The sequence below is a fragment of the Calonectris borealis genome, chromosome 7 (genome assembly GCF_964195595.1).
Source record: "Calonectris borealis chromosome 7, bCalBor7.hap1.2, whole genome shotgun sequence".
Classification (NCBI taxonomy): domain Eukaryota; kingdom Metazoa; phylum Chordata; class Aves; order Procellariiformes; family Procellariidae; genus Calonectris; species Calonectris borealis.
This window is the reverse complement of record NC_134318.1, coordinates 23,407,875-23,552,053: the sequence shown is the minus strand read 5'-3', so window position 1 is coordinate 23,552,053 and position 144,179 is coordinate 23,407,875. Positions and strand designations below refer to the sequence as shown.

The 144,179-nt window shown below is 39.2% G+C and overlaps 3 protein-coding genes across 14 annotated transcripts in view; 2 read left to right on the top strand and 1 right to left on the bottom strand.

Annotated features, from left to right (window-relative positions):
- Positions 1-32,790, bottom strand: part of MAPK8 (mitogen-activated protein kinase 8) — a 56,612-nt gene extending 23,822 nt beyond the window's left edge. For 9 of the 12 annotated variants that reach the window (XR_012674296.1, XR_012674297.1, XM_075154603.1 and 6 more), the window contains exons 1-5: positions 32,711-32,790; positions 6,948-7,114; positions 4,121-4,250; positions 2,808-2,866; positions 2,535-2,673 (exon numbers count right to left, since the gene is read on the bottom strand). Coding sequence is in view for 10 of the 12 variants with exons in the window: in XM_075154603.1 (XP_075010704.1) it covers positions 2,535-2,673; positions 2,808-2,866; positions 4,121-4,250; positions 6,948-7,069 (450 nt within the window). In the remaining 2 variants the exon portion in view is untranslated. Of the gene's footprint in view, positions 1-2,534; positions 2,674-2,807; positions 2,867-4,120; positions 4,251-6,947; positions 7,115-22,333; positions 22,421-32,710 lie in introns of those variants that run through there. The other 3 variants (XM_075154602.1, XM_075154608.1, XM_075154610.1) reach the window with 3 other exon arrangements.
- A 21,015-nt stretch (positions 32,791-53,805) lies between these two features.
- FRMPD2 (FERM and PDZ domain containing 2) lies at positions 53,806-104,103 on the top strand. Its single transcript, XM_075155384.1, has 35 exons — positions 53,806-53,954; positions 55,368-55,387; positions 55,468-55,625; positions 56,623-56,688; positions 57,906-58,095; positions 58,973-59,095; positions 60,888-61,019; positions 62,270-62,328; positions 66,610-66,675; positions 69,644-69,715; positions 70,389-70,563; positions 71,319-71,469; positions 71,566-71,704; positions 73,716-73,868; positions 76,098-76,283; positions 77,191-77,347; positions 79,904-80,114; positions 81,041-81,144; positions 82,161-82,259; positions 83,393-83,500; positions 83,648-83,846; positions 84,202-84,466; positions 85,045-85,149; positions 86,490-86,583; positions 87,081-87,212; positions 88,595-88,809; positions 90,100-90,198; positions 91,388-91,752; positions 94,991-95,285; positions 96,158-96,316; positions 96,980-97,154; positions 98,242-98,452; positions 101,996-102,110; positions 103,669-103,830; positions 104,020-104,103. The coding sequence occupies exons 1-35, from the start codon at positions 53,806-53,808 to the stop codon at positions 104,101-104,103; spliced, it is 5,193 nt and encodes a 1,730-aa protein (XP_075011485.1).
- A 5-nt stretch (positions 104,104-104,108) lies between these two features.
- On the top strand, positions 104,109-120,307 carry PTPN20 (protein tyrosine phosphatase non-receptor type 20). Its single transcript, XM_075154598.1, has 10 exons — positions 104,109-104,768; positions 106,697-106,776; positions 108,854-108,939; positions 111,285-111,400; positions 113,922-114,070; positions 115,766-115,856; positions 116,985-117,319; positions 118,860-119,075; positions 119,345-119,407; positions 120,236-120,307. Exons 1-10 carry the CDS (start codon positions 104,693-104,695, stop codon positions 120,305-120,307), a joined length of 1,284 nt encoding a protein of 427 aa, XP_075010699.1. The 5' UTR covers positions 104,109-104,692.
- The last annotated feature ends 23,872 nt before the right edge of the window (positions 120,308-144,179 follow it).

Here is a 144,179-nt window from a genome sequence, read left to right as displayed (position 1 = left end):
TATTTCTATGGCAGGTAGAATCCAGTGCTACAGGCACATACACAGATTGTTGTAATTTCATTCAGTCATTCAGCAAGCTTTGAAAAAGTTACTGAGATGCTGAGATTATCACAGCTTAGAAGCTGAAGAATGTAGTTAAAAACCATGTCAAACGACCAACACCAAAAAAGGCTTAAAGCTTTAGAGGACACTAAAGAAGTACACTAGATTCATAGCGAGAATGCTCCATGGGCCGCCACAGTAGTGCAGACTATGTATAAGGAGCAACTAGTTTCAACAAAGTAATTAGCTTTAGACATTAAGGACTGGGCTGAAAGCCCAGGAGAGTGATATAAAGAGTTACTATTGCAGCCTCACGGTCCATATGAAATATGCCCCTTTTCAAAATGCCCTCCTTGTCTTCTAAGGTTTTGTTTAACTTGTTCCACAGAGAAACAGGATTTTGATACTTTACACCTTGAAGTATAAAGGCATAATGCACACAGCAGGTAAGTAATGCAAACGTTTTGCCTGAACATACTTAATCATCTAACAAAGTCTGAGAAGAAGCTGTCAGCTGAAAATCTACCATGAAGACATGCAAGTGAAATGTATCTGCCCATGTCCTTCAAAAGCATTCATGCATACATTTGTTACTATTTACATAGCAATTGTATCTATAGTCTCTTTGGAATAGGTTATCCCTGTACTTCATATTACTGCACAATATGAAGCATTTCAAAGGCTTCACCCATATTTGCAGAGGCAGGAATTCTATCCTCAAAGTTGTCTTTACTCCTGCCCAACAACTACCTGAGTAGTTACTTCTTTTCTATAAATGTATGAATGTTTACATTTATCCATGACTTCTACAGGCTCAATGGTTTGATGCCCGCTTTATAGGAGTGCAAACTGCCCTTGACGTAAAGTGAAGTTTTAGAAGCTCCCTCCTGCCTGCGCAGAAAGATCCATAGAAAGAGACACTCTTACATTACCTACTCTAGCACGTCCATACAATATGCAGTTTTCCAAAAATAAAAAAAACTAGGAAAACCCACAGCATTAAACTTGCATACCTAAGTACTGAAGAGACCAGAAAATGTGCAGCTGTGTACAAAACCATTATTTCAATCCCGCAGGCGTACGCATTAGGACACAAAGGGCTGCATAGTATCAGTCATATGCAATATAATACCACAACTGTGGTAAGTGAAGTATCGTAGTTTTGCCTATCATTCCCAGAACAATGCAAGAAGCCCACTGACTTGTCTCAATGCCCACATGCAGACCAAGAAGCACAGGGTGCAATGCCTGGTCGCAGGTGATGCTTCTGCCTACCTTCCCTTGCCCATCTCTTTCAAACACAGCAGTTCAGGGCAGATTGCACGCAAGAAGGAAGCCTTCAACCTTCCCTCCCTGAGCTCCTCACTGGAATGAGGCAGCTGATGAGTACTAGAGCTAGCTGAGCAAAAGGAAGCAGTGTTTGGCCATTTAAACCATATTCTCTATTCAAACAATTGTCCCAGTTCCCGTGAGGGAAAAACAGCAATACTGAACGGGAGCGTCAAACCGCCAGATCCAGCTTGCAGCCATCCAGCACCCCGCACAATGAGGTGGACTACTGAACTGGACAAGCATCATAACATAGCAATTCCTGTGGTAGCACACTCAGAATTGCCATTCGTAATTTACTTTGCTGCGTACATCATCCGTGAGGAAGATTATGCAGTAATGACTGAAAGTATCACACATGAATAAGTTTAATTATATCTTCTGCATCATTTCAGAAATGAAAACTTTTTAAACTCTCTAAAAAAATTACAACGAAAAATGCAGCACTGTAGAAATACAAGTTTACAATTTCCCAAAATAGCGGAGATTATATTTGAAAAGTTATAACTAGAGAATCTCAAGCAATTTTTACACTACATACAAATATACATGAGATGTTCAACTTGAACAGGCAACCTTAAATTCAGAATTTCTTGACGGGATTGCAGTACACACATGCCATTTAAAAAGCAGTAGTCAGTTTTGCCTATGGGCAGTCCGAGTGAATGCTTTGTGACACACAGGTGCATGGAAGTTCCACTTACAGGTCTTTATCATCATCTGTTTATCTGGAGACTTCAGACATTTATTCATTACTCTGCTAGTAAAAGAGCAGAAATAAAATGGGCAGTTCTTTCAAAGGATGGGATTTCAGGTTTGGTTACCAAAACAATAAAGGCAGAGACGCTTTCAGATATTCTTTCCTGCCATGACTACTAAAATAGAACATTATATAGAATTAGAAGCGGTAATGCAACTCACTGCAAAAATCTTTATTTACTCTGTGCAGATTATTATCAAATCATCCAAACATTCAAAAGGTTCATTCCAGAATTACAGTGGAAAAAGGTAAGTGTGATGATTTCCTTTCAGCTTTCTCTCTCTGCCTATGGGACAGACTATGGATGACCCTTTGTGCTCCTATTTCTGAATTTTTTCCGTCTTTTAGATACTCAAAGCAAAACCAGGTGCAATGCAAAACACACAGAGCTAAGTTCACTTACCCTATGTATAATTCCAGCTGAGTGAAGATGTTTGATGCCACACAGCATTTGATAAAGAAGATAGGACATTCGTTCATGGTCTAGCTCCATCTGAATCACTTGGCAGAGATTTGCATCCATGAGCTCCATCACTATGTAGCTTATGAAGCAAAAAAAAAAAAAAAGAATCATCATCAGATAATACTGCCATTTTACTGTATTCTTTCCCTTGTTCATCTTTCTGCGTGAATATTTTTTAAGTTAATTCTCAGCTTTAGTTCAACTCAGACTTACACATCTTGAAATTCTTCCAGGGATTTTTGTGGTGTGAACACATTCAGTAGGCCGATTATCTGTAGGAAGGGGGAGAGTAAATATAATCACACCACAGCAATGGCAAAGTTGCAAAGTCAACATTTCAAAACCGATACACAATATTCTGATGCAAACCTCCTGGTATACACTGAAGCTCAAGATGCTAAGCAGCTCAACCAGGCCTAATATGCTGTAATAGATGCTAATGATTTTAGGAGAAGTATTTTTCCTCCACAAATCACGTAATCTAAAGACACTCAAGATGATATTCAAAGCTTAAAACCTAACGAAGTTAGTCAATCTTCCCCTGCCTCCTACCTTCAGTTTTAAGAGAGTTGGTAAGATTTTTATTGCATATGAGGAAAAATAAAATTAAAAACTGACAAAGACTACCTAAGAGATACCACTTTGCCATTGACAGAGGTGAAACAACAAGTCCACCCAAAGGGGAAAACAGATTCTTGGAGCTGCTTTAGGATATTTCCCAGTTGCTAAGAATGGATGGGATGTGCAGAAACAGGTCAAGCTACTACTCGTCAAGAGTCAGGCAGGCTTGCAATAGTTTACCATCATAAAAATTATGCTATTAGGTAAAACTTCCTTCAGAGAATCCACATATAAACCATGTCTGCTTTAGAAAAAATACAAAATTTTCCCAAGTAGTTAAAAGACAGAGTAAGTCTTCTATGACTCTCTCTGTCCCTAGCAGCCAGGGGGAATTTTATCTTGCTGAAGGGGGATTAAGAGGGCAGGTGAGGAAGATGGCACAGAGCCATTGCTGAAGGAAGAAAATGGCCAATATCAGCCCTCCGTAGTCCAACTCTGATAAATTTATCACTTATTCTCTCCCCATTTCTGTGATCTCGTCTACTCCAGAGCTTCTTAAGCATCAAACAGTTCCTGTTGTCACAATATGAGATTCCTAACCCATGCATTCACCAGGGAAAAAAAAAATTACAGCCTATTTTCCCTCCTATTTGTCTAGCAGAAGCCACAGAAACAAGGATGCACTCACAGTATTCTTATTTGCCAGCTACCTGTAAAATGTAGCAATGTAACACTGACTCCCTTCCTGCGTTTGAAGGGGGTATTTAAGATTGGGCAGGTATTAAAACTAGCCAGTAATAGCTCTTCTGAAAGATCCTTCTGTACTTGTCATGGAGACACAGACATGCAATGAAAATCTCTATAATCTACAGAAGATGCCATCTTCTGAAGTCACTTTTAAGACTTTTACAAAGAATAACCTTCTAGTTAATTCTTTAACATTTAAAGCAGGACACTGCACTTACATTTTTGTGATTGACACACTTCATAAGAACAAGCTCTCTGTAGGCTCTTTTAGCGTGGGTTTGGTTCTGAAATGGTCGGCTTAACTTCTTGATTGCAACATTTCGTTCAAGGATGGCATCATAAGCTGCACTGTAATTAAAAATAACATTATTACATGTCAGTGTCAAGGTCCTTCAAGCTGTGGCAGTTGCCACCTTTTTCAGATACCTTGTGTCATGTCTGCAGATAAACCAAATTTCCAGTATTATTCAGCTTTAGGGAGTGTAATAGTAAAGTGCTCTTATATGCTAAGCGATTCAAAATTTAGAAATGTTTCCCAGCTTCGTAGTACTAACACATGACAATCTCCACAAAAAAAATGCACAATCTCTGCTTCCTAAAATACCTTACTAAAGATATTGCGCTCTTGCCACTCATTAGCACTCAAGAACAGACCACCTAAAAAAGATCCAAACCACTTCAAACATAAAAAGCACATCAATTTTACGTAAAATCTTCACACTGAAAGGAAGGAAGAAGGAAAGAGGAAAAGATTATACAAAGGTCCCATGCTTTCACTTATGCAGTTGCTTAACATCCTCAGAACACTGAGAGCATCAATGTCAAGATAAAACAAAAAAAAAAGTTAGGAAAGCCTTAACATCTTGATGTCACTGGCTTTTACTTGGTAAAAAGGAAGAATAACATTTTGTTTGCAGACTAATGCCAAGATTGTCATATGATTCAGTGACACAGGCTGTTCAACTGATGAAGACTGTTACTGGGGACAACTCCCAGAAGTATCACATTTCCATGACAGGAAGGCACACGGATTTTCTTTCCTGGAAGAGGTAATACAACAGCTGACTACCGTGCAGACTCAAGAAATATTTATCAGTTACTAAAAAAGCCTTAGCAGGGAAAATAGTGTTTTCTTGTCTCTTATCAAGAATGGTACTCAAATCTAATAAGAACATCTGCCAGTAAACGGTCAGTATCTACTAAATCCAACTAGCTACTTTGAAAAGCGTGTTGTCTATATAGTATGTAGGCTTGAATGATTTTTTTTTTTTTTCCTAAAACATCGTCAAAACCTCTAGTCACTATTGAAGAAAGAAAAAATGGGAACAACATATACTGGTAGCTTCCTTCAGTTTACATTTTCCACTATCTGGAATTTCCCCCACCTACCCCCAAGATAAGGAATATCTTATGAAAGAGTGGCAAAGAGGTGGCCAGGAAAGATTGCCAACATGGGACTCCTGTACCAGTATTTAAACTTCTGCATCCCCAGTATGTAACGGTAGCCTTAGAGTCTGTTTCGGTATTAGATATGGTTGAGCCTTTAGGCCATCTGCTTAATATTCCTCCAAATCAAATTGGATCCATTTAAAAAAAAAAAAAAAAAAACACCACAAACCCAAACAAAAAAAAAAACAAAAAAACCCCAACCCAAATCACAAGAATTACACTTTATCTCCTCCAGACATGGGCAAGATTTAACCACATAAGCACTCAGGATAATTCAGTCCTCAGGATAATCAGAGTAGTTTAACTAAAAAGGCTTCAATTACCACTAGCAGCAATTACAGAATGACACTAGAATAACTGCATGGTCACTTTTTGGACTTCAGCTCTGGGAAGGGCAGTAAATTTGGAAAACAGGCAGTAACATATGACTGGGAATCAGAAGGACAGTGATAACACCTAAAGCTTTTGCAGGCATTTCTGTAGCACCTAAGCAGACTGTCAAACAACTGTCTACATCCTCCTTATATTAACACACATTCAAACAAAATTCAGATCAGTTTTTCTGCTGCTGCTACTTACAGACCAAATAATCTTAATGCCAGAAGTTACTATTTCAAAAACAATTCTTTCTAGAGTACTGGCCTTCAAGTTTTCATTTGCACTAAGCACACTATTTTATTATTAACCCAGCTAAAACACAAATATGAATTAAAAACACACACATACCACGCATTCTCTAAACACTAATCAAGACAAGATCAAGGCAGTAAAGAGGTTACAGGGAAAAGTGTTTGAGAAGATTATGGTTTTCCCTACCTTTCTCTTCCTTGATGTTTCTTTTATATTTTTATGTCCCTGGATAGCATCTTAAGAGTTACAATAAATTGGAAAGTCTGCAAGTTTCTGTACTATCTACATCCTTCTCTTGAAGGAGCTCTCAAGAAGCTTAAGCCAACACTTATCTTTGGGGTAATGTCACGGAACAGGAAAGAGTGCCTACAGGCAGCTAGCTGTCACCAATCTTACATCAATCGGACACTCTTCAGTCCACACAGCAGAACTCTTATTCAAAGAATTATACTGTCAAGTCATATTTTCCTAAACTGCATCAGGTATTTACACGTTACAATGCCAGGCAGCATCACAAATGCTCACTAACTGGTATCAGGGACTAGTCAGATTATGAAACTAAGTGAAACAGGCCCCTAACAAACCATTTCAAGAAGTAAAACCATTCACAAGCATCAGCTATTATAGAGAGAGTATTTCTGGCTTCTGTTTCACTGTAAGCAGGGTGGCTTAGGGTTAGGATTAGTTTCTTTTTCCAGGTTTTTCTCCCCCCATTAATTTATGGGACTCAGCACAGCTGGCTGAATTTGCACAGAAGGGCATCAGTTTGGAAGCAGGAAAGGACATAGGTCAAAAAGCAACAGCAACAGCCCTTGCTGAGGAAAAACGGCTGACTATTGCTATTGCCATTTTGCACGTAAAAGGTAGTTCTCCACACTCCTACTCAGTAACACACAACAGTTAAAGGACTCAGAAAATTCTATCAAGGGAACCTAAAAGTAAATTTAAATTTTAAAGAAACCTTACCATACTATCCCTTGTGCTCCTGATCCTATTGGTTTTAAGTTTTGATACCGTTTCAATACAGTGAAAGTAGAATCTCCAATTTCAACACTGTAGAAATTGTTGTCACGCTTGCTTCTGCTCATGGCGGCAACTTAGTTAGATCGCTTCATCCAATTTTTGCTTCTGGCCTGTAAAGAAATAAAACTTGACAAACTAAGATTTTACATCTGTATGTAATCTGACAAAAGGCAAAAGTTTTTATAATATGCGGAAGACATTTCCCAAATAAGTCCTATATGCAAGTGTATGCTAACTTTTAATCTCTGCAGGAATGAGATGGCATATGTCTGAAACGTTTTATTTTTAGGAATGTTCCTAAGATAGGATTCTAGAAGGGCAAAAATAATAGAAAACCAGAAGTGAATGGTTGGTAGCAAAAATCTTAGATGACAACGAACAGAAGATCAAAAGGCAGGAAACAACACGTCATGCGCAGAGCTCTAAGAGTGCTGCCATTCCTTCACACACACACATGCGGCAAGTGAGCAGGGTTTGGACCAGCCACTCCGCAGAGGTCCCTTCCAACATAAATTGTTGCATGACTCTGTAAATACAAGAGTGACAAAACATCAACAAGGCTTCCAGACATTGCAGTCATCAAAATACTCTTGGTCACAACTGCCAGGAGTACCTGTCACTGATGTGGAAATACATACAGTCAGTCTAGGCCAGAAAAGGAAAACTGGCCTTGTCAGAGATCTCACACACTAGCTCCTATGAATAAAAGTAATAATCAGGGAAAGAGAGAACAAGAGTAAGAAAAAAGGATGTATATTCCACCAAAACCCCCTCATATTAAAAAAAGAAAGGCAACATCTCAATGCACATGTCCACAGAAGAAAAAAATAAAACTGCACGGTGGCTTTTACTGTTTCATTTCCTGCTTCTTTAATGGTAACTGTGCACTTTTAATTTTCTCTTTACAGGGGTTTTGGGTGTAGCTGTAATAGATGTCCAGTAGTGCAAATTCCTGTTTGACTAGAAGAAGAAATTTCTTCAAGAGCTAAGCATGCTGTCTTCCTTTGTTACTAACTTAAGGAACATTTTCCTACATTATTGTTCAACAGCCCCAAACAGATTCCTAGCTTCCATATGCCATGACACTATACATTTGTTAAATTTTAAACAAGCTTTGAAAATGTGGACAGTGTACATGTGGCCTCCACAAATAATCACAAATGTTGTACAAGTAGAATTTTTTTAAGAATGTGTAAATTTACCAAATTCCATTTTCAACTAGCTAGCCAGCATTCATTTCAGCTACACAGGTGCAATGAAAAGCACTCTGAAGTTCTAAGAAGGACACATTTTAAACTATTTGGTCTATTATAAAAATGCACTACCTTAATTGGCATTTATCTCAAAAGAAATATCTATTAAACAAGCCCCTTTTCCAAAATACTGTGAAAGAAACGAGGCTCTGTCAGAAAGACTTAACTAAATACCAAAGGCGCTTGTATCAGTACTGTACTAGCAGTATTGTTAAAGGCTTCCTTCTCCAGTTGATACGGGAGGCATAATTGGAGAAGAACTGTTGCCTAGCACAAGAAAAACTGCATACAAGCTGGGGATCCAGACTGTGAACAGTAGCTCTACGGCAGGCTTACTGGAGGGAGCTAAAAAGCCTAATTTCTTAGCAACACACAGCACCATCCCCAGCTCTTTCCTCCCTATCCCTTTTATCACTGCATCTTTGGACTCTGCCTCTTTCTCAACGCTTTCTTCACAGATGTACTCACACAAGGTTTTGGAATAAAGATGCCCAACAAAAACAAAATGACAAAAAAACGCTGAATTAGGAGAGATAAAATTTGTTGAGGAAGGTATGAAATCAGCCAAACAAATTTTTGAAAATGAGAAAACAAAGAATGAAGACAATCATTCACACAATCTTACATCGATTCATCACCAGCTGAGAAAAAAACTATTGCGTTTATCCACTAAAACTGTATTAAGATGTAGCGACACTGAACAATGTAGGATTAGCCATAACAGCTTAGTAGATAGAGCTCTGCTGTTTGGTATCAGCATCAAGATAATGAAAGTTTAACACTTCATTTTGGATAATTCTGTGGAAATAAATGCAGGAAGGACTGCTCCTCTCCACCCAAGGTTTTCAGATGAATGTTGACACCTTCCCATTTAAAGGTCAATATTTTGAATAGCCAAAGCCAAGCGTGTAATTGAATTTTCTTTCAATGTAGTAAACTTAAGGGTCAAAGGGTGGAACAAACTAAGTATAGTTTAAGAAAAGGATCTTTTATATTAAGAGATTTTACATGTATACCATACATGGTATTATTACCAAGCAAATTTTATTGCCTTAAAGCTTCGTCTTTTCCTACTTGTTTAATACTGTAAAATGTGCTTGGCAATATTTAATGGAAAACTTGTATTTACTAACCATTTTATAATTAATAATAGTATTTTAGCATATAGCAGCATATAAAAGAAATCCTTGCTTATTTTTACTAAGGTAAAAAAAAGAATTCTGTGTGTAATCTTTCTGTAATAAAGCTTTCACTCCTTTCTGAATATACTAGCTTTGCAGTCACCTAGCTGCTGCCTATAACCAATTAGTCTAACCCTCTCTGCTCCAAAGATAAATGAAAAATCATTTGTACACTAAGTCTAAGCTTCGCAATTGAAAAGTCCACATTCTCGACTACTACAGTAGCTATGCTGATCCTAACAAAATCAAGTTTGTGACAAGGTTTGGTATGTAAATTCTCTCTTTCGCTTCAGCCAGCGACTGTATCGTACACAGAGGAGGTCACCAGGAAGCACCACGCCCTCAGGGTCCGTCCCCCTCCCCCGCACTCTGCAGGGGTCTCCCAAAGCAAAGCCGCCAGGGAAGATGGGGAATCCACCCACTGGCCACAGAGAGAGAAAGCACAAAGGATAGTTTTGCCTGTACGTGAGCATTGGTGCCAAAGTGTTTGGCCGATAGACAGCTTCGGTCAGGACTACAACGTGCAGGAGGCAGCCTGGCACCAGCCCACCGCCTCACTCATTCTCGGCTGAGTCTCCCTTCTTCAACAATCTTTGGTTTTGCCACTTCCACTCTCTGCTGTGCATGAGGAACAGAAAGCTCACCCCTCTCAAAGAGCTGTGTCCTCACCTGCCTTTCCATACCCATGGAGAAAACCAGGCTTATCTAAAGAAGATATGTCTAACTAGGCTTTTTCAAGCCTCAGAGTAAGTACGAGACGGTTTTGCTCCCCAAGCTTGAAATCAGCTGGATCAAAGTTTCTTTTCATTGGACTGCCTAAATAGTGACATCTACTTCAACAATCAAAAAATATTTACACTCAAAAATTCAAATATTTTAAATCTATTTAAGTAGCTATTAAAATTTTTTTAAGAGAGCAACTATTCCAACATAGATTCCTAAAGCGAAATATTGGAGATAAAATGTCTTGACTTGTGATACAGTGTAAGAGTTACAATTAGAAAATCAAAATAAATAAATAAATCTGCTAAACTTTCTAGTCCCAAGAATTATTACATTCCTATCTTAATTCCACACAAATTACAAACTCCTGCTGTCAATGGTTTAATTATAATTGGTTACTTAAAAAAGAAAGAGCTAAGTGTTTGAGGGACATGATTCAGTGACAGTCAGATACAATTAAATGTGCCTCTACCCTGTTGAAAAATTCACCAACTGATGTCAGTCATGACACTTAGAACTTAAAATTTTTAAAAAGCCTGAAACCAAACAAAAAACCCAATTAGTAAAGAATAAAGAAATAAAATGGAAAAAAATGTAACATTCTATAAAAGCACTATCAGATTATAGTTTAAAAGGCTTTCTCTGCTACTGGACTCTTTAAAATGCTGTTAAAAATCATGCTATACATTGCATCTGAATAATATTGAACAGCCTACAATGCACTATTTCTTTCTACTGACAGTTGAAAAACCTCAGTCTTCTAGTTGCCGGTGTATCTATTTAACTCTTTACAAAAGAAATTACAAGAAAGTTTCAGTGAATGCTTCCCCCTTAGTCATGAAACTTGTTAAATAACTCTTCCTTATAACAAATGTTCTCATAATAGCTGTGGGTATTCTGTAAGAGATCTGATCTACGTGGACCATGCCTCAAACACCCCACTGCTACCTTGACGATGCATCACTAGCCTCGCAAGACTGTGAAGATTGAAAGTTTCTCAGACCACTATTTGGCAATATTTCCAAGACCTAGGAAACGAGTAAAGAGCAAGACTGGGGAGATGGATTTGCAGTGCAAAGATTGCTTTTGCAGGAACTATTTACAGGAGGAAGCGAGTAAAAATAAACAGCCCTGCTCTTACATACAGCAAAACCAAACTACTACTGCATTTTCAGTAAAGTACTATTTCAGGGAAGGCACTGCTTTCTGAAAAAAAAAGTTTAAAGAACTCCTGAGAAACTTCAAGTCAGCCTGTAATGCACAAGTAAAAGCAGTTAAAACACAGAAGAAAAACAAATACTCAGATACAACTGGGAAGTTTTTGTACTTCAGTATACATTTGCATACAGCAGCTCTGAAGCACCACTCCAAATTTAATGTTATATCTTTTAAAGACTAATATATGTGGTGTCTTGTATCCCAATGTGCACCAAAAAAAAAAGTCTACTTTGGATTAGAATATTCTTGTTTACCATTACTCAGAGTATTGACAGTCAGCACAGTTCAAAAAATAAGAAGGATGAAGATACCGAACAGGTTAGCTGAACACATACATTAGTCTGTTGCCCAATTGACTTAGAAACAAGCCTGAAAAATCTTCATGTAGCTAAACGTATGCTCGAGCACATGCAACCAGAATCATAGTAGTTGGTTCCTTTCCATTATCCATGAAGTTTGTTGCCATAAGCTTCACATGAGGTTGAAGTGTATAAGGCTTATAATAACGGCTGAAGCAGAGAAAGAATTCAAAGCACCCCAGACCAATAGATAGGATAGAAAAACAATATCAATTAAACAGTTACAGCAAGAGAAAAGAGCAAATAAATGAGGAAGGAGGGAGAGTATCCTGGAGTGAGGAAGGAGGAGTATCTCCACTTGCATCTAAATTATCATTCCTTTTTCTGCAGCCCCATGTGCTGTTCATCAAAAATTATCAGCCTCTACTATGTTAGCAAGAGGTATAGTCTATCTCTTCATTTTAAATGCATGCTCTTCTAGCATAAAACTGACTTACTCAGCTTGAGAAGAAATGGAGTCAATTCTCAGTAAAGCCATTTCTTGCACATTTTGTATGGTGAGCTATCGTGGGACGTAAATAAGCCGCTTGGACATAACGCACTCAGATCAGCACAGACGACAGAGGCCTCAGAACATACATATGCTTTCCCCTCACCTCCAACCCTCCGGCATTTCTTCCAGCCATTACAGCTTCCTCAGCCTGAACCATCCCTGACATTCATCTCCTCTGCGCCCCTCGCCTCAAAGTCTCTTATAACTTCTACACAGTTTTGTCCATCAACCATGGAAAGTGGAAGCCTCTCATTTTGTAAGCAAGTTTACTTCCACTCAATGCTTTGCTCCCGCTCAGCTCAGAACCCATTGTGCTCCCTGTCTCTTCACCTCTCACGAAAGCATCCTCAGAAGTGCCCGGTATTGCCCAGCTCTGTAAATATAGCTCCCAGAAGAAAGCCAAAGACTTCATTTTTTTCTATCTGCTAATTTACTGGTGACTAGTCTTATTTGAAGTCTAGCTTCAAAGATCCACAACACCAAAAGTCTTAATCTTTAAATTATTAAACTAAGTCTAAATTCAGAAACTGTCAGACTTTCAAGATTCTTACACAATGTATGCCTGCAATGTCTTTCATTAAAACACAATTAAGCTATACCAGATAAACTCGCCTGCCTGAAATTTGACATTTTGTTCCATTTTCTAGCAATTTTGCAGAAGCACATATGGGAAGAAAGGCAGGATGTAGATTCCAGATTTCTATTATTAATGAGGAAGCTAATAATACATTTGTCCCATTAACTGTCAACTTGCCAGAACACTGTCAACTGTCAGCAGGGGAAGAATCCCGCAGAACACTTCAATTTCCTCTCACACATCAACTATTGTGCTTTTCCTTGAAAATTCCTTGCCTAAGCAAATTTCAATACATGGCAGCCTTTTAGTGGCAGCCCGCAATTACTCAAGATAGGGATACTCCAAAACTGAATCCTAAGATAATACGGTGTGGTTTGGCATATTAACTTACTAATTCTTCAGATTGCCATAAGTAGTATTTACCTGATGAAGCACAACAAAAATGATGGAAATGGAAATAACAGTATACCCATACAGTGAAAGTCCCCTAGGGGACCCGCAAGGCTGTGCACAAATCTTAGTCTGATTCCACTAAAAGCAACTAGAATTCAATAGTCCTGCAGGAGACTTAAGATGGTCAACAATTTCCACTCATCACTTCTTTTATACAGCCTGATAAAGTTTAAGTTGTAAAAGCATGAACATGGGCGCATTGAACTTGTAGCTCTTTGAAAAGACAAGTAGCATATCTATGAAAGTAAATATTATGGCTAACCTCAGAGGTACGGACATTTATAAAAATGTTTCATTGACATCCCATTCTCCTCCTCCTCCACAAGTGAATAATACCGACAACAAAGATTGACCAAATTTCTTCACCCGGCTTTAAAATAAGCATATTTAAAACAACCGTAAAATTTTAGAATAAAAGAAACCATGTATAGCAATGCTTATATACAAATATGCAAACATCTGCCATTTACTTCTGTTTAAAGAAAGGCATGTACCTTAGCATTACTCAACAAGACTGTTCTATATATACTTGCTGACTTCAAGATATCTGGAAGATAACATGCTGTATTTTAATACTGCTGTATTTTAATACTAATATCAAACTTTGTCTCTAATACAGAAAGCACTCAATTTATTAATCAAGATACAGGACAATGTATAGATAGTATACGTTAAAATATTTTTCCAGTACAGCCTAAATACATTGGAGGAACAGAGGATTTGAGGCTAGAAAGGTGGGGTGGGAAAGAGAGGAGCTAATCCTTTGCTCACAGAGCTTTCACTTAAAAAGTCCTACTGCAGGTGCATTAAAAAACCTTAGAAATGGCCAAATGGACTTAGACATAGATAAAACAAAAAACTTGCAATGCAAAATTGTATAAACAATAACGATATATTTGGTAAACTTGCCTTTGCACAGTGTGTAAACTGATTTCTTTAGAAGGCAGAGAGATGACTTGATGTTCATTCCAGACCCCATTTTATTTAATGCTTTTTACGCCTATGATCTATACCACTGGACAGTGCTATAAAGGGGCCTCCAAAGTAACAGAGCTTCAACTCTAAACAGCACACTGCCAAACTGTAAATGAACTTGATGTGTTCGAACTAGCGCCGGCACCAGTGTGGCCCAGTCGAGGCTTATGGCTATGCAGAGCTTGTGGTCAGACACGGTTATCAGACCTGTACCCACTATGTCATTATGGCTGCATTTGGGCAATCTCACATTTTGCTTTTAAGATCAACCCAGGCTCATCTCCACCAGGACTCCGAGAAGTTTAGCTGAAACAGCAGGCAATTACAAGAACTTGCCCAGCTCACACAGGTCCTAAGTGTTGTACGCCTGAGTTAACCACAGCATTCTTATGTATCCACAATTAGAATTTAATTGGAAAACAGTGTGCTTTCAACGAGACATCTGAGTATTTACCTTCAGCACAGCACTAACAAATAATATTTTCTTGGCTATCACACCTGCTAGCCTTCACATCAACTACACACCAAGTCTGTGCTTTTTAAATAAGAGATCACTTTAAAAACAACACATAATTATGCATGATGTTACTTCTCTCACGCAGTGACCTGAATGCATGCATTCCAGGCATACAGAGGAACAGAAATGGAACAGGTTTTGTGGAAGAAAGGATGTCTCAGTTTACATAAGAGTACAAAGTATTTTATGACCTCTCCTGCACTTTTCCCTCACTAGAGAGAGTAACAATTAACAGGGAAGCCTCATAGGTTGCATTGCAAACTGACAAAAAGCATACATTTGAGAGATGTCTCTTCTTTTCAGACAAAGATATGGAACCCGAGAGATAATTTTCCCGCTCAGGACATGGAAATAAAATTGGCTAGAATACTGCCAACTTAAAGGGTGGAGAAACATATACTCTGTACAGCTAAGTCTCTAAGACTGCTCGTTAATTGCTGTTTTATACCTTTACTAGACAACATAAAAATGAAAATCCAGGATTCATCCCATGCTATAGCGCACAATACCTTATCCTAAGTATCCTTTTATGTACAGAATTATATGTATTCAGTTAGTTCCTACTGCAGTGAAGAAGTACAGCTGAGAAGGTATTTTCATACCCTAATACCTTGAAATGTAAAAAATATAAGAAATAAGAAAAATCATAGGAGGGAACAACCATCATTAGTTACAAGTTTTGCGTGGAATCAGACTGGGTTTTCACGTTCATGGTTTCTAAAGCAATACTTTCCTAAGAGCACGCATAAATGGGCTTAGTCTTAGAAGAAAATTAGGATGCTAAGCCCGCAAACAGTCTTTGGGGCAAGACATGTCTTAGGTACAACACAAACACCAGCTAAGACAGCAATCTACCTACACATGCGGACGACAGTGGGCTCCTGGGCAAAACTGCTTTACCATTAAGGAAGGAGATTACTACAGTAGCTGCTCAGGGTGACAAAAGATTAAGATCATGACAGTTAAAGAGGTGCAGAAATGGAAAAAGACAATGTTAAAATAAAACAATTGCATACATGAACACATTAATTAGTAATATAATGAACATTATAATGACATAAGCTACATATCACTGATGATTCAATAACTCATTTAGAAGGGGATCTATCACTGTCGAAATGAATATTTTGTAGGAACCTGTGGTTGACCTAGAGAAAGCCAACAGTATTTCAAGTATACGCTACATTGCTACTGAAAGCAAAACAAATGCACAGTGTACATAAAGCTCTTGCATTTATGAATTTTATTTAATTTCTTTGTGAAAATACAGTTCACACATAGCTGATTTGTATGCATTGTGTGTTTGTGAATGCTTGTCTAATTTTCAGCTGTCACATTTAAAGGCTTCTGGACATCTGCTAAATGGATATTGCAAGTAGAGCCCAGTTTTCAGATACTTAATAAAACAAATGCTTCAAAGGCTCAAATTTAGGAAATGAAAGAACAAAAGCATTCTGTTTCTTAACGGTAACTTCATTACGCGTTCAATTATTCACAAAAGTAATCATGGTTTTAATAATGGGTTTTTTTCCATACTGCCCTTGAAACTGAAAGTTATATTTCACAATACTTCCAGCTCTGTCGAACACTAATGCAGATAAGGAATTTGGAAAAAGGAGTTAATGTTAGATGGGTGAACACTGCAGCAAGTTATTACTAGACCATTATAAACACTAAAGATGTCTGAAAAACCTGAAGCTTATTCTGAAATGAAATATTCTTATTGTTGACTATAGGATTAATTTTCTTAACATTTTGCATAGCTTTCAAATTACACCTTCACAAATCAGATGGTTTTAAGTTGAACAACTTCCAAACGATTGCCTAAACTACTCCTAATGATCACATGTGTTTAATGAGGTCTCTAGCTTGTGCGTAATTGATATGGAAGCGCCTCGCACATCATCTAATGTACGTCTGCATTATAGGAGTCCTCCGTTTGGCTTACGCCACTCACGGGAGGAGTGGCATAGCACGAAATTTCAAGTCTACAGCTTGATCTCAGGAGCTATTTTCTACAGGCAACTATTAAACAAAACCACAAATATACTGGAGTGATTCTTATATACCACAGGTCTAAAGTGCAGCACAGGTACATTCTTAAAATAACAGTACATTTTAACGTATCTTTTGGCCACCAGAAAGTCAAACTTCAGTAGTTACAGATTCAGTAAAGCAAAGGTGGACACCAGATCTCAGTGTTCATTCAGAAGAGAAGCACTGCGGCAGGGGAAACCTCCATAAATGCAACAAGAGCACATTTAGATTTCTGTGTTATGACTTGCCTACTGCTTTCAAGTTCAAACAGAGAAGGGTAAGTCACTTCAATTTGCCTGAAGGCAAGAGATTTAAGAGGTATTTGACTTTTTTTAAACTTTAGGATTGTTATGTTTTCTTTTTCAATACGCATTTTTTACAGAAAATTCAAAGCCGATTTCTTGATTTCCAAGAGCCTGTTGAATATTCAACAATGATTAGATGGCTTTCTCCACTAACAATGATCATTTCAGAAACGATGACAGGTTTGATATAGAAAAATAAATATGGCTTTAAAGCAAAAAACGTTTGAGTATGCAATAGCAAAATGAAACTTAAGAGAATGTAATACAGGCTGTTTGTACCAACAAATTACCTCAGTGGTCCAGCAAACATCATTGCCAGATTGATAAATCTCTTGGGAAGACTTACAGCCCTCTCTGTTAAACTAACTCCGTTCTCAATACATTTTACAGGAAACAACTACGCAGAGTCCTAAATTAACAATGTATGAAATCCATTAATACTAACGCAATCTTTCCAGTGATTTAATGTTGCAGTTTACAGGTTCACACAGTGGCTCCAACCTCATGCTCCAGCCGGATCACATGATGACTTTTTCTAGTCATCATGTATTTCATTTATTTCTGTCATCTCATCTGAATATTAAGACAGTAACTGTACTCTGAGGAATCTACTAAGAAGGGGAGGACATGCAGGGAAATAAACCACCCCCTTCTCCACTCCAGCAGCCTTTTCTTGGTCAATATTCACCTTATTACAGTTTCCATAAAAAGATCACCTAATTGAATGCAATCACAATGAACTGAACTTAATTCTGCATTCCAAAAATCACTTGGAGGCCCAGTCAGTATCAAAGAGCTGTCTACTACTTAAACAGCACAGGCTCGCACAACAGCACCCGCACTCCATACTGAACTCCAATTGAAACCTGCACAATGACCCCTCTCCCATCTATAAAAAGGTAAAATAAAGATATTCGTAAAATTAAAATGAACGTTGGCTTTACTATTAAATACAAAACAATCTGTATACAGGACGGTTGGGAGCACAAGAGGCTCTAAGCAAAGGAGGAAGCATGTCTTCCCTTTGACAAGGAAGATCAACAAATTACATTGCTTGGCAAAGAATATTTACGTAAAACTGGTTTTGTAAGCTACTCGTAAGATATCTAAAATTCAGCTTCTTGTTCTAAGTTCTTAACCTGGCAAGTAAAAAGCCTATATTTATTTCTTTATCAGTTGTCAATAAAAATTCCCTTAGTAAGATCTAAAATTCTGCTAAACTCAATACTTCATGTTGTCAAAAGAGCGCTCCAAGGACCTGCTATCACTTCTTGAAAGAGGCACTCGCAAAACAAGTCTGATGATCTGATTTTAATCTCCACAACTGGTATCTTTCCCCAAATCCCAGTTGTGTTTGGAACAGACAAGTAATCCTATTACCTCACATACAGGGAGCTTTTTTACAACCATCATCTCCAAATGTAAGTATAAAATTAGTATAAAGGAAGAATCACGAAGTGCTTAGAGTCTTCATGCAGATTAGTAGTGACTGAAGGTAGGAACTCAAACGGAGAAAACCACGCATTTTTAAGACTGAACGTGCTTAAGTACACACGGTCACTTCAGTGTTCACACAGAACCTTTTGCAGATGAGGTACTCTCAGATGCTCTAAACCATGCTGCCTTCTTTCCAGTCTTTGGGTTGCTTCTGCTCTCTAGTCCCATACTTCTCTCCACAGACATAACAGTGTGCACTATCCATTCCTTATTTCCTTTTCTGCCTCAAAAATACTTGCACCCTATAATCCGGCAAGTCCAGCTTTGGGGCCAACCTCCCCCATTTCCAGCTTCCAGCAGAGGCTTTCCTACAGCAAAGGCAGTTCCTTGAATCCTCACAAACTCCAGACCTTGTGCTTCACACTTAGGCAAGAAACTGTGTCTCCCCTGTAGCTCTTTAAAAATGTCAAGGCAGTCTGGACTACCCTGAAGAAAGGTAGAACTGGCAGTTCTAACTGCCAGTTACAACTGTGGATGATGGAAGAAAAACTGCAGTTTGAAAAATCAGAAACAAAGCAAGAGTTTTTCCAGATCCCGAATCAAAGCAGAAATACATATTTAAGATTAACTAAGGACAATATGAAGACAAAAAGAACAACAAAGAGGAGCCTGAATTAGCAGAGGAAGATTTGGGGTTTTCTTCCCCCATCTGTAAAACGCACAGTGAGGAAGAGGCAGGAGACCAGAATCCAAGCGCACCGAGGATGAACTAATCTTCTAGGGGGACACCAGCGCTATCTCCAGAGCTGCTGATAAATGCTTGTCAACTTCTCAATAATTCAGAGTAGTTCTTCAGCAGACACCCAGGCACAGCCCTCTATTTTTTCCTCTTGCAAAAATGGGTGAACTTTTATCTTTAATGCTATTATAGTAGTATTTGAGGGGCAGGAAAGGAGAAAACTACTTCTTAGAAACACAACCAGAAACTTTTTTTTTTTTAATTACTTTTAGTGAGCTTCCTGCAATTTAAATCTTTCCCAGCCTAATATTTACGCATTTTATGAACTGTAATGCCCAAGCCAGACATTGTGTTATCCATTGAATAAAAATAACTCCAGTGTGTTACGGAAGGGGCAGAATGCTTCCAAAAAGTCAGCTTCCAGCTTAGGGACAGACTAGAAGTTATTAAAAGAAAAAAAAAATACAAATAAGGATAGCAAATGCATGTTTCATTTTTCATCTTAATTAAACTGACCCGCTCCTTCTTGTAGTCACTTCGGTTAGTGAGTGACCCCCACGGAGGGGCCGTGACAGCAGCTGCAGCAGCAGGGCAGAGCGCAGGTACGCAGCCTGACCTATGGGCACCGCCAGCACCCGCGGGCTTCCTTGTTTCCTTTGGAGGGAGGGAAGGGAGAGGAGAGTTACCGCTGGCAGCCAGTCAAGGATTCCTCCAGGGAAGAGGAACATACTTATTTCCCAAGCAGAGCTCTTCAGTAGCAGCTGCTGGCAAAGGCAACCCCTCGAGTTTTCCCTTTTTGTGCTGTTCCTTGTCCTCTCTCGAACAAGGAGATTTCACTGAGGCTGAGGACACGTTCCGCAGCGTCACTGAAGCTAGGACCCCCAAGGGATTATATTTGCAGGGTTAGTCATACAGGCAGGAGCTTGAATCTGGCATGTTCTCTAGCACTGCTCTAGACTTATCTGATCAATACCATAGTGTCTCAGCCAAAAGTAGGTGTTTCCACAAAGCAGCATGTCATTTTGGGAACCTCACCCCAAATGTTTCACAAGCCACAATAAAGGTTAATAATAAAACCAGGGATGAGCTCAAACAGCTCATTTTCAACCTTATGCTTTATGCACTAGTGCTTGAATTCCCTGCATCAAATTATGTTCAAATACCAGGTAGCCAGAAATAGCAATCAGTCACAGGTTGCAGTCATCAATGCCAACATGTTAACAGCTGAACCTGAAACCGGGGAAACCTGAAGTTGAAGAAAGTGAGCAGCGCTCAGCGACTTCTGTATCAGGCAACTGGAACGTAAGCTTTTCCGCTTTCATGTTTCAAGTAACTTCAAATGGTCTGGTATAATGTCAGAAGTAACTAACAATTCAGAGGTTGTTTAACAGTAGGGAAAGACCTATGACGGCAGCAATAAAATGAAGACCGTAACTAGCAGAATATTGAGATACTGGCATTTGTCTAGAAATAGGTAGTGTAAGATCATGTCCAAACATGCAGAAAGCCGCACAACCAATTCCTGTTGTTAAACACTGCTCCAGCTGAACTATTTCCTAGCTGCTTGGCCAGCTGGCACGGACAGAACCTCCAAAGCTCCAACAGCGATTTCACACACTGCTCCCCGTAGAGCGCAGGCGAGGCCAACATGTCCACTTCACATCACATTTTCCTCAGAAGCTCAAAGCATGCATTTATGCAAAGCGAGTATCAAACAGCAATGTTTTCTAAAGTGGTTTAAGAAAATGCTACTCCTGAACGGGGATCAGCAGAACCAATTTCAAATGCTGAACCTGCATTCACAACTTTCGAGTATCCTCTATATAAAAATCAATATTAAACTGCGCAGTTCAAAAGAGAATTCTCATACTGTGAAACATGTCTTACAAAACATCCAAAATAAGACAATCAATATAATTTCTGCTGCTTCTAAAACATTTGGTTTGTTTAATATCGAATCAAATTCAGCTGAGAACTGAATTCTTTACAGTCAGAGAAACACACCACATACCTTGCACAAGCAGGAAAATGAAGAACCAAGTTACAAATGCACACCAGACCTAAGTTATTCACAACTGACATAAGTTTTGCAGTGATTCTCTTTTCAAAACAGACATTTTTCTGCTTTTTATCAATAAAGCTGTTATTGAGAGGATTTCACTTAATTCACCTTCCTACTCTTGCACCTCAGTTTCTCTATACTCTAAAATACCGTCACATAATGCCAGTCTATAAGTTACAGCCCTTCCAGTACAAAAAATACTAGCATATAGTAGCGTCGTCAGTCATGAAGAGTTAAGGTATTGTTTGTTAACGGCACAGAGGCAATAAAAGAGATCACCACAAAGCACAGGAAAAAAACCACATGGAGACTGCATGTTTCTATTTATCCTCTACACACTCATATTACCTGGAACAGTCAGGTAACTGACCTCGCCTCTGGCACTTTTAGAGCTACTCAGTTTTATCTCCCCTTTACGACAATCACTAAAGCAGCTGGTCACAGAAGAAAATTATCCACAGGCTGTTTGTTTAGGCCCTGCCTGGCAATTAGATAAAACACACATTATGGACACCAGCAGCTCTCACTTGTAACATGGGAAACAGAAGTAAAACAAAATTAAGATTCAGAAAACAGAAGAACAAGAAGGTAAGGCAAAATATACAGCATGGTCTAAAAATCAGACTTCCAGTAGCCTGAAGGCAAGGAAAAAAAGAAGCATAAGTGAATGCATGCTATCAGCTCCATGAAAAGATGTGAAAATCTGTGCTTGCTTATCTACCATTCCTTCAGCCACCTCCCTCTCCTCTAAGGAAGCAGGGAAGTCTGCCGGTTTGTGGCAGGGGAGATGAAACCTGATGCTTCTTCATCGTCTGTGAATATTAAACACTTGATGCTATCCAGATTTCCTGGTTTCTGGAATATATTTTTTTAAAAGGCACATATTCTGAACACAAAGCCATCTCTAGAGAGAGCCACCAACATAAGCGTTTAAAACACCCTGAAAACTGTACTAAGAATTATGAAGTGTAAGATTTCCCAAACTTTATCTGAGGCTTACCAGCTGATTTTGGCGATAGTCAAATCAGCAACAAGTAAGACAGCAGCACATACAACCTCCCAGCACTTCTCATGGTCAAGTCAGTTCCTGTAACACAACCAGAGAGTCAACACAGCTGCTCTGGAATACCAGTGCACCCTCTCTGTAAAGTCCTCATCTTTGGCCAATAGCACTTATTAAACATACATATCCTCACCAAGTTATAAATCACTGCTGATTTAGTTTATTTCAATGACACTCTGCTACTATAGTGTATTCTGTACTATAAGTTTTCCAGGGTTTTGCATTTTGTGATATATGACACAGAGATCAACACAGAAGATTGCACAGTGAAATAACGTATTTGTAATGGAATATACTACAGAGTTTCTCTATTCTTGAACATTCTTTTTTTAAGAAGTGATTAGACATCAGCAGAGATTCTTTAAGATACATATCTTCCTTCCTCTTTAAAATAGGTTTTAGATTCACATGCCAGTAGGATGTAAATGAAGAGGCAGACAGGCTGCAGCACACAATATTAAACAGCCTGTAACCTGGCATTTCTAACCCGAAGACTCTCACCCTACCTTTCCTCTCAAATTTTTTTTTAATGGACTCCTGAACTGTGACTTTAATTAATCACAAAAAAAATTAATAGGTAGCATTTTTCTAGAACAAGCATTATCAGAATGAATAGTGCTACATCTACAAAAAAAATTATCACTCTGCAAACACTCTGCTGTGCTACATTTCATAGGAGAGTATCTCTACAGCTTCTTCAGTGTAATGTCACAAGAAGCTCCGCTACAGATGGTTCCATGATGAATCCTATTATCACAATATATGAAGTAACACTTTGCCAACTGTCTCTTGCAGGTCAGTTTTGCCACAGAAATCATAAACCAGAATGGCTCCATCAAAAGAAAACTTGTGTAATTCTGCAGTTTGGCAAAGAAGCTGTTATGACAGCAGATTAAAAGACTATTCTTAGCAAAACTCTCTTTTTCAGAAATAATAGGATAAGGCAAGGATCTTCCAATTCCTTAATCCTTTTTCAAATAAAAGATTATACAAAAGGACAGTAGATGCGGAGAAAATCAAGGTAAACATATTTTTAAAGGCTTAAAATATTCAGGTTTATGGCAGGGCATTATTTGTCACTCCAATTTTTTTTTTAACAATGCTCTTAAAATCTGGCATCAATGAAAATTCAGTGAAGCAAGACTTCAAAAAGCTGTCCCATTTTAAGTATCCAATTCAATTGCGTCAGAAGTGCAATGTGAATGCATGCTGCTGGACCCAGTAAACAGGTTAAAAATCTCACTTAAACCATAATCCTGCCAAATGACTGGGACTACTGCATTCAAGGGAATGCTATTCCATATTGCTTTATATACCTCCCTTTTGTGCAGAATCATATGTCATGGCCCATTCAACTTATTCAGGTACTTGAAAAAGCTTGACCGTAATCTAACTTGAAATTCACAAGAAGAGAATAAATTATTAATCTTGGCACTATACTGTTTCAGCTAATTACCTAAGGGACTGTTAATTCTAATCATACCACAAAAGTTTGCCTGCATATGCTAGTCCTCTGCCCATCCAACGACCGCTGGCAAAGTGGTAATATAGAATAAATAGGCAAACCATCAGCAAAGTAAATCAGTAAATATGACTCAGAGTGCTTCAATGAGATCTGCACAAGGTTAGAAGCAAAATCCCATTCCAGGATTGGATGGTGCATATGGAAGCTAAATGTTTCAGCAGAAGAAACAGATCAAAAGATTCTCTTTCTTTTAAAGAACACAAGCAAACAAAAGATATGAAGTGACCTAAAATACTCACTAAATATCACTGATGAAGAGGACAACAGCTACAGAACATTAGAGGAAACAGGGAGTTGCATAACAGCTAAGAAGAAAAGTTTTCAGAATGTTTTAAAAACTACATTTAAGAATCACATCAATATTTCCACAAAAAATAAATAAATCTTAAAACATTTTAACTTTAAATCCCAGTTACAAAAACTTAGAATCCAATTATGAATGTGTTAATTTCACTAATTCATGCATCTATCTGTTAAGTACAAGCAGATTAATGTGCTATGAAATCCTGTCTAAAGTATTTGGCATAAAATACCTCAGTAATAAGAGCTTTAGAATGGAACAAAAAACTCCAAAACATTACAACCTCAGCAGTGACAAGTCCTTCACAGATACCTCCTGTAATGCAGTACAGTACTTTGCACAATAATTTATTGGGAGTGGGGTGGGAAGGAAGGCAGTACATTTCAAAATAAAGGCTTTATTTTCTAGGTAGTTTGTAGGAAACTACACCAATCTACAGGATTCATTAGTAACAGCAAGAGAGTCTGTTCTGTTGTCCCATTTCTCTTAGACTTCAGCCGTGCCTGATGCTCTGTCCCAGCAAAAAAATTCCTAAGACAGAAGTTTCCAAACTAGGAAGAGTCTGAGAATTCCCATTCTTTAAACAAGAACAAAAAACCCCTTCAGAAGCATTGCTGTGCACCGTACGCTAGTGCTAGTGGCTATGCACATGAAGAGTTGTGATGAGAAATTTTCTGAAGAAAACTAAGAAGAAAGAATTTCAAGTAAACTAAAAAAGGAGGAGAATAAAGTAGCTCTAGTCACATCAAGATTTTCTGATTTCCCCTTGCTAATATTAATGAAACCCTTTTATGTCCAACATAATCTTATTAGAAACTGAACTGTCTTTTTTTCCCCATCTTGACATATAAGTGGCACAAGAATCTTGTAATGCTTCAATTTAAAAAAGAGCAAAAGAAACCCTAGCTATTGTTCAACAAGGAGTTTTGCATTGCAGCAACCAGGCGCATGAAAGTCACTCGCTGTTGGAAGGCTTCACTGCTCATTAAATGAACCACTGCCATGCACAAGGACCTTCCTGTTACTGTGTGTCTCCCAAGTATTCACTGTAGGCACTAAATGAAACAAGTGAACCTTGCCCACACCTTTTTAATAAAGCGTTTAGGATATCATGTTACCACCCTTCCTACTCTGAAGGTGACCAGGATGTTTCTCACCATCCGAAACATTCACACAATGAACAGTCAAGAATTTATCAAGGTTTACACTGATTGGCATGTCAACCATGGCATTCACTTTTATCCATAATAAAACTTAAAATTAGGATTATGTGCTCGAAACTATGTTTGTACTTTTATACCCGAGATCCTGCAAGTAAGCATCAGAACTACTGTTAACCTTGCTCCAACGTAATCTAAGGCGTTAAAGCTATTAAAGAACACATCTAGGGCTTGCAAGATGTGCCACCCCCAACACCAGATTTCCCACACAACTCTCGTAGAGTCACACACGAGCAGCTGTATTCACATATTTAACTATCTACAGCTTCAAACCCCAGGACAGCTGCTTTGCTAAGGTACAAAACAGTCACTCTGGGTTCTAACTTTCTATTCTGTTCACCTCCCTTTCCCTAAGATTTCTGGTTAACTTTACTAAACGGACGAATATGTAAGAATTAAGAGAAACAAATGAGCTGCAGGATGCTGTCTTCTCAAGGCAGCACAAGCATTAAGGGCAACTGCACAGAAAGATTTATGGATCTGCCACGGCTCTTTTTCTTTCTCCCAGCTACTAGTCCTACCACGTCTCTGCAGTCATGAACTGCTATTGTGATCAATTGGAAGTCAGAGCTGGTTTGCTCCATGAAGCCACTTCCTGGAGTAACCACACACCCAACAGAAGATCAAAGCCTTGCAGCAGCAGCTGCCAACACGCTCCTCCGCTGCAGAAAGCAAGACCTGGACAAACTTCAGCTGGCTACCAGGCTGCTTACTGCAGGCTGTTCCTTTGGAGATGGGTTTTTTATGTTCATCACAGTGATCGCAGGCATGATAGATACCGTAACCTTTTTTTTTGTCCTTTATGCTAGCCCGCAGGCACTTCTGGCCTAGTCAGATGGAAAGTTCAATGCAGGGCAGAAAAATGCCAGTATTGCCACCAGCAGACTTGAATGAAGATGCTTATCACATCTCATTACTTTTCCCTCTACAACTTCTAACACAGTTCTGAGCTGCCTTGTTTATCTACATCACCATGCCTTTGTTTTGCCAACTTCCTCAAGCTACTTTGAAAATAAGATTTTAAAATCTATAAATAGTAGAATCATAATATGGCTTGAAAGCAATCTCTGGAGATCATCTACCTGCTCAAAACAGGTAGAACTTCAAATTTGTATTCATATCAGGCTGCTCTGGACCTCGTCTAGTCAAAAGTCTCCATGGACAGAGACTCCATGGCCCCTCCGGGCTCTTGGTGCAGCACTCACCCTCTCCCGTGCATCAAGACATTCCCCTTCATGTCCTACTGAAATTTCCATTCTTATGTCTTGTGACCATTGACTCATCTTTCCACTGTGCACTTCTGAGGGGAAAGTGGCTCTATCATCTCTCTAACCCCTTGCCTAAAGATGGTTAAATACAGCAATTACATTCTCCTTTAGCCTTCGCTTCCTCAGGTTGCAAACCCAGTCCCCCCTCCACTCTCAGGTTCTCCAGCCCCCAACCACATAAGCAATCCAGTGCTGGACACCCTCCAGTTTGTCTCTCTCACACAGGGTGTGTATATGTGTGATCTACTGGGCAGCACTGCAGCTGGAGCTTCACAGCTGCCCCACAGATGGGAACAGTTCCTTCCCTGTACCTGCTGGCCAGGCTCTTTCTAATGCAGCCCAGTAAGTAATTAGCCTTGAGGGCTACAGAGCCACACTGCTCACTCCTGGTCAGCTTCTCATTCATCAGGAGCCCCACGTCCTCTTCTGCAAGAGTTGCTGCCCAGTGAGCAGCTCCCAGCAATCAACAGCAGAAGAATCATTTTCATTTTATGCACCTATGGGCATACGGACATGTACACTACCAGAGCTGGGCACTTCCATGACTTTGAGATCACAGTGAGAAATATGACACCTAATGTTCATTCTTATTTCACAACAATCAAAACACCAGACTGGAGACATTTCAGGTTTTGTTCAGCAGACTAAGGTACAAGGTAAATGTATGAATGGACACAGACTACAATGATGGGAACACACATTTTAGCCACAGTTTGTAATCAAAAGAGTAAATATTGGGTTAAGACATTTTCCTGCATGCTTTTAAGATATATAGTTTAAAAAAAAAAAAGCTTGGTATAATGTCAATATAATTAAGTAATGGGAGGTTGTCAGAGTTGTTTTTTGGTGGTTTTTTTTTTTTTGCAGTACTCAAAATCAATAATTACAGTGAATAGGCTTTCCAACAGCACTGTAGAATTAATGTTTGCCCTTTTTGTTTGCAACACAAATGACCATTAAGTGAAAGTATATTTTCTGCCAGTCACCATTTTAGCATTAGTCTACAACATCCAACTAAGAATGATTAATAAGCATCCCGTCTGTTTACATATCAAGCAGCATTTATCCAACAATAAAAGTGACAACATGGGCAACAACTATGAGGTTTATTTTAGTATCAGGCTTACAGGCAATCAATTTAGACAGAAAAAGAACCAAGGATTAATTTTTAATCACTTAAGAGAAAAAAAAAGCATCTAAAGTTAAGAAGAAATGTGTTGCTATTAATTGTAAGCTTGGTGCACCAAGATAATTATCTCTTCACACATAAATCAAAGAAAGATGCAGGCCTTAGAACACCTTACAAAAATATTTTACAAAATAAATAACAGTCAAGGTAACAGTACTATATAAACAGCCGGTCGGGCAGTTCTCCACGCTGATCTGATTCAACATCAGTAATGGATCTCTTTCTCACAGTTTGATGCAGTCAGCTCCAGTCTCTTGGAGGAGTTCTCACCCAAAGGCTTTGTAAAACTTACAGCAGAAGCAAACTGCTATTCACTGCTGGCTGCATGATAAGCTGGAATGTTACTTAAGCGACAAAGAATGGAAGACTCTTCCAGCTCACAAAAGGAGCCTCGCTACCATGTGCTTGGTGTGTTCCTTGAGCTCCCACATCAAAGTGTTTACATCAAAAAAATCTTAAGTTACATTTTAAAAGTATCTAGCAATTCTAGTTGGTTTTGATTTTGTTTTGTGTGACTTAATTCTTCAAATTCAAGAATTAATTCCCCTTAATTAAAGGTTATATCATGCATAGCTGCACTTACTACCATTTACTTCCCATACATTTCAAGTCAATGTATTGGCAACATATTCCACCCATCACCAAGTCATCATGAATTTCTCAGCATCATCTTCAAATTCTTCTAAGACACGGCATTTCTTAAAAATATCACCATTTACTAAGAAGGCTACAGTTTTGCCACAGGACAAACTTGTACAGATGAATAGTACTAATAAAATTCCACTAAGTATTTGGTAAATACAAACAACTTGGGAAACTACTCAGTGACCTATACCTGCAGTCCCATATTTTGAATAAGAGCTAGAACAGAAAGAGAGTAGGGTATTTCAAGCTTTTTTTCCTGAAGACTTCATGTATTACTGAGATATAATAAGCTGGGAAAAGCTATAGTGATGGAAGTTTTGAACACTGAATTAAAAGCTGCCCCTACCAAGCAGAATAACCTAAAAGATAAATGCTACATATTTTTGAAGTGCCACAAAAGATAAATGAGCATTTGCATTCCCACATGTAAAATACAGTCCTAAAATAGTTAATATTTCTTCCTCAAAAACACAGTATTTAAAGAAAGCAGAAAACACAAACAGTTATCAGCACTGCAAGGATGTATCTTCTGCCTCACCACCCTGCCTCAGTCCAAAAATTTCCAGATTGTTTTATTTAAGGGCTCCTATTGATACTACACATACGCTTTGAAATGATTAATACAGCTAGGTGTGGAGGAGGATGTCCATCCACATGAAGTTACTGACTCATAACTTCTAGATCAACATATCGAATGGGTACTCACCCCCAATTCATTTCGGGCTCTACAGTGCATTCAAGAAACTAAAATAAACATCTTGTTCAGAATGCTTTTCAGCAACAGCAGCAGCAGACCAAGTCTGCAAACACATCTTTAAACAAGCACTTCTCAACATAGAAGAGGTTTGCCCACTTCCATCACTTCAGTCTTCCAGCAATCACTACCTGATCTGTGAACACCTTTGTGCATATGCATGACTGATAGCAATCCCCATCTAAGAAGCCTCCTTGTCTTCCAACCTTGCAACGGCATAGCTCTCTGTTCAGACACATAAGGGAATTAATCAGGCTGAAAAATAGTCCAAGAGGAAGATTTCTTTCCTGCTGGATCAGTTAGCTCCTTGATTTATTTTGCTGGCAAGAAGGAACAGCAGGTAAGAGAAACTGCTTAAGCAAGGTAGCCACTGAACATGAAACTACGGTGTGACATTATACAACTATAAACTTAATTGCTCTGAAAACTCAAGGACTTATCAACCAAGTATCTTTCACTGACATTACAGTCACTGTTAAAAAGAATGTATGCAAATAAAAGTGACTATTGCTGTCTATTCATATAGATATACCTTGTAATGGAGCAATGAATGCCTCTTTACATATAGCTCATCTTTTCGTGATGATAGCCAGAAAGGGCCTTATCAAATTTAAAGGTGAATTTCCATCTCCATTTAAACAACAGAATTCTTGAAAGATTTGAAAACTAGATGTTCAGATTCTTAAATCGAAGTAAAAATTGTTTTTCAGAATCCATGTCCAAACTGTGGTGAATTTCACAGCAGGCAAACAACATAAGTAGTCCCAACTGGATTTTTAAAGAGCTTTCAAAAGCCAAGAGATCTTCCTGTAACATAAACAGAAGCCTGTTTCTGCAGGTTTTGAATTAAGTACTAAGGGTTATTTTTTTTTTTCTAAAGGAAACATTTACAGCAATAAAATATATTTAGCCTTCATTAGAAAACCTAGGATCAAAACCAGAGTAGTCTAATTTCCAAAGTGATAGGGCAATGAACATATATTAAAAATATATAGTAAAACTATATATACACAGAGCACTTTTTTTCCAAGGGGGTGGGTAGGAAATGAAGTTTAAAAAATAGCACACCATACTTTTCAGCAGACTATCAAGAAGGACATTTGTATTTGAATACTGGATCAATCCTCAGAAATGAGGAGCTGAGCATGCATTTTCCATGCATCTTTTAAACAATGAGCATTCAAACAATTTAGGCAGTTGAAGAAGGATGAAAAAGAAATCAAAGGTAGCATTATAATCTCAGATACTATCCCATTAGCTCATGGTTTAAAAAAAATAAACAAAACATGAAATAAACACATCAATTCATTTCAGATAAGCAGCAGGCAGAAAATAAATTCAGTTGTTAAAGTCTCCAAACACTTGTTTATTCCCTAATATTTGCATAACAATTCATCAATATAACAAGTTTACCTAAAGCCTTTGCAAAGGAGGTTACACCTGCACACCTATAAAGCCAGCAAAGGCCTTGGTCCCTAAAGAGCAGAGTTAAAAGTTAAAACACAAAAACCACACACAAAAGGCAATTCTACTTCTACCTAGAAGTCCAAAACTATAGGACTCAGAACTGTATTAGATCATCTTACTAATGTTTCTAGATCCAGATCTAGAAGTCTCCATGAAGTATATGGTAGCCCACAAGATTACTTTGAATGCTTACATGAGCCAATGGTCCAAAAAGCTTGGAAACTTCTGCACTGGAAGACACTATTAAAATTCCTTTTTCAGAGTGATGACAAAACAACTTCATATACCTTCTGCAACTCTGGATTAGTCTTATTCAGCAGATGTTTCTCTCTCCCTTCTCCTATCATACTTTTGCCCAGCTGGCCCTGAAAATTGTCAAGATCTGACAGGCAGCCTGCAATTTGTCTGGTCCCTGCGCTAGCATCTCATGTTCTACAGAACTCTGTACCTGCATCCTACTATCAAACTAGTCTATGTTACACATCTTTGAATCAAGTGGGGAAAAAAGACAAGATGGCTGCCCCCACAGACTGAGATCAAAGCAGGGGACTATTTGCAATTCAACATATTTTTCTTAATTACTATTAGAAGAATTAAGAGTTTCCCTTCATTACATACAAGGAATGCTCAAGTAAGTCAGTGAACTCACTTTGACAGTATCCTTAACTAGGTTTGGCCCAGTTTCTCTTCATGTTACAGTTTAAACCATTTCCAAGCTATCTAATATACTGATATAGTTGCAAATACATAAAGATGTACGTCATATACTAGTCTGCCCTAGAAGTGCATTTGTTGGCACCTCTAAGAAGTGAGACCAGGCCTCATGTGACCTGTGAGACCACCACTAGTTAAGTCTCCACACCTGTAAGTAAAACCCAGCTGCAGCGCGTAAGTTTGCTCAATTCCACATGCACATGCCCTAGGGCAAGTAATACTTTCCTTCCCCGAACAGGCATAACACCCTTCGTGTTTATATTATCAGATAGGCCAAAGCGTGTAGGATTTTTCAATTGTCTGAAAGGCTTCAGCAAACCTGTTCTGTACAACGAAATTCAAAAACATGCTATCTGCTCAAAACCACTATTGTAGCGGGGGGGGGGAAGGAGGAATAAATAATCATGTGGGATTTGTATTTGTAGGTTATTAGTGGTGCTCAGGTGAAACTTCACTGATGGAACCGCTCCAGACAGAAAGGTATAAGGAAACAGGCTTTGGGAGTAAAACTGGATGCTGTTAACGACACAGAAAAACCAAAGAGCAAAAGAAATTCTGCAAAGAGACCGCTCACTCCTTTTGCAAGCAACATAAAATGAAAAGGCAAAAGAATCAAAGACACTGCCGGACCCCTCGAGCCCCTATATCTGGAGCAGTTACATTATCCCAGAGGAGTATTTTTTGCTTTAAGAGGCAATTTTAAGAGCAAGGTCATGGAAGTTGACCACAGAGGTGGCTCACTCACTCGCAGGGCTGCATTCCCACCTCCTCGACAGCAGACCCTTCCTTCCTCGAAGGCCGAGCGGAGGCCCGAGCTAGAAGGAGACGCCAGCCCGGCCTGCCTGGGTGCCCCCGCTCCCAGGAGGAGGAGCCCCGCGCCGAGCCTCCTGCCACACCAACAAAGAGGCCCCCGCCATTATCCACCAAGACACCTCCAGCCCCCCCAGCCCCGAGCAGACATGGAAGGTCACCGGGCCGGAGGGCCCCGCACCGCCGCCCGCCTCCGGGCAAGGGCACGGGCCGCCCCCGGCTCCCTCCCCGCCCGCTGCCCCGCCGAAACGTAAACAAAGCGGCCGGGCCCGGCCCCCGCGGCGCAGCCGCTCGCTCGCCCGCGTACCGCGCCGCGCCGCACCGTACCCCGCCCCGGCTCGGCTCGGCTCGGCTCGGCCCCGCTCCCCGCACCGCCGACCACCGCTCCAGCGGGGCCGCGGCCCCCCGCCGCCGCGCTCACCGCCTCCCGCCGCCGCCGCCTGCTGCCTCGGCCGCTGAGTAATGAGCCGGGGCCGGGCCGCGCACACGCACCGGCTCCGCCCGCCCGCCGCGGCTGCGGCTGCCCGCCCCCTCCGCTCGCCCCGCCCCAGGCCCCGGGCTCTGCGCTGCCGCTGCCCTCGGCCCCGTGCCGGCGCTGCCCTTCACCGCAGCCTTGCCTCGCCCGAGGGCGCCGGCCCCGACCTGGTCCCTGCGGGGGCTGCGGGGCCCCGGGTGCCCGCGGGCCCGTGCATCCCTGCTGGGCACCGGCATCGCTCAGGCTCCTCCGCACCCCTTCCCCTGGAGCAGTTCCTTTCCTGAATTACGCCCCTTAGCCAGGCCTCCCTTCCTGCTGGGGCTTTCATAAAAAATTTGCATTTTTCAGGTCTTTGCCTTCACGCTCTCCACCAGTGCTTTGGCACCCGAGAGTCGCACTCTGGCATCAGTTTTTCTGCTGCTCCTAGACATCTTTTACGGCCTTGGCAGCTCCAGGCTTCCCCTTGCATGCCTGGCATGGCAGCGCTTTATCTCATTATTGGGTGTCTGGAGTGTTGTAACGTTTTCTTGTTCTGTAACTGTTTTGGCGCTGTTTTTCATCTAAATCTTCAGTGCCTCTTTGTGGGATTTTGAGTTATTCATTACCATTGCCTCTGGCTCTTGGCACCTGACATGAGTACTCTCTCCTTGGTTTTTCAATATTTTGTTTGGTTATATGATCATCTTTTTTTCCTTCTTTTTTTTTTCTTTTTTTTTTTCCCAGGAATGTCCCTGCTTAGAGACAAAAGGAGGCCCCTCAGCGCCTTGAAGCCATGTCAATATGGTTGAAGCAAGCCTTTGTGTATTTTTACTACATAGTACAAAAAAGGCCTTATGAGCAGTATTTAAAAATACATAAAATCTGCCAGTTAGGCACAGGGCGCTGTAAAAATGGGCATTTCACATTTAATTCATTGTCAAACATTTGAGTGGCCTATGCCACATTTTTGAAGATGCCAAAGATCATATTGAGATTGTTGCTGCTAGCAACTTTTATCCATCTGTAATAAGCATGGGTTTTTATATAGTAAAGGTGGTGCTTCAGAATATTCCAGTTTTGCCCACTATCTTGGTGTTAAAAGCTTCACTTCCATAAAGCTGTCCATATACTACTCATATGCCCATTTTAGTGAGATCGCTGCACACTCTGCCCTTAAAATTCTCACTTAATTTAAGCAAGCCCATTTTCACTCCATATGTTAGAAGTGGTTCTTTTACAGACCCCTACAGACAGATATATGATGCTTCCTTTATATCCTCTGTATATATACACAAAAAAACCCGAAACTATTGCTTAGACTCCATCCCCACTCCTCTTTAGATGCCACTGGGTTCTAAGTGTGTTTCTAAGACACATCTCCCACCTCACCTCTGGTCATTTCCGTGGGACAGCCCCAGAACTGAATTAGTCAGTTTTTAGGTTTGAGGCTTTTTCTTGTTGCAGTATGTTAGATCGCAGACATTGCATTCCCTTCCATGTTTATATATGCCAAAGGCAAAGCTCAGAAGGGCAGAAGGGGCAATATGAATCCCCAAAATACACTGCAGGCAAAATTTAATCCGGGTAGGTCATACTCATCTTCACCAGCAGATTAAACTAGCCCTGCTGATTTTGGCTGATGCAGGTCACGGCACCTTCGGATGTTTCTTTCCATTGGCAAATAGACCTCCGGTGTTAAGGTGTAGACCTCCGGTGTTAAGGTGTTAACCTCTGGTCTCCTCTGCACAGCAAGAAACAGGTGGGGTGACATCATGTTCAGCCAGTTCAGTTATTTGCAACAAGACCTGTCACCTTACAGATCATTGATGTTACTCCTAATCTTTTTGGGAGGGTTATTGTTCCTGATCATCCCATTTGAAGTAAGATTGCATTGAGATTTATAAGCAAAGAAGGACAACAGTCCCTTTAAAGTAAAAAAATGATGTTTTCCTAGGATCCAGATTTGTCACATTTCTTTTTCAGGGAACAATCAAATTCTCATTAAGATTTTATAGTTTACAAAGTTGATGCTTTTAAACAAAGATGTATTTCTAAGTGTCTTTTTAAAACTAGTCCTCACAACCTGTATGCCATCAGCATCGATTGCCATCTTGCATGTAGACCTGATAAGCAACAGAAATAATGATGCAGAAATTATACAAAAAGATCAGATTGGTGTTGTTGCAAAGCATGATGAAGGAGCATTATATATTTTAATAGGGTCTCCAAAATATGTAAAGATTTTATGAAGGAAAACTGTGAAAGGAAAAGAAAAATTTCATACTGCAAATTTGCTACTTACCAGTATAATGGTTTAAAAAATAAAGATAATTTGGTAGGCTGTAAAGTTCCTGTAGACTATGCAAAATTTACAAGTCATTGAAATAACACCTCTCTAAGTAAAGACAAAGGTTTCTTTGATTGTGTGTATAACCAATTTTTCAAAACCAAGTCCCTATATAAGAAAATAAAACTTTGAGAACGTCATTGAGCATCACTATAGTATTGTTTTCAAAGTAGTATTTTCTTACAAGCATAATAGCTATACTCATATATTGCATATGTCTGGGTGGAAACTGTTTTCTGAATTGTCCTGGCTGATATCCAAGAAAAGACAAAACTGAAGTCCTGATATCCATGAAAGTAAACAGGTATTTTGCAATGGACTTCAACAAAACCAGCATCTTTCTCTGAACCTCTTAACAGATTAGAAGGATACAGCAGAGAGCAAGAGCATGGATGCGTTACAACAGAACATACAGGCAAGCATACGGGAGATTCATATTTGTTCATAGCGGATCAGTAGCAGAAGGGGGAAAAAAGTTTTGCAGTACAACATAAAGAGAGAAGACTACACAAGGAAGCATGGCTACCTGGCAGGGCCCGAAGTCTTTGCAGCGAGGGCTCTCAGAGTGTGCCCTGCTGAGGCCACAGAACAACGTAACGACAGGATTTTCGGTGACAGGTTGGACAATAAAGGTGCATGGTGGCCCATGAGAAAGTCTGAAAGCTGATAAGGGTCTGTTTGGCAAAATAACGGGAATCACCAACCTCAGAACTTGAATTTTCCTTTTCAAAATAAACATGGAATTTCATATGTAAGGAGAAGGTTTTTTAATAATAGAAACTCCAAATTTAAGTTAATGAATAATCTGGAGCATGAAAATCATCCTCTGCTTACGTGTAATTGTTAATCATTCTCTTACCTCCTCAGTTTCGGTGTCCATGTAGCATTAGTCTTGGATTTGGACTGCTGCTTTAAAATAAACAGTTGTTGAGTGTTTAATAAATATTTTGATTTAAAAAGTGCCAGTAAAATCTGAATTACATCAAAATACTGCAAGCTTTCTCATTCCCATACGTTGGTATACAAGTATGTTTATGAACATCATATTAAAACGTCTGGATTCAGCAGTCATGAAATTACATTAAAAATGTAGTTTTGTCATTTTTTAATATTTTCATTAAGTTCTTATCAATTACCACACTCTTGGGAGTAAACACAGTTTTAACATATCGATGTTTATAAACTGCAAAGCAAACAATTCAGGCTGAAATCTTTGGAGTCAAAGCAACGGATCTGAGTATCTGACCCAAATTTTGATGTACAGAAATCAAAATGTCAAAAGTTAAAAACTATAACATAAAATAACAGGCCCAAAGATATATGGAATAGTAATTTTTGCCCACACGACGTCCATAGTAAAGAATAATGATTTATTTTTGCATGAAAATGGATTAGCATAATACACATAGTAACTCAATATGCTTCAGTTGAGTGGGACTGTAGTGAACAGGTACAAGGTGGTCTGTAGTGAACAGATACAAGGTGGTAACTGCTTAAAGCACAGTAGCTGTTTTTCAAGTAAGTATCTGATTGCCTAAGATGCCTACAGTCATTTTTAGACAAGCTGAAAATAGAAACAAGATATTCTAGGCATGTGTTGTAACTACAAGATATCAACACTTAGACAAAGAACTGCATGTACTGATTTTTTAAAAATCTTTTTAGTTATGGATTTCAAAATATTTCTTTGCAAGAATGGACCATCTAAACTGTCTTTTCTTATGCAATCGTCAATAGATTGCATTGCCGAAAATTGAATTTCACGGGACTTCTCAGGCTAAGCCACCTGTGCGAACATGCAGCCACTATAATTCTATCACTTATTTATTTTAGACGTTTACATATCATCATCACATAGACACCTAGGTACCTTGCAGCAGTGAAAGCCGCCTTCTGGAAATTAACCAAATTAACAAACCCTCCCCTCGCCTCACTAATTATTTCATCAAGAAGAGATCTTGTGGGTACTCAGGGGGTCCAGTTTTTCCACACTAAGGCTTGATAAGTCACAGCCAGGATCAACGTCCGTGTCCTCTTATGAAAACAGGTTGATAAATATTGTTTGCTAATGGAGATATATGTGGAAAGAAAATCCAGACTTTGAAACATTTTAGAAAATTCCAGAAATAACACGAATGTTTACATGAAATAAACAAAGCATTTTGGTAATAATATCTTTTCTTAAGCATTTTTTTACCATTGGTTGTAGCACAGAAGCTGCATTTCACATAAGAAAGTGACATGGAAATTTGCTAGAAACTAATTACAACCAAAACCCAAATTAATTGACATTTTACAGCCTAAAAAAGTGTACAAAGAAAAATGAACCAAGAATCACACACTCTAATTGTTGATAAATACAGCTGATGTTAAAGTGTTTCATTTTAATAGCGAAATAGATAAAAAATAACCTATTAAAAGAAACATTGTAACAGCTAGATTTTTTATTCAATTATGTCTTGAAAAGCAGTATCAAATCAACTTCAAGTAACTAGCTGGAGGGACCTGTATTCCCTCTTCGAATGGAACTAGAAACAGTCAGTAGTTGCCAAATGTTGTTTTACACTAGAATTCTGACTATTAGCAAATAATCATGAACTGGGGTAAACATTTTTTTTTTATTAGCACCCAAAATGAACTGAGCACTTGCTGGCTTGAGCAAATGTAACAGAAGGCAAGCAGCCACCATGGGGCACCATGCGACAGGTTATAAATGTGGACATGAAGGTAGGGCCATGTTCATGGCTAAGGGATACTGAAGCTCAGTAAAAATGACATTTCTGTATGTCTAGTCAAGAAACTGTATTCTCTAAAATGTCATTAATACCATTAAGCCCTTCTTTGCTGATCCTGCAAAGTTCTTTCTGAGTTGCCATAATTCCACATACAGCCAATTTATATTAATAGGCATATCGAGTAAATAGGCAGCAAAGTATGTACAATCATTAGACATACTCAGCCAACTGGAAATTGTTTATGGAGAAAAGTGTAGTTTAACTATTAGAAAACAGTGTTTATGGTATCACATGCCTCATATTTCTATACACTGGTATTAACACAGCATAGGGTGTTCTTTATTTATACTACTACTCAATTGAAATTTTGCATGGACAAATTTAGGAAAAGTTCTTGGGGTTTTGCATTATCTGAGGACAACATTAGACAGTGGGTTCACTGGGCTAGATTGTGGCAATATATTCTACCTAAGTCACAACCAAATTGTTGTGGTTTCTTTACTGGGGAAAGATTGATTATAAATGTGTGCAGCTTTTCAGCTGTGGGGTTTAGTTCAGCAGTCTGCCAAACATACTTCTAATTTATATCTGTACCCCACTCCTGTCTTTCTAAATTACATACTGACATGCCTGATCTCCCTTCCTGCACCGTTATCAATGAAGACTTTGTATTTGGCTTTCTGAGAATAATTGCAGAGCAAAAGGCATTTCCAGGATTCAGAAAAAGGCTATAGGGACTTTTATATCAGCTGTTTCTCTCATGTCATTGTAAGGTGATCATAGTTGGAAAAGGCCCTGTACCATCCTCTGTTCGTGGTTTCTGCTACATGGGATCATTCAAAGTTGACCAAAATTTAGTGACCTTACACTGAACAATACCACTGACGACTCTGGCGCTGAACTCAGGGGATACTGAACGCAAACTTTCATTTACGTTTTCTCCAACCAGCATTCAATGTTCTTCAGCCCTGAACTTGCTCAATGCACTTTTCTGGTTAAAAAAAAGACTTATCAGAAGCGCACCAATTCTTGTCAGATTTCTTTAATTTCAATTCCTAAACGCTAACACCTCTCCCGTGTTAAAGTGTCATACATTATCTCTGAAAAGAACTAGAAAATGACTGCATTTCAAATGAAATTGGTCAACACCAATTCTCTGACATCCTGTCTAAATGCTAGTTGAATCTAGCATTCCATATAATGATCCCAATACAAAACCTAGTAACTTCTGAATGTAGTTTTGAAAAACAGCTACATGTGGGGACTGTGAGCTAAATGGCAGGTAGAGGAATATAGACAACTTAGCTTTATCTCTTTTGACTTGGTATTTTATTATGAACTAACCAAAGCATTTTGAAGATAATTAATAGTGTGTGTTATGCCTATACTGCACAATACCATGACTTAGCACTAAGCAAACTACTCTAGGCAGAATAAGGAGGATAACTGCAATAGCAAATGATTTCCCTTGGGTGAAACTGTACCTCTTTGTGCTGGTTTGGTGCCTGCACACATCCCTGCATTGTGGAATACTAACCTGTGAACACTTATGTACACTCATTTTAGGATTTTGAAATGAAGATATATTTTGATCACTTCAGCTATTGTAGAGAAAAATTATTTTCACTCTATAAGTAAAGTGTTAATCTTTTATACAGAAGTATATCTGAATGTATGCAGGTTTCATTGTGATGGCCAAGAGCAAACCAAATATAAAATCTCTTTTTCAAGAGAGAGAAGAGATTTTTTTTCCTTATGACCAGCATCCATGTCACTGCTGGGTAAAATGGCTATTTTTAATGAAACTATACATGGAGTGTACACGTGGAATTCCATCACTATATTCCAGAAACCTTTAAAGAAATTTCACCCTTTCTTTCCTCAGATTAATGGCCTGAACTTACAGTTCTTATTTAGAGAGTAACTCCATTACAGTCTGAGAGCATTTGGCATTAAGCAGTGCCAGTTTGTACTTTATATCATGAACTACTTGCTTCACACCCTCTCTCCTTGTATCCTAGAAAGATGCATTGGAGGATGTATCATAGTAATACTGCCTCTCATTGAATTACTTATGGGATCAGCAGAGCTGCAATCAGGTATCACAAACATGAGCTACTTGTCCAATCATGTTTTATTGCCTCACATCACATGTCAAAAGCAGTGTAAGAAGCAAAAGCAAATTAAACAGATTGTATTAAAAGTGATATTTTAATTTGATCTCATCCATTCATAGAACTTTCCAAAGATTTAGAAACTTCTGGGGTTTGATCCAGCCTTTGCCAACTATTGTTCTTAAGGAAGAACGGTTACTGTCATCAGTGGCAGGTAAGAGTTATGCTGCCTTCCTGCCCCCTTCAAACACAAAAACAAATGCCAAAACACCTCCACTCTCAGTTTAGTGGTTTTTTTAAATTAACTTAGGAATTCTTTCTTAAAGGGAAACAAGCTGTTCAGATATGTTTGTTCAGCTATTAATTTGAAATTAATTTCCTTACATAGATCCTTTCTTTGTACCTTGCTTACATGTTGGCCTCTTCTCTTTATCTTCAAAACTGAGATCAGGGCTACACAAATCAGACCTGATTCCCATGAAGATACTGCTGTGAAATACCCCTGACAGCAAAAATCAGAACAGGAGCACAGACTCACATCCCTGTATTACTTTGCTAAGCTAAATATAGACGACTGGACCAATTCCAATCTGCTTAGAAACCATTATGGAAATAAAACTTTAATTTGTATGTATACTGGGCATAGGGATGATGCATGGAAGTTTGCTATTAGAAGAAGTGGTTAGGTCCTGTTATTTGACTTGAGCAGACTTAAAACAAAAAGGGAGATTCCCTGATTTTTCTGAAAGCTCAAGTGATCTCCGTTTAGCTCTGACAGCTCAAGCAGTTTATGATCCACTCCATGGGACTCTGAACTAAAAACTGTTAAAACTTAACAGAAGCACTGAGAGTCTTCTCTGTTTAACAGAAACCCTACACCTGACCTATGGTAGTTTTGACTGCTTGTACCACCATCAGCCGAGAAGTAAATAATAATCCTCACCTTTATGTAAACTGTAAGACCTTCCCACACTTCAGCTTCTGTGGGATGAAAAGGCATTAATGTCAGAGAATAATTGGATTCTAACCCTTGCCAGTTCTCAGAAAGCTGGACAGAACATAAGGGAGATCCTAAGCCTCCATCCAGCAGTTCCTTCAGTGGGATAAATAGTCTTTCATCTTGTTAACCTTCTTTCATAGTGATCTAGTTACATAAACTTTGCCACAATTACATACATGTCATCTGTACGCAGTAAGAATACAATAGGTGAATAGAATGAATGCAACTGAAGCTCTCATATTGTCTGGTTTCAGTTTATGAGTCTGAAATACTACTTTGGTTCAGATCAATATGATGAGAATAATTTTCTAAAATGGCTGTTTTCAATGACTATTTAGAATAGAGAAGAAACGATGAGAGAATTTGATTTCACAAATCTGGAACCGTTGCTTATGCCAATAGACCTACCACAGCTTTGCATTGGGCCCATGTTTTCATGAGAAGAATGATTGAGTCTTTTCTTAAAGCAATGGAGCATAAAGTATTTAGGAACTTTGATTAGTTAATCAAATGAACACTTCTACCTGATTTAATGGGAGCATATTCACACAACACATTATTTCTAGCAAAACAACTCAACAAGCCACACGCCCTATTAACTCCACAAACAGCATTATACACACATCTACTTAAAACAAATCTGGTAGCTACAAATGCACCACTATAAATAACTTCCTATCTCCTCCCCACTCATTACGTGGGGAAGGAACAGCCACAAACTTCTGTGTTGCTTTTCTCCTGCTAGTATGACTAGGACAATCAGGCTGAATACATCCCAAGGTGCATCAATGCTCAGAGTTTCTTTTTATCATCAACAACCTTTTGCTGATCTGTTGGTATTTGGATCCGTGAATCCAAAAAATGAAGAGCAGTATCAGTCCCAGTGACCACAGGAAAAGGGTTAACAAATAGTCTTTATTGCACAGTTGGTAAGATTTATCAGTGAATGTTGGTTTGCCGATTCCAAAATGTTCTGTTTGAGACATCTCAGATGTGAGACTTTTCTACCTAGTTTTACTCCTGCCTGCATTCCTGGCAGACTGCCCTTCAGATCAGATTTATGACTTCTGGACCAAGACCAAATTTAGAAAAAAATAGATTAATTTTGCTGCTATAAAGAAAATGGACCAGAGAAGGGATACAAAAAGATGGGTGATGTGCCAAGTGTGAGAATTCAGTAAAATGGATGTTTTCAGTGACATTTTGGATAAGGCAATATTGGATTTGTCAGTGTCAGAAGAGAGGGAGTTGCAGCAATTGAGATGATGAAAGCCTGAATAAATTTTGTTTAAAGCTAGATAAAAAAGACCATAGCTTGTAAATTTTATTCAAAAGCACATGTCAAGATCCAGATACAGTGGAATGCTTGACCTAGGAAGAAGATCAAACTGAACATGAAATCCAGGGTATGGGCCAGGGATAACAGTGGCATCATTCACAGTGACTAAAAAAGGAAAAAGGACTGAGAAATATGGAAGTAAGAGGGTTTGGTTTTGGCCATGTTGAACTTAAATGACTAGTTGCATGAAGTTAGGCAAAGAGAGACAATCCAAAGTTTTCATTTGGACATGAAGAGAGAAATCTACAGTGGAGACATCTGTGAGGCATTGGCATAAAGATTGTAGCTGAAATTGCATTTACAAATCACATTGCTCAGGGACAAATTATAGGGAGAAAGATAAACAAATGCAGCTTTGTGGAATGCTTATACAAAGCTGGAGGGAGAAAGTGAAGGATCCTCCAACTACTCCGCAGAAGAGCACTTATGGAGGACAAGAATCAGGAGTGGAGACAGACTTACAGTCCAAGGAAGGACAAGACATAAAGAAGAACATGGCTGAGTGTCAGTGGATAAATCAAACAGTATGAGGATGTAGGGTAATGATGATTTCAGCTTTTGATGGTAAAATAATCTTGACTTGTGTCTACCATAGACATGGACAGCAAAAGAGAGGGTTGCCTGATGGGAATACTTCTTGTAGCTTTTGGCCTTTTGTATGATACTGTATTTTCTGTTGTGTCATCCAATTTTTGAGGGTCTTCTTTAAAAATAGAATGTTGTCTGTTCTATCTGAATACTAACATTATCATAAAAGTGAATATTTGCCATTGCAATACATAACATACATTTTGATAATTTCTTCTGGGTTGGGTTTGGTTTTTTTTTTAACACTTGGAAGTAAATCAATGAATTCAGACTTTTTGGAGGCAGAGGGACTTCTATTTAGCTCAAACCATAAGAAAGCTGTTTTGAAGACAGAAAGAATAAAATAGAATGCCAAGAGAAACAGAGCTGGGAAGAATGGAGGAACAATTAATATGGAGAGCTTATTGAATAAGTCCAATAGAACTTTCTTTTGTTTTGCTAAGGTTTTTTTTTTTCTTCACTTTCTTATGCCCAGCTCACAGTTGCCCTGCAGCATCCCATGAGCTCCCTTTGCCCTGCCCTGAGCACAGCTGCACCCTGCAATAATTAACCAGAATTTTTTAGATTGAGCAATATTAAAAAAACCAAGCAAATTCCCTTCTTCCAGTTGTTTTTTCTGCCAGACAGACCCATCAAAACCTTATCCGCATTGTTTACTGAGTCTGAAGGATTTTGCTGCTCATAAAAGACACACTCACCCCGTTAGACCATCAATCTCTGCTTTGGTGTACTGCTTCTCTCTGGATTGGCAGGGGGCTGAAAGTGACATCAGTCTACAGGGCTTTAGATCTAATACTCCCGTGTGCGTCAGGTAATCCAATTGAGTTCTTATATGTCGATGGACCCAGAGATTTATATTGAGCCACTTCCTAAAAGCTGACTCTCATTACCTGGCGGGTGAACTACCAAAAAAAAAAAGAAAAAATAAAAAAGAAAAGGAAGGAGTGTAAACAGCCTCAGCAGATATGACGTTGCCCTCAACTTCAAACCAGGAACTGCTAGGCTTGGCTTGCAAGCAAGAGAAGGAACCTAACTGTTTACTTGCTTAGCTACTTGCCAGACCACACAGTGCTTAGTTACAAGATATAAACAAAGCAGTAGAAAGAGAGAAAGGAAGAAAGAGAAAGAAAGAGAGAGAGAGAAAGAAAGAGAGAAGACAGACGGAAATAAAGAAAGAGAAAGAGAGAAAAACCAAGAAACAGAAGTCCAAGCAAGTCCTGAATATGTTTAATGTGACATTTACAATTATAATGATCTAAACAATCAGTATTGGGCAAAAATATAGAAGATTTCAGACTATTCTGGATGCAGCATCTGTCCAACTTTTACAGGTAGGTTCTTACATATTCATCTTAATCTCATTATCAATTAAATAATTATTAAAACATTCATCTTCTTGGCTTTGTACAGCAGCATCTAATATTTACCCTGGATTTTTTTACATTAAAGCTTGTTTCATTTCTCTCAAGTCATTAGCTAATTCTGATTAGAAGGCTGCTTGCTTGTATGAAAAATGATAATATAGAGTTGGTCAGACTGTGGTCCAGGATGTCCATGCTCAGTCCCTCCTGCCTTCTTCTGGAGTTAGAAACATTCACCTATGACCGAATTTCACTGATAAAAATTCAGAGTACCTCAGCCTATTTTTATTTTCTATTGAAGGCAAAGGAATAGAAGGCACTAAATTGTTACTGCTTTTATGGCAGGGATAAGTCTTCATTTGTATAACACAGTTCACAGGATTCTGGAAAACATGTTTAAGTATGTTATTTATTCATGGATTTATACTGAGTACTATTATTTAGGAAACAGCACTGAACTCCAAACACTAGAAAGACATGTCCCTAGTGATTATAACCTGGGCCTAAAGACTCCCAATTAAGAAAATTATTTATTAATAAAATAAAAGCAGCCTTATTTTATGCAAGTTTTGGCATATACTTCGTAAACATTACTGATTTAGAAATTTTTAGATGGAAATTCCAGAGGGATACAAATAATGGTAATTTACTATCTACCTCTGAAGTGGATCACTAATGATAGCAAACCGCATCACCCTCAGTGACGTGCTGAAAGAAGGCACTGAGACTTTTTCAGGTGATAGAGCCAGTCAGCATCAGAATCACGATCAGAAGCTTTGGATAGCTCTCTACTGCAAACAAAGGTATTACTGTGACACTTTTAGGACTCAAAACCTAGCTTTAGAGTACCTGTTTAACATATTAACAATAGGCAAACCACAGCAGCATTGACTACAGTAGGATTAGCTGCTTGAGAAGCTATGGAGAGACTTTGGGAAGCCTGGACAGTATAGGCTAAAATCTTAGCTCTTCATCTTTAATTTGGGACTTCATTTTTCTTTGGCACGTGAAGAAGCTAGAGTAAAGCCCGCTCAGGTTCTTTTACACGTGTTGTGGTGCTACCTTCTAACCTCAGCATCAGCACATAATTTGACTCTTCATTCCCAGTTCCTATGTCTGGAACGAGGCTGCTTCATTGCAGAGAATTACATAATGCCTGAAAAAGGACATAAGCCAATAAAAATAAAAGGGAAATACTACTATGGTGCTTGAGTTCTACTGACCTATGATTTCTGGCACTGCAGCAGAAATGCATAGCACTCGGAAGCATGCCTTTGAAGCTTCAATCTTGGAAGCACTAGAATGTAGTTTATGTATTAGATGATTAAATTCAGTTCTAGGCCACCAGTCCGATATGCTCTCTTGTAGAATGAGCTTTTAATGAAAGGTGCGTGAAAAAAATAAAAGAATGGCAGTAGCTCTCTATCATAGACAGATATTCTATGAGGTCCTTGGGGTTTGACGTCAGCTGGGGTGGAGGTGATAGGGCATATAAGGTTAGCAAGAACAAACATAGCACCGCTTTCTTTTGAATGCAGTTATCCAGTGAGATGTTTTTATACATTTCTACTGAAGGAATATCTGTTTGAAAACTGACTGCAGACAGTGTAATATTCTCCTCTAAAATTCACAGGTAGGTTCCCTTTGAAGTGAAGAGGAAATCGGAATTTAGCCTTGTAAGCCTGATTCTGTAGGATGCTGAGTTCTTCTACATTTTCTTTCAGCATCAATAACATTTTGTGTCTTTGAGGAACAATGTCCATAGATCTTGTAATAAAGCCACATCTTTTAACACCCTTACCACTCAGCTCATGAAATTCACTACAGAGAGGCACATAACCACGCTTCAGAAATCAGATTTCAACTCTCTCCTTCAAAGATTAGACTTTTTAAAGACTGGCCCAACCCATGAGAAGTTTATGACTTCCTAGCAATGAAATTTGGCTCTCTTCAGCAATGAAATTTTATCCCTCTTAAGTGCTGAATACTTTGCAATAGTCTGGTTAATTCTCCTACTGATTAAAGTGCATGTCTCTAGAAAGGAAACGAAATAAAGACGTTTACATTAGAGGGTGAAAAAATATCATATAATAAAGGCTGTATCGTTACAGCTATAATTTCTGTGGCATAATCTTTCTAAGGAAAAGTCATGCTTTAGCAACAAGGCAACTCCCTTATTGACTTGTCACTGTTTACAGATTTGGCTCTGCCTGTCTACTTTATTTGAACAGAATTTTTTAACATCGTTTTAAGTGTTTCTTCAAATTATAAACCCATAAATTTCCACCCCATATTTCAGAGAGTTGAATTTCATACTTAATGAGATTCATCTTTCTGGTATGAGGAATACAGTTCTCTCCAAAATTATAATAACAAGTGTACAATGAGTCAGAGTATAAAATTTGTATATGGAATATATGTGAATAAATCAGGTTATTATTTAAATTAATTTTAAACTAAATCTTTCAAAAAATGTGCTCTTTTCTGTTTCTTCCAACTTTTCACATAGCTAAAAGTTATTGGTATTTTATGGACAAGCAGCATTAAAATATCGTAGTTTGTACTTAAGCAAAGTAATTAATAATTATCCAGCTTTTTATCCAGTTAATATGCTTATATTTCCAAGTAAAAAACACATTGTCATGAATGACAGCATGTATCAATAACTGACTTTAAATATATTAAAGGGTAGGTGTATTGGCCCTAAGATGCATTATATACACAAGAAGCTCAGAGTTTAATTTAGACATTTTAAAAAGTGAGGGCATCTAATCTCTCCAGATTCTTTCCTTTTTTTTCCGTTGAAATATTCACACAGTTATGATTAAGATATTATATTACATCTATTTTCAATACAGTTTTTTCCTGTATTTCCCCTAAGATTATCAGTAACAGTCATTAGTTTGGTGATAGCAACAACATTCCCTTAAATCAATTTTAACTACGTTTTCATATATTTTGAGAATTTACTGTTTGGGAATTTACTTGGGTTTTCAATTTTAAATGTTATAAATGAAAAGCGCCTATAAAAACAATGTATTTAGTTGTCATTTCTTAGTAAATAATTTCTATACTATATTTTTTATAAGCTTTATTTGTCTTATGGAAGAGTACTGTTCTTCAAAAAAAAATATAACCTGAAGTATTAAATCAGAACTGTCATCAACACAATAGATGCAATCAGACCCTATCCAAAGCTCACGATTACAGACTGAAGTGATCTTCTTTCCTCTGTAGCCAATTGAATGTTACAGTTTTGTGGATTGTTATGAATCAGATGCAAAACAAAGCAGGTTTAGGGTTCTCACTGACAGACAGTTTGGTCCCAGCTTTCAGGGCTTCTTCAGTATCTCCTAACTACCTAGTCCTAGTTATTTTGGAGACCAACACCTCTCAAAATCTCCATACAGTATTCCAAATTACAGGGTTTGGAATTTTTTTTAAAGAAGCAAACAACATGCAACAAAAGATTGTGATCCTTATATGAAAATTGTTCATTCAAGAGTATTTAAGTATAGACACTCTTGTCTGGGGCAGAATTATTTCACTGATCTCAAACTGTCTGTAGAGACCCAAAATCAGTTTAATATGTATGTACTATGCAATAATCTTGTGCCTCTATAAAAAGCAAGCCCTATCTTCCCATTTCAATTCAGAAATGATTCTGTACATCAAATATTTAATCTGTGTGCATACTAGGATAATTTTCAATTTCAAAAATGTCTCTGCATTCACATTTGTAACTATATAATATTTAAGTGCATAAAGGAGATCAGTTAAGTGCCTTCCTGGAGATACCTCCTACAGAATGCAGAGAGGTGATTCTGGCCCTGGTTCAGGTTTGTGCCAAATGCTGTCCCTGCCACCATGACTCAGAGAAGTCAGAGGCAGTGAGATCGATGCTAGCTGCATCCGTTCCTCCTCCACCTACAGAAAGTGTTCTGCCTTCATCATGTCACATCAACGTACTGCTAGGCTTGGGCCAGGCTGTTTGTAAATTCTGTAAATTTACTTTGGAATTATTGCTGCTGATTTCAAAACTATATCTCAATCCAAATGTTAATATTGGCCCTATGTTTAATCCCCCTAATTTTGTATTCCAAGTTTCATTTACTGCACAGCAAGTCCTGAGATAGGCTGCAAGAACTTTTCTTAGGGTATTTGGAATTCTTGATATTAAAAAAGCATTTGTCTTGCCCTTGGTCAGATATTATTTGTGTTTTAATTTACTTCTAGTCTTCAATGAATTTTCAGTCCCTTTTGATGAAGTTTCTGAACTCTTGTGTCATAAAGATGTAAAGATACAAATTCATCACTGGGCTACTTTTACACATAAGGCACTTCAAAGCAACGTGTTACTGTAAGTTACTAATCTTTGAGGGATGGAACTACAGAGGAAAATCAAGAGATAGGATAGACAGACTGATTTTGTCTATGTTGCAGTCCTCACCTGGGTGTGTTCAGAAATTACATTACTTGATATGTTAATTAGCCCATTGTCCAGCATCAAGTAAAAGGATGCTGACTAAAAATGCATTTTTCTAGCTTTTCATTCTAAAAGATCTTTAAGAATTAGCAAGTCTGTCTTGCTAATCTGTCTGCTATGGACCCCTTTTCAGCCCTTAAAATCAGTCTATTAGCCCTCCAACACCCTAGGAAAATGTCACTTCAAGTTCCCATCTTTCCTGGCATTTGATCAGCTTAGATTTGAAAGCAGATTGCTCAACATTTTGCAGAATAGCACCTCGGGTCCTCTGGCTAAGTCCCTTCTTCCAAAAAGTTTTTTTTCCCCCACTTCATCTTGCTGCCACTGATAACAAGAAGTTTTGCCTTTGGCTATACTAAAGCAGGATCGGGTCTCCTTGGGTTTGGTCATTTTATTTACAGGAGGTGCGTTTAGACTATCAGGCAGCACCTGAGGCCTAAAGGGGACTGCTAGACATAGATAAGAATTTGGACTAGAACAGCTGAAAGGGATAGAAGGCTAAGAAAAATACTGTATCTAGAGAAAGTTGGCTACAGACCATCTTTTTATAAACTTGTGTGTAGTTTTATTGGTGTGTCCTTCAATGCAGCACTAGAAGAAACAATTCCTGGTCTCTAAAGTTGTCCTTAAAAGTGAATGATGGAGATTCAGATACATCCACACAGTGTAGTGGTTAAATTAAGCAAAATCAGTATTAGCCAACTTCATGTGTCTTTCTGTTCAGTGGGTTTACACCAGCTTACACATACTGTTAGGAGTTTTTCTGGATAAAGTGGTGCAAATAGAAGAGGTTACACTCCAATCCCCGTCTCACTTGCCTGTCAGTACAAGCCTACATTCATACTCTCAGTGTGGTTAGTGGCTGAGGTTAGCAACCTCTCAGATCTGTCAAAGGACCTACTTATGTGGCCTCTCTCTGGCTCACTCATGTCAAAATCAATTAGTTACCTCTAGTAGAGGGGCTGTGATGGGCATTCATGTCCAAACCATAAATAGGCAATATACCTTTCTCACACACCACTGTTTACAAAATCTATGCCTGTTTACAGCCTTCAGCAATTTAAAAGTTGGTTAAGTTTCCAGCTAGGTATTTTGCAATATACAGACAGAGCAATGAAGCAGAACTGGATGTTCAGTCAGAAGAAAGACAAGGCCTCTGCAAGAATAGCTTCCAGGCAGTAAAAATTGAAAGGCATTTCTGGTTTGTCAGAAGCCTTTCCAGTTCACAGAATGCTTAGTTTCTACCCAAGGTTAATCCTTTGTTGTTGTTGTTGTTGTTATGCTTATACACAAACTTTTTGCCAAACTTCTCATTTCCAGTTGTTCTTCAGGATGCCCAAATGGGGGAAATCTGGTCTTGCTTCATGCCTTTAAAAGCAGACCAGAAACAAACTTGACCCCGTATTTTCAAAACTTAAACGTGATTTCTTCTTCCTCACTGTTTTATTCAATACTGTGTCCTATGATCTCCCTTTTTCGTCTGTTTTTTCACCATCATTCAGGTAATGGATTAAGACTTCCATGCTATAGAAACTGATTCTACAGCTGAACCAACTCTCCAGTAAACTCCCTCTGATAGGCTTGCATGAAAAGGGCTGTAATTTAGTTAGGAATCCAGATGCCCCATTTCTCTTGAGGATGTTTAATTCACATGACTGTGTTTAATAAGGGAAGGTCAGTTTCCCCACAAAAGTAATAGTTTTTAGCTCTTTTGTTGTCTTTATACAGTCAACAAAGCAGCAAAAGTAAAGATGAAGGTTGACAAAAGCCAAGTTGCTCCCTTACCTTTTACTAAATAAGACTGCCAAATCTAATAAAGCCAAATTGCACATAAAGTGACCCTGGCATATGAAATTTCTAATGTGTGATTGTTATTAAGTGTTAAATTCAGATGCAAAGCTGTAGTTCATTATCTTTTATAATCAGTTCCATTTCTTTCATTGACCCTAGATTTCAATGACTGTTTGGACAAAAGGTTGCACATATGATAAAACAAAATGTACCAAAATAGAATAAAATAATTTAGAAAGAAATGTGATAAATAGGTGGATGTTTGTGGCAAAATGACGGGTTAACCTCACCTCAGTGTACCTTTCATATCTATGCAAGAACAGTAGATTAAATTCTTCTAGGGGAAAATCTCTTGACTTGAGACAGTCCACATAATGAATGAATGTGTTGCGAAGATTAGAATGGGGAGGATATTTTAGGCTTATTTGCCTATTTGGATGGCACTACCTTCTTCCATAGAAATCAGCAGAAGATTTGCCTTTGACCTCAGAGCACGAATTGGCACTGAAAGCCCTTTGCTACTTTTTGCAGGCACAAAAACGTTAACCTCTATATCCTGGCCAAACTCCAAAGTGGGTGATTACATTATGCTGCTCTGATTTTTCCCTGCAGGCTCAACTAGATCTAGCATCATTTCCTGATGTGTAGTGTTACTGCTAACAATCAGGTCCCTTTCTGCAAGGTTATTATTAACTTTTTCCTCCTTGCTCCCTAATTTGTCTGCTTTGCCTTATCAGCTGTAGCTTGTTTGAAGATCAGAACTGTTTGGTTCTGGATCACAGCTTTTATTAAATTGAGGGACCTTGAACATGTGCAGTGCTGCAATGATAACAATATCTTTATATCACTTTTACTCTCATATCATATACATAACATAGCCTGGCTATAAAAGGAAATTAAATGTATTTTTTTCCCCAAGCACTCACACAGTTATATTTTTGTCAAATATCACATCATGCTGGTCTTGAAAACCAAGTCAAAAATACAGCCCAAAATTACAGGGCATTCTGAGAGTGTTTAAAAATCAATTGCCAATTTGCTTGTAAAATAACACATCACTTAACTCTACATTGCATTAAAGCAATAATTTATTACACTTTAAAGAGATTATGATTTCCATGGCCATACAATCTAATAATTTTTGGAAGAAGTTTGCACATCATTGCTAGCAGAATTCATTTAATTCATACTTAGAACTGATCTGAGACATTACTTTTATTCTTAGAAAAAACATTCACTACAAAAGTTAAGCACCTCTGGTGTAACTGCTGATTTCACTTTGGCTCTACAAAGCTCTAACGCCTGCACTCTGAATAGTTGCTTATTAAGTAACTTAAGCTAGTTAGAAATATCGGCATTGAAATCACTTCTATCTAAAACAGAGGATGCAGTGCTCCTTCCCCCAGCACAATCTCAAATAAAAGAGCACTAAGTACAGTCTGGTGGATTACCCATATGGAGAAGCCGCACAGATTCTAGCTCTGGGGACACGAATTGATTGCTTAGTCCCAGTACCACAGGGTTAAGTGAAACGCTATCACAGTAATTTATTATTAAGAGAAATGGTGATGGCTTAGATTAAGAAGATTTGTTTGTCTCTTCTAATTAAGGTTAGGTTCTTAAGAAGCTTTACTATCCTTTGAAGCTACAGAGACTAAAATTAGGACTCTGGTTCTGTTTAAAATGTCACTAGGTTGGTCCATAATCCTGTAGTGATTGCAGCAAGGAACGTTGTGATTCCTTGTTTGGAAGCTAGTGAGCCAGGACAAGACCCCATGAATCAAAGTCTGAGTAGTCTGTTAATCAGCAACAAGTTGGTCCTGCAGAACATCGTAATGCTCTTGCAGTGACCCCTTTAAGACTGCATAATAAATGGGAAGCTGGCAAAGAAAAAAGCTGTAAGACACAGTAAATTCTATTGCAGGCAGAGAGCAAATGGTAGCAGTAAGTGGGCTGTGTACAGAGGGTGAAGAAATGGTTAGGAGGGAAGACTGTTTTCAGGCTGTAAGTGAAGTCATTTTACAGTGGCATTTATAATCCTATACGTGACAATAGCATCCTAGGCTCTAGTGTCCTCACTTGGTGGTCTACAGACAATGTCAAAACTTCAAAGCAATAAATGGATCACTTCCAACTTTTCTCATTATGCCCCTATTTACACAGCGTACAATGAACCTATGAAGCTCACTGTTAGAGGATAGTAACAGCAAAAGCATAAATTAAGTTCAAAAATTTTTAGCAAATTTTAAGCTTGGATTCAGTTTTCCTTACAGATGTGTAGACCTAGAGCAGCTCTGCCTAGACTAGTAAATTACAGAAATGTAAAACTGGTGGAATGGAAAAATGAGACCCATTTATGAAGAACAAAACCTTCTTTGACAATATTTAGTATGATAAAACACTTGGAGGAAAAGAAGTCTTGATACTTCAAGTCACAAATCAGTTTCTAGTTGGATTAGGAAAATACTTTTCCAATAGGTAAGACATTAAATTATGATTTACTACAAGAGGCCTTTCTCTAAACGATCTGATGCTGCATTGCAGCTGAGACAAAACAGGGAGAGTGTGTGGACCAACATTCTTCTGCAGTATGCAGGTCTTATGTACCTGTCAGATAGGACAGTGTGCTGGGAGCCACTAAATTGCTATTCAGCAGCTCACAGAGGGAATCATCTTTTAATCTGGTTCAGGGAAACAAAGCAAGTTTGTATGTATATTGGTATGGATGAACTGCAAGTTCTGAGTCTCAGGTATTTGACCAAGAAAATCTCTCATCAATGAATTCCGTAAGAGTCTACAAGCTTTTACTGATCAATCTGCTGAGCAATGAAAGAAACTCAATTGCTCTGTTGGACTGTGTTTATAAACCTTTCATGTTACAGCGCATCTCTTTCGCTTTGCCAGTTTTTTTCTCTTAGATTAACTCTGTCATGTTTTTATAGACAAGAGCATCCAATTAGGCAGCAAAATCAATGTCCTATCATTCAGATAACCACTCACAAAGTCTGAACAGCACATATTGATGAAAGATTCCCTGAGTAAAAACTATTTGCCCCAAGAATCTTGTGATTGGTTTCAAATGATGAGTAAAAGGGCTCAGAAAGATTACAGGAAGTCACTTAATTCAGTCCCCTTTATTTACTCTCACTCAGATTAAGATAGGGATGAACCATACCTACCTTTTGTGAACAAAGCAGCAGGGTAGTTCACAAAATATTTCTTTTGTGAGAGAAGGGTACGTTTGCTTTGAGCAATTCAGTCACTTTAGTGTGTCCAAAATCTGGTTTCTATTGCAGGAGGCATGAGCAGTTCCTGTGTGACACTGGCCGAGGTCCTGTGGGCAAAAGGAAGCCCTTTGGAAGAAGAAGAAATATGGGCACTCTTGTACCTGGCCACAGTGCAGCTTTTGGAGGACCTTCACAAAGGTGAGGTGAAAAGTATCTTCTTATAGTTCTTACTGTTGGAAATTCATTCTTACATTATTTTAGTTCTTTTGAGGGTTGGGTTTTTTTTTTTTTTGAGACAAAAAGCACTAATGGCAATAATAGCATATTGCTAATAAAAATGAGACATCTTTCAGTGCTGCTGGGATTACATGCAGACTGCACTACCTACATAAGAGATCTTCACACAGTTGTTTTTTTTTTTCCAAATTACACATCAGATATTAATTCGTCTAAGCACAACTATACACAGTGGAACAGGACAGAAGAGTCCTTCCTAAAGTCTAAATAACATACACACATAGAAAGTGCAGTGCCAGCTAGAATCATGTCCTTCATGTTCTGATAGAGGAGGACAGGCAAATCCACATGGCTCCTCATTCAGCTAGTAAGAGACTTTTATCTTTGATGATAATAATGTAACTTATCATAATGGCTAGGCAAGTCTGATGGATGCTTGCCAAGCAGGCCAGCTGTACAAGAGAGCACAGCTGAGCAACCTGTCACATTTTGAGAACTGTTTATGACAATGGATATTCCTTTTGAGGGGAGAATGGATGAGATGTGTTCTTACCTCATGAGCATGTAGAATCTGTCATGGTTTAACCATAGCCAGCAACTAAACACCACACAGCTGCTCGCTCCGGTGGGATGGGGTAGAGAATCAGGAGAGTAAAAGTAAGAAAACTCGTGGGTTGAGATAAGAACAGTTCAATAACTGAAATAAAATAAAACAGTAGTAGTAGTAGTAGTAGTAGTAGTAGTAGTAGTAGTAGTAGTAGTAGTAGTAATAATAATAATAATAATAATAATAATAATAATAATAATAATAGAATATACAAAGCAAGTGATGCACAATGCAATTGCTCACCACCCACCGACCAATGCCCGGCCAGTCCCCAAGCAGCGATTGCTGCCCCCCGGCCAACTCCCCCCAGCTTACATACTGAGCATGACATCATATAGTATGGAATACCCCTTTGGCCAGTTTGGGTCAGCTGTCCTGGCTATGCTCCCTCCCAGCTTCTTGTGCAGCTGGCAGAGCATGGGAAGGTGAAAAGTCCTTGACTATGTAAGCACTACTTAGCAACAACTAAAACATCGGTGTGTTATCAACATTATTCTCATACTAAATCCAAAACACAGCACTATACCAGCTACTAGGAAGAAAATTAACTCTATCCCAGCCAAAACCAGGACAAATCAAAATACAAAATACTGAAAACAAGTGATGTCTTTCTTCTGCTGTAGCTGAAGGGGTGAACTTTTATTACCAACTAGTTTTTAATGGACTGGAACACTATAGCATGTTGACTATACTGATTCCACTGTCTGTCACTGAATTCCAGCTGACAAAATCAGCCAGGCATAAATGAATATGATTCCACTGACTTCTGGGTACATCTCCAGGAAACTTCAGTGATGGGTTTGGCTATGCAGGTGAGACGCCAGCAATATGATTTTCTGAGTGCAGTGATTTCAATGCTAAGAACTCCATTATCTTCTTTAACATTTTTCAGACCCTGCCATCTGTGTGATTTGTCCATGGTCAGTACTACTGTCTGCTGATGGAAATTTGTCCTTCCAAAACAATGCATCTCAGACGGAAGCTGTTCCTTTCAGTGCACCAGAATTGCTCCACAGACAAAGTAAAAACCAGCGCATCGGACTAACAAAGGTGAGGTATATTACAAAATAAATCTTGACAGTACCTCATGAAGACAAGCTTATGGGTTTTAATGCAGCATGCCAGGTATCTACTGTCAAACTTCATTTCTAATAACACATATTAGGCTACAGTTAGAAAGATTTACATGTATCTTGCAGCTTGCCATTCGATTAGCATGCATGTCAACATCAAAATCAATTTTGAACCTCAAGGTTTGCAGAAATGTATTATTTGTAAAGGCCTACTGAAAGGAAGAATATTTCTATGAACATGATGTTTGACCAGATACGATAATTGTAATCCCAGAAGCAGCAGGACTGCAGTATCTATACAATCAGAGAGTGGAAGCACTCCCAGGAAGTCAGAAGTGTGTTAGCTTTGTTAACAATTTACTTTTCTTCTCCCTGCCAAATGAGCCTCTCTGACAAGACAGTAAGGTACAACACTCAGGTACCTAAAAGTTTTAAATACCACTAGGACCACATCAGTGCACATTTCCCTCAGGCAGAACACAGTAGTTTCAGACTTCCACATAACTGATGACTTAGACGCTATGCAGAAACATGAAGCTTTGGAATAGGTGGCCCTTACTCCAGTAATCCTCTTCCTGGACACGACAGCTAGTGACTCCCAGGTAGGGGAGAGCTTTAATCGCCAATGGGAGAGCTTCAAAACTAAGAAAGGAGTTCAAATTTCTTTTCCTACTCATGGCACCATTGGGTAGAGGGCAGCCTGGCTCAGCCCCTCAAGTTGAACAATACTCATCGCATGCTATCTAGTCCATAAGCCAAGGGTCTTGGCACTATTGCACTTTTGCACTATTGCAAAAAAAAAGTGCAACTATTGCACTTTTATACATGTTTCCTCTAGTCTAGTTTTTAAAAAAATGATCTGTTTGGCTTCTGCCATTTTGCGACCAAAGACACAAAAAGATGGTCTCTCTAGTATGAGGCATTTCTGTATTTAACGTTGACTTCATAAAGGGTTTCCTTTTCTGTTTTGACAGATGTTGGTGTATTCATTAGGAATGACTCTCTATTGGTCAGCAGACTACCAGGTTCCTCCACACCAGGCCAGTAACACAAACATTTTTGTTTTCTTTTATTCTGTCTTATACTGGTAGGTTCAAAGATTGAGAGGCATAATCTGAAGTCTCTGTAACAGGGGTTTTATGTTTTGGACCACTAGAAAGAATTGGAAAGCTTGTGACAAGGTCCAGACTTCACCAAGAATACCAGTTCATCCAAATCAGGAATTTAGTTAGGCCTCATCTTTACTTTCCTTTTTTTCCCCCCTTTTTCTTCAAAAACCAGAATTGTTCCCATTAAGATGAATTGTACCTTGCTTTTAAGAGTGAAGATTATTTATTCCAAGACTGTAATAAGGAACAGGCTGCCCAGTGAAGTGGTTGAGTCACTATCCCTGGAGGTATTTAAAAGACGTGTAGATGAGGCGTTTAGGGACATGGTTTAGTGGTGGATTTGGCAGTGTTAGGTTTATGGTTGGACTCAATGATCTTAAGGGTCTTTTCCAACCTAAATAATTCTATGATTCTGTGATAGAAAGGGCTAAAAGAAAAACATGATTGTGGTGCTGTGCATATTTATGTGCTTTTTCAAAGAATGTGATGCTGGAATAAAACTAAACAACTCTCCTTATTTCTGAGCAAATTCTACCAACCTCTCTGCTAGCTGAAATTTCGCATCTCTTGCTTACCCAGAATCCTTTCAAAGATTTGTAGCACACATTTTTCTTCATTTCTATATCCATGCCTTTGATTGCATGTTTTTGATTTGGAGAGCACAAGCTTTTAGTAGATTTAACCTCCCTTTTATCAGTATACATGGTCTAAGAGAAAAGGCTCTATAAGTTAAATGACTCCAAAATTCAAGTATCTGGTCTCTATGGCAACAGTTTTGGCTGGTATAAACCTCCTCACCTTTTTGAAACTAATGCTGCCACGTCTTACTTGTATGAATCTTTAAGATTCACAGTCTAATTAGCAAAGCTGTGGAGCAGACTGAGCTGTTGTCTGTCACCAAGAAGCCCCTATACAGGCTGATGACCCTCCTTATAGATGCCAGTTCCCTCCAAGGCTATCCTGGATCCCATCAGAGGCTCCATTTAGTCCTGCTATGCTGCCTGCTGGAATATTCCCAAAGTCTAAAGGAAAATTCAGTGCCCACTTTCACCCAGGGTGAAAGGCTGACAGAAATTCCTGGTCCCAGTTTACACAGGAGTTCGGACCACTGGGAGATGTCATTTAACAGTACCTCCATTTTGACTCAGTCCCTCCAGCTGAGTGACCAACTACACACGCTCTTGCTGACACTATGTGAAGATCTGCCACATAAAAGACTTTCTCCTGAATCAATTCTGGAAGCATGTGAGGCACATCAGAAGGAACCTGCTTCCTTACCAGCAAATGTCTACGTGAAGAAAATGGTCCAGTTTGCTGTGGGAAGTGTCAGTGAGGTAGGTACTACTCTCATACTCTAATCATCTCCTTTTCTTTGGTGAGAGAGGTGAGCAGCAACACGGGATACAGGTGAGCAATGGCCTGAAATTAATGCTTGTATGAATTAAGGAAGTCAGATTTGGTTCTAGACTTCTAAGCAGGAAATTGAGTGGGCATGTGTACAAGCAAATGAGGCAATGAAGCCATCTCTCACACCACTCTTACACTCCTGGGAAATGATACAAATCCAGCTTTTGTGCTTACAGTATCTTCATTTCTTTGGTTAATACTGAAACAATCATAACCTTTACAAGACTTCATATTGGCCAAAGGAATGGACTTCACACAAGAGAAAAGATTTCCCCATTGCCACTCTGGATTCAGATTTTCTTTGTGAAATTCAAAGAAATCACGTTTACATCGTATTGAGAATTTAATTCATCGTCCTTGAGTGGAACTGAACATTTGCCATGCAGTCAAGCCTGACCACGTGAAGTCTTTAATAAGTGAGCACCTGAGTCTTTTTCAAGATTTGAAATATCAACAAACACTTTTTGTTGACAAGCTGAATGAGACTGGAAGAAAACACACTGCAAATATTTTTTTTCTGTTTTCAACCAGTGTTCATTAACATTCTGAGATGACCTTTTCCCTTGCACTCTCTATTACTCTATTTCCCACTATAACAGAGGGTGTCCCCTCTTAAACACAGCTAGCATGAGAGCATGAAGCCATCAAAACTCAATCCTGCTTTGTGTTAATCTGAGAAGATGAAGTTGCTTATACCAAGCAAATCAGCAGCCTCTGACAAGCAGAGGGCAAGGATCACTTCAGTATGAGAGTCTGAAGTCCACGTATCATATGACGTTGACCTGCAGTACTACTGTCTTCTAGATAGAGCGGGTAGTCACCGAAGACAGCGCAGCCTCTCAGCTTAACAGAAGTCATGTGATAAGGAAAAGACTGCATGAGAAAATATCGGACACCTCACCACTGTCCTCCCAGATGAATTTTCACCAAGGTAAAGAAAGATTTATAATCTGAACTGTCTAATAAGGATACAGCCAGCCTTTTCTGAGTCTTTCCCAAGCTATGTGACTGTTTAATTTCATGCTGTAGTGATTACGTGTAGTGTTGGATAGAATATTTATTGCTTTACATATAAATGACTTCATAATGGAAAGACTCTGAGGCAAGTCAGCAAGGTTTCTGTTCATTATTTCCTCAAAGGACAGTAGTCTGAGGGCTGTGAAGCAATGATAACGAATCAGCTTGCACAGATTCGACTCTTAAAGCACTTTGCATAAAACCTGTGCATATAAAAACCCTGCTTCCAAAACTGCTTTTGTACTTTGTATACTCCAGTGTATTTTTGAAGGTAAAGAGTGGGATTCTGTGAAGTTATCCTGTTGCCATTAAGGAATATATATTCATCCTTCTTATTTGATTACTCAAGCAAAAATTTGTGGTTTCTTTTTGATTTTAGTTCCTTTTTTCTATTCAAAAGATGTTTTATAAATTCACACATGGATTGCTGGAGTGATTTCAAGACACAAGGCCAAATCCTGCTCACTATATAAATAAACCAGCATATACTAATTTCACATTTCATTTGACTAAGATCAAGATTTTATTACCCCTCAGAGTAATTCTCTAACTGTAACTAAATGTGGACTTCAGGTTCAGATAGTTCTTTTTTCTAGTCTCTATATTGCACTGTTCACTGCAATAGAAATCTCTAATTTTGGGGCAAGAGGAAGGTTGGCCCAAGCTATGCAGGCTTTTTTTGGATACGCTTAACATTAGGCATATGACCAATCCAATTCCTATTCAGCAAATCACATATATGTTCCATTAACTTCAGCTAGAATTAAACACATGCCTAAATACCTGTGGAACATTTCTATTAGGTATTATTGGTCATAAGAAAAGGAGATTCTTTTGAAAACATACAGACAAACCACCCCTCAAATCATTTGGCTCACTCATTCAGAAACTGAGCTTACAGATTCACACTTGCATAAGCTGGTGAAAACTCTGCCGCTGCCAAAAGGGATGTTCCCATCTTCAACCCCCTATTAGCCACAAATTCCTGCCATTTCCCTTCTACTGGTTCTAGTGATTATGTATCTGGGGTGATCTCTGTGTTTTCAGGGGATTCAGATCACGTGGCTTACACTTGCTGAAGGACTTCAATGAATCAGGATGTCGATTACATTGAGAACGTGTGAGCCACACTTTTAAAGGCAGAACTCCATTTCTTTCTTTTTTTTTTAATTAAAAATGATCACTTTCAGAGATTCTGGAAAAGGATAAGAGACAATGCAATCGAAGTAAAGTTAGGGTGCAACAGAAATATGCACTTCCTAATGACTCAGGATGACCCCTTAACGGAATTTCTGCAGCCGACTCTGGTAGTGGATTGTGTCTGTCTCCATCCAGTACAATGAAAGAATACATTATAGCTGAAGATTTTGGGCCTCAGGATATAAGGAAGGAGAACTTTGCAGGTTATCTGCACTTTGCAACCTTTCAGTTAAACACGCAGAATAGAATTAATATATTAGGTTTGTTTTATTTGGAATGGTTGAGGAGAACTATGAGAACTATTGGGTCAGAATAAGATTATGAAAGTAATAGAACGAAGTTACCAAGCTTTCCTCGGTCCTTAAGGAATTGAAGTCAGCGTTAAAAGACAGACAGACATGGACTATATTAAAATTAGTCAAGCTAAATGTTATTTACATCATCATGCAGATACAATGATTTATAATTAAAGTATGTGATTCACCGTATTTCCTTTCTGTTTCCAGACAAAGGGTCCAGATTAATGAATTATAGTTGGTCAACAGAAGATTACAGACAACTCTCTGTGGACTACAGTGACTCTAATAGTATTTCTGAAAGTACGTCTTTGATACTGTCTAACCGAGGACACAGGAGAGGTAAGGTTTTCCTGAAAGATCATGTTTGTGAATTATGTACTCATCTCTTTTGTCGCCTGAAATGTGAGACTACCCATGTATGGTCAGGTGGCAGGTACTCCCATGCACTTGTGGTTACGTGACTAGGGAGATGTATTTGTGCTAAGCTGCAGAAAAGAAAGATCCTTTTATACTGGATTCCTTTTTACTTGTGTCCTAATGTAAAGCTATATATTCCCTGGTTACCATGCAGCACCATCACCTCTTCCTTGCTTTATGCCCCCTTTGCCAGGTGAAGCTGTTCAGCAGATCACAGATGAAGCCTGACAGCATGTTTCTGGCACATGGGGTCTTGAAACAGATGAGGAATGGTGGAGCTACCCCACAAATGCATATGATGGGCAATGTCAAGATAGCAGCACTGAAATCCGTTGAATCTATGAATAATACCTGAGACTTGAATGGTGGGGATTAACGTTTCTTCAAGCCCATTCAAAAACAAAAGACTAATTCTGAAATCTAGATTAAAAAACCAACCAAACAACCCTTTGTTTTCTTTTCATTTTTGTCCTAAAGCCACTGTGTGTTTCCTGCTCAGCCTGTTGGTTTTGTTGTGCTAAATGCCAGGTTGCAATGCTGCTCTTCTGATTTACTTTGTCCGGAGATATCAGAGTTGGAACTTTAGCTCCACCTTCAATCCTTTTATGGCAGGAACAGCATGAAATAAACTGTTTGGGAGAGGATCCATTCAGAGAGGATCCATTCAGTGGAGATACTGTGGTAGATGTCAGTCAGGGTCCTTCCCAGGCCACTTAAATCACAATGTAGGGGGATACTATGAATCAAAGAAGGGAATTCAGCAGGAAGGGGAGTACTGCTATGCATGTGTATCTTCACGTTTAAATTGGAATCTGAGCTAGTTCACACTGCCCAAGAGCAAAAAGTTCCTGTTGCCAAATGTCATCAGCGTCTCCTAAAAACCCAAGCTTACCATGCCAGCTCCCCATTCTCAGACTCCTGCCCATTTCTATTCTCCATTCCACAGTTACCCACCCTCCCACCTGCTTTCAACCTTTTTTTCCACCCTGCCTGGGGCACTTCTCCTGAGCTTCCAGACACAGAAGTGGAAGTTTACTTCTGTACGTCGGAGTTTATTTCCTCACTCTATAAGCTCCATGAGAAATGAAGTACTAGGACCTGCTGTGGCATGGATTCAAACGTGCTCTGTAAGCATGTGTGGGTTTTTTTATCCCAGAAATTTCTTCCCTAAGGCAATAACCCTAGTGTCCACTACATCAGTTATGATGCAACAAGGTATGAACACCGACTGGTTAGTTCATTAATGCTATAAATAACAGAAAACAGCTGACTAGTACTTGCTTTTTTTTCACTGGGGAACATTAATTTGGGTCTATAATATCCAGCTGCTGATTGTCATGAAATTCATAGGAACATATTACCCACGCTCTTCCAAATTTGAAAGGTTTAACATTTCCTAGGCAAAAATGAAAGGCATAGAGCATGATCTCAAGGGACTAATTTCCCTAGGAAAGATGGCAAAAACCCCTGGGTGCACACTGCATTATCACAAGTCTGCCAGGAGATAATTCACAGAGAGAAAGCAAATACATCCTGGGGAAAAAAAACCCCATGTAATAGCCTCTCAGCCCCAAGCCCTCAGCCTCGAGGATGAGGAAGGTTAGGTTACTCATACAACTCCTCTGGATACTCTCCTCCTGAACGGCGCTGCTTTTCTGAAACTCCAGAATTGCAATCAATATCAGCAGCAATAAAAACCTGAGATTGCAGCTGCTCCCTATGTGACGCATACGTGTCAGTCACATACCTAGTGGCACATAGTGAAGGTAAATCCAGAGGCCTATTTTGTAAGTACTTTTTTTTAAAATTTTGGTCATAAACTTGACAAAGGCTCATTCCAGTGAATTTGTGCATGTCTCAGTCTCCACCGAAACACTAGTAGCTGTTCGTACTCAGGATTTTGTAAGACAAAACTCTAAATATACAGGAGAAAACACAGAATGTGAGACCTTGCTTGCCACAGACATTCTTTCATGAGATAGTGTATTAGAAAAATGCATTCTTCTCTGAAAAGAGATATTGCCATCTAGTAGAGCACCATTATCAAGGGAGATCAGTATCTCTATCCAGACTATACTTTAGAAGCTCATTTAACATATAATAAATTAATCATCTACAGGATCAACTTCTTTGAGGGTCCCATGTTACTTAAACATCAGGAACGTGTTGGATTTGTGATCAAAGCACGGCACTTTGGCCACTGAAACTAGCCAACTTGTCCCACTGCCATAACAGCCGAGACAGAAAAACTAAGGGGAATTTTATGTGCTTGTCAAAGTATATTTATACAATTATGTGAAACCTATAGTGTAAGCAGAGAATTTTGCAGGGCTTTCTCCTTAAAAAGCATGTCGTTTCAGAACACAGGACTGAATCTTAACTTTGGTAACTAGCCCTGAGTATTTGGCTTATCTCAAATCTCACATTTTGTCACTACCATCTGCAGCTTGAAAATACATCTTTATGCATATTTTAGCAATGTGACTGTATATTTTCTAGTTTTTAAAATTGCAGTTGGTGGTTGGTACACTAGAACTCAATGTCATGTTTTCATGTTGGAATTCAGAGTAGGTCTCAGAGTGTAGTTCATAGATATTTTATCCAGAGAAAAAGCTGACCTAAATGATTGCTTCCACATAGCTCATTTTATCACCTCTATCGTTCTGCCTATGTAATAGTTTGATATGCAATTCTTCAAATAAAATCAATGAAATTATCCAAGTGAAGAAAAATTTAACCTTCCCACCCTTCCCTAAAGGATTTAAAATATCTCTGCTGCTAGAAGAAATGTTCATGGAACTACCACTTGTATAACCATTTCTGGTTCTATCTCTAAATTTCAGCCTTCATGTATTTGGACAAAGCAATGCCTACCCTTTCTATAGCAGCAGAGATGACTGAAGGTGAAAAATTATACAAATCTTATGTGCTAATGACTCACAAACCATCCTATATTCCCACCAGATTTTTATGATGTAAAAACATTCACAATATATTTAATGTAGCAAATAACCAGTGGAATATTTACAGTTTTCATTTCAGTGATTTTATATCCTACTTTGATTAAGCCAGAGAAGTTTCATTCCCCAATTTGATGCCAGGAAATAAAAGAACAAAGAATACTAGGGGTAATTTCTGAAGAGCAAAACCTGTTTCACAAATTACCCCCGTACATATGGAAGTAACAGCCATTGTACCTACACAGCTATTTTCCAAATTACATTCACATGAAGGGTTATGAAGAGGAAGTAACAATAACTACAGAACTGGGAATACAGCTGGTGTAGTATTCACTTAGACTTATCAAACAGCCATTTTTCATGCCCAAGCAAGGACACAAGAGAGGAAGTAGCCGGTCTAAATTTCCTCCTTGTTGTAATTGTCCCAAGATCTGATGCTGAATGCTGCTACAATTGCTTCAATCGTGAAATTTCCTTTATTCATTTCAGGGAGAGTTCCACAGACACACAGGTCATGGGACCCCACTCTTAGTGGGTCAAGGACACAAAGTAGCTACAAGCTCTTCATAAACAGGTAATCAAAACTCATATTCCTAAAAGATGGAAGCTGTTTTATTACCAAGTGAGGCAGACAACTAGTGTGGCAATGTCATTATCAGAAAATGCCTGGATCGCTGTCTGAACCTGTTTTGATAATAGATACTGTTTATGTAGAATTAAAGTGCACCTAGACTCGGTTTGGCTCCAAGTGAAACAGTCCAAATGCTCTAGAGAAATGGAGCTTGGGCCCTGAACAATCCATACAAAACAAGCACATTGAAGTTTTCCACCTTTGCTCTTTATCACTGTGTCCTGCCAGATGTCACTGGCCTCCCAGAACAGCTGCCCCTAGTGTGTCTCCGTCAGAATCGGACAGGTAAGCAGCAATAGCTCACTGTGACTGAAACAACTGGGAAGTAGCTCCACAGAGAATGTAGAAGGGAAAAACCTATTGAAAAGGTATGAACAGTCGTTGCTTTCAATGGCAAGGCATTCTGCAGAGTCTGTATTGTCTACATTCAGATTTTGGATCTGGTCTTGCCTTGCTATCACATTAGCAGAGGCCTGATGTGTTCTGGAGTGGTTATGACAGACCATGTATATGATCCATCATTTTCAGTGGATTATTTGCATTTCCATCTCAGTTCTTAGACTGATTTGTCTCACTTGTGTCAACCATATCCAGCCGTGTGCCGCCACTCTACTGAAGAGTTATAGGTAAGCCAGGGACACAGGCAATAAAGACCTCTGTTCTGTCATGAGGATTAGCCTCATTTCAGCCATGGCACGTACAGCAGCCCTGTACATAGACAAGGAAAGCTGAGAATTGTACAACTGATACCAACTCCTCTTCAAAAGCCAGGGAAACACCACTGCTGCCAAACAAGAGTTTCCTAGACTGGGTGTTAGCAGAGTGCAGCTGTAATCATGGCTGTTTCCAAATGAAGAAGAGATGTAAATACTGTTAGCTTCTAGGCACCACAAAGACCAGAAACCCACAGTTAAGCACCATGTAATCCCTACAGACATCCCATTTAAATTGAGTTCTTGACCCAGTTAAACAGGAGTTTCTTCTTTTAACTATGACATGAGTAATTCAGGCCGACAGGAAATGCTCCATTTAGATCAACTCCCAATTAAATGTATCCCAAGTAAACAGTTTGAACTTCCTAATAAATCAGCTACAATAATCTGAGTGATGTGAGATAGCCCAGTACACCTCTAAACCTGCAATAACAAAGAACTACAAGCAGGTTGCAGGATAGTGGCAGTTTTTGTGAAGAAAGAACTCTCTGTCTACCTGTCTAATTACACCCACATACATGTGTGTATACAGACAGCTATATATATTCATCACACACCTGGCAAAGATATCAGTAACAGAATATTTATTTACTCAGTATTTTGGAGCAAGTGCCATGCCTCTGACTACGAACCTGGATATCATCTTGATATTCTTGATCTAAAATCATGCTGCCAAGAAAATGTTTCCCTCCCCTGCTGAAAGACGAACTCTCTTCTCCAAATTTCCAGCAAGCTGTTTCCCATAGAACTTCAGGGACTGTAAACCCCACTTTTGGTTGTAAGCATCTGCAATTGAATTTCTACCAAGGTCACCATCCTATTGTAAGTACCATGACAACGATGGAGTTGAAATAATTAATTTGGAAACCACTGATTTCCCATATAGGAGGACAACTAACACAAAACTTAATGATGGGTTTACTATCTATAAAGCTTGCTAATATCATCATGCTCACTTCTGTAAGCAGTCCAACTGACATAATTTACATCTCATAAAGTTAAGCTTGTAAGTATATGCAGGGCTATGGCCTAGGTACAAAGAAGACACAGCTGTCAAGTCCAGCATCTCTCACCTTGCAGGACTAATAACAGGAAGTGTTTTCCACAGGAAAATAAAGTCGTCTTAATACAGCATCTTGGGTTTTAAGCTAATAGTATTTTTATACCCACAAAAGTCACTTCAGGTCATTTTTAGGCATATTTCTTAGTTAAATGTTGATATGTATGAGGTTGCATTGATAGAAACAAAAATATCTAGATATAGACAGAGGAATGCAAACGAGGATAGGATAGGATAGGATAGGATAGGATAGGATAGGATAGGATAGGATAGAATAGAATAGAATAGAATAGAATAGAACAGAACAGAACCGAATCAAACCGAACCTAACCGAATAGTTCAGTCGAAAGAGACCTGCAACAATCATCTAGTCCAACTGCCTGACTACAGGGCTGACCAAAAGTTAAGGCATGTTATTAAGGGCATTGTCCAAATGCCTCTTAAACACTGACACGCCTGGGGCATTGACCTCTTAATATCAAGTCTGAACCTCCCCTGACGCAGCTTTGAACAATTCCCACGTGTTCTGTCACTGGATACCAGGGAGAAGAGATAGGCAACTACTCCAGTAAATTCGTTAAAAACCTTTTGAAACTCCCTGAATAGTTCCCTGAAGCAACTCTGCAACATGCCAAAGAAAAGGATAAAACTTTGGGATAATAAAAAAGCTTCCGTGTGACATTGGGATTTGTTACAAATGTAATTAACAAAAATCCACCTCAAAAAAACCTTTCCTTCTGTACCACATAATCATTCTTTCCTCTTTGATAAGAGTAGATATTATAAGTTTATTCTAAGCATACATGTGTCTGCTTGTGTGGAAAACAGAAAACCCATTACTTTATGGGTTAATAGTATAGTATAAAGACAGCTTTCTTATTTGAGATTTCACACATCTTTTAATTAAATTGAAAATTCCCTCAGTTCCATAAGACATTAATTTATTCTAATGAATTAGTATTCAAATAATTTAGTTCCCATTCCTGGAAAATTCTGAATAATGTAACAACAAAAGTCATGGTTTTCTGAAGCTTTTTTGCTTCAGAAAATAAGAAATGAGGAATTAGCTTCATCCTGTAGAATTCCCAGAAAGGCATGGGGCTAAGTTCTTTGCCTGTTGGCTTTACCAGACTTAAACCAGCTAGGTCTGGCTCACCAAATGAAAAAAAAGACTCTTATTGAATTAAGGCATAGTTTAGATTTATTTATAAAGGGCATCAATAATATTATCCCTGTTAAATTATTTTCCTTTTTCTGTAAAGAAACATTTAAGAACTTATAACTGACATTGCTCTGGTTTTCATGATATTCTGCCAGTCAATGTACCTTACACTCTTTGTCCTCTGTGTTGTTTTGACTGCATGCTATATATATTGTTTACTATGACATTTCCTTTGAAGGTCGGTCAGTGCTGTAGAAGAAATCCCTGGTGGAACTCAGAAGAACAGCAGACAGAACCTGCTAAGTTTAGGTTCCACCTTCTCCGTGTCTACCAAGGACTACTCAGCAGCCGCTGCATCACAGAAATGTTTATTCCACAGGAAGGAAAAGGTGACTAATGAAAAACATATAAGCTGATTTCAAAATGTAAATATCACTAAAGAGAAACCTCTCATCCAGTTGTCGTTCGCCAGGGACGTGCATATTAGCTACTGAGTCATCTCATTAGATGACAGTCTAAATTGACAGACTCCAAATTAGGCATGATCCAGCCATGATAACTCAGAACTGAAGGCAGTGAAAGCTCTTGTCCATAAAGATTAAGCAAAAGCTTATAACCAAACCCTCTCTGATCAACTTGTGTGATTTCTGCAAGCATCAAACACCATATGGACTGTTTTCACCAACCACTTTGACAGGAGCTTCAGAACAGCAGAAGCATTTAGAGACACTGAATCCAAAGCCTTGCGGGTCAATGGTGCTCAAAGGACTTAAATTTTTTTTACAGTGTATGCCTGGACAGAAAGCATAGGCTAGCAATGAGTGTGCCAAACCAATAGTTCACCTAAGGGTCTATTTCTAGTTGCTGATTTGTTGTAGGACCCTGTTAAATGGGAAGGATAATGTTTCTTTGGCAGTTGGATCACAAAAATCCAGAAATAACTGAATCACAGAAAACTCCACAATGCTGCTGCCCATGGAGTTTTCTGTTGTGGAAGTACAAGGGACAGGTTTCAGGCTGGTGAGTCCTTTCACTTGTGCGCAGTTCACAAGCTCAAGACTGACCAGTGGCAGAACTTTGATCATGAGTGTCAGTTAGATACTTTGGGAAATTATCTTTTTATATATAAATTTAATGTTAAATTTTGTTAATGTGATTTTTGCTGGGATAATAATTGAGTTCCTCAGAAGGAGTCCAGCAATTTTTACAACAAAGAGCTAGTCCCTCTTTATATGTCATACAAAACTGCATTGTCTGTTGGCAGGACAATACTAGTATTATGAAACAAACCATAAATTTTCTCAAAAAAAGATCTAAATGGGTCAAGGTACTAAGTCATGGAGAATGGTTGGAAGGATCCACATCTTAACACTTGCAGACATTTAGTTATTTCTGTCTACTTCAAGGATCTAAAAGCATAGATGAACCTGAAAAAAGGTTATGCAATATGCAAAATTCCTTGAGGTGGATGCTCAGCAAGAAAAAAAGCATCTTGTGCTTTAAAGTTTCTTGAAGTTAAAGCAAAAGAAAACAATGTCTGCTACTAAGAAATTTCAGCCAACTTCATTACAGGGAAGAAAGCACTGCATTTTAGCGTCTGGTTCCCTATGGAAGTTAGGCTTATGAGACCACAGTGGTGTGTATATATGTGTGTACATGCCTGTGACTATCCTCATAGTAACTTGGGAATGAAATGGGAAAAGGTCTCAGAAGAAATTAAGTTTCTGTAAGTGTCATGAAAATAGGTGCCTTGCAAAGGAAATGGATCTTGGTTAAGTGTCTTTACAGAAAAAAAGGCTTCAGCATGAGCTTACGCCTAATTAGACCCCAGAGAGTCCACACAGGAGAGACCCCAAACAGAGAGAAGTCTTCAATCAGGATTTGCGTCTTAGTAGACACTGAAGTCAATTAGCTACAGCATACAGATCAACAGAAATGGGTTTCATTGGTACTGGTGTTTGGGATGATCTTCATTACGTTAAGGGGACATTTATTACATTTCTGAATTGCCTCCTTACAGTTTTCAGGTCCAGAATTTATTATTTTGTCTAGTGAACCACCAGTGACCTTACAGCTACCTGGATCAATTGTGGTAAGTATGAACATTAAGAATTTAGAACTAATCTAGTGACCTTTTAGTTGGGGCTCTTTGTAAGTTGCATCTGAGTTCGAACCCAGTATTCTAGCCATGTCCTCCTCCCAAACCAAGTTAGAGTTCCTGTAGAGGTATGGAGACTTGAAAGGAGGTCATTTAATTCTCAGTGCTACGTAGTTATTTCTGTTGGTGTGAAAATAGCTTAACTTCTCCTTCTCAGCTAAGAATGCTCACTTTAGCACAAGACTTTTGAGACAAAGATTATACAGCAAATATGCAATGTGACATTTAGTGCTAACGTATTGGACTACAGTTTGCAGGCACATCCTCTCTACCTTTCATTCAGATAAGGTAAAAAGCTGACAGCATTCAGCAGTAAAAATGAGGGCAAAGAAAATTTGGAACTACCCTCAAATCTAGAGTAACCCTAGTGATTGTAGAGGCTGAGTATGCTCAGCTGTTTTGTTGGGATTCCCTGTGTTTTTTAAAAATTAGAAAAGTTTGGGATATTAATTTATGAGAAGGGAGGCAGGGAATAGCATAGTGTTGTGACTGATTCCATCAGGTTATGTAGAGACAGGAGACTAGGGGACTTCAGTAATAAAATGCTGTGGAACTTGCATTGCTTGTACTTGGCACTCATTCTTCACTCTTTGTTACATGTTCTTAGACTAAAAAAGGGAAATCCTATTTGTCCCAAAGGGATCTCAATGTGATTCTACTCAACGGGCAGTGCCTTGAGGTGCAATGTGACATCAAGTCCAAGGCAAGAGATGTTTTCAACACCGTGGTGGCATATGCAAACTTGGTGGAACATTTCTACTTTGGCTTGGCTTACCTGAAAGGTAATGAGACACAGCTAACTACAGTAACAGTTCTCTCCCTCAGTGCCTCTGTAGTGACTTTATTAATGAATTCCAGTAAGATCCTTTAAGATCCTCAGATGAAAGCAGGTCCAAAGTTTAAGCAAAACTAAGGTACATTGGTTTAAACTGTACTGCACTGATGTAAAGCATGTCTACTCTAGGTCTATGCATCAGCACAGCCATATTGGCTGATATTCCCATGCAGAAAAGGCTGTGTCCCAGCCTTGCACTGGAATAATACTGAGCCATGTAGCTCCAGCAGAAATTCCAGGAAGCACTGTACTGAGGAAGGCTGACTGTCTTTGTTCCTAGATATAAATTGGAGTACAGGGTCAGCTATTTCATCTACAAGACTCACATCTCCCTAGCCCATTTCTGATGGCAAGCACAGCTGAGGCACTAGGAAGAAGTGTGTAGGGCATGAGGACTACAATGGGGTGCAGAACTTGAATGGTGAGCTGAATGGAAGCCCCATCAATTCTTGAGTGATCCCATAGATACGACCCCAATCCAGCATTTAACAATTGTAATCCTAAATTACACACTAAGTGTTATCCTAAGTTCTCCATCAAAGAAGCAATAAATTAAGACATGACACGGAGAAGTAAATCTCAACTGACATCCATGATCCATTTTATTTGTTATTGCTAGTGATGCACTGAATGAAGACAGCAGAACTTTGAGCTACTGAAGTATCTCCAGATTTACCACAGAACCCAAAACTCTCATTTCAGGTAAAGAATTCTTCTTTTTGGATGAGGAGACCAAACTCTACAAAGTGGCCCCAGATGGCTGGAATGACCAACCCAAGAAGAAAACCTCCATCATTAATTTCACACTCTTTCTAAGGATAAAATTCTTTGCCAATCACTTTAATGTTATCCAGTAAGTACACGGTTCTGCTGACTGCAGGAAAACCAGTAGAATTTAGGGTGACTGTTCAAGGCTCCTCCTGTGCTCCTAAACCCTTTTGTGTTCCAGGCACGGCTTGACAAGGCATCAGTTTTACCTGCAGCTTCGTAAAGATATTTTGGAGGAGCGATTATATTGCAACGATGAGACTGCCCTGAAACTTGGCGCTTTGGCTTTACAGGCAGAGCTTGGCAATTATGCTTCTGAGGTGTGGATAAATAATACAATATTTCTCAGAGGTCCCTCTCAACAGCTTATGTAGTTTTTGTGTGTCAGAGAGAGTTTAAAGAAGAAATGGGAATAGCACATAATTTCAGCTAAGTCCTTCAGTAATCACATTTCAGATTTAATTTAAAAAAATAACAAAATTTGCCTGATTAAGGACCAGCAATGAGCCAAATGAATTTGGCAGGAAATATGGCGGAATGATGAAAGACTCTTGGTCTCATAATTGATAACATAGCCAAGAAACTCCAGAAAAACTGTAGAAAGTTTCCAACATAGGCACGGCTTGGATGTGCAGATGGGCTTAAAGAGATTAGAAAACATGGAAGAGACAAATAAATAAACACTCCAGAATTCACACTATTTTGTGTATAGGCTCAGATCTACAAGCTGTAAAGAAAGGAAGGTCATTGGTGATATATCTGAACTAGTCATCCTGGTTTTGAAGTGTACAGAAAATACCCATTTATGCTCTCTGCCGTATCTTAGAATCATAGAATAGTTTGGGTTGGAAGGGACCTCTAAAGGTCATCTAGTCCAACCCCCCCTGATCATTTTCGTGGCGCTCCTCCCCACTCCAATAGGCCCATGTGCTTCTTGCGCTGAGGACTCCAGAGCTGGACGCAGTACTCCAGGTGGGGTCTCACCAGAGCAGAGTAGAGGGGCAGAATCACCTCCCTCGACCTGCTGGCCATGCTTCTTTTGATGCAGTCCAAGATACGGTTGGCCTTCTGGGCTGTGAGCGCACATTACCGGCTTTTCATCCACCAGTACCCTCAAGTCCTTCTCGGCAAGGCTGCTCTCCATTCCTTCATCCCCCAGCCTGTATTGATACCAGGGGTTGCCCTGGCCCAGGTGCAGGACCCTGCACTTGGCCTTGTTGAACCTCATGAGGTTCACAGGGGCCCACTTCTCGAGCCTGTCCAGGTCCCTCTGGATGACATCCCATCCCTCAGGCGTGTCGTCCACACCACTCAGCTTGGTGTCATCTGCAAACTTGCTGAGGGTGCACTTGGTCCCACTGTCTATGTCATTGATGAAGATATTAAACAGTATTGGTCCCAATATGGACCCCTGAGGGACACCACTTGTCACCGATCTCCATCTGGATATTGAACCGTTGATCACTACCCTCTGGATGCGACCATCCAACCAATCCCTCATCCACTGGACAGTCCACCCATCAAATCCATCTCTCTCCAGTTTAGAGAGAAGGATGCTGTGGGGGACCACGTCAAAGGCCTTACAGAGCTCCAGATAGACGACATCTGTAGCTCTTCCCATGTCCACTGATGTAGTCACTCCATCACAGAAGGCCATTAGGTTGGTCAGGCAGGACTTGCCCTCGGTGAAGCCATGCTGGCTGTCTTGAATCACCTCCCTGTCCTCCATGTGCCTTAGCATAGCTTCCAGGAGGATCTGTTCCATGATCTTCCCAGGCACAGAGGTGAGACTGACTGTCCTGTAGTTCCCTAGGTCTTCCTGTTTTCTCTTTTTAAAAATGGGGGTTATGTTTCCCCTTTTCCAGTCATTGGGAACTTCACCGGACTTCCACGACTTCTCAAATACGATGGATAGTGGCTTAGCAACTTGTTATATAAATCAGTGTAGCTCTATTAACTGAACTCTGAGTGGTCTGATCCACCCGGTCGGACCCATCCCAGCGTTGGGTCCCCCATTGTAGGTTGTTCTCATTCAGCTGTAGTTGTCAGCTCTAAGTGCAAGACTGCAGGCATGCCTGCAGGCCCAGCTCTTTTCTGCCCTCTGCACAGAGAAGTAGTGTGTGCTTTGAGCACCTGGCTGAGCCCAGGTGCAAGAGGCACATTTGGCTGTCAGGACACTACCTGCTGTTCCCCATCTTCTTTTAGGAAATGGCAGCAGGGTGACTTCAGCATATGGGTCACCGTGAAAATGGAAATGCATCAAATGAGAAAAGTCAAGAAAGGACAAAAGGCTCCTCTCTCTTTTGTTTTTTTCATTTTTTTCTCCCAAAGATGCATGGAAAGAGCTATTTCCGTGTTGAAGACTACATTCCAGCAAGCCGAATAGAGAAAATGACCCTGGCGTATGTACAGCGAGAACTTGCTAAATTACATCGTATGAATCGTTCCCTATTTGAGGATGAAGCTGAACTAGAATTTTTAAAGGTAACTTGCCATACCCCAAACATTATTTATTTATTTTGAGATAGAAAGCCCCTCTCTATTTACCATTGTATATTATTTCCTTCTTGCCTGATACAGTGGATTTTAGATGAGGTGAACAAATTTGAATAGTCAACAAAAAACTCGTAATTTCATTCTGCTGTAGATACTGTCACTCTAAATAACTTGCATCACATTTACATGGTAGGTTTCCTTTCACTGATAGTTTATAAAGGGTTAATGCACATGTCAGGGTATTTTCAACATCGCAAGGGTTGACGCAAATTTTCAGCATGTTACCGACAAGTCTGGGTTCCAGATTATTCTAAATACATCTACTGAATGTATTAGAGATGATTATAGAACATGGGAATAAGCACTTTCTTGACTTCTGAAACTATAGCAGCTGTTCAGCCACTTTCTAAACACGTAGTGATTATTTGTTTAAAAATACCTGTGAACCCTGGAAGTGAGGAAGGAGTTATCTGAAATATTTTCTCTCATGACTATTTCTCTAGGGCTCTAGGGTGTCACGATGATGTGGGATTTAATTTTTTTCCTCCCAATTTCTCCTTCTCCCCCAAACTTCTCTGCTTTTCATCAAATGAAAAATATCAGGCATTAGATAATGGATAAATATCAGTAGCCATTTTGCTGCAATGCCACATGCTTTTATTTATAGCATCATTTTAGTTCAGTTGCTGTTTAATTATGTTAGTTCCTCATCTAACACTGTCAGTGGAATTGAAGAAATAGATTGAAGCTTAGCCTTAATGACAGTCCCATCATGCGTGGCAAATCCAATGAAGAAAAGCAGCTTTGTTAGTATCTGTTTCAATGAATAAGCCTGTAGAAGGAGTCAACACATCATACAAAGTGAGAAAGATAGCCCTATGGCAAGAACATGCAAATTCCAAATATGAAAGGGATTAAAAATTAAAACCCAGATTCAGCTAGTGATTATAGATGCCCCAGTTTTCAGGACCTGAACGTTTGTGCTCTGGATACTTTCTGAAAAACAGATCTTAAAGTGTTTTATTTTGGTCACTGAAAATCTCTATTCATGGTTGAAAAGTCATTTGGGGATTCTACATTAGCTTCCCAGGAAAAAAAAGTTTTAGAACAAACTCATATTGATCTGTAGATAACAAAAGAAGGTGGGAAACCTACCTCATATTCCATAGTTCTGTAAAGGGTCTGAGTCACCTTTTAACATTTTGTGGCCAAGTGCGGGAGGTAGAAAGACAAGCAACAACACCCAAAACCTGTGGGTGAGTTCCTCAGAGTATCCGCTGCACAGTTAGATGGCAGGGGCAGAAGCTGGCTCCTCAGTCCCTTGAAGTATAATCCTACTTAATTTTTCACCCATCAACGAGCACTGTGCAAGAAAGAAGCGACACTGAAGAGCTATTACTATAAAGTCTGGCACTGAAGGGAATTCTGGGGCAGTGAAATTCCCTCAGAAGTCACCACTATATTTAGGTGAGATACTTTGAGGTACAATTTAGCAAACCCTATAACTTAAGATTCTTGGCAACGGAAATTTATGTGTCTAATTTAAAAGATGGTAGCCATGAAGGAAAGGGCGTATGTACCTGAGTGAGTTTGTTGCCGGCTGAGAGCTGTGGTGTCACTGCAGTTAAGATTTCCAGTTGGTCATCGCTATTGTAAAAAGGAAACCACACAAGCCCATAACAATGTCAGAGTAGCCCTGCCACCAAAGTATTAGCAGTTTTACTAAGCTCATCATATTTGCTGTACCTCGTGGTTTCTGGGTTTGCTCAGGGAAACACAGACACAGAAAAAAAAGGGAAAGAAACAAGGTTTAACAGTAGTTCATGCAGCATTAATCCTGCATGCATTTCTATTCAGAAATGCACACAAGTGCCAAGTACCAGTAATGCTGAGTACCTCAGTGCCACTGTTTAGATTATTGTGCAGGAAGCTACATAATCCTTCTACCTCTTCAAATGAGGTGTGTAGGAAAGTGTTATTTCAATTTTACACATGGAAAATGAATGCATGTAATGGCTCTATGACATACCAAAGTAAGGTGATGATTCTGTGAGGCAGTAGGTATGAAAATTTGGTAAGGGCTTCCAAAAGTTTCTTGACAGAGTGAAAGAATATTCAGTAAAGGCACTCAAAAAAATTTCCCCTCCCATCTACATACCTTTCCTCCCCATGCCTCTTTTTGAATAATGCATGGTAAATGAACTTTTTCTCTACAAGGTGACTCAGCAACTTCCTGAATATGGAGTGTTATTCTATCATGTGTCCCAAGAGAAGAAAGGAGCAGGAGGGGACATCATCCTGGGAATCTGTGCCAAAGGCATCATTGTGTATGAGGTCAAAAATCACACAAGAATTGCCAGTTTAAGATTCCAGTGGCGTGAAACAGAGAGAATTTCAGCTCACGTGAGTTGGAACCAAGTGCATCTCTTCTCCACTCTACTACTTTACTCCCCTTCTGCCTGTCATTTTGATAAATTTATTGCATTCAGAGCCAGGATTAGACTCATTCTGTACAGGCAAGTCCTTTTTGAAAACAGTTTAAAATCAAGGCTGGATCTGGATGTGCATCCCAAGATATCCCGTTCTTAGTGAGGTTTAGTTCTGGAGTTTTTTGCCAGGGCTGGAGTCAAATTACTATAAAACTGAATAATCTGGTGTTGACTATTACAGAGACTATGTCAAACCTCTTTATGGCATATTCCATATTCATTCCTCTCTCATCTTTACTTCTCTCTCCCTTTTCTTTTGTTTTCCTTCCTACATGAGGTCATGGGATCATGTCTCCCTTTTTGCAGATCTTATTATTCCCATTCTCATCTCTTAGTATATTGACGTCTGTTAACAAGCCAGTATTGGTGACAAGATTGTGACCCCTTCTAAATGGTATTCTGCCATCAGAGGCATATCAACCTACCATCATACAGTGCAGGTGTCAACCTGCATCACACATTTCCCAGCCTGTTTGCTCTCCCAAAATGGCCCTTCTGCCCCTTGAAGATATTTTCATTTTCACATTAAATTGGTTTAATCATTTTAACATCTGTAGGGCCAAATTTTGCCAGTTCTATCAACCTGCTCCCAATGTAGACAATGTCCAAAGGCTCTTGATTTTCGACATAGGGCAATTATGATCCCAATGACAGACACCTCACTAACAACTGTTGAATTTCTGAAAGGCATTTAGTGCACCTAAAAGGCATGCAGCCAGGCATAAATACAACTGGATAAACCAACAAGATTAGACAAATGAACTTTCAGTGCCTCTGAATAATTGATATATGAAGCAGGCTGTGCTTTTTTTTCTCTTTAGAGAAAAAAATTTATGATTGAAAGCAGCTTCAGTGGCAAGAAACACACCTTCTTTACTGACACAGCAAAGACATGTAAATATCTACTGGACCTCTGCTCTGCCCAGCACAAATTCAATGCACAGATGAATTCCAGGCAACTTCGCCAAACTTCGTCAGGTGAGGTATAAATGCACTTTCATTATTCAGGCCATAGGACAAGGTTAAGTTTTAGGAAAGGTGCATTCAGTGAAGCTGAGAATCAGGACTTGCCACATCAGTTTCACTGTGCTTCAGTTTCCCATTTGCAGAGCAGAAAATAACGTCTCCTACTTCACTGGAAATTAGAGGTGTGTAAGTCTAATTTAGCATGTGCATGTGAGTGTGTGTGTGCAGGGGGTGGAGAGCGGTTCTCTGATGATAATAACTATATAGCTAAACTCAGATTTGAAAAAAAGCATTATTACACTTCCCTTCAGGAAACCTGCTGAGAATTCTGAAGAAACATATCAGACTTACCCCAAATGTAACCTCATAAATGTTCCACACAAAGAATAACTACAGTAGTGCCCAGATATGCTGGAGCTGAATTTAGTTAACTGTTATCTTTGCATAAGACAGGGATTCAACCCTATGGTTCAGTCCCAGGACAAAACCACCAAACCAAAAGCACATCAGTTACACCCACTCAACTATGTAGCTGCCAGCTGCTCTTATCTTAAGTTTTGCCATGTCTGTAGAAGATATGACTATTACCTCCTTAAACTTCAGATTTTCAATAGTTTCTAAGAGAAGGTTCTGCTCAACCCAGAGCAAGTTACATAGCACTTCTCACCCACAGTTCTCAGCATGCTCTGTAAAGATGGGTGAGGATCACTATGAGGAAACTTAGGCACATAAGAAATAACAGCCTAAGCTGACAACTGTTATCACTCTTGACTTCAGTGGAGCAATGTAGATTTTCACTAGCTGAGGAATTGTCCTTTGCCTTGAACAGACTCATCATCATTTACAACTACTAAATATTTGACCCAGTGAGTCATAGCAGAAGAATCAAGTGTCATGCCTTATCTGCTGGGATACTCCTTCCTCTAGTAGAACTGTAAAAGTGTTGGCAGTGAAATTATATCATGGGATATAACAGGATGATTGATATATTGCTTCTTTCTACTAAAATTATTTTATGAGAAGTGAAATTCCACCTGCACAAATTTGTTACCACGGAAAAAGGTGCTAGGATGACATTTAGGTTCAAGGCACCTTTTGTTGCTCAGGCTCCTGTAGCTTCAAATATAACTTAGTGGGACTGTGATTTGTAGCATAAAAATGAGTCCTAATAGTGAATCTTAGTTTCCTGTGTCACATTTGCTTGTGGTAATATTTCTTAATAAAACTACTACATTCCATATACAAGAGAACAAAAAGATTGAGAGCTAAGAAAATTATAATCCAGGTCCTGATTACAAGCACCTCAAATCACAGAAAACAGCCAGACTTACACAAGCTGTGTGACTGCAGTTTCTGAAGTTCGGTGTGTGCTTGCTGTCCCAGAAAAAAAGGCTTCGTGAAGGCAATGATAGAAAGTAGTTCAAAATGCTACCTTTGCCACCGCAGTGAGACTGTAAGAGATTATAAGGCTCTTTCTGCAAGAGGGAAACTCTTCCTTCTGCTGCACTGTTCAGATGTATAAGTCACATCTCTTCAAAACTTGTTAGCGACCCCCTACTTTGAAATCACCATGGCAACTCTCAGACTGCACTAATACTGTGGACAGTTAAGCCTTCTGATGCCTTAACAAATGCCCCTGATCAAAGTCACTGAGTAAAGAGGAAGCCTAGTTTAATGCTGCAGAGTAGTGTTCTAGAAAGCTAGATTAGCATTCAGGCTAATATTTGTTAGGAAAACTCACGGGAGGTGAGCTGTCACGTACAAGCAGAATTAAAGCCCATATTTGTGCTAGCCTGTACCAAGCAGGGTTCTTGTTTTACTTTCTGACATGTCTACTGTCCCTCTCTCCTTCAAATCCCCTCTCCAGCCCAGCAGTTGAGAACCAATAAATTAACAATGCCTCCTCCAGCACTATCTTGTTTCAGGGAAATAAAATCTTTTGAGAGGATAGATTCATATATAGCAGAGCCCAGATGTCATTAAGCAAGCATTTCCACAGTGGTGGAAAATGGGATAGCAAGCATTGCCACCAAGATGGTCCCCTACTCAACTTTACTTGTGCAAATCACTCAGAGCAAACAGCTCCTTGGCCCCTCTCTGAACTTAAAAGAGCATGTGTTAGTAGAGCTCCTGTCTTCTCAGATATACGTACATTGGAGTGGTGGGCCTGTGAAGGATGGGAAACTACCAACCTGGCTGTTTCTGTCTCTGACAGACAGATATTTCCCATACACCGAATGTTTACAAAATACACTTTACAGAGATATTCAGGTTTAAATTATACAGGGTTGTACATTTCATCTGTCTTGTGGAAAGTGAATTTGCAGTATAATTCATAGAAATGAAATCTAAATACTGCATATACTTTCTATGAAAGAAATGGATTGCAAACCCCTTCCACTCACTCTAAGGCCTAGACATCGTCAAGGATACCAAAACAAATACATCTGTGACGTCAATCTTTTTTTGCTTGTATGTTCAAAAGGTTAGACAGAAAGCAGCTTTGAGCTTAAAAAGATGGGATAATATCAGTGGATTTATCTTTCCTTCCTCTCCCTTCTTATTCAGAGGAAAGTAAATATATGGAAATAGACAAATCAAATTCTGCATATGCAGCTCAGCGTGAACACCTTGCCCTGATTCAGAGACTGTCTCGTTCAGAGAATGTGCTCTATGGAGCAAATCTGGAAAACCTTTCTGCTGGGATGATGAGCAAATCTTGTGACAACCTCAGTGTGGAAACCAACAACAGGACCAGAGACAAAAGCAATCTTGGCAGGTAGGTTTGCTTTTTCCTCTAAACGTGTGTAAGAATACTCAGTCATAGACTATATCATTGCAAACCACTATGGTAAACTCTGAGGCAGACTTTTTTTTTTTCAGTCTTTATTGTGTCACACCAAAAGGCCCTTGTCAGGCCTGGGGCTCCATGGTGCCAGCAGTAGTGCAAACACAGGCAGGAAGCTAACAGTGTAACAGATAAGAACTTGAAAAAGAGTGACATTTAAATTTGTACCAGGAATGAACCACTTATTGGGTTACGGAGATGGATAAAAATAAGGGAAAATAAAAGTAAAATCTTTAATGTCTGTGTATCTTCTCTGGAAATGGCAGTATGTGAACTGAATGCACAGTGGAAGCTGTTTTTGAGCAGGTCTTACCTAATTGATTCCTGCATGTCTAAAGGTGCAAATCACAGAGAACAGTGTAGGAACTTCTCCATTTTAATTTGCATTGGTACATTCACCAGTGTAGGTGGTTACTATAACTGCACACAGTCTCAAGGTCTTTGATGAATTCTAGTGCCTTTTAGAATACTAGGAGTTAGAATAGAGCCAAGAAGAACATGAACTACCAGGAAAACTTTCAGATGTGGTTTTGTCCAAATGGACAGCAGGGCTGAATGAATCATGCTGAGGCTATGCTGTGTTTTCCTGATGCCTGCACTCAACTCAGAGAAAAACACAGCCAGAAATCAGTTGTGATGTGAGTGGTCTAATAGCAGCTGTTATTTGGAAGCAAATGCTGGCAAGGATAAACTGCCTCTCCTCTACAATGAAGTGGCCCAGAAATCAGAATACTCGTTGAAAGGCTATAAACATGTGCATTCCCAACTTGTCTCTGACAGACTAATGACAACGAAGAGTGCTAAATACCATTGCTGATTTGTCATTGTAACGCAGTCTTAAATTTCCTGCTGTGCAGATCCACATCAGGGCTATCCCAGTCAGAAATGCACATCAATTTGAATGGAAAGCAAAGGAGTTATGACTACCTCTCTATCCACTCAACTCAGAACACAATCAGTGGTGAGTATAACAATCATAGAGAGAGACAGTACCTTTCCATATTTACTGTTTCAATAGCAGGAGACCAAAATATATTCTACTTAGAGATTAAAGAATATCCTTTTGCACTTCTAGTCCTGGGAATTAACCCAGAGTTTAGCAAGACAAGCTGTTTTCTTCCCTTTCACTCCCGCTTTCCATCAGGATCAGTGGTAAGGGACTTCGTGATAAAATTATTCTATCAATGGTGCCTAATGGTCTTCAGAGACATAGTTCAGTACACCCAGGACTCTGGGGCAATATCCCTATGCTCAGAGGTCATCATTTGGTTTGCAATTGAGATCTACAATTCAATAAATAACGCATGAGACAGCATAGGCTCCAGGTCCTTCCTCTGTTCTTGCATTTGCATGACACTAACTGGAATAAGAAGAATGGACACCTAATTTTCTAACAGAAGCCATATTGCACACACACAGTGAGCTGATCTATGGAATACAAAGCTATAATTATTTGGTTAGTCCATTTTAAAATAAGAACTATACTTTAAACACACTGTGGCAATTGCACAATGTTAAGTAGTGTTAACACTACAAAAGTCACCATCACAATCAGCGCTGATGGATTGCATCTACAGAGCCAAAAGGGCCCACAGGGCCGAAGGCTAGAGTTTCCAAAGGAACCCATAGGAGATTTTGTGTCCAAATCACCCTCATGTTTAATGGGCGCTACATGCCTGACTCTTTAGATATCCTAATTTTAATAAAAATGTTGCGGATAAATGGGTACTCTCCCAGAAACGAACATTATAGGAAGAGCTTACACAGCTACTGTACACATACTTTTCTAAAGAATGCAAATTTCCAAACACTTGTTTGAGCTTCCTTCCTGCATTATACTGATTCAGAAGTAATGGTAATGTTGAAAACAAGGTCAAAATATATTTTTAATTTTTGAAGCCCCAGTTTTGCATGCTATATGAATCTCTTGTCTCCCTGCATTAATCTGCATTTATTCTAGCTGTTTTGTTTCTGCAGCACCTGGATCACCAGCCATCCAAAAGGAAGTTTTGCTAAGTGGTCTAGAAAGAGAAATCATTTGTGTCAGCCTAAAACGTGACCCTAAGAATGGATTTGGTAAGTAAGGAACATGAATGTTATGTTTGTTACTGGGACTGTCAGATCCTGGTGCTAACACTGATACTTGCCTACTCAAGCTGAGCAATACTGTAACCTTCTTCACCTCATTTATTCTTCTTATAGAATAAGACTACCAATCTTTGTGAAGGACTTAGAATTTCTGAGACTGAAAATGACTAAGCGCATAAATGAAGACCACAGTTTTTTCAGAGGATTAACTAAGGCCACAGAGGTCAAGGGGACCAAGTGCTAAGAGTAGAATGAAAGGAACAAGGGTCTACTTTTGTATCTGAACTACATGTGCAGTGATTTTATTTATCTTAGACCTTACACAGGGGAGATGGTGTTCTGAAAACCTTTCAGGTATTGCCTGTGGGGGTGCAAAATGTGTACATGAGCTTAACATGAATGTTTCCTGACTTTTGGATTCTTACTTGGATAACATTCTTGTTATATAATACACTATCGCATTGTATCCTGTTCTTGTGGAGGAGTTCAGAGGACCATCAGGTTTCACAGCTGACCATTAATACAATTAAACATCAAATTTCTAAATGGTGCAGGTCTGTGTAGAATATCCTGATCCCAAACCCAACTATTCTACTAGTGAGAAGAACATATTCTGCAATAAGCAGAATATTCTGAGCTAGGATATTGAAATTGAACTACTTGACAATAATTTAATTTTCTTAGATATCTGTTACATATTCCTTAGAAGTTTATATGGCCCACCTCAGAGGCCCTAGACTACATGATGTAGAACAACGTTCAAACTTATCTAATGAGCTTTTAAACTATTTTCGTCCTGCAGGTGTTAAATACTAAAGTCCACATAGTTTATGACTCTTGTAAGAAAGTAGTTGGAACCTTTAAAAGTCCCAAGCCAGGAAAGTATTCTTATTGAGAAACTATATTTAAATAGTCACTGAAGTCAATAGCACACTTTAATTATAACATGAATTTAAAGCTCTCCCAAATCAAGACCTTCATGCCATGTAAATCAGAACTCCCCATTCTCCATACCACATATAAACTTTACACCACTGGAGTAAGAGCTTTTGTGTTCCCAAGGTTCATCTTTTCTAATACTGCCAGTGTCTCTGCATTCTCATGCTATCTCATTTTTGCAGGTTTTGTAATTATTGGAGGAGAAAATATAGGAAAATTGGACCTCGGTATCTTTATCGCTTCAATTATCCCTGGGGGACCTGCAGACAGAGCTGGAAATATCAAACCAGGTCATTATCCTTAGTTTTTAATTAGAATTAAAATACTTTCATGGTTTAAAGTTAGCTACTCTGGATTTATTTCCTTATTTACATGTCTTGGTTTTATCCTTTTTTCGTTTTTTTGGTTTTTTTGTTTTTTTTTTTTTTTTTTTTAAGGAGGAAGACTCATCTCTGTGAATAATATTAGTCTCGAGGGCGTTTCGTTTAATACCGCAGTTAAAATCATACAGAATTCTCCTGATGAAGTGGAGCTCATCATCTCTCAACCCAAAGGTATAAAGGCAAATGTCTTTGCTGGCTATGGAATGCTAATAGTTAACTCAGGACACTGGTATTTATCAGGCACTGGGATGTAGTAGTATTTTCTTGCTACTCAGTGCCAGTTATAATAACCATAGGCTAGCAGTGAAAATAGTCAACTTCTCGTAGGTGTCATGTGATCTCTGTTCTATAGTCAATGTGAAAAAATTATGGGCTACATTGCTGAATACCAAGGGAATTTTGGCATTTCTTTCTCTGATAGAGTCATAGTCCTTTGCAGTGATGAAGCAAATACATTTCTCCACACTTATAATAGCAGCGCTCCATTTTACAATGACTGACTCATTTTATAGATCTGATTTCACAACCAGTTGATGTAGGAGGTTACTTTGTCCTCCTGTGCTGAGGTATAATATTTGCCTTCAAGTTTACTTACTGTTTGCATTCAGCAATGTTTTATTTTGGTATGGCTTTACAGACATGTATGAAGAAGGATTAAATGAAGAAAAGAATCTATCAAGAGGAAACAGCACTAGTGGATCTGAGATCTCTTGTGTAGACAGTGGGAGAAAAAAGATTCAGGATTGTCATACAGCTCTCCCCACAGAACAGAACACAAATATAGATGAACTTGAGAAGGCTCTTTCCTGGAGTTTAGCACCAAAATTGGGCCCTAGGATTCCAGTTCCTTCAAATGATAGCCTGGATGTGGAGGTAACTGAGATTTTCATGCTAGTCAGTAATACTACGCCCAGCATGTGTCTTAAGAACATGCTAGCTATATTGAGAATGGAAAGTAACCGAGAAATTAAAAAAAAGAGGAAAGGAGAAAGAAAACCTTGGAAGATGTTGCTTGTTAAATTACATTGGAAATGTCAAAATTATAGACATGTCTAGAATATGTAAAAAAATGGGGAAACTATTCCACAAAATGTTATTAAAAATTCTCCTTCCTTTTCCAGTGGAGGTACAAAATTTTGATTATTTTCTTGCAATCTCTTAAGTTTTCAACCAGACACAGAACAGCAACATTTTGTGTCTACGTTCCTACTACTAGACAGCCTCCCTATCTATACTCAGCTTATGCACGTTTAGACAGATTACATTTTGAGTAAGATTAGTGTAAGCTTGAAATAATGTCAGGGATATAAATTGTACCACTCCAGGCTTACAGTGACAGTGGATCAAACCCTTTATACCTTCTGGAAACTCTCTCTTCTTTTTTTTCTTCCTTTCCCCCCCTTTTTTATTGAGATGCTGTAGTCTCATTAGTGTTTATATTTTTGAGACAGGAAGCTGATTCTTTGAACTTACCATCTCCATCTGAAACCAACTCAAAGGAAATCTATACTGTGGAGCTTGTAAAAGAAGATGGGACTTTCGGAATCAGTGTGACTGCAAGTGTTACTGTTAATCTTTCAGTGTGCCTGTCAAACTGTTACATGACCAAGAAACACACAGGGAAGTGTATTTATGTGGAACAAAGATAGAAAATAGGCTGATAACAAGAACTGTTAGCATTGCACGTTTCAAACCGAAGTGTCTGTTTGATTGACAGGGAAAGCATAAAGTACTGGCTCTGCTCATTCCCCAGTTCTTGCCTGCAGAGTCTGTGAAAGAAGTGTGCTGGCATAAAGCCCTTTTCATCCTTAGTCAAGTTGAGAACAAGACCTACGTCTGAAAGTGGAGTTTGGTCAGGAAGGGATATAGCCAGAGCCTCTAGAAAATGCAGCGATGCAAAGAATTCCTCAAGTCATGACTGGTTTTGCTGCTCCCCTGGAGCTCCTGGAACGCAAAGGCTGTGTCAGTACAAGCAGATTATACAGGACCATGGCATGGGCTTAAGCAGTGGCCCACAGGCACTGTTTAGTTGTTGACAGCCCCCAATATGGCTTTGACCTGTGCCTCAAAACAAGCAGTATAACAGAAGCCATCCCATGCTGGGGGGCTGAAAGTTTAGCTGTATGGACTCAAGATAAACCATGCTTCTTACTCTGAAGGCCAGAGGAAGGGCCCCAGCCAATTTTATTTCCTAATATAAGGAAATACAGTCCTCTGTATATTTAGAGGACCAGAGAAGGCAGCAGTGAAAACTATCTGCCACATTTGAATAATAATTCCTTGTCCTGGCTATCAGAGTTGAATTTACCCCTCCAGGCTGAGATGTCTTTACAGTCCTTGCTGAAATGGTATGGGAAGCAAGAGCCATTTCATTGCCTGCAGAAGAAATCGAGAGCTGCTTTTTCATCTGAATTTGGCCAGGGGACGTACATGGACGGAACATGATTCTTAGGTTCATCTGGAATTCCTCCGAGCTATAGGCTCTCAAGTGGTTGTACAAGTGCAGGTCCATGCTCTATATATTGTCCGAAAGGTTAATAATTGCTGAATGGATATTGCATATTTTGCAAGCTGGGCTAGAGACTGACTGAAAGATGCAACCCTATCTTTATGTTAGACAGGGAAAAATTTATCAACATTTAGTAAATGTTTTTATATAGCCACGTAGAAATGCATTGCATTTTCCTGAGAAAATAAAACAAGATTACTGCATAGGGAAGTATATTACAACTAGATGGGACTTTGGAGTAACATCCTCTTTCCTTTTTTCCTATTTAAAAAATAAAAGTAATTCCTGAAGCAGTTGCTTTGCAATGCATGTGTAAGTTGCTTTGATTTTTATCACAGGAAGAACATGTGAAGACTCCACTCTAATCTGTGGACATCTGTTTTGCAGGGTGGAATTAACACTAGCGTGCGTCATGGTGGGATATATGTGAAGTCAATTATTCCCAGGGGACCAGCAGATAAGGATGGACAAATACAGATAGGTAACGTGTCTGGCAATAAAACTCTGGGCTGCAGAACTCTATGTTAGTGTGGAAATCTTGCCACAGGGACGATGAAACACATTTTGGATTGGAGGTCATACAACTGTGAAACGTAATATGCAGTCCACCACTCCTCAGCCTGTCCCTGTACCACATGTAGAAAACCCACTGAAAAACCAGGAGCCTCATACCAACATTGTACAGTTACTCTCCATGGCTGACATCAGGCTAGTGACTCTGACATCTACTTTTAGTGTTGGTATGATAACCAGATACTATCACTGCATTTACTTACAGAATACCCCGGTATGTTTTAAGTGCTAGTTATAGAATGCTGTACAACAAGCAGTATTGCTTTTATACAAAGGAACATAATTTGACACATGGAAGCATGAAGATCTATTGCAACAGGGGTAGCCTCAAGGTTTACAGCCATTGAGCTTGAACATCAAAGCAACTTGACCCTTTTTTTGTTTGGTTGGGTTTTTTTGCCTCAGGTGATCGTCTGCTAGAAGTAGATGGTATCAGCCTCTGCGGCATCACCCACAAACAGGCTGTGGAACACCTTAAGAAATCTGGCCAGGTTTGTACAACAGCAGAGCTCAATAAGATACCCAGTAGAATAAACTGCACTTAATATGAAGCACAGTAGCAAAGCTGGGCCAAAAGAAACTTCCCACACCACCCCATCCAACCCCATTCTCCTGAGGAAAAAAAAAAAAACAACCAAAAAAAGTAAAAAGACTTAGGGCTTACTGTGTACTGTGTAACTGGACTGTGTTTATCATTGTTTTAGATTGCCAAGCTGGTTCTAGAGAGGGGAAACTACCAATTGGCAGAGCCATGCCTGACTGCTAATGACAGAAAGGAGGACCAATGTGCAGTTGTTTCTGTGGCAACATCCTTCACAGATGGTACCAAGGACTACTGCTTTTTGACAGATGGTGAGCGATAAAAAAAGGAACTCAGGGTGACTTCTTGCAATGTGCAAGAAAGGAATGAATGAAAATAATTCTATGAAATTTCTGTGGGTTGGAAGGAAAACTACATGCTGAATAAAAATATAATGTGCAACATTAATGGCATTATCAAAATTCAATTACAAACAAAATATTTCTGATGTACTTAGAGTTACAGTTGCTAGCCGAATTTATCCTAGGCATAAATACTGTATGTCTCAGCCTTCACGAGATGGGGCTGGCAGGGGACATCCCTGTCTGTACTCTATTGCACTCTCAGGCAGGAAGCAGCTGTGTTGACGTTGCCAGTCTGTTACCCAAAGAGAGCTCCGCCGCGCAACAGCTGATGCTGTGTCAGTGACGAAGCCAGGGTGAACTGCTGCCCCAGGGCCAGGACTGGAGACTGCCATAACTTCACTTCTTAAAAGCAGAAGATTCAGAGATCACTTTCACTGAATTTAGCCAATAAATCTTTTATTGGCTATACCTTTTACTGTAAGGCTGTCTCACAAACACCAAGTCTGAACCATACTTTCCCATGGGGCAGTTCCTCCTCTACATTGTCCCTAGCAGAATGGGGTTCAGCTGCAAGTATGGTATTTGGGAAAGGGCTGGTCTCTTGTTCTTGTCTTGAAAGAGCAGTAGCTCTGATTCTAGGTTATGCTGGTTAGTGCAGGACCCAAACTAACATCAGACAGCTACAGAATAGTAAGATCTACCCAACATTTACAGAAGAATGGCAGAAAAGGATAGCATTTGAACCTTTTTATGTTGGTACAAAAGGCTTCTTCCTTTATGGGTTTGTATCAGATGGCATAAAGTCTGTGAACATACAGTGGAATAGAATCCAGTTCTCCCCATTCAGCCTGTGCGATTTCAAGGGTTCACATAAGTTAAAAGGAACACCAAACCCTTCTTTTGCCATTAGTATCAGTAGATCTACCTCTGCAGCACACAGGGAAAAGGTCTGCTGAGGGTATAATTTACATCAGCTCTTTAGGGGGTATGTATACCACAGCTCCCACTCTTTTTCCCATCCCTCCTTGGAACAGATAATACATTTGAAGTCAAATTGACAAAGAATTCTGGAGGCCTCGGCTTTAGTGTTCTGCAAATGGAAGGAGATGCTTGCAAACACCTTGGAGGAGCTATTGTCAGAATCAAAAGACTGTTTCCAGGGCAGCCAGCTGAAGAGAATGGTGAAATTGAAGTTGGAGACATCATTTTAGCCGTGAATGGGAAGCCTATTCAAGGACTCTTGTATCAGGTACCAGGCATTACTATTGCTGATGGGTAACATATTAATAAAGACAATGGGATGAAACTGCATTTAAACATAATTATCACCAAAGGGGATAAGAATTTGCATATAATGAATCCGATTTCTATGTTAGATTCTTCTCTAGAATTCTTATGGAGAATTTCCTTCCTAACAGAATTTTTACAGAGAATTTCTTCCGCAATTTAATTTATAACTTTCTACTCCTGATGCCCAAAGTCTATTGTTAGATGCACACCCGTTGTTAATTAGTTGGAATCTTTGTGGCTGTTATGCATAATTGGAATATTTTTTCCCTGTGGTCATTTGTGCTTGGTAATGTCATGCTAAATACCATGCCCCAGATTCAAATCTCTACCAGGTGAGGTAAATCCAATGTAACTTTTTTACCTGGAATGAGAAATTCTATACTCACATGAAGAAATTAAATGGTAAAAAAGGACTACATGTGGATTTATTTTTTTCATCATAATCTTTTCACCTTATGAAAATCCCTGAGTTTTGAATATGAATATGCATTGAATAGATAAGATTGGTAACAAACAGAAATGATGAAATCATGCCATTTTGCCACTGACAGGTTATTTGTATCATTAAATAGCTAGGGCAGAAGACAAAGTCCTAGACACCTTTGGGGGTACTGTAATTGTACTCCATTTGATTTTTCTGACCTGGAGTCTGCCCTTTTCCAGCATGGTCTTGCTCTCTGACGTACAGCCTTTTTACTTGGTTTGTGCAGAGGGGGAGACAGGGTGTTTTGGCCTACAGCATTTTTTTTTTTTTCCTCTAGATTTGGTATTTCAGCGCCCACTATACTTGAAAGCTGAATGCCACTGAATAGATGTTATGTCACGGAAGGGCTTTGAGAAAGTCTACCTTTGGTTATGTCAATATGGCAGTCTGTGGAGCTATGCTGATATAATTGACTGAAGATGTGTCCCTGCCACACGCAGTCTGAATGCGTTTGTATGAAAATCCTGTTTTCTTCAAGAAAAGAAAAAGAATTAATTCAAACCTATGTGTCTGTTGGTGGAACAAGAGCTTGTAAACAGAACTGACTTTACTTTAGATACACATTCACATAAAAACTACGGTCCACTTACATGACAATCAAACAATAGTGATTTTTGGCCCCCAGACACTGCTGAGAGGCAGAAATACTAGGAATTTGGCATTCACAATAAAAACTGTCTCCATCCCAGTTGGTAAAATGACATATAGACTGTGTACTATAGACTATGTTCCATAAGAAATCTAATATTCCTTCTTCCTGCTTAGGATGTCCTGCACTTGTTGCGAGGAGCTCCTCCAGAAGTCACATTACTACTTTGCAGACCACCAAAAGGTGTTCTTCCAGAAATAGAGCAGAGTGCCCTGGTAAGGCAAAGCTTCTGTCAGTAAACTTGCTTTTTTAAACCTGGAAAAACACTACTATACTTTCTATCCAGTCTTGAACACGGCAACCTTCCCTTTTCTTCAAGGCTCTCTATTCCATTTCTTTCCCTTCCCTTCCCTCAACATCTAGAGTTCAACTGATTCTTCCTTAGCAACCAAAATAATAGAAATCTGACAGTTGTGAAACATGTTTATCCCAGTCCAACAACTTTTGAATTGCAGTACCGTCATTGGAACGAAACAGCACATACCCAAGTAGATCTTCTAGTGGTGCTTCTAAAAATGCTCTACTAGATCCTCAGCCAGAAACTGCAGATATTCTCAACTGCAGCTACTATAACTCATGGGCTTGAGGTAGCTATATTGTCTCAGAAGTGAGAGGAAAATAAAGAACTTTTCCTATCCAGGCTACCTCTTAATAAACTTAAATAAATGAAATAATAGTTTCAACTGTTTATTCAGCTTCTTGTTGCTAGTTAGCAGAATCTGCAGGGGCCTGGGGAGGATGGGTGGAAATCAAACAGTAGAGACTGCAGAGACTAAAACTGTGCCATTAGGTGTGATAGCATTATTATGCCTGCTTCCTGAACACAACTCATGGACACATACACAAGTACTCTTATAGTGAACATGCATTTGCATTACTCGTGCTCCGTGCAGAATGGCCCACTCATGGTTCCTGTCCCACCAGGATTTATAAGTGCTGTCCATAGGCAGACAGAAATGACTCTCAGGACCATCTCCAGATAACAAACTGGTTCCTGTTGCTCTCCTACAATGTGCCCTCGGCTGATTTCTATGATCAGTTGCACAGGAGTCAAATCTGAAGCCACTTCTACACAACGAAGAGAATATAGACACAAAGTTGAAGCATGATATGAAAAGAAATAGAAAGGGGCTACCTCTAGCAAAGAATTCATTGGGAAAAGTGAACTTGTGTAGTAGTTCCCTGACAGGAACTCCTGAAGAATGTGGAAGATAAGCATAAAGACAAAATAATTATTTAGTGAGAGAGTACCTCCCTCTATTTTTTCCCTCCCTTCCAGCTACCATTTGATATTTTCACTTTCAGATGCTTATTGATATTGTCTCTTCAGATTATTTTGTTCTTAAAAGAAAGAAGATGGGAGATGAAAAAGGAGTTACACTAACCTTTCTGTTATTTTGATAGACTCCAGCACCATCTCCAATTAAGGAGTTTGTGGCAGAAATGCCAGGCAGTACAGAGGTAGGAAATAGTATGGATCAGTCTACCAGTGATGGAGGTAGCACCTCTCCAGACCTCGAAGATTGCCTGGATTCTCCAGTGGCAGCAGATTTCAGTGAGCCTCCAGAAGAGGACAGCTCAACTTACGAAGAGCAGGAAGATGAGTTTCAGGAGAAGCCCATACAGAAACTTATGACTCCCAGGGAAAGTTTCTATAAGCATCTTCGGAAGTTTCATCAAGAAGCTGCTAGATCTGAAGTCTTTCACTCCCTAGAGGAAGAAGTGAAGCAGAACTGCTACTCACCATGTGAATTTGAATGGGCCAAAAGGTAAGGAATACTGAAATCTGCTCTGCAGCCTTTCCTTTGGCTCTTACAATTTTGAAAGTGAATTACTTAGGTTTGAGTACAGAGCTATCCGCTTCTAATCACTGCTGATTATTGAAGATTTTGTTTTACTATCTTATTCTGACTATCCTAATCTGCTGTCTCTATTTACTCTCATCTTATTAGAATTTTGCGTAAATCTGCATTGCAAGACAGTTGTATGAGTGCTGTACTATTGTAATCATTTACGCTGTTCAGTTGAAGCTGGGTGCAGTTTGAAATCAGCAGAAAGACTCTTATTGACTTAAATAGGAACCAAAGACTTCCTTATTTATTTTATGATCTTTTCATTTCCATTTTCCCAAAGTTGTCTTAAATAGGCACAAAAAATTTCTTTCTTATTGTATGATCTTTTAATTTCAAATTTTTTCAGAGATAATAAAAAAAATTCAGAAGACAAAGTGTGATCAAGGAGCAAAAATAAAAAAGTTATTTTCCAGTCTTCAGAAGCCAATAGAAACCCTGAGCCAGAGGAGTTATACAATAAAATACAGTGCAAACGGACTCAGCCTCCTTTTACGTTCTTTTGGGTATATCAGACACTGGCACACAGAAGATGATCCATTCCATTTTCAGAATCTTTTGCAATGCAAAAGAATAATTATCAGAACAAAAAGGATTGGTGGAAAGACAAGTTAAAGGTCTTCTAGAGACCTTTAACTTACAACTTCAGTAATTTTATCTAGAAACTAATTTCTATTTTTCCACACAGTCACTTGAAATCCTTTTGTTACTCTTGACATTCATCAAGCACAGAATCAGACAATCAGAGATTCCAGTCTCCAGGGAGTCACAGCACTAGCTGACTGCAAGTCAAGAGGAACCACAATGGCGATTCATACTTTTAGCTCCTCTCTCTTGAGAAGAGAAGCTTCACTCACATTCATGAGTGATGCTCCTGCTTACATATATGCTTCTCTACCGCTGAGAATAAAAACGGCAGAAATTCGTCTGTAGCAAACATATTTGCCAAGGGATACAGTTTCAACAAAACTAAGTTTCTTGTGGGAAAATATCAATTCCAAGAAAAGTTTTGGATTCTTCCCAAGAAGGAAGTTCTGAAATAAATGTTTTTATTTGGTGCATTCTTAGTATCATTTAGTTTCAGCTTTTGCATGTTCAAAAGGCAGCCAGAGCAGTTTAAGACAGCATGCATTTTAAACAATATTTTAATGTAATCTCAGTTTAAATGATACTTCCAGTTAAAAACATATAAAAAACTCCAGAAGGACATAGTAATTAATGAAGGGATTCCTTTTGATTAATGAAGAAATTACTTTTCTTAAGATTACTCAAAACATTTCATGCAAATGTAGAAATCTTTTGATACGAACTTTAAAAGTTCCATTTTCATATGGAAAATTCCTTTCACTCTTCTTATTATTGACACCAATAAGAATCTTTGAAAAAGCTGCTTTGAAAAACTTTAACCCATAGTTTTCCCCTGTGAAGTCCAGGTGTAGGGGTCACAAGACTCCAAAAGAAAGTTGGGACTGTGTATGGACCTGCAGGACTAAGACTCATGTTATTTCCCATGGTGATGTACAGACGGGCTAGAAGCTGTGCTTGATTAAGCCACTGCTGGCTCATTGCCTTGACCTTGTGTAGCTCTGCCAAACACCTTTCATACCCTTTGAAGGTCAGTCAGCACTCCACTAGCACGTGACAGCTTCTATGACACCCACATTGACTAACGTCCATTGAACTTACTCTTTTCTTTCCTGTCTCCAAAAGAAAGGAGCAGACTGCATTTGCTGTTACCCTTAAACATTTCTTTTAATTATCCAAGTCTTCTTCCACAGTATTGTAAGTATCTGTTGTCCAGCTATTAAAGCACAAACTGCCAGCTTCATTCTCAGCTTTGCTGTGCTACTGGAGATGGCCAACTTCTCATTTCCTCCCTGCACAGATATAAACTAACAGACTGGATTGCTTCCCTCACTGAGGGCATACAGCATGAGCCTATAAGTTTTTCTTATTTTCATCAGTATTTCAAAAATACCATCGAAGGCTACTAGCCATATCCAGCCAAAATGCCTGTTCTGCTACTTGGCTTTATATTTTCCTTCTGACTATAGACAACTTTTGAAACAAGAGCTTAACACTAGGGAGTTTCTGTGATTTCATACAAGACACACAATTTGTGTTCCTTGTAGTTGTGTATGTTTGCTTGGGAGGTGGCAGACACAGTTCAGTTCTATCAGAGAGCAAAAGATCCCAGGCGACTGTTATATATGAAATGACATGGCATCTTCCCTATGTGAAGCATTAATAAAAGCTATGTCATTTTAAGTGTTTTTAAGATGAATGAGGTTTAGCAATATTTCAATAAAGACTGATATGAAGAAAACACACTTTAAAAAAAAAATGTGTTTCAAGCATTTCTATTAGCTTTAATTGTAAATTTAATGGAAGACTGCTATAGTAGTCTATTAGAGTTCATTAATGACAACAGCCAAAACAATATTAAACATAACACATATGATTACAGTCTGGGCTTGAACATTAAAAGTGCTGAATACTGTGTCTCCAATATAGTGGAATAAAATTAATAGTAATTTTAATTTAAGTAATTGAACAAATCCATTGATTTCTGTAGGACAACTTTTATGCTTCAAGGCAAGCATAAGAATAAAAGCAGGCTTACAAAGAGAAGTCAGGACTTGTATTTTTTTTATGGAGAGACAGGAATCATTTTATATTTCATGTTTCTGGTCTGTGTTCTATTACCAGGAAAAGACCTGTAGGAGCCATGAATGTGGCTGGCATTCCTTTTTCAAGAAAAACTAGTATTGTAATGTGCATACCACTTACCAGATAAGTTAATTAAGTTGTTTATGGCAGATGAAATAATTAATGGTCTAGGAATTGTCCAATTATTCTTTTGAAGACGCAACCAAAGTTTTTTAATGCCTTAAAAAAAAAAAAAAAGAGTGCAAGATTTTGCTAAGGCTGTTTTCAAATTCTGAAAGCTTTTTAATCTTTTAACTAGCTTTGCAAAATATTGATTACTTATTTATTTTTATAGTAACACTGGAAGACCCAGACAGCAATTTAATACCATAACTAGTACTTCAGTTAAAATTAAAATAGGGTCATGTATAAGCTGTAGACTTTTCAGCGGCCATCTAATAAAGCATATGGAGGAAAACCCCAGCACTGCAATCTTTTTATTTTCCAGCCACATGTTTAATAAGAGTGATGATGACCTATCGAACACAAAATGTATGCCTGAAACTCTCTCTCTAACCCCTATTGATGAAGAGTATCTCACTATCAGCTCAACATCTGTGACCTCACTTTCACGGGGAGGGAGCTCCGAGACACTCTCCACAACCATGGTGACCCCACAACCACGTGTTTGCGGTCCTTTCTCATCATCCCTGCCTGCTAGAGAGACACGTGACAGTGACAATGAATGGGAAGACTTGGAGGAACTAGATGAAGAGAAGGAAGAAAAGGAAGATTGCACTAGGGTATGTGATAGGCACCAGATTATTAACAGGTAGAATATGACAAGGTAAAAGAAACAATTTTAAGAATGCAACATTCTTAAACATTAATTTTAACTCATGATGTATGCTATTTCAGCATGGCTTTTTTTACTTTCCTGAATGTCCACAATCTTCAAGCAAAGCAGACCTTCTTCTATGCCCAGCTCTTGCCATCTTACCATTTTTTCAATTTTCCAGCATTCTGCAGTATTATTCCCAGTGTACAAAGGCCTAAAAGCCCTCTAGTAGCCGCTAAAATTAATTGGAGTCAGCTACTTGTTTTTTTTCTGTCGTGTTTTAAACCTATGTGGAAAATCACTTTGTTACAGTGATACTACTGATAAGAAAGTATGATCCTTGTGCTAATTACCATTCAAAATATAGGGATCAGTCCTGCCAAATGCTGAACATCTTGCATTCCTGCTGACACTAATGAGTTCTGAATTCCTACTAATTTAAGAGCACCGAGGACAAAATTCAGGTCCAGCCATTCCTTTCAATGGGACAGCAATAGCAATAACAACAATAATCTCTGCACCCTACTATTGCAATGCTGCTTAGCTCGGAGGACTCCAAGCCTTTCTTTACGCATTTCAAATGCCAAAATTCCAGTCCCCGATGGCATTCTCTGCCTTATTAGGCCCTATCAATCAATCACCATGAAGCTCCACTAAGTAAAAAAAAGTAAAATTAATTCTGGAATAAGGCAGTGACAGAGCAGAGAAACCCTTATGTATGCTCTTATTTATACCATCTGAGGATCTGATTCCTATCTGCATATAAAACATAATGGAAGACGTTAATGAAGCAACAGAAAAGACTACATCAAACATATCTTGTGCTTATTTTAATAGGAAATGGAGATCTTTGTGACGTTGACAAAGTCAGAGAACAACAGTTACGGATTCTCCGTAGTTCTTAACAAAGTGGACAACTGCCTGTATGTTGATGAAATCTTGAATGAGCCTGCCCTGGCTGATGGAAGACTAAGAAGGGGAGACAGAATCATTATGGTACAGTAATCCTTTGAGTTTATACAGAGGAGAGAATATTTGCAGATCAATGTCATTTAGCTTCGGTATTCTTCCTTCCGTAGGGTCCAGTGTATCACATATTTAAGCATGCAAGTGCAAATAGGTCCTATAATAAATGCAATTCTGCTGAATTCAGTAGGACAAATTTCAAACTGAATAGATTGTATGACCAGGCAAATAACATGAATCATCTAGCAGCAATGCAAGACAACCAAGACATTAAATGCCTTCCCAATTAAATGACACAAACTGAATTAATGTAATAAGATACACGAAATACAAAGGATGCAGGAGTTATGTCCTTTGTAATGTATGAATAAAGCCTGTTTTCAACCTGGTTCATCTACAATTTCTTGCATTAGGCTGTCTTCCTTGTTTTTTTGCTACAAGACCTTGAGTTTCAAGAAAAAAGAGCTATTTTTATGAAAACTCTGCATTCAGAAAAATAAAAGTTCAAAAAAGAAATCTTACTGCAATCTTAACAGTGTTGCATTCACTGACATTAAATACCACAGCAAAGCAGTAACATAAAAGTGAAAACTAATTTAAGTTCATATGCAAAATTTAGAGTGGAGGGACAAGTACATGAGATCTATGACATCAATGAGATCTATGACATCATTTTACCGGTTTGTCATTTAGGTGAATGGAATTGATGTCACAACTTTACCATGCAATGAAGCCCTGACTTTACTGCAGAGCTCTCCTCCTGATCTGCACCTTGTGGTTGGTCGTGCTGGCAGTGATCCACATCCCTCTATTAGGCCAGATGAGATTCCCGAAATTACTCTCACGAAAGGTGCCAATGGACAGCTAGGTTTGTAGTAAATACTGTGCATACTATTTTGGACAGGGATTACAGCAATCTTAAGATAATCATAAGCAACTGTGGTCTTGGATCAATATGACCTGAGTGACCTTGACACCTTTATGCTCTCCTCCATCACTCACGACCAAGGAAGGAAGAACTTTATTTTGGGCAAGGCCTTAAAGGGAAGACTAATATCTCTTTATTAGACCAATGAAGATAGTTGAAAAATTATGTTTGTATTATCACCCTATCAGCTGAAGTTTCTGGCAGATGTCCAGTCTTGTATTTTTATGTTATTGATATACAGAAGTTGTTGGTAGTTAGATAATAATGTCTACCACCTGCTAAGATACATAAAGATCTATTTGGAGGGGAAAAAAAAAAAAAAAAGGCAAAGTTTAAGAAGGATGAGCCACCGGTCAGGGCAATAACCTCCACTCAAATCCTCGATTCACCACAGACACAAAGCTTTATCTACAGTGTACAATACAAGTGATAAAAGAAATCCCCACAGCGTGAGTATCTTGGTATTTCTGCAGAATGTGGTGAGTACTGCACACAGATAAACCTGTAGATCCAGGAAACAGTATAGCTATATTTGCTCAGGTACAGCATCCTGTCTCCAGTTCAGAAACTAGCTTGTTCGGAGATTGCTTGAATATTGTTGCATAATTCTGTTTTGCACTGTATAGGTATCTCCTTAGTTGTCATATGCCTCCGTTCCCTATGTCACTCTTAAGTCACTCTTAAGATTGCAAGACACTTAAGCACTCTGGTACTGAAGGAGTTACTGCTATGCAGCTAAATGACTATTCAACATCAGGTGAACTAAAGCACTATGGAATAGCTGAAGCATAGAGATGGACAATACAATTTAAGTTTTTTCCACACTTTTTTAACATCTAATTGCATTTCACTCTCCCAGTCCAGCTCTTATACCCTGTCTCACTGGGGCAAGGCTGCTGTTTATAATGTTGGTGATTTGTTCAGCCTATCTTTCAATGACCCACATCTATTCTATGAGGCTGTATGTCACTGACAGTGAAATTCAAAACATGCTGCCACAAAAGATGCTTTCTCTGCATTATTCTAGGCTTGAAGCTGACAGGAGGAGCTGGAAGCAAGTTACAAGGTATTTATGTGCTAGAGATAGTGCCTGGCTCTCCTGCCAGTGTGGAAGGCAGTTTGCAGCCACGAGATCAGATTGTTTACATCTGTGGACTGTGGACTGAGGGCATTAGCCTGGATGATGCAGTGAGAGTGTGTGAAGCTGCCACCCAGAATGTCCAAATCAAAGCCACAAGGTAAATCTGAGCCGACAAGGTAAATCTGAGCACACTAAATCTCAATCCTCATGTTAAAGCAGATTTCTAAATTTTACATCAACAAGTCAAACAATAAAACCAAGACAAACTACAAGAAAAATACTTTACCTCAAAGGTCTGAACGTTGCAACCCGATACATGACATCCATAAGATATCTTAACTCCTTGTAATTACAACTAACACAGTGAATACAAGTAGTCTCGTATGACACAAATGAGGACTCTTCATTATCCAAACACAAATGTGAATCCTTTAACTGTGAGGCTGGCCACCATTTTCAGATATCCTGTTCTCCAGGGAAAATTTTCTTTATATTTCCACTACTAGTGCCAACGTTCTCCATACATTCTCAGATTCACAACTACAGGCAAGAAACTACCTCCGATGGGAAACTCTGAGTTACTTCCAACAGCCAGATGTTTCAGAAAGGTGTTAAAAATGCAGCATTTAATCTGCAGTAAGCTAAGAATTTCTCTCACCAGTTCTTGGCTGCACTTTAGATTTATTGTGTTCTACAGTCTGTTAGAGCATCAGCAGAGGTCCTGAACTGATATAGAAATAGCTTCCAAAGATCTCAGAGGAACAGTCAAATAGTAACCCAAAAGTATGTGAATGACTAAGTTACCTAACCAGACTTAGCAATAGTGCGTCTGTCCCAGTAGTTCAAACTTTTATCCATGTTTTATGAACTTGCACTGGGCTAGCAGATGAAGAAACTGCAGCCTCATTATACTTCTTGCTGTACAAGCAGTTAGAAGGCAACACGCTCCGATCATAAGAATTTACAATCTAAGCAGACAAACAGAAATAGGGTAAAGGAAATCACAAAAGATCATTCCCACTTTATAGAGGGGGAACTGAAGCTGAATTCGAAATGTACCACAAAGCAGTTCTGTATTGGGACAGATGGTTTAACATGTTCTTTCTTTCCCCAACCCACCTAAATAAAAAGTTTCACTCTTGTTGAATACAGTCAAATACTTTATATACTGATATAAATGCTCTTTAGGAAAGCACCATGAACAACATCATAGAAGTACAACTACAATTTAGACAACTGACTTTCTAAAAATATTTTTTGTATGTGCTTTACAAAGCATGCAGCTCTTAATGGCTCACGTATTTCACTTTTTCTGCCCCCAGAAATGGCAATCCAGTGGTTCCTATAGAGCAGGAAAATAGTAAGTAAGGCTAATATTTTTGGGTTTTAGTTCAAAAATTTTGATTTTGGAAATAAGCATAAGGTATTGATTCATTGCATTAAAAAACTTATTAACAGATTGTAACTTGGCATTCAGTATTTCTGTTACGGCCATTCTAAGGGTTTGAAGAAAATTTGGTAGTTCTTTAAAGATAGAAATAAAATGTATAGTTCTCTGTATGCATTTTGCATAGACAGTTTCTATTTTTTTAATTTGTTGTTATTAAATGGGAATTTTACATGGTCGTATTTCATGTTTTGATTGAAACTATTCTCTAAGGGGTTTTCCAGCACTTTTTGAGCCACAATTTAATATGAGCCACTACTTCATCATCTAGACCAACTTTTTAAACTGTTATCAATAAATCTGTAGAAAATGAGAAAAAGGCAGCACCAATATCCCTATATCAGGCCATTCCTATCAGGGGATGATATTTAATACTATAACTGACACAAAGCTTCAGTAATCATCTTCAGTAAGCACTACAAAGAATTGCTCTAGCAGTAGAAGGAGTCTCAGCAAGCAGAGGTTGCATCTGCACCAACAGGTGGAAGGATAGGTATTACCTCTACGTCGCTGCGTAGAAAGTGTGTTAGCTATGCAAGTAATACTTTCCAGTGTACATTCATGTGGAGTGTTAAGTCACGCGTAACCCACAGTTTCATTTACCTAACTGGATATCTGAATTTTTTTTAATCACGCAAAGATGACCTGAAAAAATAACCGTGGACCTACATATGCCTACACTCATCTGAATACTGGCATATGGCTACCTGAAGAAATTATTCCAAGTCAAGCTAGTTACAGATTTCCTACTCTACAACAACTCACCATGTGTTTGTTTTCATAAACGGAAGCAGCTTATTTCACTTACTGAGGAACAAGCTTCTTTGAATTTACTACAAGACACAAATAAAGTTATGTGTACTCTCAGTTACACTGTAACTAAAGCATGGTAAATGCATATCTTGGTAGGACCTTGCTTACATATCCTTGCTCCATGAGCTTTGCAGATTCCAAGATTTCTCAAGACACCTTCAAAATATATTACCAGATCTGATCCACCTCTGATACAGATTTATGAACTCTACACTGGTACAGTTACCTGCCTCTCTTATAAAACAAGATCCTTCCCTTTTATAAGACACTTAAAAAAATCCATACTAATTTGGTATTTGGTGTTCCATTTCATATCGTCTCTGATAGATTTATAGATAAATCTATAATAATTTGCTATTAAGGAAGGAAGCCTTCATTTTATAGACTCTCTTAGTTACAAAAATGCATACTAAAATTGCAAATGCAACAGGCAGCCTTTTTTTTAAAAAAAAAAAAACAAAACAATAGAACACTCATCATTTTCTATAATTAATACGTTAAGACTACTTTGTGGAAGACAACTAAGATCACCAAGATATGATAAAGCAAAACCCCAAAACTGGGGGTGGGTGGGTAGAGGTGGGAGTGTCAAGAAATGCACATTGTCTTCTTACATATCCACCTCTGCAGACACTAACACACCCTGCTTCTTCCTCTGCCTGATCATTGCCACATGTCTAGAATGACTCAGTCTGATCTCTTATTGTTGTTAGAATTTTAAAAATAGCAATGACTGAGATGCAATATCTCTGCAATTCACAACAGAATTGTTTATATCACTGTGCAAATTGGCAAACTTAATCATGCAGTAATAAGTGTCTAAAATTGCCTCATATAGTATCAATATTCAATATTGATGCTTTGTTTAATAATCTAAGCACAGAGTTTACAGTCCCTTGTGTATATGAAGGCTAGCAGGAGACCTGTCAGAACAAACTTACATGTATGCTTTTAGGGCCGCCAGAGAAAAACAATGAGACAGAGACAGCCAATATTTCTTTCTCAAACGAAAACCTGAATTCCCGAGAACAGCATCTGCTGCATCAACATGGTAGGGAACTTTGTATTTTTCAATTAAGGTTTGTAAAATTTTGTGCCCTCTCTTTGAAAGACAATAAGTCTGTAGGTAGTACTGGCAGCACCTGGGAACGATTAATTCTTCATTAACAAAACTGCCTCCCTCAGTGTTTCAGAGAACATTTATACATTACCTGTTGTCCATCTGGTGTTTCTGACCCTGTTACATGCAGCTTTTAAAGCTTGCTTTGGAACCTGCTCACTGAGAGGTGGAAAGTCTACAGGGATAATGTGCAGAAGGCTCAGTTCACAGTTCAGGAGTTCAAGCCCACATAATTCCACAGGAATTTTTTTGTATTTTACACGTCAAATATAAAATGTTTTATTATGTCTCTGAATATGATTTTGAGTGTTATATTATAGAACATTTTACCAGTACAACTGTGTAAAAGTTATTGCTGCTTTTTTCACAGAGAAACATTTAGAGGAAACAAACTGTGGTGCTCAGCAGAACACTCCCGATTCTCCAGAATGTAAGGTAAGTGACAATTTTATCAAGTGTGAGACAGTCCATCAAGTGAAGTGAGCTATATGGAGGGAGATTTTTTCAACAGTGGTATTTAATGTATTTTCTTCCTCTCCAGTTTCTTTGAAAGTGTGAATATAATGCATTTGGAGAGTGTCCTGTGAAGTGTTGAATTGCTTCAGCATTCATGGACTGGAATGCGCTGAGCACTTCCTGGAGTCAGACTCTTCTATTGCTGTTTTTCAATGTATAATATCACTATTTTACCAGCTTGGTAATATAAGTACGACTGATACGATGTAGCCCCTCCATTAGGGGCTACATAATACTCTTAAGTCATAGGGGCTTCATAGTACTCTTAACAGCTTACAAGGTTAATCCTTAGCTTAGAAAGAAAGTAGCACAGGAAAAAGATACAGAATGTCACAGCATCGGATTCTGGGGAAAATAAGTGTAATTGTAATTGTGAAGCATTTTCCACAACAACCTTTGAAACCTGAGATTAATATGTTTCATTCTGAAATTCTCAGATGTGGCATTTGAAAAGAGGGTAAAATTATTCCAAACCTTTGCAGTATTATGCAGCACTGACATAAACCATAACGGTTTGAATTTGGCAGAGTAATGCCATTTTTCAAATGATGAATTCCTAAAATACACAGTTGTGTTCTTTGAGGAAAAAAGTAATTTCCATGCTCACCATAAAATGCTTCAAAATTCTTACAAGTGCAAACATCACTTCTGTGTGCAAACATGTGGAAAATAGTGTTACTTGGAATTGAAATTACTCACATTGGGACTGATATTTCATGGGAATAGATTTACTAGTTTTCTCTTGATTGTGGTTTGCAGAAAAAGGGATGTCTTTTGTTAAAATTAGACCTCCAACCTGGCAGAAAAATTGGAACAATTTTCTCACTTTTGATTAAGTCATCACTACTACTGCTTTTTCCGCACAATTTAATCCATGATGGTTTATCTGTTCAACTTCCTAAAACAATTCCTGAGGAACGTTGCAACTAGTTGGAACTAGTCATGCTGCAAGTCATAGACATTTCTAGGTTGCTGCTATTTCTGACATAATACTTGACCCTAAAAAAGCAGATGATTTTAAAACTGAATAAAGAACTAACGCCAAACAGATGGGTATGTTGGGGTTGCCAGGTTAAGATTTTCATTATAGAACAATAAAAGAATAGAGTATGTGTTGTGTTACTGTCATGCTGGAGATAAAAGTGACTTGTTTGTCAATGAAGGTGATGTATTTGATATATTATAAAAGGATTAGAAAAGTACGTTTCCTTGCTCTTAAGAGGTTATTTTCCCCTCCAGCAATTATTAAAAAAGATTATGGAAATAAGTATGTACTATTTTCATTCTGATACATACATGCAGCTGCTATGTTAATCACCGGAAGCTCTATACACTTGTTCAAGAGAAGGATATATCCCATAATCTATATCTGCCAGTGAGGACTGTGAAGCATAATGGGATTCTTTGGTATTAAAAATGCAAACAAAACACAGCCCTGAATAAACTCCACTTTAGACTGCATCTTTTTCTATTGTAGGACTTCATTATTAAGATTGAGCTGGAAAAAGCAGAAAATGGAAGCCTAGGATTTGCACTGGTAGGTGGAAGAAATGGCAGGGCTATCCTAATAAAAGCCATCAGCCCAGACAGCATTGCAGATCTAGATGGGAGGCTTCAAGTTGGTGATATCCTACTTAAGGTATTGCTTGTTCTTCATTGTTTTGGCTTACATTTTCTCTAGTTACTCCATAATGAGCATTCTGTTCAGTATAAAGGTTGTGCAGATTGGAAGTCTGAGGCTGCTTGGCACAGTAGCATGTAGAAGAAGATGATGTCCCTCAGCTCTGGGGGTCAGCAGGCTGTTCTGCCCCCCCTGCCCCTTGCCTAGAGTTCAGCTTCCTGTGGGACTGGGCCTCTCTACGGCTGGAAGGTGGCTGTTGGGCACTCCAGCAGAGAAGCAGACCCCGAATAGCAGGGCAAGCAGCAAAGTACAATTACTGCATAGTGTAACTGTGCCCAGTGAGGATTACACATGAAAAAATCAGGGAAACGAGTTAACTGACCAAGTGTGCATGTAACAGCTAACCAGGAGGATACTGCGAGGAACCTATCATTGGTGCCAGTTAGGTATCATAAAGACAAGCAAAAAGTACTGGGATTAGAGCTTTTGAATTTTTATTTTAAATTTTGCTATCTTAATTACCTTTTAACATAATAATCTTTTTTTTTTTTTTTTACCCCAAATTATTTTTTCTTCCCCCTCCAGGAGTTTAAATATTTTTGTTTGCTTTTTTATTTTTCATTAACTTCCATCTTTCCTTCATCTTCCCTCTGAAGAGTGGGGGAAACAATGCCCTCATAGTGTCTCAGAAGAGGTGCAGACTATCCTTTTTTGGTGTACTGCTGGCAATCATGGTATAAAGAAGTAGAGAGGAGAGGATCAAGCATATAATTGTATTTTTCAGGTGAATGAGACTTTCGTGTCTGGTCTGCCACGCCAAACAGTTACAGATCTGCTGCGCAAGGCTCGAGGCACTGTTCAGCTCACTGTCTGCCGAAGCATGGCTTTGCATTGGACTTACCCAGGCAATCAGAGCAACAGTATACCTTCACCCCCAAACACAAAAGCAGAGCCTGGTAAGCAGCCACACCCATGCGGTACATTATAAAAGCGGGACTATGTGTTGCCTGAATTCAACTTTCCTATTAGCAAAACAATTCAATATTACTAACTTTACAGTTACTCCTGATTCATAGCTGTAGATACAAACACATTCTTCACCTTGATCTGCAGCTCTGGCTAAGCTACTCAAGGCATAGGACCACAGCTGAGGAATGCCCAAGTATGATTTTTTTTTTTTTTTAAGTCTAGTAATAATGGAAGCAAAGCTTCAAGACCCTCAAGGATGCTTTAACTCAGCTTATGTTTCTAAGTCATGAAGGTTCCTGGTCTGTGCTGATTTTACCCAATTTTATACAACTAACTGATGAAATCACAGCCAATCACTGACCCAGTTGCTAAAATACATTTCCCACAAATTTCACAACCCAGCACTCCTACCTTATCTCTTGGAAGCACTACACCTCCTGTTCTGCCTGCAGACAGCTCCTCTCCCTTCTGTGCTTGTTCATGTTCAAATCCAGAAGCCTCTACTCCCAGGTTGATTGCTATTAATTTGAGAGCACACCCACCTGCATAAGGCAGTACTTAGAGAGCTGACTAACTGATGGAAGAAACTTGTGCTGCAGGCTCTGCTCTACTGAATACTCAAAATTTAAATACTAATTAAAGCTGGGAGTGGAAGTAAGGGTATACTATTACCAATAGATTATGGGTTTATATTCCTCAACTTTCTATTTTTTTGAACACTGAAGTGTTTCCTATAATGTGGAGAAACTTCAATGAGAAGAATACAGAATTCCTCCTTAATATACCTTCCGGCCTGCTGGTTACAAATTGGAGGTTTTGTTTCAAATCTTCTCAGGCCAGAAGCCACTGCCATGCTATTTGCTTTCTGCCCAGCTGACTTGGGAGAGATACAGAGCTGACTGTGGGTTTTGGACATATTTTACAGCAAACATTTATGCATCTAGTCAGCTTTACTGATGCAAACTTACCTGCAGAGGTATTTTAGGCAGTTCTGCTGTTAGGCAGCAGCTGCCTCTAGGGTTTAAGGATCTAAATTTATTCAGTATCTATTAGACCGAATCTAATTCTCTTGAACTCACAGCCTGTGTCATAAGCACTGGACACTCCTTCACTTACTGGAAGCCATCCTGTGTGTTTCAAGAGCAAAGCTTTCTCATCTAAGGATGAGAAAACTATGCTCAGCACTGGCCTGGAAGGAGGATGTTCACTGCTCCATCTCTATTCTAGTTTAATTTTGGGGGTTAAAGATGCAAAAAAAATGGAAGGATGGGCAGTTATAAAAAGGCTGATTGAAGCTCTTGCCCTATTAAGGGCTGTGGAAATATTCCCATTCACTTCAGTGAGACTAGCCTTTTCTCCAGCTCTGCAAATTCAAGGAACTAGCTGTGGGGACATTAATTTGCATCTAACATGACATCGGTGAATTACACAATTGCTGGAAAGTTTAAGCTGTTTTCCTGGACCAGCAAAACCCAATGTTATTATAGAATCACTGGTATTAAAGTTAATCTATGGTATTTGTCACAAAACCCAATGGTATTATAGAAACACTGGCATCAAAGTTAATCTATGGTATTTGTCCCTTAGCACTGCAAAGGAATGGGCTGGGCTAGGGACGGCAGATTTAAATTCTGTTTCAGGTTTTTTATTACTGCTATTGATACAGGGGTCTACTTCAGTGTATCTTCTGGCAACCTGAATTATGCTGGCTTCTTCAGTGGTGATACATGGCATTTGTGCTGTACTAACCCTCTCAGAGCATCCATGAAAGGGATATTCCATGCCAGTTTCTGGCACTGTATCTCAGTGCCTCTTCCAAGATCAAAGTCCTCTGGTGGGGGTGGCACAGAAGAAATGGATCTATATTTTCATGCTTTATAGGCATTTTACTTTGGTTTTGTTTTCTGTTATTCAGACAGCGCTGAGGGAAGCCTGCGAGCTCAGCCCGTTTTCACTTTCAAGGAAGAAGAATCATTCAACCAGATGCGCACCAAGGTAAAATCTGAATCAGGCTTCTAGACGTTATCAGGCAACGTACTTGTATGTTTGTTGACAAAATGGGTTTGCTGCAATGCAGGCAAGGACCACACCTTTTTAATGAAAAAAGATTAATGTGAGGGAAGTGTGCTGCAATGACTGGAACTGCTAACATTTGAATGAGTCAGGGGATTCCACTGAGATAAATGGTATGAGTTTGATTAGTATAATATATATGCTAAAAGGGTGGGGGGAAGGAAGGTTGCATATGCAAGTCTAGTTCTTGTGCTTTATAATACTGGAATGAATGATTTATTAATTTTACCATTCTTTCAGTATTTTAAAAGATTTCTATTCAACTGTCTTCCATTAATATGCATAACTCCAAGGCACCCAAACTTCTTCAAACATGGTTAAGTTTTTGAATCTTAGTAAGTCCTGCAGGACATTCCACATCAAATTTTACAGCATCTATTATTTCTAAGTTTATAAGTGTAAAACCTCTCCTCAGAAAATGTGATAAATATAGGTCTTCTTATCCTCCAGAACAAATAAAAAAACCTAAACCCTGTCTCAACCAATATAATCAAACTAGAAAAAGAAAAATGGAAGAAATCCCTGACATGAATAAGCTGAGAAAACCTTTAAGAGGAATTTGTTTGAGCAAGTTTTAAATACACTGCTGGAATGAGTGTTAGAGATTGGTAAAATGTAATATCAAAACAAGGTCATGTCCATGATCTGACAAAGAAGTACGCTGAAGAAATAATATCAATGAGAAGTAGTAAATAGTACTAAGGTTACAGGTTCCTTATTAGATCCCTGAGTTAGCAAGGTGTTAAGGCACACTGTTAGATTTAAGCATGTGGTTAAGTCTATCTAGTTCAGCACAGCACATGCCTAGCTTTAAACACATGCTAAAATTTTTTGCTGAGTTGGTTCCGTTAACTCTCTCTTCTTCATTATTTTCAGCTTGCCTTTAGCTGTCTCCTATGAATAGAAACTATTTATGCTTTATTTTGTAGAGCACAGCTGCCATCTATTCCAAAGATGTAGACTTTGAAAATGACAAGCTACTGAAAAAAACATGCAAAAAAGCAGTAGTAAAATACCTTTCCTTGGCAAATAGAAAACAAAAATCCATATAGCATTCTCCAATCAATGTAGTCAATAGGTGCAGAAACTGGGTAAATAAATTCATGGTTAAATAGTCAGCAATGAATTCCCCTATTCTAATGGGGAAATACAAGCACAAAAGTAAGAAGATAAGGTGTAAGTGGCAGCTACCATTAAGATTCTGTGGGGCATTCCGTAGTTTATACTGTGTAACATGCCAGGGTGGTTTCTGAGTGCATGTGGAATATTAAGGAGGGAAAGAAGAAGAAACACTGCTCTGAACTAAAACCAAAATAATTATCTGTCAAGTGTTACAACTGAGAAGGAGCCACTTCCACATAGTAACAGCAGATGTTCTGCATCATTATTTAAATGCAGGACCCAGTTATCATACTCTGGCATGGAAAAACAGCCACCAATACTGTTGCTCCTACTGTGTATGGAGGGCAATCAAAGGTCTGCCTTCTCTGTTAGTTGAGTGCTTCTTCACAGAGCGGCTGCACCCTGCTTCTAACAGCTGGCATCGTTGTGTCTGAGATAAAAAAAAGGAAATTATTATCAACAATTCCATCTCAGACACTGGTGCTTTCTGCTGCCAAGAGCTGGGAGGTGAAGAGTAGAGTGTGACTCATGATTCCTGTGATTGCATTTTCTTTATGAGCTCAGAAAGGATATAACTAATATGAACCTTTTCAAAGCTTAGTCATGCATGCTGTGTTGTAGAGATGTCTGAAGACTGTATTGTTATGAAACTCACAAATACAGCTGATGTGGCTTTTTAATCCTAGTAGATACTGCAATGCTGAGTCAAAGTTATACACTTTCTTCTGAAAGTGGAAACTATTCTTTTTTTCCTTTCCTTCTTGAGTGAAGGACACATTTTTGTCAGATATAAGAAAGATCGTTGATGGAAGTAACTATATTCTTGATGGTTCTGTGTGCTGATTTTTCATAGCTTTTTCTTATTGTAAACCTGTAGGATCCAGAAAGTACACACAATTCCCCTCTGCAAAGTCAGCTGGCTGGACAAGACTATAAGGATATCATCAGTAATATTTCGGACAGGTAAGTCTTCCAAATGCAGTAAAACTATTAAAATAAATAGCATGGATAACTTATTCTTATATTTCCAGAGCTGTCCTAATATGGTATGCAAATGTACTCATGTGTCCCAAATGATAGAAATACACTTCTATTGGAATGCAGCTCCATCTGCAGTAAGAGTTGCTAAACAGCTTCCACACAACTACTAAGACAAATGAAACAGAAGCTTCTAGGTGTAACAGCTCATGCAGACATACCTAGCTTTAGCCTTTCTAGCTGAGGAGGAGAGAGAACAGTGGTAGCACTATCGCATTGGTGTGGGCAGGGTCCCCGTGGGTTTTACTAAGTGTTCCAAGCAGGTCTTGCAGCCTGGGCTGGACCCTGTGCTACTATGGCTATAGTGCTACAGATGTTGAACTCCAGACATCTGGGAATCAAGAGAATTTGAGGATATTACTCCAAAGAAACTACATAGTACAAGAAGAGAAGAATTTTACTTCAAATTTTACATCTACAGTACAATGGGAAATCAAAGAATAATGGAGTGTTGATAAGACATGGACAGTTTTGTCTATTACTGTCCTGGTTTCAGCTGGGATAGAGTTAGTTTTCTTCCTAGTAGCTGGCACAGTGCTGTGTTTTGGATTTAGTATGAGAGAAATGTTGATAACACACTGATGTTTTAGTTGTTGCTAAGTAGGGCTTACACTAGTCAAGGGCTTCTCAGCTTCTCATGCTCTACTGACTGAGAAGGCTGGAGCTGCACAAGAAGCTGGGAGGGGGCAGAGTGAGGACGGCTGACCCAAACTGGCCAAAGGGATATTCCATACTATATGACATCATGCTCAGTATGTAAACTAGGGGAAAGCTGGCCGGGGGGCTGCTGCTCGGGAACTGGCTGGGCATCGGTCAGCGGGTGGTGAGCAATTCCATTGTGCATCACTTATTTTGTATATTATTTATTATTATTATTATTATTATTATTTATTTTCCCTTCATTTTCTGTCCTATTAAACTGCCTTTATCTCAACCTACGAATCTTACTTTTCCCCAGTTCCCCGATTCTCCCCCCCATCCCACTGGGGGTGGGGAGTGAGCGAACGGCTGTGTGATGTTTAGCTGCCTGCCGGGTTAAACCACGACAATTACAATGATGCAGAATACATAAAATATTATTTTCTTTATCACTTGTAACTGACATAAATGGAAAAAAGGACTAAATGTTTACATTTAAAACTTAAAATTTTGTAAGAACTTAAATTTTTGTAAGATTTTTGGCCAATCAATTAGGGATGAAAATCTTCCCTAACTTACTTGCTTGCAGTGATAAAGTTTGAAAGAAGCTTTGAGGGCATCTGCAAGTGAGAACATCCATGTGAACATAGGCTCAGTGCCACTTGCTATTGCCTCATTGCTGATATAACATTATCTTGTGATATACCAGGTAATCAGGTGTGATTACTATTCAATTATCTTGCTCTGTGTGCAAGACGTATAAATGCATCTATGGCTAATACAAAGTTATCTTATCATATAAAGGGTTAACAAGTATCTTTTCTGGTTGTTCTGCAAAACGATGGTTTTCTGGCCTCTGTCCTGTAATCTGAATCTTTTTACTACCAGGATTTTCTGGTATTTCTATTTTCTACTTGCAAAAGCTTTGTGTAACTTGAACATGCACAGCCTGCAATGGTTACTGATATTTGCAAAGCTGCTGTCGTTATCTTATTCTCCCTCTTAAGTTTACCTTTTACTATTTCTAAGATTATGTATTATGATCATACATAGGATAGGATAAGGTAAGACTGTGGTATGCTTAGGCCTACTTACAGAGTTAAATGTTAGGTCTGAGGGTTTTGGAGTTAGCCAGTAGAGGAATATTTGACCCATTCTGTACACATTATAATTGTATTCTGGATTGCAGGCAGAATTAGTTTAGGTTTCTACCTAAAACATATTTAAGTGCTCTAAGATTTTCTAAATACTTTAGGAAACAGTAATAAGCAAAGCCTATTTAGCTATGCTTGCCTAACAGCTCAAAAATGTCATACATGAAAAATTGTCTATAACTGTGACAAAACTTATTTTCAATCATTTTTGGGCAGCTTTTTATACAAAGCATGTTCTTATCTCTTTGAAAAAATAAAATACCACAAACAGATAATAGTGTTTCACTAGCTATGTTTGCAAACACTACTCCAGACAAAATGCTACTATTTTTTCAGAGTTCACGCTAATTCTTGGAAATAATTGCTCAAGAAAGTTAAAAGTGACCAAAAATAGATTAAAATCAAAGCCTTTGTATGGTTCAGTTTATCAAAGCTTCTGCCGCTTCCATAAGACCTTCAACTAATGCTGTTTTACAGGTCACAGAAATGTGCAGGATGTGAAGGCTGCAGAAGAGACAGTCAGCAGTCTGAGTCAGACAACTGGAAAAATGAAGATGATGATATGCCCCACAGGATTTCCATTCTGCCTAGAAGTAACCATGCAAAAACTTCTCTTGTTTCTTTAACATTATAGACCAGCTCCTCCATATATGCACAGTGAGAACAACATTAATCCCTTGTATACAAGCTAAGAATTTGCTCTTTGTGTCTCAAAGACCAGGGCACACATGACACAATTTTTGCCACTGATACATATGAAGGCCATCAAACCTTTGCAACATCCACAAGAAGAAGGCCTACATCAGGGTCTCTCCAACTCTTTTGGAGAACAGCTAGAAGGAAGGAACATGAGTCTCAATGTAGTCAACTGAACCCAGGGAGGGCAGCTCTGCTGGCCATCACCCACTTGCCACTGCTCTAAGCACCTCTGCTTTGGAACTCCAGTTTCAAAAGGATGAACAACTTTTTAGTTTTATTTGTTGCGGGCTTTTTGTCTTTTGTTTTGGTTTTTGATTGGGGTTTTTGATTTCTAATGTTATATATCATGTCCTTCCCCAAAGGAAAATCTCTGAATGCCTTGATTATCCTCAATTAGGTGTACAAACTGAGCAAATAAGAGGAAAAGAAAAGGTGTTGAATTAATTTGAGCAACATCATGACATTTGTTCTTGGATGGACTATTGGATAGAGCAAAGAAATGACACATTGGCTTAGTGGCTGAACAAAAAAAATGAACATTGCAATTTGGGTCAGAGGCAAACTTGTGGGAGCGTCCCAATGCATAAATAAAAAACCTGAAATTCTTAGTTTGTCCTAAAATGAATAAAATAAAAGCAGATGGATTATCTTACTGACTGGATGTAGTAGAAAGCCTTTTTCATATAGGAAAGGCAATGACAAAGAAGGCTTTGAGAATTAATGGAACAAATTCCAGGAACATGCTACAAAACGTGCTTGTTATCACTGCATGCAATAGGTTTTTGAAACCGTTCTCCTCTCTCCCTTACAACTGTTTCCATACAACTCCTCAAAAAAGCAAATGAAAGCTTACACAAAAATGTAGAATGAAACCATCAAATTCTTCCTCAAGACTTTGTTCCCAGAATCACTGAATTTCACTTCATATAACTACTGCATTAAAACCTCTAGAAACTGATGTGCTTAAAGACATACTGAAGCACTTTCACAGCACAGGTGCTAAAGCCCCTCTGATATCAGAAGACAGTTTACAGAAAGAATCTGCCTAGTTGTTCCTATAAGAAATTAAGCTGCTTCTGCCCCAAAGAAGAATAATTTGTGAAAGGAATCATACTGAGAATGCTGCAGTATCCCACAGATTCTCTGAAATACAGGTCTCTCCCTGCTTCTTCTTGTTCTGTAGAAGCAATGAATTGCTGATGGCCTCACACTACCAAGTTGTGCTGGATAGCAAAGAGAAAATTACAACCCATCTATCCTCTACTACCTGCTCAAAGTTTGGGTTTCTTAGTCCACTTGATCTGGAAGGAGAGAGGTGTATGGGAAATAGCGCGCTCTGTCTGGAGCAGGGAATCTATCTTCGCTGGTACTCTCAACTAGTTAATAGAAACACCCTCGCATCCATGAGGGTTAGAGAACAGAAAGTGAACAGAAAGTGTCCTAGAAGCTCAGGCAAGGCAGGTGCGAGTTGTAGCCCAAGACAAAAGCATAGCAAGCACAACACTTTTGTAACAGAGATTAGTTAACAGTAGCAATGACATCTTACAAGAGGAAAACAGAGCATTGCTCCTTGTCTTCCACCTACAACAAACCTGTGAAACAGATCACCAAGTTTTCTTTGAGACAGTGGCATGTTATTCTTTGCCAACAGTAGCCTATGACTAAAAGGACAAATTCCATAATTCCTCTGCCTCAAACCATTATTTTTTACCAAACAAGCTACTGTTTTTACTCTACATGGTAACGGAAGTTTTTCAATAGCTCCAGTAGAGTAGTGATATTTCTGGAGATATAAATGTTTATCCATCTTCTTAATCTGTCAAGTTTTGGATCAGAACATATGCTTCAGGATGAGCTAATTAGTAAAACTGAATCCTGATTTTGGTGCATCACAGCTACTTCACGTCTTGTTCTTGAAGGGGAGTGTGAGGTAAGACGAAAAGAACAGAAGATATTTTCTTGCTTCAGGGAGGAAGAATTTGCAGTGATTATTCCTAGCATGGGGTGTGGCAATACTAATTTTCAGGAAAGTGTTGGAAACATGGAGATGATTCCCTGTGAAGCTGTGGTCCAAGTCTCCTATACCAATATAAACTAGTGTTAAAGTTTACAATTCTGCAAGAACAGTTTATTTAGAACAGACTGTATTTAGAAACTGTATGAGGCAATAAGTTGCAATAGTTGGATCTGCTTCCAAATTCCATGAAATGTGGTGCTGGTTGTATCCATGGTGCTGACTTATTCTTCTTTCTGCTGTGAACATAAGTAAGCCAAAAATATTTTTTCATATTTTGCTTCCACAGTATGAGCACTAAAATGTACTTAAGTACTGCGGCCTCCTAGTTTTTAAAGCCAAGACTTTGCACTACGAACAATAATAATTAAAAACTCCTTTGTTTTTTTGTTGATATATAGGCAGAACCTTTGCTTCTGGAGACGAACTGACCCAGTTAATTAACTTTAAACCATCACTGACTGGAGTAGGTCCAAGGACTGGCATCACAGGTCTTATTCAAGGCCTTCAGTTGCGGATTGAGAATCAAGAGGTGTTAAAGGAGTTTATGGTAAAGTGTGATACCTTTTTAAGATCTGAGTATTTAGCAGAGCTAAGAAAGTGGCTTTTAGCAGCCTTCTGCATACTGCATGGGAGATCCACTTGTATATCTTTACTGACTCCACTTTCTCAGACAATTATTCCAGCTAGAATGGGACTTCTCCTCTGCTGTTTGGGTGATGCTACAGTATTTGGATCTCTCTTTTTCCGTGCAGGTCAGGCTTACACTGTTCCCTGTCCAAAGATACTGCCCACATGGAGTGAAAAATAAACAATATACAAAAGTAGAGTATGAACCACTTTTTCCTAGACTGACTTCTTCCTATTACCCCCTCAGCTATGCTGAATATCTGCCTAAGAATTATTTAAAGGCTGCATTAAAGCAAGACATCCATGTTGCTAGGGATTCACTAGTGTTGAAACACTTAGTTGATGAAAGCAAAATGTTTCACACAATGCTGCAGTGATCCATAGAACTAATTTCCACAAAATGCTATTAAGGTCAGGAACTTTGTGAAATTAAAAATAAAAAGTAACATACCTCCATGGATAATGAAAACACATAATTACATCTGATGGTATATAAATAATGAAAAAGTGTAAAATTAGGAAAGCATATAAAATCTCTTGTTTCAGGATATAAACAGAGTACTCAGTTATCAGCAAATTCCCAAAGAACAGATTATTTCATAATTCTTCAACACAGTATTGGAATTTCCTTTAAAGGATGTTCTCATCACCAGTGAAATAGGTTGCTACCACTTTTCCACAGTAATTACAGCATTATCAGTTTCTTTCCCTTGCCTTTGTATCTCTGACTTTCTGGGTACAAATTCCCACAGGCTCAAGTGTACAGGATTTGCTCACTTTCCCTGAAGGCTCAAGGGCATGTATTAATTTCCATTCATTCCATTCCATTACTGATGTACACATAGCATACTATGAACTGAGTCACGCCTCTGCACAGAAAACATAAAGAGCTAATAGGGAAAGCACTGGTTACCAAAGCCAATGGATATTTTATCTGAGTAAAAGCTGTAGTAACTGATGAAGATGTTGAAGAACTGCCACATATATTTCAGTCAATATACACTGTATAGTGGCATAATGTGATGGCTGAGCATACCAACGAATAAAGAAAAGTGAAGGTAACTCAAAACTGTAAATGAAATTAACTTGCACATTCCTGCTTCCAGCTACATTGCACTCTGTTCCCCTAAATCTGCTATGAAGTACTTACGACCATATGATTTGCACTTAAGATCATTGAGGCTATTCCCTACATCCATCACTTTCTCTGTCACTGAAAAGTATTCACTGACATTCACTACCTGTTAACAGTGCAATAGTTGATGCTTCAGTCAGCATGTTATCAATTATGAATGCTGACATTTGGCCAAGACACTATTCCAAACATCTATTTTACACCAATATACAACAGGAATCTGTAATGACAGGGACTGAGGATGTGGGTTGGAAATCTCACTTGAAAACCCTGGAAATTTTGTGCAGGCTGAAGAAAATACAAAGCAATTTGAATTCCTTGCCTAGAGGTTTAGAGAATGATGTACTGATTCTCTTCTGTAGGAAGTCTATTTGCCAGTCTTGGGTCACATATAGCAGTAAAGTTTGCTCACACTGACTCTGTAAAGGTTGTCTACAAAGGATGTGAACAACATGGATTGACTATTTCTCTTTGATCTAGGCTTTAGAACATGTGAAACCAATAGATGACTGCAGAACTGGCAAAGCACCAGAAAACCAGGATAAAAACAGATACCAAGATATTCTTCCATGTAAGTATGCACAGTAATGAGAACATACATTCAATGAATAAAGACACAGGAAAACAGAAGAACAGCTATAACACTGAGATGTAGCAGGCAAATCCCACTACATCCTTAGTCACAGAGAGCTCCACTAATAATGAAATGTATTGAGATTTTTCCAAAAGAGGTAGAGTTCATGTAAGGGTGTCTGCATTGCACAATATGTGATATTCTGAAGTATCATCTTCCACAAGGCAGGACTTGGTCTGGTAGGGGGCCAGCTGTCTTGGTGTTTCCTTCCCTCTTTCTCAGAGATATTGATCTACTACATTTCTGTGGGCAAGTGTAACTTGAACTACAGTAGCAGTTCTTTAAATCTATTTAAATGCACAGCTACATCTACTGCTTGTGACACAGTGGAATTCTGAAAAGTACAGTGGAAATCATGGAGTTATGTAGCTCTTGGAAAGATAAAGATTCTTTCAGAAGTATTTGAAAGCATAATACCCAAGCAGAGCTTTCAGCTCCTCAGCTCTGATCTGAGTCAGAAACAAATTTCATTGCTGATGAGAAGTCATTTTAGAAGGAAGATTTGAGTCCAAGAGCTGAATGATTGCTGTTAACAAGGATTTCTGAAAAAAAAATGTACTGCCCAATGATTCCCTGAGACGTATCATGACAGAAGAAGAACACTTTCTGGACCCTTGATGTCTTTCTAAACTGCAGCAGCAAGACAACGCATGCAAAATTTGCAGGACAGTTACCTGTCTATATTAGTGATCCAGTACACATTCTCAGAAGTTTCCTTTTTTATAACACCAATATCCAGTGACAATGTTCCCACGCCATACATTAAAAGCAGTGTTGGATACACTATTTTGAATTACTGCCAAACAATTCTATGGTAATTAGAAGGCTTGTCAGAGTGTTATGCAAGTATCTTAAAAGAAATAAATCTTCAGTGAACCATACAATTTATCTGTTGGAATTCCTATTAGCAGTGATTAATATTAGTGCTACTAGCCAAATGTATTCTAAAATCCAGAGCTATACTTTGCTGCTAGAGGCTGAGGTTCCCCATCTCCTGAGTGCTAGAGATGGTAGAACTCTGCTTCTGATCTACAGCAGAAATTGCAACTTTCTGTTTCTCTACAGATGATAAGACACGAGTTCCTCTGGGAGAAAAGAATGGCTACATTAACGCAAGTTACATTAGAATGAAAGTTGGAGAAGAGGAACATTTCTATATCATAACGCAAGGGCCTTTGCCATCCACTACGGCCGATTTCTGGCAAATGGTCTGGGAGAGTGAATCAGATGTGATTGCCATGATGACAAAAGAAGTGGAGCTAGGGCAAGTCAAATGTCATCGATACTGGCCTGAACTTCCCCATGACTCTATAGACCTGGCTAATTTCCATCTCAGGCTAGACAATTACCAGATTCTTGAATACTTCATAATCAGAACAATAGAAATGATCAACAAGCAGGTAAGTTGAGTATACTTAATACTTTGAGTATACTTAATACTTTCAGATATAATGAAATTGATTAGGTATTTTACATGAGTAAATACTAGTATTATTGTTTGCTTCTTCTGTAACATTTGCTCAGTATTTTTTAGGAATGTAAAAATCTGAATTACAGGCATGAAATTAGGGTTAATGAGATGCTTCTTCTTTGCTCATTGCACAAGCAATGGTTCCAACATTACATACATTTGGACAAGAATGTCTGAAAATTAGTCTTTTAATAGTCACAGAGCTGGTGTCTTCAGTGTTTTGCAGAATTGCTTACCGTTCTCACGAAATCAAATCAGTAAGGGCTGCCAGAGTGTGTTCATATTCTGTAATGGTGGCTGGAAGGAAAGAGGGAAGAAGGTGGTTTTCATCCTAGAATTTAGAACAAATTATACTTCTTTCATTCATGAAAAGACATGAATACACACGTAACTACAAATCTAGCAGCAAATTTTTAGAAACCTAACAAATACAGAACAGATATAGGTGTAAGAACATGGAAATTGGGACAACTATAAGTCCATCAGTCTTGCCTCAATATTAAGTAAAGCTTTGCAAAAATTTCTGTAGGACATATTAATTAATGGAATTATTAAAAGATTGTACTTGTGCCAGACTAACTTGGTGTCTTTTTCCATCAAGAAAACAATTTCTCTATATGAAGAAAACACAATTCACCTTATGTCACTGAGTGTGAAGCATAGTGAAGCATTTGATATGAGTCTTCCCAAAAGATTATTAAGATGGAAAAAGGGGCCATTGTATGTGATTGTTTCAATGAACATGTTATGTTTGCTACGTTTGTCTTGGACCGGTATCAAATTACTACAGAAAGCCACAGGTTTACTTCAGCAGAAATCCAGACATGCATTCAAATTCTTCTGATGGTAAAAATCCAGGTAGTTCTTCTGCATTCAGCTTAACAAGTTTTGGCAAGCTGGTGACAAGAAGTACTGTCCCAGGACCATTCAATTAATAATACTCTTTATTTTATCTACAGTATGATTATTCTTGTAAGCATTTTTTTTAGTTGATTTGGTTTGTATGTTAGGGTATCTAATCACAAATTGTTCTTTTATATCTGATAGCCAGAATAGCATTTACGATCTTACTATCGTGGCTATCATATTACTACTCTTCTATTAGTACAGTTTTGTTCAGTTACAAAAACAATTTTAGTAAACAGTACTGGAATGTTCTAATTTAACAAATGTTTTTGTTTTTCCGTTCTAACCAACAAACAAGATAATAACATCCTTTTGGGGCAACAAAGTAACTTCAGTGTCTCATCAAAATTATATGAAGTAAATTTCCTAGGCCTGTGTCTTCTGAGTGCATTTGTGAAAACCTAAAAGAAACCTTAATAGCGTCAAGTATGAAAAGCTGAAGAATTGTAGGGTAGACAAATGATTGGCTAAGAATGAGGCTGAAGGAAAATTCATCAGTGGAAGTCCTTGAAAATCGGTCTTAGGAATCATCATTTTTAACATTTCTGGTCTTTCTCTTCCAGACAGAAGACAGGCGCATTATAAGTCATTTGCAGTTTACCACTTGGCCAGACCACAATACTCCAAAACTGGCTGAGCAGCTTGTAAAATTTATTTGTTACATGAGAAAAGCTCACAGTACAGGACCCATTGTTGCTCACTGTAGCACTGGCATTGGAAGAAGTGGAGTTTTGCTGTGTGTTGAAGTTCTGCTCAGCTATATAGAAAAAGATCTATGTGTAAGTATCAAACAGATCATCGTTAAGTATTACAAATTCATATGGAGATCAACAACATGTGGGGGTATCTTAGACCACAGTAATTCCTGGTGGAATTCATCCTAACAAAATGGAATAAACCCAGCTTTTGTTGTTTTAAACAACAAAGACAATAACTACAAATATACTACTTGTAAAACAACTGAGTCACAGCTTCCCCATATGAACATGCTTAAATCTTTCTTTATAACTTGCATGTCAACAAAATAAAAACTGTTCTCTTCTGATAGTTCAACATCAAGCAGATAGTGAGAGATTTGAGAAATCAGCGTTTTGGCATGATCCAAACTAAGGTAAGTTCTCAATATTCAACTACATTATGATTTTTAAAACCCTCAATTAGTGGTATATATCCACATGCTTTGATAAATCTGTGGCTTAAAGCGTAATTTTAGCCCTCTCATTTGAGGAAAATAACAGCCTTCCAGGCAAGTGGTGTCTAAATTTAAATATCAGAGATCTATCGCTTACTAACTAACGGAAATAAAAGCAAAGCACCAATATAGTACAGATACCAGGCCCCCCGCTTTTTTTTTTTAAGCAAAAGAAAAGCAGAGATCAACAACAAAACCAGTGAGATACCATAAACTCTACTCTGCAAAATTGCGGCCTTCAGCTAAATTCTTCCTATTGTTGAGTTATCATCACCTCAGTAAGCCCTTCTACTGCTGAGTTAAGCCTACCCCTGAAAAGAGTTTTCACACAGGAAAAGGCAAGATATGGCTAACTCAATTTAGAGCAAACAGGTGGGAAGAAAAGCAAGACAAGACTAGAGTAAGTTCTTCCTATCAACAAATATTTTAGCACATGCTTCAATATATTTTTCTTCAGGATAATGATTGAGCATGTGATTAAAATTAAGCAAATAGATAATCTTCATTGACCTAAATGAGACTTGAGCACATCTTACAGGTACTGTCTTGAATAAGAAAGCATTCCTGAACTTTTATGAGTGATGGAACAAAAAGAACAAGGATGTTCTTAAATATCTATGTTTATCTTTGTATTTATGTTACAAAGATGCTGATGTTATAAACAGCGCTTCAGCCAGTCCATCCTTCTTTGTCTAGAATTTATGTTGAATGTAACTGGGTGTTTCACATTGGTGTCTCTACGTACAGGATGAGTATTTATTCTGTTATGAAGTTGTGCTGGAAGTCCTTCAGAACCTTCAAGCAATGGATTCCTACTGACTGCAATATGACTCTTCCCTGTTGCCATTCTCCTTGGACTCCAGGGACTACTCAGCAATTGCTTTAAAGAGATGTCAAGCCAGCACAGACAGGTGTTATATTTATTACATGCTTTGTTAGATTACTCTGATTTCTACGGCATTTCAAAACCTTGCTTAACATGTCCTGGCTAAGTCATTTAAATCTTGGTTCACAGTTTGGAGAAACAGCCAGCCAGCACTTCAACACTGCTGTTAAATTGCCACAGATAATTTGCGTGTTCTGTGTAGTAACATATTAATCGTTAGGAAAATATTTTGGGACTGTGACAAGAAGATAGCAGCCTTTGGAATTAGCTTTACTGTCCAGAGGGCAACTATAAAGATCTAAGATTATGTTGGTGTGGTGGAAGATGAGTTGTCCCTTACATAATGTTGTGCACTCTTGGCTTCTGGACTGCAAATCAGTATTTTCTACAGTAGTTATACTTTTGTGTGGAAGGACTGTAGAATCATTTCCAGCCATTACTCAGCCCAATAATTTATATCACACTCACTAGACATCTTAAATCAAGAAACTGATAGAAAAATAGGATGCCTTTAAACTCTAGTTGGTTCTCTTCAAAGCAGGAAGAGCATTCTAATAATTGGATGGAATATTCATTTTCCCCAGCAATATGAACAGCTGTAGATAGCACCAGTATTCTTTCATTCTGCATCCATGTGAAAAGGAATACAATACTAAGCCAGATGAAATGACTGTGTGTGCATTGTAGCACACATATATATTTCATCTTCCCCTGATCCTTTCCATTGATTAACTATCTTGTAATTCTTATCTAGGATCTGAACTAATCGAGGGGAAGTCCCACTGGTTTCAGTAGGGGCTGAATCAGATCTTTCAATTAGAGTAAATAATTCTCTGTACAGTTTATTTCTCTTGTAAAAAGTGTTTCTGTTAGTGTGAGTTTGAGTGGATTTGAGCAGAAATCTGCTGTTCAAGTTTGTATGATTGTACCTGTTTCTATAGTACTACTTCTGAGTCCTTTATCTAGAAAGGGGTATGTATGGAAGTGAAGTTATTAGATGTGGATTGGAAGAGTAGCTTTTAAACACAGGAAATTATAACAGCATTTATTTAACTGAATTGTACATATTTTTAAAACTTCTTTGATTTCAGGAAAGGAGAAAATATTAAGAGGCATTTGAATATAAAACTGCGTAGAAACAAGAGTAAAATAGCTGCTTATTTTCATTACAGATGAGAGGTTTATGGTTCAGAAAGAATGAGGGATTAAATGCAAATTAAAAGTATGATTTTTAGAAAAAGCCACTGCAATACAATTACAATTAAGGCCAAGGGCCATTTCTTCTTTCTGCTCTCAGATAGTCTGCTGGAAGTCAGGAAAAGATGACCCAGATGCTAATTTCAAACATATTGATAGATATCCAGAGTAACTTTAAATCAGTGGAGTAACCCTGGACTTATATCAATATAAACATAAACAGAATTCAATGTTTTGTCTTAAATTCATTGAATTTGAACCTTCCTAGAAGCATTACTCTCCATACATTCTGCATTTACTATCTTTATGTTGCATATAAAGGACTATTTGCACAGTTTTGTCAAGTGTCATCAGCCAAATTTTCATTCATAACTTTGTTACCTTCATTTGGTATTTGGCCTTTCACTTTGATCTTAATTACTGCACATGTACTGCTATGCAATGAATGCACTACGCTGCACACGAATGCACAATTCACTTTTTGTACCGCAACAACTTTAAAAAGCTTCTCAGTGAAAATATTCCTGTACTTTATGCAAAGATGTTTTTTCTGTGGTTTAGAACACTCGTTCTGGATTTAAAAGCCAATCTTCATGGCGTTATTTGTTCCTCCACATTTGTGCAACATCTTTGCAGCTCTTCGACAGAAGTGTTTGCTGTTTGACAGAAGTTTTTCCTGTTTTAACAGGGATATTAAAAAGATCAATGAAAACACTGAACTGTGTTTCATTTCAATTTCTTTTTATGAAAAAGTAGCTGTAATACTTAACTACTAACCAGTAAGAGATCTAGGGAAAATAATCTTTTATTAATTGGGGCTTATATTTAAACTACTTCTAAAGGCAGATTTTGTGAAGATGGTACCTTTTGTACATTCCCTTAAAGCAGGTATTACTGACCTCTGAGACATTCTGCCATATCCCATGTTCTTATCCTTTAGGAATATAATAATTAAATGCTTTTAAACAGATACTATAGTTATGATCCCCATAATGACATCCTCACTCAGACTGAACTTTGTTTTGGATGAGACATACACTTCTACACTGATCTAGTCTTCTAAGGCTGCTAGCAGAGTAAGCTAAAACAGAACTGTCCTTCCAGATATTTCGTAATCTATAATATAACAAAGAAACTTTCATCCACAGAAAATCCCAGAGCTTCTCAAACCAACTTTGAGTGGAGCCAGATAGATGCAATTTACCACATGCTTAGTGGCAGGCCCTCCATCTGTCACAGTCCCGGAACGATCCTATAGAGCAAGTCTTTTAATCCACAGCCTGAAAACATTTTAAGAAAACTGCAGACTTGCAAGGGTTCTGCACATGTTTGAAGCTAAAGGCTGGTCTCCTCAGCACTAGTACTGCTCATGAGCTCCACTGCTGACAGTCAGCCTAGACAGCGGATAAATTTTGAGGCGGGAAGGACTGAAATGATAGACACAGCTTCTTCCTACAATAGATACCATATTTGGATAAATAAACAATGCGTCATCACCAGAAAGTCCTTAGCAGATGTGGCTGCTCTATGTGCTCTCTTGGAGATGCTAAGGAGCCATCTGTTCTCAGCTTCCCCTTTAAAGGTAGGATTCAGGGATACAACTTCCAGCTCTGCTGCAGACTTCCTGAATAAGCCAAACCGCTTAAACAGGATTCTCTGAGCCTCACAAGTTTCTTCTTTCACACTGCACTACAGGGGTACACTCATATTTTTTATAAATGGGGCCACTAAGCTCAAAGCATAGATAAACTGAGAACAGTTAGAAGACTGTTAAGAAGCATTTAAGTATAGGGGAATCTGGCTACATCCAGCAGCTCATACACCATTTTCCCCATACATAGCACAAATGAGAGTCCCAGTTCTATGTTCTTTATTCATGCAAAACTCCCATGGAGATCAAGACTCATTGATACGCATTCATTTGGAACAACAGATAACCCACTCCTTAAAGAGCTCACACAACTTGACAAGTCAGGCTAAACTGGAAAGAAAGAAAGACCTACTGTCCCATTTCAGTCATAGGGAAGTGAGGCATGGTGATTTGTCCAAGGTCTACGGAGTTTTTTGAAAACTTGGGAACTAAACTCAGATGATATAAGCTCTGATTCTGTGCCTACACACAAAAGTATCTTTCCTCAGTCAGAAAATAGGATCATACTGCTCTGGCCTATTTCTGATGTGATATTATTCAGCATATAAAGTGGTCTGACTGGAACTTGCACACATCCTAACACGCAAGAGATTTATTATGGTACAGAACCTCAGTCTGTGCCTGTGGTCCCACTGCTTACTTCAGAAGTGGCACCGAGATCACTATTTGTATTTCTAAATCGTGTTACTCTACCGCCTAATCACCAATCAGGACAAGCTGCAGTACAAATGCAAACAAAAAGGACACATTTGTTGGAGGTGGTGCAGAGCACTCAAAACAAGTAAACATCTGCTAGTCCTCAGATTTATACTGTAGCACAAAAACTTGTCAGTGATACTCTATGTTCAGACAGTAGCTCTGTCCACGGAACAGCACATCTCATCATCTTACTCTGGGGAAGTGACTGTTTTACCGCCATTGAGACTGCTGCTAAGTTTTTTACGTCTACCATTTTATCTCAATTTAAAAGCAAGTATATCAAGAACAACCATGTCATAGCTATTAAGTTACAAAACCATGTGAGTAGGGGAAAACCAGTGTCCCCATTCTTTCCTTTAACATCTTCATGGAGTTCCATGGACTCAGGACTGCTTCATGCTGATGGCTCCATGTACTCTAATTCCCCATCTGCAATGGCAAGATACCTTAAAATATCCACACGTGCCAAAATGGGTGCTACTGGCTACAAGAACATTGTCAGGTTTGAATAATTGACTTTTTAAAGTACCAACTTGTATTTTTACAACTTGTACTAATATAATCAGGCTTCCTTTTAATTTTCTTGTAAAGCCTGAGAGATGATCAGTAAGTTTTCTCTAACTGTCTTTTCAGTTGGAGTTTATGGTCTTACTGAACAAAAGAATCTTCTGTGATGGAAGAAATACAGTAAATGCAAATATGTCTAGTATTGCAAAAGAACAGCAAATACTGCCATCTATGGGCAAATCAGTACTGCGACAGCATTAATTGCAATTAGTCACTCGTGCCGTTGGCACAGAACCACTCCATGAACTTTCACTGAGGTTCACTCAAAAGTGTTACCAAGATGGGCTTGGCAGGATGCAGTGCTCCTGCTCCAGCCTGGAAAGTGCCGGCCTGGCCAGGCAGATGGTGCATTCTGCTGACAACTATATAGCCATACTGCTGCTGGTCCTACAGATGCTAAAATAATGATAATGAAGTACTTGGTTGGCCTCAGGAGAGGATCTGACCAAATCTGACCGTGAGCCTAACTTATGAATAAACTTGCTCTTGATCTTAAAGCAGGGGTGCTTTTAGAATGAAGCACTTCCTTTCTTCATTTACTGAAAATTATAACTCCTCCTGGAGTTTTACAAGAACTGGTTTTATGAAACTGTGAGCAGCTGAATCTAATTGGATTGGGGTATATTTAGTGTAAGATAATCCCTGTAAACTGGTTTCTTTTGTCAAGTATGTTGCAAATTCATCTGCAGAATGAGGACTGGAGATAGTGTCACATACCTCAGTGTAATGATCCCGATCATTGCACATCGAGGAATGTGATCCACATAATGGTTAACCTGAGTAGGCCCAAGCCTGTGCTGTGCTGCACATACAGCTTAGCCTTCAGGCCTGTGTTGTGCTGTGAATATCTCTTAGCCGCAGGACAAACATAGTCAGCTAATTGTAACAGAGAGCCTGTAGGCAGCTCCCACTTGCTACTGGCAATTATGCCACCTGCAAGTCCTTGCCTTTACCTAAAAGTGCAGCAAGAAGTTTTCAGGTGAACATTCTTTCTGTTGGACAGTAGAAAAGCTGAATGGAGTTGTTGTCTTGTGAGAAAATGATATAATAGTTCAAATGACCAAAATGGGGTAACCCTACCACAGACAGAGTCTGCACGGTGTGCTGCACCTGGATCAGATGCCTTTTTGATGCTGCACAACTTGGAGTTCCCGGCATCTGAAGGGACTTAAGATTATCTATACTATCTTCTCTTCCTTTACAGTGTTAGCACTAATAAATAGCACTTTAAATGATGCTTTGCATAGTCTCAATGCCTTTCGTACTGCAATTATAATGGAACAGAACCTCCAGGTGCAAAACATTCAGTTACCAGTGAAGGACAATGGTATTTCTCACAGTTGTTAAATCACAAAGCTGGGCTCAACATGAAGATTGCCTGTCTATTGCTTGCAAAGACTGAATATTACTGTAATACTACAAAAAATAGATGCCAGCTGAGATCTCTACGCTGAAAAGAGAGCTCGCTCTTGCAGTCTAAGCAGGCTGAGGGTGACAGTCCACTATTAGATTGATCTTTTAAATGTCCGGTAATGTGTGTGATGGAAGGGCACAGCACTTATAAAGAGATGTGTAACAGTAAAGGGTGATTTGCACTGATGTAGCTCTGTAGGTTTAGAAATAAGCTTGTGAAACCAGAAGAGTATTCTGTAGTGCCATACAGGCATCATTTTTCTTGTCTTGGTCAATTACCTAATGCACACGAGGAATAAGAGAACCTCATACTTCATTCATGCTTCTCCAGGCCCAATAGCATGGAACAATTAACACCAAACCACAGAACCACAAAACCACAGAATAGCTGAGATTGGAAGGAACCTCTAGAGACCATCTAGTCTACACCCCCCAACTCAGAGCACTGTTGTCTAGAGCTCAGGACTGTGTTCAGTTGGGTTTTGAATATCTCCAAGGATGGAGACTCCAAGACCTGTCTAGGCAACCTGTTCTGATATTTGACCATCCTTTGAGTAAAAAAGTTTTTTCTGATGTTTAAATGGAATTTCCTGTATTTCAGTTTGTGCCTATTGCATCTTGTCCTGTCACTGCATACCACTACGAGGAGTCTGTTTCTGCCCTCTTTACTTCTTTACTCCCTCTCATCTAGGAATTTGTACATATTGATAAGAATGCCCCCCTGAACATTCCCTTCTCCACACTAAACAACCACAGCGCTCTCAGCTTCTCCTTACATGACAGACATTCCAATTTCTTAATCATCCCAGTGGCCTTAATACGCCAGTTCTGATTCAGAGAGAGGATGAGATTCATCCAACAGCTGCATGTCTACTGAAATTAGGTGATACAGTTTGTTGGTGCCTACGAGCATGAGAGAGTTGCTGTTTTAATACCACTTACGCACTGATCAAGGCCTGAGAAGCCAATATGGGAGTTTAAGAGAAGATGCAGAGTCTGGAGTATCTCTTGGATGTCAGTCTGCAAGATCTGCCACTGACCAGCTCTAGTTTTTAGCTAGTCTTAACTCTTCGGTGTCTTTCTTTGTGTAACTGAGTTCTGTACATAGCTCCCTCCCATAGGAAGTAAGTGGCTGTTCAGAATTCATTGCGCCTTCTGCACAGCATCAGATCCACATGCACGCTTGAGGGACAGTGAACTTTTTGAGATCCTGCTCTGAATTTTACAGCTATTTAGCTTGCTCATTAAACCATTCAAAAACAAAAACCAAAAACCAGCTAAAATGCCCGAGAGCAGTACACCCCCAACCAGGCGACAGACACAATGGGGACTATACAGTAGCTGTCCAGCACGCCAGCTCATTACACAACCTAGCAATTAACTGAAGTTGCCTGTGCTCCCTCCCCTCCCTGCATTTGTTCTCTTGAGAGATGACAATTCCTTCTGCTCCTTCCTGTTCAACCCTCTTGGAAAGGCGCCCTAGTGATTGTAGGCTTTCCTTTCCCATCACACCGCTGTAAAAAAGCTCCTAACTATTATTTCCCTGACCACTTTCTTCATGGTTGAAATAGATTTAGCCCAGGCAAAGCACCAGCTGCAGTACCTCTTGGCCCGTTCAATACACCTACCAATATCTCCCAATGCAGAAATGACATGCGGTGAGCTTGCTTAATGCCAGCATCCTTGGATGAGTGAGAAGGACACTATGGGAAATAATGAACATGAGGGAAATGTAGCTATAGCAACACTATTCACAAAGCAAATCCCCACCACGAGTGCAAGGAAACTGCTGTTATGGTATATGCAAAAGTGCTGATAAAGCAGGAACTTGAGCTACAGCATGAGGAGAGAGCACGCCTGGCCTGCAGTCTTGCCACAACCGGTAACACATGCGAAAGCACACCTATACCAAACTTAGTTCACACACTTTTGGAAATGTTGGGTGAAGCAACAGATCCAAAACTGCTAAGTCCTTGCAAGGAAATCCCAAACCTCTCTCAACTGGCTCCAGATTTTACTGTAAGTTTAGCACTATGTCATCAAAGGAACCAGCTACTGATAACACTGTCATGGTGATCAGGAGGCTGCCATTGTTCCAGAGGCAGGAACTGAACCTTGGTCTCTCACTAAACTATCCTGCCTCCATCTCACACCTATTTTATCCACTGAAACCAGGCAAAACTTGTAGTTTGTATTCAATAGGAGCACAGAGAGTGCTTTCTGACTTTTTTTGGAATCCTAAGCTGAAATAATTGAATGACTTTTGGGGAATTTCGACTTTCAATAGATAAAAGAAATAAAAAGTTAGTTTGTTTAACTTGGAATAGCACTACACATATTCCTCCAGCACTCCTGGGTTCCTCTCTTCACTATACCTATAATTAATTGTAAGACAAGTTCCTTAACAGTATCATGCCTCATTTTCCTTTTCTACTGTTTTGCCACCTTGAAGGAGATGCATAAGTCACGGGTATGCTTGTGAAGTGCCAAGGAAGTACACAAGGAAAAGACAATACAAAGCATAAAATATTCTTTATGCTTGCGCTTTTCAGTTACCACACATTCCCCTCCACCACTGTGTGTGAGTTAGGGTACATGTAGCAAGCATCTGTCTCTATTATTAGGAAATTTGTGCTGCTTCATTAAGGGAAACATTTCACATGACTGTGAGCTATTTCTGATGCATGTACCTGTCCCCTGGAAAGAATAGGATTCTGCTAATGTGTTTGAACAGCGAGTAGGAATAAAGCTAGAAATTCTATTAGTATCACCTAACTTGAGCCACTTAGCACAGACTGAGCATCATTCCTTTTGCTTGACAGCAATTTTAGATCAAAAGATCTAAAACTGTTCCCATAATCAGAATCTGGACAAAGCCTAGGATGTCAGAAGCAGTGGGACGACCACACCTCTCGGCTCAATACAAATGCTCAGCTTCTTCAGAGCAACATTTCTCTAGGCAACAGCAGCTCCTTCCAGAGCACTCCATGCCAGCTCCTGCTGAGATTTTCAATCTCATGGAGATTTCTCCACCTACTTCCCTTCTCATCAACATTCACTTAGATCCCTAGCTAAGAGTATGGGTGGCTGCTGGGTTATGTTCTGCTGCTAGACTTTGCCAGCAGCTCAAAAGGCAAGGTTCAATTATCCAAGGAGTCCTCCCGAGGACTTACATAACACTGGTTTGAGCTCTATCAAAGCATCTGGTGAAACTCAATTATCGCCTTGGAGTTCTGAGAAGGACACAGAATAAGCTGGGAGCACCACCAACAAGTAAATATGTTAAAAATATCCATTAAATAAAACTTTTCTTCCTTCCCCGTTGTCAAGAGTAATCCCCTCTTAGTTGTTTAATTAATAGGGCAACAGGCTTGCACACCCCATTTCTGATTGATTGTGCATCTTGACTCCAGTTTTTTGTAAAGTCCTTGAGGAATCCAAAGTGTAGCTAGGCTACCTCCAGGTGGTCAGGACTGCACTGGTCAATGTCCTGTAGCCAGCTGAAGTGATTATGGCCTTGGGCAGGGAAGAGAAAATTTTATCAAAGCTACTGCTCTCTGTAGTTTCAGTCAAAGTTGCCTCAAAATCATTACACAGATCAGCTCCCTGAGAAGTCTTCAAAAAGCAATCCATATACAGGACTCGGAACAGACAATAAAATTTCTTACCGCAGTCTAGGTTGTCACTTGGCTTTTCTAGGACCTGTACCACACTGCTGCTGCAGACAAGGCTGGTCCTTAAAGCATTTGGTCCCATTCACTTCACTTGTCCACTTCTTACCAATACAAGGTTGGTAAAGTTTAATCACACTCTCATCCCTTCTTTTCCACCATTTACACCAAAATGACCTGTGACTAAAATGTGTTTGTGAGATGTGTCCTGGCTGCTCTTCTCCCTGTCCACCAAAGGGAGGACACCCTGTCCTCTCCACAGCTTTCAGCCACAGGATTTACACATATTCAATTTCCTTTGCGGTTTCCCTCCAAAACTCTAGCATTTCTCTTCCTGTCAGACTGTTCTTTGAACGCTGACTGGGATGTGATCGATCTGCGTTTAATTCTCAATTACCTCTTCAACAACTGGGGGTACCAAGCCTGTACATTGCAATTGCCTTGGCTTCTGGAAGAGGGAGAGTATACCCATTCCCAATCCATCTCATATCACAAACACACATGATCTCTACTGGTCTGGGAGAAAACTGGCGGGACTGGGAAGGGCATCTGCATTAGTTCAGATGTATTCACCAGCCTACAATGCCACGGGAGCAGGCTGATGATGGATGCAGGCTGCCACAAATTATGCAGGAAATGGGGCAGGCAGGGATAATTCCCACCTTCCTTTAACTCCTTGGAGTAATGTCCTCTTTCCTTTGTTCTCACCCTCTGCCATATCACAGAATTATCTACACTAAAATAAGACATTCGTTTACTCCTCAACCTAAGACACAGTAATGTGTGTCTTTGTGTGTGAGTGCACAAGCATGCATGTATGTAACACTGCTCTCTACAGTGAACAGAATCAAAAACATTCAACAGCTACTAGAGATTTTGTCAGTGAGGATTTTGCCTTCATTCCTGTCGGTGCTTTGTGCAGGAGAATCTTTCTGCCCCAAAAGATGCCATGTGTGTAGCGTGGTGATGAACATGGCTTTCTCTCTGGGTATGGACTTAACAGCTTAATAGTACTTAATAGTACTACATAACAGTACCATGAACACCTCAGTATAAGCAGAACTGTTTCCTGCTCCAGTGCTGGTCAGGGAAGCTAAAATAATGGGCTTGGCTTACCCAACACTAAACTCCAAAGACTCCATGTAGTCTGCTATATTAAAGGTCTAAGGTCTGTCCAAGTAACTTTAGGCACATGCCCTGTGCTCACTATGCCCATGTAAATACCCACTAACTAGACGAGCTTTCCCTAAGGGCCCTGTCTGTGTCTAGTTTTGTCTTTGCATGAACATGAGGGCTAGCAGAGCACTAGCAGGAGGGATGGTGGCAGTGGTCTGTCAGAGGGGAAAACCACCCTGTGAGAATATGTGTGATGGACCCACTGGAGTGAATTAGGTCACCTAGTGCTGTCATAAACAACAGGGCCAGAGCTCATACAATGGCAAGCAGCCTCCCACATGAAGGTCTTTGGACAATTGGCTCTGCTAATAAGGTTACCAGCAGTGATAACACATGTCATGACATCACTGCAGAGAAAGCTGGCATGGGAAGGGAGGCAGAGGTCTGAGGAGCTCAAGGCAGGCAATCTGAATCCTTACAGTGAAAATCTTTCTCCTAAGTCGCTAAGAGGATATCTGCTTTGGACTTGATGGATTTCACCCTGAAAATCCACTCTGCGTTGTCCCCTAACCTAACTCTTTCTTACTGAAGGATGAAAAGATAAATAGGCTGCAGCAACAGGCTGTGATTGTTTAAACCTACCAGTGACAGTCCCAGTTCAGCATTCTTCAACCCCCCCCATTCTTCAAGGGGGGTTGAATTTCAGGAAGTGCTGTGTATCCACATTCTGGTTTCTCAGTAGTAGCTGGATCTGTGTTGTAGCCTTCACAATTGCTTTTGAAAACTTTGACCATCTTTTTACTGATTTCCTCCTTCTACATCCATTCTTTCTCATTACAAATCCTAAAAAGGGATGAAGGAGAAAAGGAGATTGATTGGTAACATTTCAAACTCTTCCCCCTTTATCAAAAACCTCACAAAACCCTTGGCAAATGCAGGGAATCCCCTGTCTTTCCGGGGACGTACTGTTTCAATATCTGAAAGACACTGGGAGAAAATTTTGTTGGTTATTACTTGCTCCACCTTGTGAAGCTGCTGTACACAGCTAGATCCAAAAAGTGCACTTGCAAAAATGAGAGCAAAGGCAATAGTGCTTATGTTTATAGGATTAAAATGATCTAGAAAAAAATGGAAAAACTCATTCATATGCATCCACATGCAGATCCAATGGGATAATTCATTTGAACTTCAAGCAACCCATTTCCACTTTCCTTACCAGAATTAGCCTGAATATAACATTAACTTCACTACCCTTCCCTTCACTGAAGTTTTGTGCTCATTGTCAGACCCACACCTAATCCAAACTCTGGGCACACATACCTAACTGCTCACAAGTGGGTTGCTGAACATACCCACAATGGTACTTTCCAGGCTAAGGCACATATGTGCTTTGTGCAAAGTTTAAATGTATTGGAGACTGGTTATATCACAGGGATCTGACACTGCATGATGAGCAAATGTGACCTGCATTATTTGCTTTTTATACTGATATTGTGACCAGGCTGATAAAAAGATGGCAGTTACGTGCCTGCAAAAATCCAATGCCAAATTCCTCATATTTCAGCTCTGTTATGTCCCATCAGCATTTCAAATCCTTTGACTTCTAAACCATATAGTGTTCAGTATGCATCATTATAGCATCATGTGTCGATTTTGTACACTTGAGATTCTGAACATAAAATCAATAGAAATTTTTATGGCCTGTTTTGGGGGGAATATTTTTTAAATTTGTTTTATAAATTATTTGGGAGTGAGGGAAAAGCTCGCAGTGCAGAATAGGGTTGGTGGCAGAAGATAGAAGCAAAAGGCTTGTGATCCTTCCAGTTCCCACCAGATGTCACCAAGCTCTCAAGGATCTCTGGCGTCAGGGCAGCAGAAGCCTTCTGCTTGAGTGCCAGTCACGTACAGTGTCCTTCCCTTTTAAAGAGAACAGGGTAAAATGGCAAACGTAAGGAGCTGAGGACAGAACCTTTCCTCGTGTCAGTGGATGAAACACTGCTGAATCGCTACTGAGCCAAAGCTGCTATGATTTCACTGCTGTTGGATAGTTTAATCTGAAAGGAGTCAATATCCCTTCACTTACTACTAGGGAACACTACCATCACAGTTCTGCTCTCCTCTACCTGAAACACCTGGCAGAGCAGGCAGGAGGTACAATAACATGCACAAGAAGAAGTTTGTGTTACTGCTTTACGGGCTACAGACTCTGAGATGAAGTGGCCTGCCTGAAACTGCATAGGGAGTCATGAGCTAAACTGGGCACTGAAGCCAGCTTTCCATACCCATCTTGAAAAACACTTGCCAGTAAGCATCCTGCTTTTCAAGGCAGTGGTTCTCTTCTGAGTTTTACTGAGTGCTGAGCATTGTGGTGTCTTGCACAGCATAAATGCCTGAGGTCTCACTACTCAAATATGTGTGTTCCCCAAGAATGAGCCAGCTTGCCAAGAGGCTCTCCTCAATGCATCCCAATTGGCAGAATAGCACTCTTAAGGCTCTGCCATCAGAGGAAACGTTTAGTCTCAAAGAGATTAGATGCGCACACTAAGTAAGATGAATAGAAGTTGACAAATATCCAAGATGTATGTTTGAGAATCAAGAGGCTGAACTGGAAATGAATGGATTTTAATGAGAGAAGGGAAGGAAATTCACTATGAATCGCAGACATCTATTGTCCTGAAAGGGCATTGTTCCCCATGGCCCCAGAGCAAACATGAAAGGCACACATTCCACGAGGTATTGTTGGGGCTGGCTTGACTATGGCAGCTTGGGCCTGTATAGCACCTTTCATGGAGGGCTTCAAATCATTTCACTTCTGAGAGGTTGGTAGCATTATTCTGGGCTTTTTACAGACACTGAAGTACCACTGAGACAAAATGACTTGGCCTCACGGTGAGCAAGTCCCAGAGCTGGGAAAGTGAATCCTGATCAGTATAAATGAATCTCTGGCCTAGTGCCTTATTTCTGCAACCTTGCTCCTAGGGAAGCATGGCAGTTGGTTTCTATTGTACCAGCTCTCACAAATGACATTGCAATGAAGAGATCCTTGTCCACAAGAATAGCAAAGGCTAGCCTGTTTGTCCTGGGTAGCTGGGAATACAGTGCACATTGCTCCCTGCAGTGTACACAGCAGCCAAGGGCATGCAAAAGAACGAACACAGTTTGGCCTTACTTTTTGGTGCCCTGACAAGTTGACAACAGTCACAGGGTGATTCAGCTCGGGAGTTAGTCTTATGCGTTATTTCTGTGACTCAGCAGGTAACCCTAGTCTTGTCTTCTGCCCACTGCAGCTATCAGTGTTATGTTCTCTTCCTGGCCTACAAAAATAGCTTCCAATCTGGAACTGGAATATCCTCATTGTTAAGGTGTAAGTTATCTCTAAGAGTTGTGTATATCTTTTTAAAATAGTTCATGACTGCAGACAGAACACACACAAACCATTTGCTGCTCCATGATTACATGGTCCCAATTCTGCTTCACAGGGAGCAGAGGGGAACTACAATCCCAGCCTGGGCTTTCTCTCCAATGTTTTTCCCTACATCAACAAAAGCGATATATACAGTTATCACAAACTCCTTCTCTTCTTCTGGGAACTTCTCTTTTTCCTCAGCTGGGCCAATGACTAAATACAGTATCATAGCATTTCTAATGCTTCATTTTCTGACAGAATAATAGTTTCTCTTCCTGACATAAACATCTTGCTTTGATAGGTACACAGAAACACACAACATTTAAAAGGAAAGGCACATTGTAACCCCCCTCTTCTGGTACAGAATCAAATTACCCTCTTTTCTCCCTCCCATCAGCATTCATCGTCATGCACGCCTATGGCGAACCCTACTTATACACACATGAATAGGAACTGACTATGGGATTGGAAGAACAAACCTCTGCCACTTACAGAGCGCTACTTCTCTCCTCCACTACAGACAGACATGATCACAACTGACACAGTGCATTTGCTCGCACATCAGCCAGCCTTGTTCAGTTTGTAGTGCAGCCCATGCTATTGAATGTCCACTGCTTCTGGTACCCAACTTAGCTAGACTTAGTAATTCTAATAGCTGGCAGCTTTTTTTGCAGCTACCTGCAATCACATCCATGACCACAATGCTGCTGTAAACTTGAAAAGCAATCTGAACATTTTGCCTGTTAATTAAACTTTTTAGCAGGGCCTGTTGTCACAGGACAAGGGGGAATGGTTTTAAACCAAAAGAGGGTAGATTTAGACTAGATATAAGGAAGAAATTTTTTACACTGAGGGTGGTGAAACACTGGAACAGGTTGCCCAGAGAGGTGGTAGATGCCCCATCCCTGGGAACATTCAAAGTCAGGTTGGATAGGGCTCTGTGCAACCTGATCTAGTTGAAGATCTCACTGCCCACGGCAGGGGGGTTGGACTAGATGACCTTTAAAGGTCCCTTCCAACCCAAACTATTCTATTATTCTATAATTGTTTTGTCACTAGTGGGAAATTTTCCACCTTCAGGGCTATTGGAAGGAATTCAAGCCATAAAGCAGAAGGGTAGCAGGACTCTAATCAGCTGAACACTAACTTCTAATCTAAAAGGCCTGTATTTTACTTTTGACTCTTTTCTTGATCCTTTTGCCTTCTCAATATTGTTCTATTTCTCATCTGTTAATTATAGCTCGTCATTTTTTTCCCAATAAAAAAAACAGATGAAGGGAAAAGAATGAAAAAAAAAATCAACAATGAATTTCAAAATGTATCTGAAAAGCCAAAACCTCTTTGGTTTCCCGAAATCTAGACAGAACTGCAGAGGCCCCCAGGAAGAATTCTTGTTTCCAAGCAGTTCAATAAGCAATTTGAGCCAGGGATTACTTTAATTCTTCTCTAAAAAAGATTCCTTAGAGGGCAACTAATCTTGAATGGTCCTGCTATAATAAAATATTAATGGATAGAAATCAATCTCCAATATCACTGTCATGTCATGCTTCCAGAAATAGGTGCACCGACCATGGCTCAGGGTTAGTAACTTTGGTCCCACTGTCGAGAGGCAGCCCTATGTGTTGCCTGGCCCTATTGCAAAGCAAAACACCACATGTCATCCTCAGAAAGCACATATAGATATCTGGCTCCTTAATTGCATCAATGGTCCTTGCTTCAGTGTGTGTACTTCCTTGACTAAGAAATGAGTCTCACAGAAGTTGATCATAGAAATCTCCCTATAATGAAGGTTTGTGGTTTCTCCCAGTCATGCAGTCCCTACAGGCGTAGTTGCATTCCAGCCTGTGTTTAAAAAATTGCTAATGGAAAATACTTCCACACCCAGTGGCTAATTACTTTCTCCCTCAGAAGTAAAATCTTGGGTTTTGTGTGAATGCACTACCTTTTAACTGTTAGTTTCAAGGGATAGCAGAAAGACTTAAAAGGGACAAGGGAGATCCTGTAGTACCTATAGTACTGCTCTTACTATGCTTTTGCCTGTTAGACCCTGCTTTTAAGTAACTGATAATTAGGGTTTAAAACCCAGTTTGGTTTCCTGTTGATCCATGTCTGAAAATCTAGAATATGACAAATGTATTAGTGATAGTTCACTGAACTTCGTGTAACTCCCTATATTTCCTATAAGGTTCAAGAATTGCTGGCATCAAATGCTTGAAAATAAGAGAGGTTTTTCTTCAAAACTGTAAGATTCACTTAAAAATAAGTATTTCTTTTTCAGTGAGGTGTTGCATTGGTGTTGCAGTAGTTTTAGATAACATGTTCAGATTTTCTTCCTCAGCCACAAACATTATTTACTTCATAAGCACACAACCCCATGAGACGGGTTTTCAAGGAAAAAAAAAAACACAAATGTTTTAAGATTTTCCTTTAAAGCACGAGACTTAGTGATGCTGAAAATTCCTTCATGGTTCCAAATGGAACTGCACATAGCTCATGTGTTGTAGGAACATTTCTTGCTGGCATCCACAAGTTCAGAGGATATGCTCTGCTCCCTGCTCCACCTCCACAAAAAAGGAAAAATATATAAATATAAATATGAACTGTGATCATGTTCTTGGAAGGAAACATAACAGGTTAGCAGGTAGGAAAGGGGCCACGATGTTCTTCAGAAGGCTCCTTAATTTGGATTATGAGAAGCATTGTGGGTCATACAGACTCCAATTTTGACATAGCAGTTGTGATCATCTAAAATGACCTGCACAATACAGCCTGGAGAGTCAAATCCCCTCATTCACATCCACAGTTTAGGGGTGAACAATGATACACATGTTAGGGAAACATTGCTACTCTGTTCCTTCTCATTCCCTCCCTGGACTTTGAGATGCTTAAAAGCCAGAATCTTATGGACCACATCTCTGTCCAGATTTTGGCTCAGCTGCCTCCTCCAGCACAAAAAAAAGCATACTGAGCTCTGACAGACCCTCAGTTGCCCATCTTATCTGAAAGAGGATCACTCCAATTGGGACATCTGGCAAGCTAAAAGTAGCAGCACAGTGTTGGGAGTGAGAAAGGCAATGCTGAGAAATTAAGTCATTTGGTTCCTGAGCACAGGTGGCTGCCTTCACGTCCCTGAGAGGGCTAGGGCTTGGGGGAGGGGTATAAATTGCTTGTTTCAAACTGTCCTTATTAACTAGACATTTCATTTAAATTGTATTTAGCACCTGCCTCCAATTACCTGGCTTCAAGGCCGATGCATGACAGAAGCTGGAGTTCTGATTAAATCCATGCTTCGTACTAGTGAGCCATTAAGCCAAATCAAGGCTCGCCGCTCCTTTGAATGAGATCATTTGTCTTCATTAAAAGTGACCATCCTTGATTGCCCTGACAGGAGCTTCTCCTGCAAGATAACAGGGTCTGTTATTGTTGAGAGGTAAAATAATGTATTGCAGTCCCCTGGAGAGTGATTTGTATTTATTAATGTTCTCACAAATTACTGTACCCTAATTAACATGTGACTGTGACAGGCAGCAGGGTGTGCTGCTCGTCATGGCCATTGATGCTGGCCACTGTCTCTCCTCAGATCACTAGATAGTAACAGAACGTAAGGAAGCTGCCTCCTGCCCTTTAATGATGCCTTGGTTCTGTCAGGGTGTGATGGACAGAGACTTTGGCAGGCTGTGAAAACCTAACTAATTACATCTCTGATCAGGTCCTAATCTTCAGCCAGATACAGAAGACTACACAAAAGTCACCTTCTTTGCTAATAATACAATACTCCATATTTTCACCACTGTGAACTAGTATCTTACACTTCTTATCCACAGATTTTAAAGTATTTTACAAAGGATATCCAACTTCAGTGGTGGGGAAAGAGAAAAAGAGGAAATTCGTAAACTGACTTTCTCATGAACACCTGGGAAGCCAGGAAAAAAGCAGGTGCAGAATTCAGGTCTTTAGAACCACTAGCACCGCCATTTGGCACATTGAAAACTGTACAAAACCCAGTGCACTTTTGTGACAATCAAAATTGAACTAGAATTAGTGTAACATATTCTCCCACAATGATATCATCAGTAAACCATCTCCAGAGGTCCTGTGCATGGGTGACAGGAAGCATACAGGAGATTTAGAAGTAGATAAATAGCTGCAATACCTGCTGCGGTGGGACTGTTTGCTAGCCCATCTCTGGGTTCCAGCTCTGGGTCACTTTCATCTACCCCCTTGAAATTCAGAGGTTCTAGTTTGGGACAATAGCCAGTTCTGGCTAAAATAAACTCATTCCATACCCTGGCCTTAAGGTAATTTTCAGCATGCCACTATGCCAGTTCACTTTCTGAGGGAAAACAGTGGCAAACACTTCTTGGTGCCCAGATCAGAAAACAGGAATGTGTCTGAATAGCTGCCCTCATCTGTACTATCAAACTTCTGTTAGTTCAGCAGAGTTCAAATAGGGATGTTTGATTCAGTCCACTCTAAATGAAGGAGATATAGTGTGGGGAGAAGTTGAAAGAAGGCAGAACTTTAGAGTAGACTCAAAAGGGATTTTCCATCGAAGCTTTAGGGTGTAGCCAGTTCCAGTTGTTTCTACTATATTTCCAAGTCAGAGGAGTCTATGATCATGTTACCAGTTCCCCCTAAATCCAGAACCAAACTGAGCTATTGATACAGTGACAGAAGCTTGCAAAAGCCCTAAATGGATTTACGTTCTGAGCACTCTAAAGCAGAGATGGGAACTTTCCAAGCAGACAAACTTCATAGCCAGTTACGGAGGCAAGGTCTGTTGGGTAACTGCAACTCTGTCCATTAAGCGAGCAGAGGCCAGTATCCTCCAAATGAGCATAGTCAGTAACATTGCAGAGCATGTGCGAATTCTGGTCCTGCAATATACATCCCCAGTCTCATAGTAGACTTACCCTTCTATGGGACATGACTTTCAAGGGGACACATCGCATGCCCTTCTGCAAGATATTCCTTTGGTCTGTAATAGAAGAAAGCACTTGACTGCCAAAACAATTCATTTAGTCTGTCTCAGTACTATCTCTACAGCTGAGAGACGCCCAGGAAAAAGAGAAGTTGAAGTAGCCTGCAGGCTGGATAAACCGCTCTTGCAGGCTGAAGCTCCATCTTGTTCTAAACTTTGGATCTCTTTGATTTCGGCAAGTCTTCTCAATTCTTTAAATATACACTTAAACAGTTATGTGTTTAGAATTGATTTGCTAGTGACATTAGCCAGATGAAGAAGTGAAGCATGTGACCTTAAAATTCTTCAAATGTCTCTTTAAAACTCTCTTCCATTAAGATCTCTACAAAACAGTGGGCAATGTTCAGACAGCTGAAATGTCCTCGCACTTGTTTTAAGTAATCCACTGTCAGTTCACAAAGAGTCTGAGTTTGCTACAGCCATCCCTTCTGAGTATGACTTTAATTCATTAAGCATAGCAGCTCAGAAGCTTTTATTTTTGATGATCAAATTGCCCATCACACTGCCCACGAAAATAGCCAGCACTCTGTAACTACTACTTATTACACAGATCCTTGTGTTTCACTTAACTCCTGCTTCACAAGTGATACTTAGATACCATATAGAACTACTTGCAGCATTTCCAGTGGAAGAGTTTCATTGTTATCTACTGACTTCAACAAAGTAAGTAACACCTGAAAAGTATTCAGGGGGGGAAATCTTATTCCATAATTCCAACTTCTAAATTAATGGGGTTTGACTTGATAATTTGTATTAATTTCATCCATCTTATGCAGCACATACACGTGTCTGGGTGAACACATACATGAAATAATTTAAAAGTGTTGTCTTACAAGATATGTTTATTGTTCTGCAGTGAAATTCTCTATAATTCTCTTTCTCTGGGAATTTTTTAAATGAAACCTAAGTACCACCCAGGGATCTAGGCCACTGAGCCCTGTTCTATGACAAGTCACATACGTGAACATTCTTCTGTTCTACATATTAGCAGTAGAAGTGATATGGGAAGGCATATCTGAAAGTGCATACTGAAAAGAATACAGGCTGCATTTTCATACTGTATTTTACTCTGCCATTAGAGCTCTTTGACCCAAGAGAGTCAAACAACTGACAGGTCAGAAAGAAGAGAGGAAAGTCCAACTCACTCACACGTGGCCTGTCAGTGCCTTACTGAGAGCAAGCTCTCACAAGCTGCCTGGCTTCCTCATAACTCCTCACATGCAAAGTAAAGCCTGTCATCTCTCTCAATGTGTGGCTGAGTACATCAGCCACTTATCAGAAGCTAGGTGATCCGATGTTCCTTGAGATGTAATGATCAGGTGGCTTTGATCATGCCTGAGCCATTAAAAATGGGGCAGTGCTGCGTATCCTGTGAGTCTCTCCACACCACAGAATTCTGGATTTCTCTACTCTGACCTTGAAGTCTTTAATTAGTCCATTACACCAACCCTCTGTCATTTCCTCTCAGCCCAGGAATCCTTTGGTATCCTGCCTTGTTATCTCCAAGGCAAATATGAATAAGGGTCTTGATGATTAGATAAATAGTACAGAAAACAGATGTGAGGGGCTGCAAAGTGTATACATTATGAATAGTATTGCAATAACATCTTTAATCCCTTAATGAGGGCACTTTGTCAGGGTAAGGGAAGATAGACAGACTGAGGGATTTTGCTGCTGTATACAGAAGCCCAAAGAATGCTCTTAAAGTAACAAACGTAACCAACGTCATGACATATTCTTACTTCTTATTTTCATACTCCATGAAACTTGCACAGATTTGCACACGTTTTCAGAGATACCATTTTTATTTTCATGCAAAGGTCCTCTTTCATATGTTGATATATTTGTCTGTGACTTTAACAACAACATAAAGGGAGAGCTGTAAATTTGAAGACAGTTGAGAGCAGCTGAGATCTACACACCTTTGTTGAACATTTTGGGCAATACTTTTCATGATCTGCTCACAGAAGTTGCCGTGACCTGGCCTGGTTCTGTGTTTGGAAAGTCCTCATGTGCTGTGTAGATTTGCTTGGGAAAATTTGCGCGTGCCCAGTAACCAAGAAAGTACAGTCTAAGGAGCTGACGGCCTGACACTGCATTACTTCCCAGAGCTCTGGGGGATGCCTGTTAATCCTGTAACACATCTAGGCCCTTCTGGGGGGCAGGCCAGATTTCTGTCCGTGATCAGAAGTAGCATGCAAGAGGCTTGTCTTGTGGTATTATGGCATTTCTGCCTCCAGACCCAGATGGAAACCAGGCATGAAACAACAACTTATTCTAATAGCTGAGACACTCCAAAGGTTTGGGGTTATATTTGGTACTGAAATGGTGGAAGGAAAGTGGGGAGAGAGGAGGAGGGTTGGCACATATATTTTTTCCCTGTTCCCATCTAGACTTGCGTTATGGTAAGATGTTTGCTTTCTTTTTTTCCTCTCTCCTCCAAGTTGTACATTTAACATGTATAACAGAATTTAGCACTACTGATGTCTATGGCTGTTAGCCCATACTCACTCATCCCTGGTGTTATCTGACAAATCAGCAGTTACGCTTTTTTCACCTTACAGGCAGCAGCAGCCTGACACTTGACATGCTGCTGGATAAAAGATGCAAAAAATGTTGGAATAAAGAAATAAGAGTAGCTTTTTGTGTACCAAGCTAGTATCGTGAGCCAGCATACTGATCTACGCAATTGTTCAGAGCAGTGGGGATAAATAAAGCACTTAAAGTTTCTTGAACTCTCAACGCAGAGTTACCATTAGCCCTCTCATTACAAGTGCAAAAGGCCAGGCACAGAAAAGATTAAGAGTTCTGACTCCTCAGTACATTGACTAGCATAAAGGATTTGGCACAGGATGGGAGCCAGCTACCCGGAAAAAATGGTTGGTAAAGTTTAATACAATTTTAGTATAAAAGAGAAGAATGCACAGCCACTGTGTCCCCTTCAAGCGACAATCTGTTTCCAGCTTTGGCCTTTACAGCTTTGTTCCATACCATTCTCAAGATACACTGCAACCTGCCAGTACTAATCTTATGTGCAAAGGGTCGGGTAAAAATTGGGAAAGTATCTAAAAAGGTTGTCTGTCTGTCTAGATCGCAACCAAACCATCTTAATCTGAATGTGTGAACACAGGACTGGTAGGGGGCATCCAGACCATCAAAGCCAGTCCTCCACAGCTGTAGACAACGAAGGAACAACTGAGCTGGCAGACATATGCAGGCTCTTTTGCAAGATTTCCAGGACTTCCAGCATCTGGCTGGGCTGGAAAAACCCAGCCTGTGCTGTGGAGCATTAACACAGTACTTCCATTTCAGACTCCAGCTGGAACTAGGGGCCATAGAGACAGCCATGAAAAAGAATCACTGTTAACAAAAAAGAGACCCTTTGAACCAAGCTTTTCCAAGCTGCCAAGATGAGCCACAGAAGCCATTTGAGCAGACACTGTTTCAAGTAGAACAGAACTGGAAAGACTGGAGTCTGCATCCATTGGGGTGAAATGCAGGCAGGTGGTATATTGCCATGTCATGGCATTATCAAATAGGGAGAGCACTGATACCTTCTTAGTATGAAAAGGTTTCTGGAATTCTCTGCTGTATGTATTATGCTGCCTGCTATCACAACAATTATTTGATTGCAGTGTGTAAACTGTCTCCCATCGGGATTGGGACTTCATTGTAATGGGTGCTGTGCAGTCCCTGCCTTCTAAAATTATTATATGAAACGTCATAAGAGATCTGATTTCATGGATGTTTGCACTGGAGATACATCCGATAACAAAACCCTGGTTCCAAACATTGATTAAGTTTAGAGTAAAATTATCTCCCACTTTCTTTGATTCTAAGAACAACCAAAACCAAAAGAGAGCTAGGAAAAAACACTAATATTTAACTCACATTTGAGGAGGTGGCTTCACTCAGCATAACCCTTCTTGTTGCTAACAGAAAGATTGCCAGTCAGTACTCTAAGTGACACTGCAATCCTTTTTTGTGAAGGTTTCAATTTCTCCGTTCCCTATTCTCCCAGACATATAGTCTTCAGAGGTGAATTATTATAAATCTCAAACCCCAGAAGTTCAAACCAGTGATTTCAACCCTGCCTATATTCCATTAGCACCTTAGTGAACTCAAGGAAAGTTGCAAGTTCTTAGCACTGTCCAGGTCAGAAAGAGAAACGAAGAACCAGTCCAGCCATTTGTACTATTCTACATATCATGAGAAATAATCAACTTCTAAGGATTTCCCACATGTTTTATACAGTCAGTGCCTGATCATATATTATTTAACCCCAGGTTTTGGGGGCTTTTTTGCTATACTGAATCCATACACCATGTGGATCCAAAATGTGATCGCAAAAAAGTTGCCTTTTATTCTTGTGAAAAGGGGATTTACAAATCTCAGAGTAGGAGGCCTTTCTTACCTGTAGTATTCAAAAATCTTCACCCTTTGGTCTTCCTCCAATTTGTTTCAAATGGCATGAGGGATAAAACAGGCATTAGCCCCATTTCATGGCTTTGATCAGTTTGTAAATGAACTTCAAGACAGCTAATCATTCTCCGAGTGAAGAAGCTCAGCATGACCAGTGATGAATGCCTATATTTTGTGACAAGGTCTATTTCCATCTGTGCTGAGACTTCCTAACAGCACATATGTGGCAACTTGTGCATCGCTGCATAATAAATTGGATTGGAGAAATTAAAAAGCTTTTCACTCCTATATACTGAGTGGGCACAACACCAGACCTGGGATAAGGAAAGGTGCCAAGTTTCCAGTTGTCATGAGTCACTACTGCTAAAAAAGAAAATGTGCACACATATACGTATATATATGTATGTATATGTGTGGATGTATATAAAACGTACTCTGCACTTTCTCACTTTTATTCAAAGCGGCCAAATTCAGGACAGTTAATTCCTGTCTAAATCTACTTCTCGTCTCAGTTTTGTATTCCACAGAAATGGATCAATAGCACCTGTTTCCAAATCCTACAAAGCAGCCATGGCATAATGCACATTGTCTACAATATCATGGGACTCATCTGATAAAATTACACCTGATACATCTGATAAAATTAATGGAAAGCAATGATTGCAGCATGACTAAGAATAGA

Coding starts and splice junctions, on each gene's coding strand:
- FRMPD2 (XM_075155384.1), top strand. CDS start 53,806: ATGAGCAGTTCCTGTGTGACACTGGCCGAGGTCCTGTGGGCAAAAGGA. Junction 69,716..70,388: donor AGCTACCTGGATCAATTGTG/GTAAGTATGAAC, acceptor ACATGTTCTTAG/ACTAAAAAAGGGAAATCCTA. Junction 73,869..76,097: donor CTGAACTAGAATTTTTAAAG/GTAACTTGCCAT, acceptor TTTCTCTACAAG/GTGACTCAGCAACTTCCTGA.
- PTPN20 (XM_075154598.1), top strand. CDS start 104,693: ATGGCTTTGCATTGGACTTACCCAGGCAATCAGAGCAACAGTATACCT. Junction 111,401..113,921: donor GATTTCCATTCTGCCTAGAA/GTAACCATGCAA, acceptor GTTGATATATAG/GCAGAACCTTTGCTTCTGGA. Junction 119,076..119,344: donor ATATAGAAAAAGATCTATGT/GTAAGTATCAAA, acceptor CTCTTCTGATAG/TTCAACATCAAGCAGATAGT.